Below are 125,900 nucleotides of genomic sequence, written 5' to 3' on the forward strand. Positions count from 1 at the left end.
GCACAACCCAACCAGGGCCAGGGACAAACTACAACCAAGGTACATGCCCTTAGCGGAAACCGAACCCAGGTCTCTCTGGACCGCAGGCTGACCCTCTAACCGCTGAGCCAAACCAGCCACGGCCATTTTTCCATTTTTTTGTTCAGATAGAGCAGGAGGGAGAGAGAGAGAGAAACATCGACGTGAAAGGGACACAACGAGTGGCTGCCACCCACACAACCAACCAGGGCCGGGGACAAACTGCCCTTAGCAGGAACCGAACCCGGGTCTCTCTGGATCGCAGGCTGATGCTCTAACCGCTGAGCCACACTGGCCAGGGCTCTTCTAATAATTTTTTTAAAGTCTTGCCCTGGGCCTGGCCAGTGTGGCTCACTGGTTGAGCATCAACCCTGCAACAAGAGGTCACCAGTTTGATTCCTGGTCAGGACACATGCCCAGGTTGTGAGCCCTATCCCCATTGTGGGGCATGTAGGAGGTGGCCAATTGATGTTCTCTCTCATCCATGTTTCTGTCTCTCTCTCTCTCTCTCCCCCTTCCTCTCTCTCTAAAATCAATAAAGATAAAAAAATCTTGCCCTGGCCAGTTTGGCTCAGTGATTAGAGCATCGATCCTTGGACTAAAGGGTCTTGGGTTCAATTCCTGGTCAAGGGCAAGTACCTGGGTTGCAGGTTCGATACCTGGCCCTGGAGGCAAGGCAACCAATTGCTATGTCTCTCTTATGTCAGCGTTTCCCTTCCTCCCTTACACTCTATCTCTATCTAAAAATTAATGGAAAAAAATCTGTCCTCAGGTGAGGATTAGCAACAACAAAAATAGTCTTTAATATGTTTACAGAGATTTATCATAATTTTATTTTGTATTTCTAAAAGTATTCTTTAATACTTAAAATCTCAATTCAATTAAAGCAACATTCTATACCATAGTTAAATTAGGTATTCTATTAAATTCCAGATTGGAATAAATTTTAAAGTGTAATCTTAATAGAAATTTTTAATAAGCATCTATGGAGTAAAATAAAAATGATTCAGGAAAATAATTTCTACCCTAGAGACCCTAGAGAAAGTCAGCTCAACTGTTCAAAGATTCTAGATGTTCTAATGTTCTAACATTTTTAAAGATTTTTTAAAATTGATTTTTAGAGAGAGAGGAAGGGGGAGAGAGATAGAAACATGGATCAGCTGCCTCCTGCATGCCCCCTACTGGGGACCGAGCCTGAAACCCGGCCATGTGCCCTGACCGGGAATCTAACTGGCAGCCTTTCGGTGCATGGGGTGACGCCCGACCAACTGAGCCACACCAGCCGGTCAAATTTAAGAGTTGCATGTGTAATATAGCTGTTAATAGGTTCCATTTCCAGCCACTTGGCAGCATGGATTTGTGGTTTAATGGAAAACGGGCAGGAACACCTCGTAACTACTCCTGTGTTTATCTTTAACGTTTCCTCCAGGGACTGCAGTGAAGCTACAGAAGACACCTTACCACAGGTACCAGTGCACGAGTTGTGGGTGAAAGCTAGTGTGTTTGAAAACAAAGGTGAGATTAAAAACATCTTGACTGCCTGCCTGGACCAGTTGAAAAGGGCTGATCTGCCTTGGCCGGTTTGGCTCAGCGGTTGGAGCATCGGCCTGCAGACCAGAGTCCCGGGTTCGGTTCCCGCCAAGGGCACGTACCAAAAAAGAAAAAAAAAAAAGAAAAGGGCTGACCTGTCAGGCTACCTTGACAGGACACTCATCGCTTCGCTGCCTTCCTCCTAGGCCTGCGAAGGCCAGAGCCCAGAGCTGATGGGGCACCTGTCACACACGGCGCCAACCCGTTGTCCAGAGAGGACCGATGGTGACCGTAAACAATGAATAAGCTTGCTGTTATTTTCTTCAAATGAATGAAAGTATAAAATTTTAGAGTAAGAAAGTAATCCCACAGAAATAACATAATTTTGCTTTCCCTGTCAGATTTTAAGATTTCCTACAACTGCCCAGACCTGTGGCTCTCAGGCCTCTCCTTGAACAATGCCCGGAACTCAGCCACAGCAAATGTCTGTAGACTGAGTGACGTTAGGGAACGGAAACGACCTTGGGCACCAAATCACATTTCTGGAAAACACCAGCTGCTGTAATGGTCCTCCTTATGCTGAGTCAAACTCCTCTTTTCTATGAACTGTTTATTAGATACAGTTATGCTTTCCTGATACAAAAGAAATCTAGTTGTCTTCCAAATATTTTGACAGCTAACATATCTCTTTTAAGCATGTGTTATTTTTCCCAGTAAGAAGGTAATAAATTTCTGCACCTGCTTTGTGTGACACTGCCTCCTGCCCCTCCGTCGCGAGCACCTCTCTCTGCAGGCGCCACATTTCCACGCGTGCTGCGCCCTGAGCAAAGCGCATCTCCACGCAGCAGTCAGTGTGCACATCATATGTGCTATTTCACAACTAGATTAGCTGTGGGCAAGAAAGCTAGAAAAGTAGCAATTATTTCAGTTTACTCTGAAACCAATTAAAGTATTTCTCGACCTGGCCACTTTGGCTCAGCAGTAGAGCGTCGGCCCGCGGACCAATGAGTGGCTGGTTTGATTCCGGTCGAGGGCATGTACCTCGGTTGCAGTTCCTCCCCAGCCCTGGTCAGGTCCTGCAGGAAGCAACCGGTCAGTGTGTCCCTCTCATGTTGATGTTTCTCTCTCTCCCTCTCTCTACCTCCTACTCTGCCTAAAGATAAATAGAAAAAATATTCTTGAGTGAGGATTAAATATATATATATTTCTCAAACTACAGGGAGGTCCTAGCTGACATCTGGTTAAACGTGTTAATTTTTTTCCCAAAATAAGACTATATTTTTTTCTTTTTTTTTTAAACTTATCTTTATTGTTGAGTGTATTAAAGACGTTCCTCATTTTTCCCCTATTGACCCCCTGCTCCCCACTTCCGCTCCCCTCCTGCCTTTCCCCACACTGTTGTCTGTGTCCATTGGTTATGCATATATGCATATAGTTCTTTGGTTTATTACTTCCCACTCCCAACCCCCCTTTCCTTTGAGGTTTGTCAGTCTAGCAACCAATTTTTACTTCTTAATCCCTTCACCTTTTTCACCCATTCCTCCAATTTCCCTCCCATCTGGCAACTAACAAAATGTTCTCTGTATCTATGAGAATGTTTCCGTACTGCTTGTTCATTTTGTTTGTAGATTCCATTGTCAGTAGATATGTATTCATTGCCATTTTGTTTGTTCATATTTTTTATCTTTTTCTTCAAGAAGACCCTTCATCATTTCATATAATAATGGTTTGGTGGTGATAAACTCCTTTAGCTTTTCCTTGTCTGGGAAACTCTTTATATGTCCATCGATTCTAAATGGCAGCTTTGCAGGATAGAGTAATATTGGTTGTAGGTTCTTGCTTTTCATCACTCTGAATATTTCTTGCCACTCCCTTCTGGCCTGCAAAGTTGTTTTTGAGAAATCAGCTGACGGTCTAATGGGAACTCCCTTGTAGGTAACTAACTGCTTTTCTCTTGCTGCTTTTAAGATTCTCTCTTTGTCTTGAATCTTTGGCATTTTGATGATGATGAGTCTTGGTGTGGGCCTCTTGGGGTTCATCTTGTTTGGGACTCTCTGTGCTTCTTAGATTTGTATGTCTGTTTCCTTCACCAAGTTAGGGAATTTTTTTGCCATTATTGTTTCAAATAGGTTTTCAATTTCTTGTTCTCTCTCTTCTCCTTCGGGCACCCCCAAGATGCAAATGTTGGCATGCTTGAAGTTGTCCCAGAGGCTCCTTACACTATCCTCATTTTTTTTTGGATTCTTTTTTCTTTTTGCTGTTCTGATTGGGCATTTTTTGCTTTCTTATATTCCAAATCGATGGTTTGCTTCTTGGCTTTACCTACTCTACTATTGAATCTGTGTAAATTATTCTTTATTTCAGTTAGTGCTTCCTTCATTTCTGACTGTGCATCCTTCATTTTTGACTGGTCCTTTTTTATGCTCTTGAGGTCCTCACTAAGTTTGCTGAGGTTCTCACTAAGTTCATTGAGCATCCTTATAAGCAGTGTTTTGAACTCAGCATATGTTGGGTTGCTTATCTCCATTTTGCTTAGTTCTTTTCCTGGAGTTTTGTTCTGTTCTTTCATTTGGGACCTATTTCGTTGTCTCCTCATTTTGGCTGCCTCCCTGTGTTTGTTTCTATGTATTACTTAACAAGAGGTAAGGGGCTAGCTGAGACCAGATGCTGCTTTTTTGAAAGAATTTAGGAAAACTTGAAGCAGGATCCAAGACAGGCCAATCCTATGGTTAAGCAAGTGGCAACAGCTTGGGTGGGCCTGAAAGTTGGGTGGGGCGGGGTGGGGTGGGGCTACCAGTGTGAGCCAGGTTGCTGGAGTCCCAGATATGGCGACTCTCTGCCGCCCCAGGGAAGGGCTCACCAAAGGAACAAAGGCCTCTGACAGCATGTCTGTCCTGGAGAAAGCCCCCTCTCCAGCCCTCGCTCCAAAGCCAAACAGCTCAGTTCTTCCCTGGATGTCTCTGGTGCCCCTCGAGCTGCCTCTCCACCAAGCCCAGAGGGAGAGAGTCTGATAGGTCCGTGTGCGGGCCCTTTAAGGAGCTGCCTGGGGCTCCAGCCATCTCAGCCTCCCTGAACCTCAGTTCCCGCTGGTTTTACAGCCAGAAATTATGGGGACTCTCTTCCTGGTACTGTAACCCTGAGCTGGGCGCCTGGTGTGGGATGGGGACCCCTCAGTCCTCAGGGAGGACCTTCCCAGCCGAGGTGTCCTCCTGATTTTTATCTGCCACACGTGGGTGTGGGACCAGTCCGTCCGCCCCTCCTACCAGTCTGGATGTGGCTGCTGCTTTAATGTCGTAGCTGTAGGACTTCCATTCAGCTGGATTTCAGGCGGTTTTGAATGATGGTTGTTCTGTAGTTTAGTTGTAACTTTGATGTGGTTGTGGGAGGACGGGATACCGCGTTTACCTACCTGCCATCCTGACTGGAAAATCAAGATTATATTTTCCATTTTCTTTTCTACGGCAAGTCTTATACTAGCCAAAGAATAAAAATAAGACATTTCTTATAAGAAAAGAGTTTATTCTAAAGTCATTTAAACTTGGCCTTAAAGCCTTACATAAGTTTAGTCAGATAGATGCGCCTTTCACCTGCTCGTGGTCCTGAGGCCCGAAAGTGACACTCTCATACCCATGGCCCAGCGTCCCTGTGGGCAGGAGGCCAGTGGAGGCCCAGGTCAGCAGGGGCCTCTCGGTGACTTCAGTCTGAGAAGCCAGTTGGGGAAGAGGCCTCTGAAATATCTCAGAACGTGATTGCCCAAGTCCCGATTGCATGAGCACCCTGTTGGCCCACGGGAGCCCTCCCTGTGACAGCGACGGGAGAACGGACACTTCCAGCCCAGGAGGGAGGAGGAAGTGCCGGGAGGGCCCGTGAGGACGCTGCTACACACGCGAGTGAATGGAGCACAGGTCAGAGAGGACTCTGCCCTGTGTATCCTAAGAGGTGCACAGCGATCAGCACGAGGGTTCTGCCAACTCCTGCTCAGTGACTTGGACGCTGAGCCTTTGAAGCTCTGGGAGGGGTCACTGTGGAGGGTGAGAAGTTGGCCCTTCTTCATTTTTCTGCACTGCAAGGAGCAGGTCCGCCTGCCCACCTACCTTCCAGGCTGCCCACTCCCTGAGCCTGCTGCAGATGAAGGCAGCCACGGCCAACCCAGACTTGTCACGCTCAGGACTCACAGGGCCAAGGTCCTCTTGACGTTTAGGTGGAGAGGCTGGGGAGCACTTCTGGGGAGAGGGTGGCCGGGAGAGACTGATGGCAGGGCAGCCTGCCACGTCCTCACTGGTTCAGCACCTTGCAGCTCGGATGAGGACTGAGGAGTCTCAATTCCCGTCAAGGGCACGTACCTGGCTGCAAGCTTATTCCTGCTGAGAGGCAACCCATCGATGTCTCTCTCTCACATGGATGTTCTCTCTCTCTCCCTTCCACTCTATCTAAAAAAAAAACAAAACTGTGGAAAAATATCCTTGGGTGAGGATTTAAAAAAAGAAGAATACCAACCGAGGTAAATAAAGACGTAACTGATTTGGCATAATTTCCCACATCGTCCCCTCCTAGTCTCAGAGGTGATTGGACCCAGAGACCCATATCTTTCCAAACTTAGGAGAAGATGCTGGACAGAAGTCCCAAACCAACAAATTGAAAGAAAACCCATGAGATGCACTTCACCTTCCCACCAGCTCGTCTGTGTCTGCCTGATCCTGGGGCCAGGCTGGGTGCCGACGGCGGGCATAGCCACCCGCGCACGTGCAGGTGCCATTCTTCCCGGTTCCCAGGGCTCCACGGTGGCCCCCGAGCCAGATGTTAGGGAGGCCAGGGTCTCATGTGGTCTTCTCACCGTGGTGCAGAAGACCAAGTGCCGTCTGAGAGATCAGGTGCCCCCCCCCCCCCGAGGGTACACACTGGTGAGCGCACAGCAGGGGCAGGAGGCACAGGTCCGCGCTGGACCTGCTCCACCACTTCCACCTGAAGGTGCCACAGGGCACTAGGTGTCCCGGCCACCCCTCCCGGCACACAGGTCTGCTCATGGCACTGGGGAGTGGGCCACGAGGCTTTCCTGAGACCCTGTCATTGCCCCCAGCCTCTGGACGCAGTAAGTTGGATGTCGACCAGCGGGTTTGTTCCTTCACTACTCCCATCAATCTTGAGGGGCTGTGACACCTGGGGCCACCCAGCTGTTCTCAGTCCCAGCTCTACACGGAGCACTTGCCACCCTTCCTGAGGACGGCACAGCGCCACTGAGCGGAGACTCTCCCAAGCTCTGATTTGTGCTATAGCTAAGTTCTAAATTTGTAACATTGTAGCTAACATGCTAAAACTTGTAGTGTTTAAGATGCTGGTTCAACGAGAGGCTTTAGGTAGAAGCCAAGATGGTTGTAGTCCAGTGTAGACCACTGTGTGCTTCTGGAGAGCCTCCAGACTCAACGGAGACCAGACCAAACAGAGACACCGGCACCACCCTGAGGCCACAGGAGCGCACACCTGGAATACGAAATTGCCGAGTTTGTGTTCTCAAGGGAGCAGGAGACTTAGCAGTTCTGTTCCCATTTCCTCCTGGGTGTGGCTGGGTCTCTCTCTGCCTCCCTTATCCCCGTCTGCCAGGGGCAGGAGGGCAGGAGACTGTGCAGCTCCAGTCCCTGACAGCCACTGGGAAGGCCCTACCCATCCCAAGGAGTTTCAGAATGAGACGTGTTCATTTAAATCTTTTTTTTTTTTAATTCAGCCCCTTGCCAGTCACAGAAAAATCCCTCTGTAATAAGCAGCATTTTCAAATATCCTACTTTATGTGAGGAAAGATTACTCTCTATAGATGAAAAAAACTGAATTTCATGGAGACTCAGCCACATAGGTAGTAACTAGTAGAGGCCAACGCGAACCCTGACCTTCTTTTTCAAAACTGTAAATGTTTTTCTACCCTCCAGCCCTTTTAAATTTCATCAGCAAAACGCTGGGTTGTTTAAAACACAGCTTGACATTCGATGAAACTGACTGAGAACCTTTTAGTCCAGATTCTAGGCAGGATGAGCCCAGTTTGAGTGTGCATTTCCTGTGGTCCCCGACTGCGACTGCGTAGCCCCAAATCTGCTCGCCCGACTGCTCTGGGAGGCGCTCCATGTGTTTTAGAAGCTCTTCAACTAGGCTGTGAAATGCAGATGAAATGTGATGCAGAGCTGGGGGGCGGGTTGCTATTCTTGGAGGGAGATCAGGAACCAATAAAGACTTTGATCCTTTTTCTTATCAGGGAAAAGGGGAAAGGGCAGCTACACATTCATTTCACTTTCCAAAGGAAAAAAAAAATCCTTTTGCTTATTTATACCCTAAATACAGGCCAAAGGTTAGAGCTGGGATTCTTTCCAAGAGAAAAAAATACGCACACATACATATATATATATATATATATGTTTTTAATCCTTACCGAGAATATTTTTACATTTCTCTTCTGACAGAGTGGGGTGGGGGAGAAACATCGATGTGAGAGAGACACATTGATTGGCTGCCACCGCTGGACCCCAACAGGGGCCAGGGACAAACCGCAACTGAGATAGTGCCCTCGGCGGAACCAAACCCGGGACTCCCCGGTCCACAGGCCGATACTCTAAGCGCTGAGCCAAACCAGCCAGGGCTTTTGATTGTTTTGAAAATATAATATTTTCCACGTGTTCCTCCCATGTTGCTTTTCCTGTGCTCTGTTCAGAGTAATGTGATCTCTTTAGTCGACCTTTGGGTCTACAACGAGCGATGTGTGAGCAGCAACAGCGGCCTCGGGCTTGTGCGCAGCTTCTCTCTCAGCCTCTCCGAGCCCTTGGCAGCCCTCAACCCGCTTCGGGACCCCGTTTTCAACCCCTGCGTGCGTGTGCGGGAGGACCTTCCCGGCCCCCCCCCCGCGCGCGTGTGCGGGAGGACCTTCCCGGCCCCCCCCCCCCGCGTGCGTGTGCGGGAGGACCTTCCCGGCCCCCCCCCCGCGTGCGTGTGCGGGAGGAGCTTCCCGCCACCCCCCCCCCCGCGTGCGTGTGCGGGAGGAGCTTCCCGCCACCCCCCCCCGCGCGCGTGTGCGGGAGGAGCTTCCCGCCACCCCCCCCCCCGCGCGCGTGTGCGGGAGGAGCTTCCCGCCACCCCCCCCCCCCCCCCGCGCGTGTGCGGGAGGAGCTTCCCGCCACCCCCCCCACCCCCCCGCGCGTGTGCGGGAGGAGCTTCCCGCCACCCCCCCCCCGCGCGCGTGTGCGGGAGGAGCTTCCCGCCATCCCCACCCCCCGCGCGTGTGCAGGAGGAGCTTCCCGCCATCCCCACCCCCCGCGCGTGTGCGGGAGGAGCTTCCCGCCCCCCACTCCTCGCGCGTGTGCGGGAGGAGCTTCTCGCCCCCCCACCCCGCGCGCGTGTGCGGGAGGAGCGCGGCCTTCCCTGGTGACTTCCCAGCGCCCACCGCACCCCTCGGGGGGTGGCCAAGGCTCCGTCGTCTCTGGGGGCGTCACGGAAACTTCTCTCCTCCCCAAGGGGGCACTTGGTAGGTGTTTTTATGATAAAACGTTCATTTCTTCGTCCTTGTCTCGGCTGTGCGCTCTGCCGCGATGTCCGTGGTCATAGGTGACGGCCCGAGGCAGGACTGTGCCGAAAGGGGAGGGAAAGGAGGCGGGAAGACCCTCAGGACGGAGATCAGCCTCCGCCCCAAGGGGCCTGAGTTGGATCAGCTCCTGTGGGCGCTTCTGAGAAGGACGTGCAGGTTGGGCCGCCGCACCCCTGCAGGCCTGCGTGTCCGCGACGGGACTCGGTCCACGGAGGGTGTGCGTCAGTCATCACCCCGCGGCCCTCACTCCGTGTTGGGCTGGGTCTGCGGCAATCAGCTTGGCCGCGGGTTTGGCGGCTCCACAGGACGGACTGTCCCCAGGGCCAGGCCCTCGAGTAGCTGCTTCCATGAGGAGGCCCAGGGCCTGTCACCGAGGACCCGCCACGGTGCTCACAGGAGGGGACTGCTTGCTGAGGACAGGCCAGCTCCTGGGTGAGTCCCCTGCACCCCGGCACTGCGGCCTGACACCAGAGCTCCGGGACCAGGGTCCAGTACACTGAGAACACTGCTGGCGACATAAGGGACCCCTGGGGCTGTGCTCTGGGCTCCCGTGCACTTGGGGTCCCCACAGCTAGAGCTGAGAGGGGTTTGGTCGCAGATTCAAGAGTAAGCAATGAGCTGTGACCTGCAAGTCACCACGCAAGTGATGGCACCACAGGGCAGAAGAGAGGAGGGACAGGCCTGAGGGTGGAGAGGGACAAGCGGTCAGTCATCCAGCAGCAGCGCGGCAGCCGCGGGCCAGTGGTCTCCACTTCTGAAAGGGGTGTGGCCCTGGCCGTTTGGCTTAGCGGTCAGAGCACTGGCCTGTGGTCCAGGGAGACCTGGGTTTGGTGTCCGCTAAGGGCACGTACCTCAATTGTAGTTTGTCCCCGGCCTTGGTTGGGTCATGTGGGTGGCGACCACTTAATGTGTCCCTTTCACGTCGATGTTTCTCTCTCTTCCACTCTATCTGAACAAAATATCGAAAAATGTCCTCGGGTGAGGATAAAAAAAAAAATTGAAAGGGGTGTGGACGCTTAAGGAGACCCAGTCAGCAGAACACTGACTGGACCACACACAGTTATCGACACGCACACACGCGCACACAATCACACGCCGCACTGGGAACAGAGTCTCTGCTGGCGAGATTCTGGATCCTGAGACGGCAGGCACTTTCCTGGATTACCTGAGTGGGCGCCAGGTGCCAGCACCCGTGTCCCTGTGAGAGGCAGGGGAAGATGTCACGCCCACAGCAGGTGGTGTGAAGACAGGAGCAGGGACTGGGATGACACGGCCATGAGGAAGGGAGGCCCCGCAGCCCCCAGCCCCTCCTTACCTGGCAGCGCCCCTGCCACCAGTGGGCCAGGTGGGCCAGTCCCTGACCAAGAGCCATGTGACACAGGAAGAGAGCCCGTGGCCTCAGGCACTCCACACCTTGGGATTGCTAGGAGCAAGACAACCCACTTCTGCAAACTGCCTCTTCCAAGAGAGGGGGCCTCGCCTCCCTCCGTCAGCCCCAGGTCCCGAGCCCACACCTGCACTGGAAGTCGCACCAGAGACTGACGGCCCACAGCTGTGAGCCAGCGCAATGCTGAACCACATGAAAGCCCACTCAGCACCCCATGGCTCACACACCAGTGAGGACATGTGGAAGGCTTCGCAGGGTGGCTCTCACTGAGGTCCAGGATCTGCGTGTCCAGGTCACGGAGGTCAGCCGAGGAGAGCCCGGAACTGGACTGGGGATGGTGCAGAGGCAGCTCAGAGCCACCAGAGCCTGGACGGGAGGCTGCAGCTGTTAGGGCTGCGCTTCCTTGGCCCACCATTCACCTCATTCAGCGTGCTGGACCACGGCCACTTGGACTTTACAAAGCCCACCTGCGAATGTCCCGTAGAAAGACGTCTGATTCACGAACGATCTGACTCAAGCATGCAAGAAAATGGGCAAAAAAAATAAAATTGGCGGACTTTGATTTCCAAAACAACCGGGTACGACACTACCCCTGACTCTCAGCGCCGGACCTGGGTTCCCAGGGGTAGAAACTGCACACACACCTCGCTTGTAAGAGGTTTCATCTTCCAGTTAATGAAATAAAAATTATGATGTCCTTTAATATTTATTCTTTGAAAGACTAAGTTTGAAACACTATATGAATCACATTTTGGTGATTTCTTCTGGCTACCCCTTGATCTGATCCGAGACCGTTGTTAACTGTCTACTGAAATCGAACACACAGGCCGTGGCACAGCTGCAGTCAGTCCGCGAGCTCGTGTTCCGGACTCGTGCCCTCCCTGAGGGAAGGCTGGTCGTGCAGAGACGGCTCGAGTGGCACAGACAGGAAAGACCTACTTCCTTCACTGGAGGACGACAAGGTTTCCATTTCCGGGCACGGAGTCTTGCTTTCAGCCGATTGTTCCTGTGAACGCCGCCCCGTGTGGTGCCCAGGTCACCCAGGCTCCACCAGGTTGTGCCTCTTGTCTGCGGTTCACCTGCACCCCCCCGTGGTCTTTTCTCCAACATGATTCTCTTCATTGTGCAAGTCCTTGAGCCAACAGGTGTTTAGAAATGCCCTCCACAGTCAGGCGTGGCTCTGGGCACTGGAGAGCAGCAGGGCATGAACAGCATGATTCACAGGGGGCTCCAAACAGCAGCAGACACATGTGCTCGTGTAGTGGTTTGTGGTTGTTGTGTAACCATGTCCTCCAACAAACTACAAGAGCACAGAAGCAGTGGCACGAGGTACGCCACACCTCACACAGCCACCTGATGGCGCCCCCGGCAGCCCGGTGTGGCCCCCCATCCTGGTGTGACCGCTGGACATGACGGGAGACAGGAGTGGCTCAGCGCTGGGCAAGCAGGAACAATGACCAGGACCGGGCACAGCAGAGGCGCAGCCTGTGCGGCCCTCCCGCTCGTTTGCCCTTCGTGGAGGGGTCCCTAAGTCTGCCCCTGTCAAACAGGGTAGTCAGCACCCCGAGGAGGAGACAGAAAGGTGATTTCATGCCACCAGTTATTTGAAATCAGCAACACAACAACACAGGGGAACCCTGATCTCACCAACCAGGAGGCCCAGTGGGCCACCCCACCTCTGCTCAGTCCCGGCGGCTCCTCCCTGCCGAGGAGTCTGTCTGAGCAGTTCTGTGCAGGCGGAGTCCCAGCCACGCCACGCCGCTCTCACGGCACCAGACGGTTTTCCTGTCAGACGGGTTTAGGGTGGATACCCCCATCTCACTTTGAGGTGAAGATACCAGTGTCTGTGGAGTTACATTGCTCTTAGTCACCACTTTCAGTTTATCTAACACACAGCAGCGTCCCTGATAAACCTGCCCAGGTGCCCGGAGCCTCTGGGAAGATTCCCAGGAGGAGCCTTATCTCCACCTCCTCCTCCCACCTTTCTGCAGCGACCTCTCCTCCTGCTGTCTGTGGTCACCCCCGCGCGGGGCCCTCCCGACTGGCCAGCCCTCCCTTCCTGAAGTCTAGGCACCCTCTGGGCATCTCCTGGGGCTTCCTACTCCTGCTTGAAGCTCAGCAAGTCCAAGGTGAACTCACCCTGGCTCTGCTCTGATCTCCGAGGATGGTGTCTGCACAGCTTTGGGACCTGTCCCCCTGGCGAGCTCCTCCTGCTCACAGCCAAGCAGCCTTGCCCTTTCCTCCCTGGACGTCTTCACAACTCCTGCCGCCCCTGCTTTCTGAGCACCACTCTGTCCTAACGCAGCTGCTGCCAGTCTCCCTGCTGCCCGCCTCGAGGAGCCCACCACCAAATGGGAGAAACGGCCAGCCCAGCGGGCGTCCAGGCTCCGCCATGACCTGCAGACAGCCCTGAGGCTGACCCTAGACACCCACTACACTGACGCCCTCTCCCTGTCCCCACAGCTTGTTCTCTCCTGTCTGCAGGTGCGCTCTCGGGGTCTTGTCTTCCTGGGTGCGATCTCAACGCCACCTCCCCGGGCTCCACCCATCCCTTCAGGCCTCTGGCAGCACACAAGCCAGCCTTCCAATCCCCCCGTACGAAGGCCGTTTCCCTCCAAATCTCTGCAGCACATTCCTGGTCCTTCTCCCATCCTACTTGCCTTATTCTCTCCTACCTGGTATCAGCTAGTGATTACACGTCATGTCACGCGCGCGCACACCCACAGCCAGGGGGCAGCCCGTCGTTAGGAAGGAGCTGCAGCTTTGATTCTAACCCGAACAGGCCACGGGCCTTACCCACTCTGGATGTAGTTCTCCCAACGTGAGTGGTGCTCAGCTTTCTCCAACCCGCTGACTGTGTGTGCTAACCGCCAGGGGCTCAGGAAGCACTGGCCTTGCTATGACTCTGGTCACACGCTGTCTGCCGTCTGCAGACCCGGGGAGGCCCCCCTGCCTCACAGCGTTGGGGCTGGCTCATCTGAGGACCCTTGTCTTCAGGTGACTCTTCTGCTTAAAGCTGATCCTCAAGTTTAGCAGCAGTTGGACAAGCATAGTGTTGACACACTGAGCACCAAAACCATTTCCCAGTCACACTGATCAGACTCGAGGGTTTCCAGTGGGACCAAAGTGACCCAGTCCTTACCCAGTTGTTACACAGCTGATTGTGGCGTCGAGAACCTGGCCATCACCACGGACGGGCTGTGTAACAAGCGGGGACCCCAGGTGAGAGCCCAGCCTCACTGCTTCTGAGGTGGAGCCAACATCTGGCTGCACCACCAGGGGCTCAGACTGTGGTCCCCCCGGCCTTCCTCCTGGGGTGACTCTGGGAGTGAAACCAGGACCCTCTGGTTCTCCCAGCCACACGCCCGGGGTAGCTGTTTTCTGCGTGGCACACTTCCCCGCTCGGCCCTTCCCAGGCACGTTGGCTGCGGGTCGGACAGACGGGCAGAGAGTGTAATTCCCTCCTGAAACTTATCAAAACAATCTACGAGTCCCCTTCTCACCGGTAATTCTGAGAATCACTCTCCAAAGCACCCACAAATTAATGCCTTCGTGGGGATTAATTAGCAAGTAATGGGAGACGAGACAGATTCAGTAGAAAGGCTTGGAGCCAGCAAGAAAGAGCACAATGGCGGGGCAGGGGCAGTGCCCCAACATCCACATCACTGCCCCAGACGCCAGTCATTCAACTGGAATGTGTACCATAAGTCTAACGAAGGCAGCAGGACGTAGTTGCTTTTTTATTTTTTATTTTATCCTCACCCGAGAACATTTTTGCATTTATCTTCGGACAGAGTGGGAAGGAGAGGGGGAAGAGTATTTTTATTTATTTATTTATTTATTTAATCCTCACCTGAGGACACTTTTTCCATTTTTTGTTCAGATAGAGTGTCAGGGAGAGAGAGGAAGAGAGAGAGAAACATCAACGTGAAAGGGACACATCGAGTGGTTCCCACCTGCACAACCCAACCAAGGCTGGGGACAAACTGCAACCGAGGTACGCGCCCTTAGCAGGAACCAAACCTGGGTCTCTCTGGACCGCAGGCCGACGCTCCAACCACTGAGCCAAACCAGCCAGGGCCATAGTTGCTTTTTTATAGAACTAAAAAACTCTTCCCTGATAAACACAGGTATTTGCATGACCTCCTCTTCCTCCAGTAGGAGTGTGCATGTGTGTGCAGGCACGTACACACATACACACACACACACACACACACACACACACCCCTTTCTCCTGGTCAGTCGAGTGGGCTTACTCTGCACCAACTGCCAAGAACATATTCTCTACAGAAGCAGACTGTAATAACTATTTACGTACTTATTCCTTGTCACGTTCCAAAAAAATTTTAATGGCTTATTTGAATATGTAATATGACAAGAATTTAAGGGGGGTGTGAAGAAAAGAAATACTAACCAGAAACGAAATCACGGGAGTTTGAAAAATAACTAAAAGCATAATATAATGATCTACACACTTGCTCCCAGGGGAACATAAACGTGCCCCTAAGCTTTCCAGTGGCCAAGTTTGAAGAGAAAACTAGTCAGTTATATAATCCTCATCTCTAACAGGGACTGCCAAACTTGTGTGAGCACCTGAACCACCTGAAGAGCTTACACAACTAGACTCACTCAGGCCCACCAGCAGAACGTCAAGCTCTAGATTTGGGGAGACCCCACGTCAGTGGTCACAGTCACCTCTCAGTCCCCACAGAGCTCTCCTCCGTGCCGCCATCATCCCAGCACGTCATTTCAAGGGAAAGGAACCCAGGCCAATCATACTGTCCACACACCCCTGCCTTTCAACCAGCTCCCCAAGAAAGGGGAGCAGATAGTGATTCCACGAGTGGGGTGGTTATTGACAGGGACATTGGAAAGGCGTTCTCAAGTGTGATAACAAAAGGCAAATACTTTTGTTTGTGACTCATGAACCCCTTTATAAAGCTAAATCTGAACGATGACTCAGTCTAGACCAGCAATTTCCATCCAGTGAGCTGCAGGAATTGCTGAGCCAAATACTCGACTGTTCAGTCAGGGCTCTTGACCTCTTCTCCCTTAGACAGTCAAGTAAAAAGATGACCACACATGGGGGTCAAGATTTGGGTGTAGGTCAACGTGGTACCCATCTCCACACCAAAATTACAACTAAAGTACAGAACAACTGTCATTCAGAGCTGCCTGACATGGAGCTGAACGGAAGTCCTACAATGAGTTTAAAGAAGCCACATGGAGAGTGGTAGGAGGGGTGGAGGCATGGACAGGCTGGTCCCATACCCACGTGGGCTGGATTTTATTGCAAGGGGTCCCAGCTCCACACCAGACCCTTCAGCCCAGGGTTCCAGTGCTGGGAAGAGAAGTCCCCATATCTTTGGGGTGTAAAAACCAGTGCAGACTATGGCTCAATGACACGGAGACTGCCGGAGTCCCAGCCAGCTCCTCTTAAAGGGCCCAGCATGGACTTGTTTGGACTCATGCCCTCTGAGTCCCAGCACTGGGGCAGCAGCTTGAAAGGAGCCAGAGGCACATGGGGGAGGAAATGACTTCTCTGGCATCAGGGCAAGAACTGGGGAGTGGTAGGGGCAGATTTCTCCCAGAAAAGTGCGGGCAGAGGCCATTACTCCTTTGCTCAGCCGTCCCCACCGTAGAGCAGACAGGTGGGCACCATGTCTGAGTCTCCGTCAGCCCTCTTTGCCACACCTTCATGATTCCCTGAGATCCCACCCACCCAACTTCAAGGCTCACCCAATCTGTCTCTAGGGCTTTTCCATAGGGATGGCCTGTCTTGGCTCCCGATTCACATTCCTAAAATCTCTGAAACAGCGGCAGTTGGCCTCAGTCTGCCCTGTACCTCTCACTAAGTGGCTCAGACCCAGCACTAGGGGCAGCCAACCTTGGTTCACAGCTAGGCCTCCTCTGGGCACCTCTAAGCCCAGCACAAGAAGCAGCCATCTGCAGATCACTCTGTAGCTTGTGCCGGGTGGCCCCAGGCAGGGCACAGGCAGTGGCTGACTCTGTACCTCCTAGGAGGCCCCAGAACCAGTGCACCTGGTGGTCAGCTCCAGACGATGCCAGATTAAAGCCCTACCACCTCCATGACCAACACACTCCGGGGGTGGACTCGATGAGCACAGAGCTCCACTGAACAAGTCCTGCTCCACAGCAGCACTTCAGCTGCACTCACAGGTGTTCCTCGCAGCCGATTGCCTGGGGTCACTCCTAGTGATGCCAACAATCAAAGCTCATCTACAACAGGACAGTGCATACAGCCCAAACGGGTGTACCTGGAGAGCCCAACTCAGGTGACTGGGGAGGCTGAGCCACTGCATCCACAGGACACCTACTATAATGGGCCACTCTACCAAGTGGGAGACAGGGCATCTCTACCTAATGCTTAAAAACAAACCCAGGGACATGGCCAAAATGTGGAGACAAAGAAACATGTCGCATATGAAAGAACAGGAGAAATCTCTAGAAACCAAATGAAATGGAAACAAGCAAACTATCAGATGCAGAGTTCAAAACACTGGTTATAAGGATGCTCAAGGAACTTAGTGAGAACACCAGCAACATAAAAAAGTACTAGTCCAAAATAAAGGATACACTAACTGAAATGAAGAATAATTCACAGGGAATCAACAGTAAAGGAGACTGGGAACAAAATCAAAGATTTGAAATTTGAGGGAACAAAAAACAACCAACCAGAACAGCAAAAAGAAAAAAGAATCCAAAAATATGAAGATAGTGTAAGGAGACTCTGGGACAACCTCAAACATACCAACATTTACATCATGGTGGTGCCTGAAGGAGAAGAGACAGAGCAAGAAATTTAAAACCTATTTGAAAAAGTGACCGAAAACTTCCCTAACTTGGTGAAGGAAACAGACACACAAGTCCAGGAGGCATAGAGAGTCCCACACAAGATGAACCCAAAGAGGTCGACACTAAGACACATCATCATTGAAATGCCAAAGGTTAAAGACAAAGAGAGAATCTTAAAAGCAGCAAGAGAAAAGCAGTTAGTTTCCTACAAGGGTGTTCCCATAAGACTGTCCCCTGATTTATCAAAAAAAAAATCTTTGCAGGCCAGAAGGGAGTGGCAAGAAATATTCAAGGTGATGAAAAGCAAGGGCCTACAACCAAGATTACTCTATCCTGCAAAGCTATCATTTAGAATCGACAGATATATACAGAGTTTGCCAGCCCAGGTTGTGGACATGATCCCCAGTGGGGGTAATGCAGGAGGCAGTCAATCATTCTCTCTCATCAATGTGTCCATCTCTCTCCCCCACCCCTTCCTCTCTCTTAAATCAATTTAAAAAAAAAATTTAAGAGTTTGCCAGACAAAAGCTAAAGGAGTTCATCACCACTAAACCAGTATTATATGAAATGTTTATGAGTCTTCTTGAAGAAGAAAAAGATTTAAAAAAATATGAACAGCCCTGGCCAGTTTGGCTCAGCAGTTAGAGCATCAGCCCATGGACCAGAGAGTCCCAGGTTTGGTTCCAGCTAAGGGCACGTACCTTGGTTGCAGTTCGTCCCCAGCCAGGGTTGGGGTCGTGTGGGTGGCAGCCAGTCAACTGTCTCTCTCACATTGATGTTTCTCTCTCTCTCTTCCTCCCTCTCTCCCCCCACTGTATCTGAAGATAAATGCAAAAATGTCCTCGGGTGAGTATAAAAAAAATATATGAACAATAAAATGGCAATGAATGCATTATCTATTCAAAATAAACAAGCCGAACAGAAACAGACTCATAAATACAGAGAACATTTTGATGGTCACCAGAAAGGAGGTGGGTTGGATGGGTGATAAAGGTAAAGGAATTAAAGGTACAAATTAGTAGTTATAGTGTATATAAAGTACAGCGTAGGGAATATAGTCAATATTCTAATAATCACATATGGTGATTATCACATATTATGGTGATTATCAGATGGATATGGGATTTTTCAGGACTATCACTTAACTTTTATAATGTCTAATCACTGGGGTGTACACCTGAAGCTAATACAATATTGTATGTCAACTATAACTGAAAAATAAGAAATGACTTTATTTTTAAAGTACTTTATAGCTCTGGCCGGTTTTCTCAGTGGTTAGAGCACTGGCCTGCACAATGAAGGGTCGTGGGTTCAATTCCCAATCAAGGGCACATACCTGGGTTGCAGGTTTGATCCCTGGCCCGTCGGGGCCTGTGAGAGAGCCAACCACTCCATGTGTCTCTCACATCAATGTTTCTCTCTCTCCCTCAACCTTCTCCTTCCCTCCCTTCCACTCTCTCCAAAAATCAGTGGAAAAAAATATCCTTGGGTGAGGATGAACAACAAAAGTACTTTATATAAGTACAAAGAATGAAGCATCTTTATAGATACTAATAATGACCAATTTCCAGGATACGGTTTCAAGTGAAACAGCACGCGAACAACTCCGATGTGCGGCTGTGTGTCCGTTGTGTGTGCAGACACACACGTGTTCCTGTTTACAATGTCACAATGTATGCCCATAGCACCTGTTTTTAAAAACTAAATAATAAATTTCAAAGTAACAGGTGGAAAGATGAGTGTTAAGCACATTTTGACCATGTTTTGTTTTCTTCTTCTGTACCCTGATTAGGGTAGTAAGCATTTGTTGGTGAGCATCAAACACTAAATCCTTCCATTTAAAAATGCCCATGGACAGCCCTAGCTGGATTTGCTCAGTGGTTAGAGCAACGGCCCATGGACCAGAGAGACCTGGGTCCGGTTCCCACTAAGGGCATGTACCTCAGTTGCAGTTTGTTCCCGGCCCCAGTTGGGGTGGTGTGGGTGGCAACCAGTTGCCTCTCTCACATCAATGTTTCTCTCTCTTACCCCCTCTCCCTGTATATCTGAAGATACATGCAAAAAAAAATGTCCTCGGGAGAGGTTTAAAAATAAATACATACATACATACATACATAAATTAAATTAAATAAAAATGCCCACAGACAGCTGCATTGCTTTCTGATACAGAAACTTGTCCGAAAGTGGACAGGAGAGCAGGTGGGATGTTTTGTTGATGTTGACATTTTAAACAAAACTGACTGGGGGTGAGAAGGGGAGACCCTCACCTATGGAGAACCACAGAGCACCCACCCTGCCTGTGCCCTGCCCCCACCCCGCTGCCCTGCACCCTCCTGCCAGGGCACGTCACTTGCTCCATCATCGTCAGCACTGCCTCGCACGTACCTTCAGGTCCCCTGCCCGCGCTGGACGTGCTTCCTTCCCCAGCAAACACCCTGCCCCCGACCGCAGTCAGCTCCTCACCTGCTCCATGCTTGTACGTAGTAGATGCACAATAAATATTGAAACGTGGAAAAAAAAAAGGTAACAGCCAACCAGCCCACAAAGCAATCGCTGCCCAGTGCAAATGAATCAAAGTTACACCAATTCCTTTCATCAGATTGGCAAAAAGTACAGTTTTTGGTGTGCTGCAGAATTTTAGTAGCTGGTTTATGCATGCCGTGAGACGGAAAGGGTTGGAAATCGCAGCTCTAGACCACAGCATACACAGGTTATCTACGGCTCTCTGAAAGGGAGTATGAGTTGACCCATAATCTAGAGTAATTCAGTTTATAAGAAAACTACCCTGGCTTTGATACAATTTTATTAAACTCAAATGCTGGCTAATGAGGTTATTTGAAGAAAAAATAAAATGTTTTCAGAGATGAAAAGGCTAACATAAGATGGTTCCCTACATGAAGTTTGCCATCTAGTGGTCACTTGTGGAAATAAAAACGGCCAGTAGAATAATGTTCGAATCAGGCTCGCTCTACTGACAAAGGGATGACTCAAGACCACATTTCAACGTTAAGACATCAAATGACACCACGACATCCTCGGAGCTCTGTGCAGGTGTGGAAGGGGTGGGTGGTGAGGAGGCCATGCTTCTGGGAAACGGTGACATCCTGGCTACCCAGAGAATCACGCGGGACACCTTATAAAAGGACGACCACAGCCCGAGTAAATCAGATCCCCTCAGGCAGGCCCCACGCAGGGCATGGTCCAAAGTCCCAGGTGGCTCTCCTGTGGATTCCAGCTGTCTCTGTGAGCGTCACTGGGTGTGTTACCTTGAGCAGGGAGAGCAGCTGATTAAATAATGTCTATGTGCCTTATGAGGTCAATAGTCTCTCCTGGGGTTATTGTGGGGATTAAATAGGATCATGGTGCCAAGCGCTTAGCATGATGCCTGGCATTGTGCTCATCAAATACTAAATATTAATGCTATTTCCTGTCAAAGAAAATGTTTTATGAGTTATTAAAAACAAAAAACAGCCCTGGCCGGTTTGGCTCAGCAGTTAGAGCATCGCCCCTCACACTGAAGAGCTGTGGGTTCAATTCTTGGTCAAGGGCTTGTACCTCGGTTGCAGGTTCAATCCCCGGACCTTGATGGGGTCATGCCGGAGACAAGCAATTGATGTGTCTCTCTCTCATGTCAATGTTTGTTTCTCTCTCTCTCTCCCTCCTTCCCTCCCATTCTATCTGAAAAACCAATAAAAAAATATCCTTGGGTGAGGCTTAAAAAGTAATAAATAAATAAACAAACAAAAAGGTAGTTTGAACTATAAACAATGGAAATTTTAATTTAAAATATTATTCATTGGATAAAAAAGCTGTGGTACATATATATAATGGAGTACTATGCAGCTGTAAGATCTCATACCCTTTGAGACAACATGGAGGGACCTGGAGAGCATTATCCTAAGCAAAACAGGCCAAGCAAAGATAAATATCATATGATTTCACTTATTTGTGGAATATAATAAACATAACAGTCTGAGGAACAGGGTAGACCCAGAGACGTAGAAGTAGGGTACAGACTGACAATCCTCAGACAAGGAGGTTGGCAGGGGAGGAGAGAGATAAACCGCAGAACTTATATGCATATGTGCATAACTGATGGACATGAACAACAAAGCTGGGGACAGGGTGAGGGGGGGTGCGGAGAAGAGTGTCAATGGGGGAAAAAGGAAAAACATCTGTAACAAAAATAAATAATAAAATAAATGAACACTAAATTGTAAACAAAAAAATAAAATAAAATGTTATTTATGTCCTGGCTGTTTTGGCTCAGTGGTTAGTGTCGGTTCGCGGACCAATGAGTCGTGGGTTTGATTCCAGTCAAGGGCACGTACCTTGGTTGCGATTCGTCCCCGGCCCTGGTTGTGGTTGTGCAGGAGGCAGCCACTCGATGTGTCCCTTTCACATTGATGTTTCACTCTCTCTCTCTCTCTTCCTCTCTCTCCCTCCCACTCCATCTGAACCTCTCTCTCCCTCCCACTCCATCTGAACAAAAGTGGAAAAAATTTCCTTGGGTGAGAAGAAAAATATGAATAACAATAAATGTTATTCATGATCGTCTTAAATCAGAATACATTTACTGCACAAACAACCTGTCTCAGAACAGTGTGAGCCGCTGCACTGCGAGTGGCCGGCAGCTCAGACGCACAGCAGCGACTCAGGCCTCGGCACCAGGCACGTCTGACACAGAAGCCGCAACAGCAGGAGCCCGCCTTGGAAACTCCCATTCCCTCAGACACGTGGCCCCACCAGCCTGCAACTGCACTTGAATTTGTTCACAGGCCAAGGACAAGGCTAAGCAATAAAGTAATCTTTAAACGTATCTATGCACTGGAGCCATTTCGTTTCTGCGCTTGATGAAACAGACTGAGCAGAGAGCAGAGGCAATGAGGTGAAACAAGGACCGGGAAGAACCGACCGTCCAACAGGCCGGCTCTGCGCCTGCCCTGTCCTGGCCACGTGCTCAGCCAGGTTGGTCTGCAGACACTGGGGACCAGCTGAACCTGTGACACAGTGCTGGGAAACACTGTGGAGATGCCCGTGTGGACCGCCACCTGGAGGTGTGGGACGTGGTGTGCATGGAAGGGTGACGTGGAACCTAAGAGGATGCCTCAACAGCCAAAGTGAAAATACAGAATGGTGCGTGCTTGGCTTCATGTATCTGCTGTCATTAGAAACTGCTCCCTCCAAAGGACTCACTGCTCCCGTGCACACTTCTGACTGCTGGCCAGTGGGCGGGGCTGTGCGGAGCCTGTGCAGGGCCACCGTGCGCTGTGGCACCAGACAAAGTTATATGCAGAGAAGGAAACCTGGGTCTGGGAAGTATGTGTCATACTTCCTACAAACTCAATACAATGTGCCTTTTCAATCTAAAGAAAAAGTTTTTTCCAACAAACTGACTTTCTAAATAAGAATGCTCATGTACATAAATAGCCAGTCAAAATTTCAGACGCTCAGACTCAGAGACGCTCAACTGCTCACTGCGGATCTTGGTGAACATGATACCCACCTCTGCTGCCCAGGTGTTCTTCCCAAAGTACATTCTTACACTCAGAATTTTAAAACAATGAAAAAACATTTCATGAATCCTGCATGCCTAGTCCTAGTAAAATAGGGAACCGTAGCAATTTTTTAATCTCGACACCAAAGGCAGCTCAGGCTGCTCAGATCACAGGCTGAGACGACGCCCTCGTGCTCTGGCGCCTCCAGTGCGCAGCAAGTCCGGCAGCAGCGGCCGAGGCGGAGCAGGGAGGCTGAGGCTCAATCCTCGTCGTCCCGCTGCAGAGGCACCACCTGAATCTCCCTGGCCAGCCTCTGGGCCAGGGCCTCACTGCCTGCAGCAATCACCCTCCGTGACATCAGATCGAACGGCCCACCTGAAACCAATGAAAATGGAACGGTTACACCTCGTACCGAAATTATTCCTGCAGAACTCATGCAGCGACAGACACTGGGTCAATCATAACGTTTCAATACTTTTATATCTTTTCAAAAAGCTACTCTCTTACAAACAACCATGTTTACATTTTGGCAATACACAAATGAGTTTCTAGGCATCTTTTTAATACCAGTTTGGGGAAGGGGGTCTCAATTGTTCCAGTCTGAACACGGCGCCTTCCTCTGCTTCTCCCTGTGTGCACGTTACTCTGATTGCCTCTGTAACGTTGGGGAGTCTGTGCACAGGAAATCTGACCACAGTGTGTCCTCACACCCCGCTCCTCCCATTTCTCGACTTGTTTGCTGCCCTCTTCCCAGACCACCAGTAAAGTGTTACCCAGGTTTGCCCTTACTTTTAAAAACATCACCATCGGTCTGAAGCATTTAACTCTCTCCAGGCCCAAGGCAGAAAGGTACGGAGGCAGCTACCACACGCTCACCATCCAGAGAGCTCCTGGTAAAACCCTCAGGTTCACAGACTTTCTAGACCTTTCTACAGCCTCTCCAGAGCTCCTGCTGCTCATGTTTGAAGAGGCCCAGCCACCTATCCCTAGGAGCCCACACTACCCTTAGCATTTTCCCCTTCCTCCACCCTGCAATGTCTGTGAATTTGCAGAAAAATCACATGGCTTGTTTTGCCTTTAAGAGTTGAAGTGTGGCTCGGCCAGGTGGCTCAGCTGGCTGGGCATTGTCCTGGGCACCGAAGTATTGCTGGTTCCATTCCTGGTCAGGGCACAGGCCAGGTTGCGGGTTTGACCCCCAGTTGGGGAGCCTACAGAAGGCAGCCAATAGCTGTTTCTCACATCAATGTTTCTCTCTCTCTCTCTCTCTAAGCATGTCCTCAGGTGAGGATTAAAAAAAATAAAGAGTTAAAGTATCACCCATGTCAAACAATGAAAGACAAAAGCTACATATGAAGGAAAGTCCAAGAGATGAGAGAGGAAAATGCTTCACCGCCACCTCCTTACCCGTCACGTCCATCAGGACCCCACCAGCTTCGGTGACAATGACGCCCGCTCCGGCCATGTCCCAGCAGTGGATGCCCATTTCATAATAGGCATCCGCAGCTCCACTGGCCACAAGGCACATGTTCACAGCTGCTGTCCCAACTCCACGGATCCTGACAAACAGCATTTAAAATGAGATTAAAAAAAGGATTCTTTCAAATATGATATTCCTCCTTAACTTCAGTTCCTTTCAAGTGCTGACTGAGGTCACCTGAACCATCTAGAGCAGTGGTTCTCAACCTTCCTGATGCCGCGACCCCTTAATCCAGCTCCTCATGTTGTGGTGACCCCCAACCATAACATTAGTTTTGTTGCTACTTCATAATTGCAATTTTGCTACTATTACAAATCGCCATTGAAAATATGTGTTTTCCGATGGTCTAAGGCGACCCCTGTGAAAGGGTCCTTCAACCCCAAAGGGGTCACTACCCACAGGTTGAGAACTGCTGATTTAGAGGATATATGTAAAAAAAAGGTAACATCTAATTTTAAAATAGATATATACAATCTAACTGCCATGGTGCACTATGTAAATGACAAAATTGATCCTCACAAAGTAATAAGGTGAAGAGTGAGAGCATGACGTTCTCGGGGAACAGCTGATGGAAAGACTGACTTCCACTCTCATGGCACGTGGGCAACCACAAGTGTCCAAACCCAGCGAAAAGGGCGGCAACCTCTAGTATCTCAAAGATCTGACTGCTCCCTGCTCAGCTGCTTAAAAACTAATTTGGAAGAAGGTTCTTCTCACGTTGTAGCTTCTTGTCAGCAGGATGGGGCTCCCCTGCCCTGCCCACTACTGTAAGGATACAAATGACCAGGGGCCCCCGGCAGGGCCCAGCACACGGAAGGGCCTCAGTGCAGAGGAGGCCATGTTTCTGGTGAAATTATTCCCTAAACCATGAGACCAGGAAACACATAAGAAAACAGACACAATACGTTTCATCTAAATGAGTCCCCAGACTTACAGGAAATGGACCCAATATTTGCTTTGCCTTATAACTGCCCTTTCCTCCCTAGGAACCCATCTGACTGCTTCTCCTTGTTGACATTCATTCAAACCTTGACTCTCGGGCTTCTTTTTGTATAATTCATGTTTCTGGGTCAAGGTTGAAAAAACGAAAGAATTGGCTGAATAAGATCACGAACAATGCACCAGTGCACCCTTGGCAACGCTTTCATGGTTATATTTTGAAAAATTCCAGAACTGAAGGTCATGGTTGCATTCCACTTCTGGCAATGGAACAATGAAGGGCGGGTCCCAGCTGGGAGCACTGAGTCCTCCCTTCACGGGTGCCCTGGCTCGGGCTCCTGGAACCGTCCTGGCCCTCCCTCCGGACAGCCTTCCGGGAGGTTCCATAGCCCCCAACAGCAACTCTGTCACTTCCTTCATCACTGCACAGGCCATAGGTTCACAGCCTGGAGTCAGAGTCCCACAGCGGCCGCACCACACCGCTGCCCTGACTCCCGGAAGAGAAGTCTGTGGGAACCAGGTCCCGGCCACGTCGCATCCAGCTGTGTGCTCCCAGCCGTCGCTCCACCTCTCACCCAGTCACCTCACCCACAAGTCAGGCTGGTCGTTAGATGTTCCTGATCTGGTCTCAGAGTCTGGTAACTCAGTGGTGACATTTTCAGAAGGAAACAGGTAGAAACAATGGGTAGTGAATTAAAATCACAAAAACCTGTGGTTATTCACAGCTTTATTATTTTTGTTTTCACACAAACAACTACAGTGGAGGTCAGAGAAATGCTACTGCACATAGCATCAACTATATTAAATGTAATGACCTCCAGCCTCTAGCTTCCTTGCAAGCTTAAGGATAGATGTATACAAGTTTTTAATTTCTGGCTTGTAATTACTGGCTTGTAATTTCTTTGCTTACGAAACTTTCATTTCAGAATGACTGAATCTGGAGAATAATAGTAGATTCTGGTGTTAAAACCCTTATTACCTTCCTCCAAATAAAAATAAAATAAAGTCAACGAGGACAGACAGTCTGGGAATCAGAAGACATGATTCTCAAGCTGCCTCAGAGTAGCCAAGAACAAGCAGGAGACCTTAACGGAGCACTGCTGGGAGCCGGGGGGTGAGGGGGTGGGGGAACGGGGAGCCGGGAGCGGGAAGCTAGAAACGGGGAGCTGGGAGCTAGAAGCTGGAAGCCGGGAACGGAGAGCCAGCAGCAGGCACAGCAGACCCACGGGAAACACACAGCATGCCAGGAAAGGGAAAGTGGCCCTGGATGGTGGGGCACCGAAGGGCTGCCAGTTCATGCCTAGGATGTGGGTTCAATCCCCAGTAGGGGGCATGCAGGAGGCAGCCAATGGATGTTCTTTCTCTCCCCTTCTCCCCAAAAAAATAAATTTTAAAAACTCTTCAAAAAAATAATAAAGAAAGAAAGAAGAAAGAAAGAAAGAAAGAAAGAAAGAAAGAAAGAAAGAAAGAAAGAAAGAGAAAATGGGTCATACACAGAGCAGGGCCTCCTATTCACAGAGCCGTAGGGAAGCTGTGCTCCTTGGGGAGGGTCTGTGCCCGGGGAGGCTGATCCACCCACACGTACAGACCGGAACTCCAAAACCACTGAGCTCCCAGAAACAGGATGGGCTGGTGGGCGCCAGAGGCGGGGTGGAGGGTAAGCAGAATGGTGGAGGGGTCACAGGTACAATTCTCCAGTTATAAAGTAAGTATGTCCTGGAGACCGAGGTTCAGCATAGTGATATAGTCACCAGTACTGGGCTGTACATCTGACAGTTGCTAAGAGAGTGGATTCCCATTTGTTCTGTCACTGTGTGCAGTGACAGATGTTAACTACCCTTATTGGGGTGATTATTTTGCAATATATTTAAATACTGAATCCTTACTTTGTATACCTGAAACTAATATAATGTTGCATGTCAATTACACCTCAGTTTAGAAATGAGGCGGGCCCTCTTGAAGACAAGGAGTGAGGAAAAAGTAGGACCTGAGTGAGAACAGGTAAGATCCTGCAGAAACGAGAGAGAAACAAGGCACGCAGGCTGCCCCAGCAGACGTCCAGGACGGAAACGCACAGGAGGCAGCATCTGGAACCAGGAACCCGACCACAGAGTGCGCAGAAACCCACCAGGAGGCCACGCCACACAGAGCCACCACCCAACACCAGACAGTGCTGATAAGCATCTTGGGGTGTTTTTTGCCTGAAAAAGCCCCCCCCCACCGAGAAAAACAATCATAAAACTGTAACTGAAATTAATTCAACTTGAATTAAATATCCTCAAATAAGCCACTGTGGATATGGGGGCAGGGAATGTGACATCGGAAATACAAAACCTAAACACAGAAAAGAAGGTGAAACCTAGGAAGAAATACAACAAGATGACTAACTCAGAGAACTGGGGCAAACAAGGCAGAAGAGACTGGGATGAAGGCGACATTTCGGGGCGCCCCATGAACAGACGCAGCGGGAAGCCGCACACGGGCTGAGGGGAGAGTGGAAACGAGAAGCAGAGGGCGCAGTGAGAAAGGGTGGAAGTGGGGCACGAAGGGGCCGTGCTCGCCCGCCGGTGTCTCTGAGAAGAAAATGAAAACAGACCTGAACTAATACTGAAAAGTGGAATTCAATAAAACTTGAAAAAAAGACACAAATCTATGCGTGGCAGGAGAAACAATCCTAGAATGAGCGATTCCGAGAGATCCCTGAGAAACAACCCGGCATCAGAAATGAAAGGAAACACGATGTCAGAGGCGCCCTGTGGATCGTGAGATAACTCAGAAGCTAAGACAACTAGGCCAGCATCAAATTTCTCACAAACATGTGAAGCAGAGGTGGCTAAAGAGACAGGACAGCTCCACGCAGCATGGGAACCCGGACCTGCCTCGGAGGACGAAGAAAGCTGCAAAGGACATGATCAGACTGGCTGCCGCAGGGAGTCTGGGGGGCAGACCGTATCTAGTCAGTACCGCGCGGTGGCTGCGGGACAGAGTATACCTGCTCTTGGGAAGCAACAAACAGAAGTGTCTGGGGATAAAGAGTTATGGCGTAAGTAATTTACCTTAAGATAGTCAGGGAAAGAAGGTGCGCGTGTAAATACACACACACACACACACAGGGATAATGAAAGGATAAAATAAATGGGGTAAAATACTGATAGATGAGTCTGGGCAAAGGTTATACTGTTGGTGATTTTTGCATCATTTTATTTCTGCAAATTTTGTTGAGTTTTAAATTATTTTCAAACAAAAGTTTTTCAAATTGCATTAGAAAATTAGAATTATGGTACCAATCCCACATCGACTAGTAAAAAGTTTCATTTCTAAAAGAAGATTCGCTCCTTCGGGTGTGAAGGACCTGACCACTCGGGAGTGGGCAGAGCTCACCCGTGCACGGGGAGGCAGAGCAGCTTCTCCATGTTGGACAGCACGGTCCTCACTGTCTCCGGCGTTCTGGACGAGCCCAGCTCCGTTACCAGCAGTGATTTGGTGATGTCTAAGAGAAAATGACTTCAGTAATCACTGATAAGAATTCTGGTACAAAACTTGACACTTGTAATTCAGAATAAAACGGGACATTCTTAGTGCTCTTCCTAATTGTATGAAATGTGTTCCCTCAGTGGTCATTTTATAAGAACCTAGCTTTTTAGACCATCCCCATAAAATGCAAAATATAACCAACTTGTCAGCATGCACAATACCTTTAGTGGAAAATTAGCAAATACCTTAAACATACAAAAAGTGGGATTCAAGAACTGAATTCAATAAGGAACTTACATACAGAGTGGAAGTAAAACGAGTGGGAGGTGGAAGCACTCTCGTCCGCCCTCGTTCACTGACCGGGCAGATCTCCCAAGCTTTCTGTGCCCTTTCAGGGGCTGACCTGGCGCTCTGGGCTCCAAGGCCAGCAGATCCCCCTCCCCGCGACCAGCTGAGAAGTGCTCACCAGCTTGTTCTGAACACGTTTATCACTGCTGAACTTCTAATAATCTCATACGTTAATTAAGCATTATGTAGAGCAGAAGACTAATTATGAAGACTAATTATGCTGGCAGGAATGCGACCACACTCCTCCAATGCAGACGCCCATTTCTCACACACTGACATCCTGACATCAGGATGCGCACGCTGATCTTTGGGGCCTTGGAGTTCAATAAAAAGGAAATATTAAAGTCTGCTCTCGAATTAACAGTTTGAGGAGAAAAAATGACGGCAATGAGGACTCTGAATTCACATAGTTTTGCAGGTGTCTTTAAGTGGGCGCTGCAGTTCAAATAATCTGATGTCAAACTGCAGAATGTTGGGCATGGTTTGAGAGAGACTTGAAGGTCAATCATCAAGCTCATACAAAAATGAATATGTGTCATTTTTAAAGATTCCCAAATGTAAAACACTTTCCCCTGATTTACTGTCTAACACGTGGTCCCAATGGCACAAGATCAGAGCGGTTCTACAAAGCATCTGAACTGCAGTGGCTACAATAACACGCCACGAGCTCCCTGTCCCCAGCCCCGCAGCAATGCCCTGGATGTGGTCTGCTCAATCCACCAGCTCCCCGCTTCCACTACCACACTCAGACTCCAGTGGGAAAAAAGCAGAGAGAAATAAACACAATGTATGAGTCAGTTACCACTTGGAGAACCCCATAGGTTAACATTCAAAACAACGAAATATGAGTAGATAGTATCCATCGCGCCCAAACGAGAGGCTGACCCACCTTCTTGCCGCGACACCTGCAGTCTCTGGCCGTTGCAGAAGGCGCCCTTTCCCTTCCTGCCCGTGTACATCTTGTCCTCCACACAACTGTAGACAACTCCAAATTCCATCTGCAGATAGAAAACCAGTTTCCTTTACTAAACCTGGGTGTTTTTCATCGTGACTTATTCGAAGAAACTAACAAGAAAATCTGATATACTGACAAATAATGTTTCTAATGGCTACACTGGGGTTACTCAAAACACTAATTTCTAGATTAATCAGGAAAATGTCATCAGATCTGACTCCCTGGCTCTCAATCTCACCCCATCCACTTATAGCCTTAGGGGCACCTGCCGTGGCCTCCCTCACACCCAGGTAAGGATGGAGCTTGCCTATTTATCAGGGTGAATCCTTCCTTCCGAGAATGCTTTACCCTCCCCGTTTCTCGGAAAAGCTGGCCCCACTGACCCCTCTGGAAATATGAACTCGGGCTCTCCCTCCCTTAACAGAATCTTCAAAACTCTCTTTCTTCCCCTTCACTCCCAGAGAGCTGTCCACACAGCCTGTCCCATTCTCCTTCAATCACTACAGTCTGGCTTCTGTCCTGATTGTGCATTCTTCCGAAACTCCCCGCAGAGACTGGGCACCAAAGAACTCTCACGGGCCAAACACCTTCCTGGAGAACTGAAGATGGCCGACCATCAGCAGGGCTTCTTCAGTGTTTAGCCCAGCAGCTCCGTGCTCCTGGCAGGACTCTCTGCTGTCCCACCTCCCTTGCTAACCTAGCTTGGTGTCACTTTCAGGACTGTCTTCTCTGCTTACCCTTTCAAAGTCGTGTACCTCAGCATCTCTCATTCAGCTGTCTCCCTTTCAGCTCTCCATATGCCTACAGGTGGGTTCTCTCCAGCCCACAAACCAACGCCCACCTGGGCTGCGGCTCCCATCAACTCCGACATCACAGGTAAGAACCTCACCTTGTAGAAACCTCAACCAACGAGGTCAAACACTCATTACATGGTCACTCCTCACTCCGTCCCCATCCCCTTCCTTCAAATCTTATCCTGAGAACACTTTCTGAATTTGGCATTTCTTCAGCTACTGGCACTGCACCAGCTTAGCTCTGAATCGGCGGCTCCTCCACGACAGTGTCAGCATGGCTGGACAGTCACCCTGCACTCAGAAACCTCACTGGCTTCCACCTCAGCGTGGTGGCAAAGACCCACGCTCTCATGGGACGACCATGGCCAACTTCTCCCATCGACTGTCCCTGCCACGCTAGGGCTGCGCTCCTAGCGGCCATCTCACTGTTCCCCACACGTGCCGTGCTCTCCTTCGAGCTGTTCTCCTGATGGAAACATGTTCCTTTTCTTCCTCATTTGGCAAACCCTTCATTTCCTAAGACCCAAACCACATGACTGGATTATACAGATCTGCTGTGAAGACCCCCCACCACTCCTGGAGAACTGGCCCCACCCTCTTCGTGCTCTTGTGGGATGGTTTTCGTCACCCACCACACATGACCGTCTGCTTGCACGTCTCACTGTGGCGCTAACTGGCAGCTCCACGCAGGGGCCGCACAGTGCAGGGCTGCGGACGTGCGAGCGCCTGCTCAGCTCCTTTGCACATCCTCACTGCTCAGCACAGTGGTTCATTTCGTCTACACTAATTTGTGTTTTCATTTTCAAAGACTTCTCAACTCTCTTGTGTACATGCTGATCAAGTACATCACAAGCTCCTTCAAGGCAGGCACACAGATGACGATAAACATCACTGGTCAATCGAACAGCCAAACGGCAAGGCAATGCTGTGGCTGCAGATCCCGCTCTCCCAGGCTCACACAAAGCACGTTCCGGGCTCCAGAACACACTGCCTTCCACGCGTGCCCTGGCCCTACCACTTCCTGGCCTTTCTCTGACAGCCACTGAAGCATCCCCAGCTCCGACCTCGCCTCTCCACTCACCCCGTCGCCATGTGTGACTCTTCCTGCCCCAACTGCCACACACAATAGTGACAGAATACTGAATTGTTGTCCAGTTATTTGTGTGTATTTCTTCCTTATAATTCTTGTTTCTCATAAAACATTAAATTTTCTTCACTGGAAAAAGTATTATGATAATTTTAATACTCCTATAGCTTATTTCAAAAAAATGCAGCTGTATAAACTGAACACAGAGATGTACCTGAAATTATGGACACATTCACTCTTTCACAGAAAATGACAGCAAGGCACTTTCCGAACCAGAAACTTTAACGGCATACCTTTTTATTGACGACAAAGCCAATTGAAACAGCCACAAAAGGAAATCTTCAAGAAAAAAAAAACACATATAAATTTACCAAGATAGGACTTATTTTCAATAAATGCGTTTTTTCATAATATGACTGCTTACAAAATGTTCCATATGAAGTCTCATCCTTCTGCCTCACATAGGAGCCTATTATGCAACCCTCTGTGTACACGGTGGGGGTGGGGCTCACATATAGAGACACAGACACACAGGGAACTGCTGTGGGCGTGAAACACCTCTGAGGAGTCGCAGGAAGGTGGCAACAGTGCTGACCTCCAGAGAGGGTCCTGAAACCAGGGACAGACATGGGAAGGCTTCACTCTGCAGACCACTCTATATCGCTCGGATGTTGAACACCACAAATACAGTAATGACGCAAAATGTTTTCTTCAAAAAATAAAAACCAATTTTAAAGAGATTTTTAATTAATCATGGTCAAAAAGAAAAGTCTCTTTCCTTTGGTCATTTCTCCCCAAGCCTAGAGCCATGAACACAGGTGTGAACTGCCCAGAATAAACTGGTGCTCGTCTCAGCGTGAACACTCCTGGGGCTCCACACAGGAACGGGCACTGTCAGCCGCAGCAGGCGCCACGGCCGCAGGACGGCGTGGAGGTGCTGGGGTAACTACAGACTCAGAAGAGAATCAAGATAAAGAAAACAGACAAAATGGGTTCAGTATAACTACTGAAAATGAAAACTTTTAGAAATATTTAACAGTTTTTATTTTAACAACGAGACCACCCTGTACACATTGCATCATAATCTGCTCTCGGTTCCAATATCCCCTGAGCACCCTTCCGCACCTGCTTCCGTCACATCTGGAGCCCAGACCTCGCTTCACAGACTGAGCGACTCTGCGTCACTCAGACACAGGCAGCCACAGGGTACCCCCTGTGACATCTCTGCTCGCTCCCAGTGGCAATCCCGCGGGCTCCTGGTGCTAGGCACTGCACTGTGTCCTCCGCAGATGCACTGCTCACTGAGTCCCCACAATTCAGTGGGGCAGGCACCAGTAATACACTCATTGTACAGATGAGCAGCAAACAACTGAGGCGTAGAAAGGTTAAGTAACTTGCCCCAGGTCACAAAGCCTATGAAAAAGCACCTGGTTGCAGCCGTGTGCGTGGACCCTAAACCTGCACTCTTTTTAAGCTTTTCTCCTGGACAGAGCGCCCTCTGTGCAGACAGCAGCCCAGCACCGACCTCTGCGCTGTGCTCTGTGAGGATCTCAAAGCAGCGGTGGTGCCTGTGCTCGCCTGGCATGGGGAGGGTTGTGGCCCAGGCCTCAACACTGACACTGCACCGCCTTTTCCACACCTGGTGAAAGTCTCACAGCACATTTCACTCTGCAAATTACACAATTCTCTAGAGCAGCGAATTTCAACCAGCCTGCTGCAAGAATTTTTAAAGCATGCAATACCTGACTCTCCAGTCAGGGGCCTCGACCTCTTTTCCAAACTTTGATTGTCAAAAAAATGACACTAGCCAACACAATAGTCTTCTGGTGTAAATGAATCAAAATTATATCTTTTTTTGTCAGATTGGCAAAAATATATTTTTTGGTGTGCTGCAGAATTCTAATTAGTTTGTTTCATGAGATGATGGCTGAAAATCGCTGCTCTGAAGTATGCATGTTCACGAATGGGACTCTAAAGACCCCTCAGTTCACACACTCACAGTAATCACAACTTTAGACATTTAAAACATACCTATGCACAAAGTTAGTGGTCCCGTCAATGGGGTCAATGATCCATGTAGGGTTGTCAGTCAAGACACTTTTCTCCCCGGCGGCCACCGACTCCTCACCGATGAAACTAAAAGTGAGAACAGCTCTTCACACCACTTCCAACCAGCTTCACGCTCAGTATTTCCTTAGCTACAGAGTCTCCTGGGAAACACAAAGATCTACAGAGCGCACTTTTCTCTCATTGCTCCTCCTCCCTTCAGAATGGCAGGCATGGGCAAGCGTGACTCCCCGGGCACATGGAGAGCAGGGCTGAAACCCGGCAGAGTGGTGCCAGGACCTGCGAGGGCATGAGGTGCGCACACCCGAGCAGGGCGCTAGTGGAGGTGAGGACTTCCTAGGGAGTATGGTGGTTTTAAAAAGATGCCCCCAGCCTTGGCCAGTTTGGCTCAGTGTTTAGAGTGTCAGCCTGCAGATCACAGGTTCAATTCCTGGTCAAGGGCATGTACCTAGGTTGTAGGTTCAATCCCTCAACCAGGGCCGTGCCTCTCTCACATCGATATTTCTCTCCCTCTCTCTCTTTCCCTCCCTTCCACTCTATCTGAAAATCAATGGAAAAATATCTTCGGCTAAAGATTAACAAACAAATAAATACATAAATGAAAAGATGCCTCCAGATCTCTCACCATCCTCTCTTCCAGAGGCAGGGCTTAATGCTCTGCACCTCAAGTGTGAATCGGAACTGAGCAACTCCTTTCTAAACAACAGAACAAAGCGCAAGTGCCAATGTGCAGCCCTGAGGACTTGCTCACAGCCTGGCACTGGGGTCTGTGTCACCCACCCTGGTCTTCCTGCCCTGCCCTGCGGAAGCCAGCCACCTGCTCTGAACTGCTCTGAGGGGCCACGTGGGGAGGAACTGAGCGGAGCTCCCAGCAGACCTCCCAGGAGGAAGGGAAGTCACCAGCAATCACCAAAGTGAACGAATCCTCCGCCCAGTGCAGGCCTCAGATGGCTACAGCCCCACTGACAGTTGCCTACATTGTCTTGAGACCCTGAGGCTAAGCTATTCCCATATTCCTGACCATACAATACTGAGATAATAAATACTTGTCTAGAGCTGCTAAGGTTCAGGGTAATTTGCTACGCAGCAATAGGTGAGTAACAGAGAACATTACATAAGTCAGCAAGAAGGCAGATCATCCACCAAAATTAGTGTCTACCTGTTGTCCTAAAACACACTGTGCCATAAATTTCAGGTGAATTCTGGAAACAGTGTCTGAATTCATTGCTCTCTCTTTCCTACTTTCATTTTTATATTTTCCCTTTATTCAATAACGAACTGACAATTATTGTTATGATCTTTCATCTCTTAGCTGTATGCCTTTCTATTGAGAGGAAGTATGATGACTTAGCCAGGGCTTTAGGACCAGGAAGAAGTAGGGATGATGGGGCTTCTGCTCTGTCTGTGCCCGAGACAAGGCCCTACCTTTGGTGGTTTCTTGCAAATCCCCTTAAACTACCACATAAAAAAGTTTGCAATATAGAGAATGAAACTGGACTTCTAAATCAGCCTATGGCACACCTTTGTCACATCAGCTTCCCAGCACCCACACCCTCCCCACTACAGGGGAAGCCCAATACTGCCTCCTGGCTTCTCCGAGCTCAGCAGGCAGGTGTCCCTGCCCAGGACCTGCGATCACGAGCGAACCAGGAACTGGAGGTAAAAGCAAGGCGACCAGGAGCCTGGGTGGCATCACTCCTGTGGGCCGTCCAGTCCACCTCCCTTCCTGGTTCCTGCCGGCCTCTGCTCTCAGGGCTTTTGAGCCCCAACATCCTCAAAGACCTTCCCAGGTTAACTAAAGTCAACTTCTGTGCCTAGACTCAACATTTCTGTCTTGTATATTGACTCCAATCAGGTTCCATTTTTATCATTTGCAATTACACTAAGCCCTGGCTGGTGTGCTCAATGGTTAGAGTGTCAGCCTATGGACCAAAGCTTCTCAGGTCCGGTCAAGGGCACATACTTTGGGTGTGGTTCAGTCCCCAGCCCTGGTTGGGGTCATGCCGGAAACAACCAATCAGTGTGTCTCTCTCACATCGATGTTTTTCTCTCTCTGTGTGTCTCTCTCTCCCTCCCTCCTACTACTCTATCTGAAGATTAATGGAAAAATATCTTCTAGTAAGGATTTAAAAAAAAAAAAAATACCTGTGTGATGGGTACTTCTCTTTTATGAAGGAGAGAAGCATTTTTTCCACTTTTTGGTCAGTCGCAGTCACCAAGTCAGCTGGAGAACTTTTGATCATAACATTCATTTCATTTTTCAGAGCTTCACGAACCACCTAAGATCATTTAGTAAGCAAATAGGAAAGCTAAGTCATTTTAGATCAGGCTGTGCAATGAAATAGAAAAATGGTGTAAGATGTTCAATCTGTCCCAAATGATATTCTCAAAAATGTCTTACCACAGTGTTTATAAATAACCCTTGGTGGCTATGACATTCTAGACACAAAATCAACTCTTAGATCCTACTTTAGATTCACAGCTGTCATCCCAAGAAGTTAATGACATAAAACTGAAGCATTCACTCTATTTGTAGTGTTTAGTGAAATGAAACACAGTGGAGGTGTGTTTAATTTAACACAGTGGCCACAGGCTGCCCACTTCTGCCACATCAGTGACTAGAGGCAGTTCGTACCTCTCCAGCTCGCCTGGCGAGGGTGACTGCATAGTCCATGCATTCCTGCCAGGGATCTGCCATCTGCAAAAGAGATTCAACACATATCAGGATGCAGCAGTGACAAGTCTCTGAAAGTCCCAATCACAGAATAGTTAGTTCACAAAAGCATCTCAATTAGCAACATGCTTCCATTCGGCATTCTCAGCCCCTTCTGATTCCAGAGTTTTCAAGATTAAATGGTAGACCCAGTAAAAAATATCTTCACCTAAATCATTCCACTTCTATTGTGGAAACACTTTTCATAACAAAAAATACTCAGTGAAAGTGTCTCCTAACGTGTCCATATCATAGCACATTTAAATCAATAACGTTCGCCCTGGCTGGTCTGACTCAGCGGTCAGAGTCGGTCCTTGGACCGAAGAGTCGTGGGTTTGATTCCGGTCAAGGGCACGTGCTAGAGTTGCAGGATTCCCTGGCCTGAACCAGGGCTGTGCGGGAGGCAAACGATCGATGTGTCTCTCCCAAAATCGATGTTTCTCTCTTTCTTTCTCCCCCATTCCGCCCTTCCACTCTCTTTAAAAAATAATCAATGGAAAAAATAAAACAGCAGCACTGGCTTGAGGGAAGGAGAAGAAAGGACACGGAAGTACTCTCAGAGACAGGTGCCCCAGAGGGGCTGGTACTAGCCTCCTACAGGTGCCATGTACATGTGCAGTTTTGAGCTGAGGGCCATCGATGGAGGCCCAGAGGACCAGGAAGACCTTCACAGCCCCTCACCTGCTGGTTTTGTCTCCGTTTGGGAGGAGGAGGTGCAGTTAAGCAGAGCAAGCGGTTTTTGTCTCTGCTCACTGTGGGAACTTCACCAGCCAACAGCACACAGGATGTATCTCCCCACAAGCCAAATAAAGAAACAGCAGGCTGCTAGCAAACCACACACCGACCTCCTTAGTGATCCCACCCAGAGAGGAAGAGAGGAATGAAATCCCAATTTTAACAGAGGTGAGTCTTTGTATATCAGAAGGAGGAAGCCTTTTGCAGACCAGGAGAAAAAATTCCAGGACTAAAAACAGTAATAATGAAGCAAAAAAGAAACTTCTTTCTCTGACTTCCAGAGAGGAAAAAAACTAGCACATTTGAGTGTGTAAGCTGTCCGGCTTTCCACCTAAGGCTGAAGAGAGGACTGGAACAACGCACCACAGGCAGGGCCCCTGGTCTGTACCCTGGACGGTGGAGCCTTTAAGCCCAGACTCAGAAACGCGGCATCGTTTACAACGCAAAATCACTGACAGAACTTCACCTTGAATCCCCGGCGCTCACAAGGTGACAGCGGCAAAGGGCAGACACACTAGGCCGCCTTGTAGATGTGCTTTCTTCCTGGGATAAGCATGGCAAACATTTGCAGAGGAACTGCTCGGGCGCTTCAAGGGCCGTTTCCAACTGCTTTCCGTCCGTGCTCACTCCCACTCAGTCTTCCAGCTCAACGTGAGGGCTTCCCTTCGAACCCTGATCCTAACCCTCCCCAGCCCACGCACGACAGGCCCAGCGGTCTTGCCCCCGGCTCCAGGTCGGCCCTTTCTTCGGGGCATTGTCCCCCAGAAGCCATCACTCTTGTACCCCCAGAACCACCGGTGGACATCGCACGCTGTGCGCTGCACCCCGGTGCACCTTGACTCTCGGGTAGGGATCTGACACGGACCAAAACCACCCGCGACAGCAAATCACAGATGGCGAAGGCGAAGAGCACAGAAAAGCAGGTAGCAGGAGCTCCCACCGGCCCCTGGGTCTCAATAAGGCCCCCTGGGGAGCTGACACGGGAACAGGCATGAACAGGCATGAACTGACCGCACAGGGCACCTGGAAGTCCGGAGGGGCTGAGGCCGCAGGTACAGCCCCACCCAGGGGACGAGGGACGAGGCCGGGGCGCAGGACCCCCGGTGCAGGGCCTGGCGGCGAGACTGAGGTGCGCAGCAGGGACCCTGCAGGGGCCCGAGGTGGGCGGGGTGGGGGCGGGGCCTGCGCAGTGCGGCGGAGGCGGGGCCTGGACGGGGTGGCCGACAGGAGAGGCCGGGCGGTGCTCAGAGGTCCACGGTGGCAACTGAATGGGCCAAGGTGGCACCGACCGCAACGGCAGCGGCCGAAGGAACCAAGTCCGGGGCCGGGTAGGAGCCGGAGGGCGAGCGTTTACTCAGAGCAGGGCCGGGCCGCGACGCTCAGGGACACGTCCGTCACCAGGGCAGAGACCGGGTCCTGAGCCGGAACGACCCTCCGACTCCGACACTGGACTGCGCCCTCCGCACCGCTGGGTCCTGACGAAGGGCCGCACCTGACTCCGCCACTTTCCCTGACCTGGAGCCCGCCCGCCGCTCCGTCCCGCCCCGCCCCGCCCCCGCGCGGGCCTCACCTCGGGCTGCTCGCCGCCCACCGCCCGGACCGCGCCTCAGGTCCTCTCGAGCGGAAGGCGGAAGTGTCCCGCGCCGGAAGTCCCGCCCTCGGGCCCGCCCCGCCCGATCCGGCCGGCCTGAGACTTCCGCTCTGCTTGGCTTCTGTCGCTCATCTCTGCCTCCCGCCAGCACTGTCTTCTGCGCGTCTGCAAAAGTCTGTCTTTATTCTGCGCGCCCTTTCTTCCATTCCTTCCAGTTTTTCCATTTCCCTTCTTTTTCCCCTCACTCACTTATTCCGACTACTCTTGACAAAACACAAATTGCAGGTATACATTGAGTTTTGGAGCTTTTATTTGCTAAACCTATACTAGGAAGTAAATATATATCTAATAAATTATATATAAACCATATAAATTATATGTACCATATAAATTATATATATATAAACCACACAAATTATATATGTGTGTGTACATATTTATATATGTAGATTAATAAATGGTGACAATCCCCACCTGCCCCAATCCTCAATAATTCATTTGGTTACTATTTACCATGCCCCAGACAATTGCATTTTTCCATGCGTTATTTTACGTCAACGTTGCACCAGTTCCTTGATGAAGGTACGATTAGTTCCATCATATGGATGAGGAAACTAAGGCCCAGAGAAGTTACCTGTCTTCAGGTTACACAGCAAAGGCAGAGAATGGGACACAGTGACTCAGGGTCCACACTCGGGGACTTCATGGCACAGCAAGGGTGCACTGTGAGACACAAGGACTAGTCTGTGGTCCTTGAAGTGTTTCATCTTGAGATAACAGGTCTGGCATCATGGGATATATAGTCTGACCACTTTAATGCAAAACATGGATTACACAGACCCAAGACATACAAGCCACCAAGAAAGTGGGTTATTCGACTCCTTGCCAGTGAAGAGCTTGCTTCCCTCTATCTGATCCAAGGACAGGATGTTGTAACCAACAGGCTGCAGATGGAAGAGCTCTCAGAGATGAATGGCCTGTTCTCAAACCTCACGGAGAGCCAGAACTTCGTTTTTATTCTTCTAAAGATTGACACCTTCACTGTCTGAATTGGATACTTTGATTTGTCTAGCAAAAAAATGCTTTTGTGTTCTTGATTTAAAAAGAAGAAAATAACTTCAGAAATTAGCTTTTTTGGTTCTACATTGTCAGTCACCACAAAATAAACTCTTGCCAACTATATGGTGGCAAGTGTTGATTTGTGAGCAAATAAAATTTTCCAGACATTTACAGAAATGTCATCAGTGTCCTCTTTAAACCTCCTTTAAATGAACATAGTCCCACTCAGATCAAATATCTTACTCTCTCAAATTAAAATCACTTCAAGCTTCCTACCACAAATGAGCAGGAGATCCAACCTTTTTCTAGGGGCCCCAGCTGCTGCCTCACAATTGTTTTCAAGTAACTCTGAGTGTTTTCAGTCCAAAGAGGCCATTCTGCTCCCAAAATCCAGCCTGAAAGCAAAGTGAAGAGTCCTCTAGTGCACAGGATGATTTAGTGCTTGTATCTGGTTTTGGATGTGTTGCAAACTGGTCCCACAAAATCCAAAAGATTTTTGTCTGTGAGTGGTCCCAACGGGCAGGGCCTTCAGTACCTGGGGCATTGCACTTGGATTCTCAAAGGGGCAATTTTTAGCCCAGCCATTATGGCTCAGTGGTGGAGCATCCATGTCCACAGTGATACCCCTCGATTCCCTGTCAGGGTACATCCCCAGTAGGGGATGTGCATGAAGTTGTGGGCTTGACCCCCAATAGGGGGGAATGTTTCTATCTCTCCTCCCTCTTTGGTCTGCAGGCTGACACTCCAACCACTAAGCCAAACCAGCCAGGGCATGGGGGTGAAAACAACTTTTAAACCTACATTCCCAGTCATTGTTCCAGTCTTAAAAACCCACCAGGCCACATGTGGTAAGAATAAAACCTGCTCCCTGGTGTGGGTCCAGGTCACTGGTCCACACTTCACTAATGGTGAGTTTCCTCTGAGGGCCTCTGATACCCCTTTTCATCAGCTGACTTCATTCATGAGAGGTACTAATCATGCTAAACCTCAAATGGAAGAGAGGAGATCTGAAGCCCCTGACTCTCCCCAGACCCCTCACTATATGTAGAGGGGCTACTGGGAAGGATGGCCTTTGTCAGCCAGTGTGCTCTGGTCATGCTTATGTAAGGGTAGTAGTCACCCCATTGCCCTATATTTGCATAATAAAGAGGGGTCACCAAGGTGATTCCTTCTCCAGCCATCTTGGTTGTCCTGCTAACCCTGTCTTCCTCCCCGGATATGACTACTCCTCAATGCCAGCTCCTTTCACTAAAAAACATTAAAAAGTCAGATTCACATCAGGAGACTTTCTTGGTTAACCGTTGTTTACAGGACTTTGATTAAAAATAAAATTTATGTGTGCAATGTGCAGGTCCTGGGGGTGGAGGGGGCATCTCCTGGATAGCTAACAGCACGTCATGTTTTGACAGAAAAAGGCTGGAGCTGCAGATACTGGTTAAGCCCCTGCCAGGCCCTGTAAAGCCAACAGCTTTCCCAGATATGAGAATATGTATCATGGAAATTTATGCCAGGACAATGTACCACAGAATCATCCCTTTTGAGGGTTAGAAAGAAACTTAAAAGCTGGCTAACTCCTTACCTCTGAATCCTTTTCTAACCAATCACAGTTCTGTAAAATACTCAGTATGAACTTGCCAATTAGACAACATGCTTTATGTATTGCACTCTTTAAAAAAAAAAGTAACTTCATCCCAATCCAAATTAGATACATTTTATTATGTAAGAATCTGTTTTTCATGATACATCTATAAGAGAAATAAAACATATTCCAAGGCCCCTCCATGCATTTTTGACTGCTTCTAACATGGAAGACCAGCTACACATAGAGTGACAGTAATGATGAGTTCACTGTGTTAGGCATTCTCTGAGAACCTTGTTTGTATTTACTCATTAATCCTCACAATAGCATGAGGCAGGTGCAATCATTACCCCACATTCCGTGTGAATTCAGGCAGAGAGAACGTAACTGATTTGACCACTGACATCCTGCTGGTAGATGACAGCTGAAATGGCAGACCTAGGCATAGTCTGGCTAAGGAGCCTATGACCTTGACCTTTATAGATATTACTGATTAATTAATCCAATACATGTTTAATAAGAACCTACTATCTACTCTGTTTAAGGTATTGAGCTAAACATTTTAGGGAATTCAAAGAACAATATGGGGTCCCTGCGCTCAAGAAGCCTATATATTGATGGACGCCGTGACTGCAGCAGTCAGGTGCGGTTGCCATCATCAGTCTGAATCTGCTTCACTCTGCCGCATCACCCTGGCCATGCCGCTAGGTCCTGGAGTTCATGCCAGAGCCACACACTGAGGAGTTGAGCAAGATCTTAAACCTCAGCTGAATGTCTTCACATTATGGATGTGGAAAGTGGAGTGCAGAGCAGCGCCTCGTTCGAGGTCACAGGGCTGATCACAAAGTGCAAGTGACTCGTCTCCCAGTCAGTAAAATACATTCACAGAAATGCGTGCAAGTTAAATTTGTGCAAGCTTAATAAAATTTTCCACCCCTACGTGGAGATTTCTGTTGAAAGGACTCAGTAGAGAAGATTCCATGTAGACAATTGTCATTTCACAAAATGAGTAATAACCAGCCACCACCATGCTGAAGTACATCTTTCATCAATCTTAGTATTCATATACTGAATTTGGTGAAATTAGAAAAAAAGAACTTTGGTTGTCTTGTCGGCTGACAAACTCGTTACCTAACACTATGAGAATTCACAGAATGCCTATTTTTGTCGACATGCTTTCCGTAGAAAGTTGGGATGTTCTCGTCATTACCACAGGATGGTTTTTAAATTGCTGTTTCCCACTTAAGAGACCATAACGAAGTATCATATTCAAATCCAATTCTATGAAACGTTTCCAGACCAACCCAGCTTCAGTGTGGTCTCCTCCTCCTGAGCTCCATACACTATGATAATGTATATATTCCCACCCAGAGCCAAATTTTCAATCAGATCCTAAGTGGGTTGAGAGTAGGCATCATTGTGGGTACTCTTCAACTCTCCATAGTGTCTCACTCAGAGTAGGAACGCTGTCATGCTCTCACTCTTAGATCAGGGGAGTTTTTTTTTTTAATCTCCTGTGATAAGGGTACATCTTTTCTTAGCCTTGTAGATCCCAAGGATCAGTAATATTGCACACCCAGAACACATGGCCACTGTGAAGGGAGCCACAGAAGCTAAGTTGGCCTTGGACTGGGAAAGAGCTGGATAATGGCCAGCGCTAAGAAGCTGCTGAGTAACCTACATTCGATAGCAACAATTTTACACACTGGAAGAGGCAGCCTAGAGATTTTGGCAAAGGAGTATTCGAACAGCAAACCCAGAGCAGGAAGTAAGGCACCCAACAAAAGCACCTCTACGTTAATGGTTGTTAGAAACACTAATCCAATTCTGACTGTCAAATAAATCCCTATGGATATTAAAATAAAACTCAGAGGTCTAATGATTCTCTCCAGGATGTTTGCCTTTTCAGGTGTTCTACGCTTGATGATCATTCCAGTTGACACAGGTGGAGTATGAAGAGGAGGGCTGACATACCTTTCAAACCAGGGATAGGGAAGGTGCCAGATAATCCTAAAAGCCTACTATACAGGTAAGAATTGGCAGACATCATCACTCAGGGCTAATACTGTTGACGTGCAGGTCATCAAAATGGCCAAAGTGATGTCTCCTTCTAGAAGCAGAGCAAAGAGGTACCCCCAACTCCCTCCTGGACACGTGCAGGTCATTACAAATCCAAAAGCCTGTGCCTTGGGCAATGCCAAAATCTGCATCAAAAAAAATTCACAAAATGGCATCAGAAAAAGCTGGGTAACTGCCCCAGAATTACTGGCAGGGGTCTCTTCCATACTGTCTGAAACACCTGCAATCCAATCTTGCAACCAAACACGCATTTATTTAACAGTATCATCAGCAGAATAATCATTAGGATATTTCTATCCATGGGCATTGATGCCTGGAAGAGACTGTCTGGTCTTTTTTTGAGCACTGTGACTCTGACATTCTTTTTTTTAAATCCTCACCCGAGAACATTTCTCCACTTTTTGTTCAGATAGAGAGGAAGAGAGAGAGAGAGAAACATCGACGCGAAGGGACGCATCAAGGGGCTGCCACCCGCACAACCAACCAGGGCCGGGGACAAACTGCAACCCAGGTACATGCCCTTAGCGGGAACCGAACCCGGGTCTCTCTGTACCGCAGGCCGACACTCCAACCGCTGAGCCAAACCAGCCAGGGCATTGACATTCTTTATTTCTCCAATGAGTCGTTCTTGCCTACCTTCAGAATCCCACAGTTGAAAGGTCAAATGTGTCTCTCCTTCTCCCTCTGCCACTATCTTTATGATGAAATCTGTAGCATCCGAGGTGGTCTTGGTCATGTTCACCACCTGCAGCATTTTAGGATCTTTGAGCTGCACATTGGGTCATTTATCCCTGTAACTTGATCTGATGACGAAGGTCTCTTCCGCCTTGGAAGAGACCAATGTTTGAAACGAGCAATGTTTCAGCCTTCTCTGCTCTCAGAAGACTGAGAAGTGGTTCCCTTGCTTCTCCCAGAGTCACAGATGATGCAAGAAAGACAGTAAAAAGTTTTCTGATCATTTTGAAAGCTGAAATTAATCCTGTGTGCAAAAGCACTAAAAACAACTGGAGAACATTCCTGGTAGAGGCACCCAGATGCCGTGCCGAGGCTGAGACAAGAGCTGTTTTGCTGGATCAAAGTACAGAAGGAGGGACTGTGTTCTTTCAAACCAACACCAAGCTGCCCAGTGAGCGGCACAAGCTGCCGGACCTGTAGTTATCCAGATGTACAAGCCACAGTGTATCACAACTTCATTGCTCACATCAGAACCTCACCTCTGTCTTCCCAATCTCCTCATTTCTGCTCATGAAAATACAGCCTCCTATTCACCTGAATTTAAAAAGTGCCATCATTTTTTTTGAGTTCTCTTTCTTTCTAGGGAAAATCTACACTAGAAACAGTCAAGATCCAAAAATCTAAAATACATACTAAGGAGGCCTGCAGGTGGGTGTTAGTATTTTATTCATTCATGTCAAAATCAAATAAGCATCTATTGGCCACCTTTGCTGGGCGCTGAGCCTGGAGCAAATTATAGCAGAGTCATCCAACCAGATGCTGTCCCCACCCACCTGCAGCTCCTTAACATAACTCAGAGAACCACAGAGCCCACAACTTGGCCTTGCTATATCCTGAGGCAGCTGACAGATTTCCTACGACTCTGCAGAGTGAGTGCATCCACTAGGCAAAATCTGAAACTGCTTTTGGAATCTTTAAATAAGAAAACAATTTCCTGATGGTTACCAGTTACCTTGGGAACCTGGGGAAAAGGGGTGGCCAGATCCACGGCCAAAGGGACATCTGGCTGAGGGACTACCACCACTGGACACCTGGAGCCTGACACAGTGGGACAGTGGAAGGCCACTGGCACTAACCCTTACTCCTCATGACACGTGACCTCACAGCTGAGGGCAGGGACATCCCACTGACCCAGCTGGGGTCCACGCCTGTGCCCCTTCTGCCAAGAGTAAGGAAAGTGTCAGGCTTTTTGGCCTTCAACCCACATACTCCCATAATAATGTATTTCCCAAACAAAAAGGGGTTCAGCTTTTTTTTTTCATTATTCCTCACCCAAGGATATTTTCTACTTATTATCAGATAGAGTGGGAGGGAGGAAGGGAGGGAGAGAGAAAGACAAAGAGAAACATTGACATGATAAAGCCACATCAACTGGTTGCCTCCTGCACGACCTGACCAGGACTGGGGACAAACTGCAACCGAGGTATGTACCCTTGACCAGAATCAAACCCTTGACTCATTGGTTCATGGGCTGGTGCTCTAACTGCTGAGCCAAACTGGCCAGGGTGGGCTCAGCTATTAAACAGAAAAAAGAAAGAACAAAAATCCACTGCAACTGTCTACTAGTAAGCCCACAGATCCGGCAGTGCCCGAACTCATAGCCCCGCAGGTCCTGCCTGGGCCGAGGCAGGGTCTGTGTTAAATGCAACAAGGACAGTTTGAAGTATTTTATTATTAGTTTTAACTTATCTTTATTGCTGAATGTATTACAGATGTCCCCCCTTTTTTCCCCATTGACCCCCTCCTCCCCAATTTTACCCCCCTCCTGCCTTTCCCACACTATTGTCGGGGTCCATTGGTTATGCATATATGCATAGAAGTTCTTTGGTTTATCTTATCCTGCCCTCCATTCCCTCTTCCCTTTGACGTTCATCAGTCTAACAACCAATTTGTACTTCTTAATCCCTTCACCTTTTCACCCAGCCCATCTGGCAACCAACAAAAGTTCTCTGTATCTGAGTCTGTTTCTGTTCTGCTTGCTCATTTTGTTTGTAGATTCAATTGTTGATAAATATGTATTAATTGACATTTTATTGAGCATATTTTTGATCTTCTTTGGAGGAAGTATTTTTAGATCATAATATTTGCTCCTTAAAAACTGTTAAAGCAATTTTACTGGACATTTTTATAATGTTTTAAAAAATTCTACTTATGTATGTTAGTCTTTCAAATACAGTAGACTCTACACCTGAAATTAATATAATATTGAGTGTCAACTGCAATTAAAAACATTTTTAATGTTTCATTAAAATGTTTTGAAATTTTTAAATTTCGTAAATGCAATAGACCCTATAGTCCATAAACTATCCTCCATGGACTTCGGGACATCGTGCCATTGGAAATAGGGACTGGGGCGAATGTTTCGGTGATATCACGGTTAATTTCCCAGAGACTGTCCCTAGTTTAAAAAGACAAAAACATGCCCTGGCTGGTTTGGCTCAGCGGTTCGAGCGTCGACCTGCGGAGCAGAGTCCTGAGTTCAGTTCCCACTAAGGGCACATACCTTGGTTGCAGTTTGTCCCCAGCCCCAGTTGGGGTCATGTGGGTGGCAGCCACTTGATGTGTCTCTCTCACATTGATATTTCCCTCTCTCTCCCTCCGGCTCTAGCTGAAGATAAATGCAAAAATGTCTTCTGGTGAGGATAAATAAATAAATTAATTAAATTAAATAAAAAGACAAAAACAAAACAAGTACAAAGCAAAAACTTTTTATAAAACCAAAGCCAACTTTACAGTATGTAACCAAATACTTTAACTCACACTTTTTGTTGCCCAGGTCACAGGTGTAAGGATTTCCATTTGTCTTCCTGGCACCCGTCTGCACCCTTCCCCTTCACGAGGTCCTGAGTCCCCCCATCCAACATCTGCAGGGAATAAAACCAGACGGACCCGGATGGTCGAGCCTTCACATGCTTTACTGGCTGACCCCATTCCTGATGCTCATTTGTGCCATACTGTTGTCACAGCTACAGTGTCTGAACTTAATAGTATTTGTGGGTTTTCCACGTATAATTCTGGCTGTCTGCAGCACGTGGGGAGACACTGGGGTGGAGTGGGAACAATCAAACCCTAAAATTTCATCGAGCGTACTCCGTGGGACCACTACAGGCAAGTCCGAAAGCTGTCTGATGTCAGTGATCTGGCAGTCAGAGCTTTCTCTTGCCCATGACCCGTTCTCTTTAGGACACAGCTCATGCTGGAGGCCTGGGCCCTGGAGCCTCTGGGGGCTGGGACCTGCCATCCCGACAAGCTTTCCCTCTACCTGGAAACTGACCTCTCGCTGCAGATGCCCACTGAGACAAGTCCTTCCTCCACACCCTTGCTCTCCTTCCTGTCCAGTCACCGACAGGCCTGCTGCTGCACCCCTCCCCCATGCCACTCAGTCTGCCAGCCCTCCTCACCCTCTTCTCAACCCCACTGGGACTTTCCCTGGTATATTTATGTTTAGCTGATTCGTGAAACATGCTGATCCCCTACCACATGCAGGCAATTAGGACACGTGCTAAGGTGTTCGTTAGTATGGAAACTTTCTGGTGTTTGGAAATAAATGTAAGGAGTATTGTTACTTCTGGTCGTATAGTCTGTGATAAAAGCTGTTGGAACACAGCTGTACTAACTACCCATCTGTTCATTTGATACGTGCCACACTCTTTGCATTGTAGTTACCACAGCAACTAAAATCAAATCCTTACCCTTAGTAGGTACCCAAATAAACACACTAATAAATGAATGTATAAGCAGCTGATGTAAATTGGAGGCTACCTCCATTCCTTGATTGAAAGTAACATGAAGAAAAAATTAAAGATGTTATGAACATTCCAAGTTTATTCCTTTAATTAAACTAAAGCCACTGTGCATGTCCATGACAATTAAAACACAAAAGGGACAAAGACTACACAGAAGTCATCCTGTTCCTTCCACGTAGTAGTGCTTTGCTGAGGGTGGAACACGTGAGTCAGAAGCATTACTTTTCACGCATCAGTAAAGTAGAATTACTTTGGCATGTATTTTCCTTGGTACAAGATATAAAAAGACTGCAATCAAGTTGAGCTACCCACCTTTCTTCTCATTTGTAATACATTCATACAAACTGGAAGAAAACCTTTATCAGAGATACGCCCCAAAGCAGGTGGAGGACAGCAGGAAAATCACGTCCCCTTCCCAGGCCTGAGATTCATCCAAAACCTTTGAAGAGAGAATGAGACAATCTCCGTCCCTCTGATTCATGGACACACATCAGTGCACGCTCCATGTCGCAGGCACACGGGAAGCTATACGCTGGGCCATGTTACTTTACGGCGAGAGCCAAGCATGTATCCTCTGAGAGTCGTTCCTCTGCCGTGAGCTCAGCCATGTCCCAGAAAGGACATCTAAAGTTCATTGTGGACCCCAGAGCAAAGGGACATGGAGCAGAGTCCCGGCCAATCAACAGCTCACGGCCAAACAAGCAACGCCCCTTTGTTGTTGTTATGGCAGCACTCCAAATGAAAGCTAATCGAGTACAACCACCACCAATAACTGAGTGTCAGTTCACAGTTAACTGCAATGAAAAAATTTAAATTCCATGCATACAGAACTGATAATGGACATTATGACAATGAAAATAATTTTAATACAACGTTTAAAAATAAAACTATATATAGTATTTGTAGTAAAAGAAAATGACTTCATGTAGAACTTTCCTCATGGTTCCTGGATTGAATCCTTCAATGACTATTCCAAGTAAGAATCGACATTTTTTAAAAATTGTTCTTCCTCATTAAGATATTCCAAGATAACATTTCCACCATTATATAAAGGACAATCCTCCTTAGCAATCCAGGCTTCCAACGAATGATCCAAGGGTAATGCTTCTCCTGAAGTCATGTGACACAACCTTAATTTCTGTTGAGAGAGAAATATAGTAATAAATAAAGATGCTTGTACAGCATATCCTAAAACTCCCAGGAAAAATTTATTACCAACAGTTATTACCTTGGCTGTGAATCTGTTGTTGTCATTTCTGAGACTGGCTAAAGAAGCTGCAAAGTCAATGACCTTCCCAATGCTCCATTGGGAGCAGAAGAACATTGGTTTGCTCTTCTCCTTGCTCCCCTTGGGTAGGAAAACCTGCAGGTAAATTCTTTCTGTCTGTAAGAAAAAAGAAGTTATAATACAGATCACATACATGAACTAGACATCTGTTTTTGATTGGTGGCATTTCTTCCTCTTTTCTCCTGGTCTGTGAGGGATCACCCTCTGACTGTTAGTGCGAATGCCAAACACGGTTGCCAGCATCCACCTGCATGCCTGAAATAGGACTCAAGACCCTGGCCAGGGTGATCTATGCAAAGACAGGTATGTGTTCTCAGTTAGGCCAACTAAGGTATTTTCCTGAGATCTGACATTCAAAAGCTGGGGATGGTAGCATTATAGGCCTACCTCAAAAAGCATGAAAATTTTCTAATAAACTAACCCTACAACTTAAAGAATTAGAGAAAAAAAAGGAAAACCCAGTGTAAGTAGAAAAAAAGAAATAATAAAATTCAGAGTAGAAATAAATGACATAGAAATTAAATAAACAATATAAAAGATCAATGAAACCAAGAGTTGGTTCTTGGAAAAGATAAACAAGATTGATGAACCTTTAGCCAGACTCACCAAGACACAGAGAGAGGGTGCAAATAAACAAAATCATAAATGAAAGAGATGAAGTAACAACTGACACCACAGAAATACAAGGGTTTATTAAAAAAAAATACTATGAACAATGCAATTATATGTCAAACAAACTGGACAACCTAGGTGAAATGGACGAATTCCTTGAATCATACAATCTTCCAAACTCAACTAGGAAGAGCCAGAAACCTAAAGAGACCAATTACAACAAATGAAATTGAAGCAGTAATAAAAAAAATAAAAACCTCCCAGCAAACAAGTCCAGGGCTGATCAGCTAGCTTCACAGATGAATTTTGCCAAACATTCAAAGAACTAACACTCATTCTCCTCAAACTATTTCAAAAAATTCAAGAAGAAGGAAGACTTCCAAACTCGTTTTATGAGGCCAGCATAATCCTAATTCCAAAACCAGATACAGACACTACAATAAAAGAAAACTACAGACCAATATCCCTGATAAACATAGACATCAAAATCCCCAACAAAATATTAGCAAATTGGATCCAGCAATATATCAAAAAAAGTATTCACCACAACCAAGTGGAATTCATCCCAGGGATGCAAGGCTGGTACAATATTTGTAAATCAATAAATGTAATACACTACCATAAACAAAATGAAAGATAAAAATCATATGATATCAGTAGATGCTAAAAGGCATTTTAAAAAATCCAGTACCAATTTTCGATAAAAAGTCACAGCAAAGTGGGAATAGAGAGATCATACCTGAACATAAGAAAGCCCATATATGATAAACCTATAGCCAACATCATACTCAATGAACAGAAACTAAAAGCATTTCCTTTAAGAACAAGAACAAGACAGGGCTGTCCGCTTAGGTCACTCTCATTCAATATAGTACTGGAAGTCTTAGCCACAGCAATCACACAAGAAGAAACAATAAAAGGGATCCATTTGGAAAGGAGGAAGTAAAACTGTCATTGTTCACAGATGACATGAAAATCCTAAAGGCTCCCCCAAAAAACTACTAGATTTAATAAATGAATTTGGCAAAGTAGCAGGATACAAAATTAACATCCAGAAAATGATGGCAATTTTATACATAGATAATGAACACTTAGAGAAACTAAAAAAATTGACCATTGCAACAAAAATATTAAGATATCTAGGAATAAATTTAACTATGGAGGTGAAAGACCTCTTCTCAGAAAACTACAGGATATTGAAAAAATAGAGAAAGATATTAAAAAGTGGAAGTATATACCTTGTTCATGGATTAGAAGAATCAACATCATTAAAATGTCCATACTACCCAAAGCAATCTACAGATTCAATGCAATCGCTATTAAAGTACCAAAGGCATATTTTACAGATATAGAACAAAAACTCCAAAAGTTAATATGGAATCAAAGATGACCCCACATAGCCATAGCAATCCTGAAAAAGAAGAACAAAGTAAGAGGGATCACAATACCAGATATCAGATTATACTACAAAGCCATTGTAATCAAAACAGCTTGGTACTGGCACAAGAACAGGCATATAGATCAATGGGAAAAAAACAGAGAACCCAGAAATCAACCCAAGACATTATGCTCTATTAACATCTGACAAAGGAGGCAAGAGCATACAGTGGAGTAAAGACCATCTTTTCAATAAATGGTGCTGGGAAAACTTGACAGCAACATGCAAAAAACCCGAACTAGACCACCAACTTAAACCATACACAAGAATAAACTCAAAATGGATAAAAGACTTAAGTGTAAGTCATGAAACCATGAAAATTCTAGAAGAAAATGTAGGCAGCAATATCTCAGATACCACATTTAGCAGATTTTTCACCAATACATCGCCTAGAACAAGAGAAACAAAGGAAAAAATGAACACACGGGACTACATCAAACTAAAAAGCTTCTGCACAGCAAAAGAAACCAGTATCAAAATGAAATAGGAATCCACTGTATGGGAGAACATATTTGCTAACATATATCAGATAAGGGGTTAATACCCCAAATATATAGAGTGCTCATACAACTCAACAAAGGGGAGACAAAGAATCCGATTTAAAAATGGAGAGAGGACCTGAATAGATACCTCTCCAAAAAGAACATACAAATGACCAAGAGACATATGAAGAAATGCTCTACATCACTAATCATCAGAGAGATGCAAATTAAAACAACAATGAGGTATCACCTCACACCTGTCAGAATGGCCACCATCAACAAATCATCAAACAACAAGTGTTGGTGAGGGTGTGAAGAAAAGGGGACTCTAGTACACTGTTGGTGGGAATGCAGACTGGTGCAGCCACTATGGAAAACAATATGGTGTCTCCTCAAAAAATAAAAAATAGAACTGCCATTTGACCCAGTGATCCCACTTCTAAGAATATATCCTAAGAAGTCTGAAACACCAATCAGAAAGAATATATGCACCCCTATGTTCATAGCAGTGCTATTTACAATCACTAAGATCTGGTAACAGCTCAAGTGCCCATCAGTAAATGAGTGGATAAAAAAGCTGTAGTACATTTACACAATGGAATACTATGCAGCTGTAAGAAAGAGAGAGCTTTTATCCTTTGAGATGACATGGAGGGACCTGGAGAGTATTATGCTGAGTGAACTAAGACAGTCAGAGAAAACAGGTATCACATGATCTCACTTATTTGTGGAAAATAATGATCAAAATAAGCTGACAATCAAAATAGATCCAGAAACATGGAAGTTGGGAACAGACTGACACACCTCAGAGGGGGAGCAGGAAGAGATGAGCTACAGAACTTATATGCATACCATACACAGACAGTGAGGTGAAGGCTGGGGGGCAGTAGGAGTGGGACGAAGGGTATCAATGGGGGAAAAAACCAGGAACATCTGTAATACTTTCAACAATAAAGATTAAAAAAAAAAAGCTGGGAGCTCTCTTTTTCCAGATTTCTTTTTCTGTTTTTTTTTTTTCTTTATTGATTTTAGAGAGAGAGGAAGGGAGAGGAGAAAGAGATAGAAACACTGATGAGAAAGAACATCAATTGATCACCTCCTGCACGCTCCCCACTGGGGATCGGGCCCACAACCTGGGCACGTGCCCTGACCGAGAATCGAACGGATGACTTCTTGGTGCATGGGTCAACATTCAACCACCGAGCCACACCGGTTGGGCCAGATTTCTTAAGTCTTAATGAATTAACCCTAGAATTGTCTGCAGCTATTCCCCAGCTGCTCAGCCTCTCCTGGACCAATGTGAAAAAACTCTCATCAAATGGGAAAGAATGCGTCCAACACAGACAGAGAAAAGTCAAGGACACGTGGACTTTTTCAACTGCATCGAAGTCCTAGAACTCAGTCTTCTTTGGAGACCAGATCAATACCACCACCATCACACGAGGAAAAAACATTGTTTTGATTAAGTTAGTTGTATCAAGCTTCTGTTGCCTGCAACTGAAAGATCCCTGAAACATAGAACATGTCTTTTCATGTGAAAGACCTCACAATGTACTTACAAACAACAGAACTTATGAGAATAAGGAAGCTAAAATATATATAAATACACACACACACACATAGACAAGTACCATACCAATAAAAGAGAAGTATTTTCCTGGCAGGTGTGGCTCAGTGGATTGAGCGTAGTCCCATTGTTTTGTTCCTGGTCAGGGCACATGACTGGGTTGTGGGCTCGATCCTCAGTAGGGGGCACGCAGGAGGCAGCCTATCCGTGTTTCTCTTGCATTAATGTTTCTATCTCTCTCTCCCTCTAAAAAAAATCAATAAAAACATTTTTTTTTTTTTAAAAAGAGAAGTATTTGTTGGAGATTTGGATGCTTCCACTAGTATTATATATCCTATATGCTTCCTTATATTGTATTTTCTTGCTAAATTAATAAATGCACAAAAGAAAAAAAGAATAAGAATAAAGGTGTTTGGCCTCAAATCTTCCTTAATTCCTAAAAATAGCTTTAAAAAACTGCTGGCTATACAGACCAATTCCTGTTATAATAAAATTTTTGATATAAAAGGAGCATCTCTAGGTCATAGAGGAAAAATTATAATTATTTTTCAATATGTTTTTATTGATTTTAAAAAAACTTTATTGATATTAGAGAGAGAGAGAGGAAGAGAAAGATAGAAACGTGGATGAGAGAGAACATCGATTGGCTGCCTCCTGCATGGCCCCCACTGGGAATTGGGCCCATGACCTGGGCATGTGCCCTGACCGGAATAGAAATGGTGATCTCTTGGTGCATGGGTCGGCGCTCAACCACAGAGCCACACTGGCCAGGCTGTTTTTATTGATTTTTTAGAGAGATAGATTGATGTGAAAGAGAACATCGATTGGCTGCCTCCCACATGCCCCTTACTGGAAATTAAGCCTGCAAACTGTGCATGTGCCCTGACCGGAAATAGACCTGGGAACTCTCAGTCCATGAGATGACGCTCAATCCATGAAGCCACACCAGCCAGGCAAGATTATAATCATTTTAAGAAATATGAGGTTCAAGACAATTCCCATCCCAATACCAAAGAATTTAGAGTTGTCCAAGACCAGTGGGGAATGTTATTACATATAACAAGTATTAAAAAAGAAAAACAAAAAATCATTTGAAATTCAAGCTTCGGACCAACTCTAGAACAGTAGCTCCTGCTCCAAAAATCAAAGTAATAAGAGTATAAACATAAAAAGAGAATATTAAAAAGATATAGCCTAACCTAAAACAGAAATAAGTATCCCGGAGATCAACTATCACAGAGAAATCAGAAAGGGGCATGGGCACAGCGAGAGGCACAGAAGCTCCTATCCAGGACGTACATGCACAGTCTGCACGGAAATTTCCAAACAAATCTAAGATGAAAGTAACTAAACATGAAAAAGACATTTTAAAAAGTTATTTAGGATGCACAATGAGATAAATTAAGCAACAATATCCATAAAAAGGAATAAGGATCTATGAAACCAAAACAGGTAGTAATAATACAAGAAAAACTATAAATATCTAATAAGAAACATAAATATTAAAAAATACAGTTTCTGATTACACAATGGTGGCGGAGTGAATGGGAGCTACACAGACCATCTCCCAGGACCAAACTGAAATTACAACTAAAATAAAGACAAATCGTCAGGAAAAAGCAACAGAAATGCAGCTTGGAGGACCACATAACCAGGGACACCAAATAGATCCTGGTAGGACTGCGGAGGCGCAAGAGAGGGGCTGGGAGCCCACAGACAGTAGCGCCCTGGGGTTAAACTCCCAAGCCAACTCAACAGTGCAGAGGGCCAGGACACAGTGCTAAAATAGCCACAGCAACTCACCTTGGACTTCAGCAAAGAGAGGGCAGACAGGACTGAAACTGTGTAGGGACACTTCGGATTTGGAGGGCGCTCAGCACTTTTGCTGAGTTGTGACCACACAGGACGCAGGACAGTGGTCATCTTACTCCTTCCCAGGGCTCTAGGGAGAGGCAGCAGCCCCTCCCTTGGAGATTCAACCCCACCCAGGTGGGCCATTGAAATGCAAACTGAGGCTCATTAACAACCAGCATCTGCCCCACCATCGGGAAATCCCCTTAAGCTGAACACCTGAGGGAGTTTTTCATTCAACTGAAAATCCAAGGCTCTTCAAGTAATAACGACTAATAGCATCCAGGCAAAAAGCTAGAGGATAACTGAACCATTTCTGGGCTTGCAACTCTACCCAGGAAAGTAAGACTTGAAAGCAGTGTTTAACGTGGGTCCTCGCACGTTCATCCAAACCCAGGAGAGGGAGCCACAAACAACAGAACACCAACACTCACAGGGAAAATTTGGCAGGTTCCAAAGCCCATGAAGGTAGCCAAAATGATGAAACAAAGAAACAAATCCCAAATAAAAGAACAAGAGACCTCTACCAAAGATGAGATAAATGAGGAGCAGTTAAGCAAGTTAACAGAGCTAGAATTCGAAGCCATGATCTTGAGGAAGATCAACAGCATGAGTAAGGACATCAACACCATGAGTAAAGACATAGAAACATTGAAAATCAACCAAATGGAAACTAAAAACCACCAAGAAGAAATAAAGAATGATGTAGCAGAAATAAAGAACACATTGGAAGGACTAAACAGCAGAGTAGAGGAAGCTGAGGACCGGATCAATGAATTAGTGAATTAGAAGACAGGGTAGAAAAAAATCAACCAATCAGAAAACCAAAAGGAAAAAACAATTAAAAAACAGGAAGACAGCTTAAGAGAACTATGGAACAACTGGAAATGTAACAATATTTGCATCATGGGAGTCCCCAAAGAAGAAGAAAATGAGCAAGGGTTAGAGAATATATGTGAAGAAATAGCGACAGAAAATGTCCCTAATTTGGTGAAGGAAGAAGGCATTCAAGTTCAAGCACAGAGAGCCCCAGCTAAAAAGAATTCAAACAGGCCCACACCAAGACACATACTAATTAAAATGCCAAAAATTAAAGACAAAGAGAGAATCCTAAAAGCAGCAAGAGATAAGCAACAGGTTACCTACAAAGGAAACCCCATAAGGCTCTCAGCTGACTTCTCAACAAAAACAGGCCAGAAAGGAATGGCATGAAGTAATCAAGGTCATGAAAAACTAGGATCTGAATCCAAGACTACTCTATCATTCAAAATAGAAGGTCAAATAAAGAGTTTCCCAGACAAAAAAAGGCTAAGGGAATACATTAGTACCAAACCAGCACTGCAAGAAATGTTAAAAGGAATGCTGTAATTAGTAGAAGAAACAAGAAGAAAAACATAACCACACTAAACAAAAATGGCAATAAATAAGTACATATCAATAGTCACCTTACATGTAAATGGTTTGAATGCTCCGATAAAAAGACACAGAGTAGCTGATTGGATAAGAAAGCATGACTCATCTATATGTTGTTTCAAGTGACCCACCTCACAACAAAAGACTCACATAGGTTGAAAGTGAAGGGATTGAAAAAAATCTTCCAAGCAAACGGAAAGGAAAAAAAGCTGGGGTAGCAATACTCATATCTGATAAAATAGATTTCAAAATGAAGGCTATAAATAGAAACAAAGAAGGCCACTACATAACATTGAAAGGATCTATCCGACAGGAAGCTATAACCTTGATAAACATATATGCACCCAATATAGGAGCACCAAAATATATTAAAAATCTTCTGGAGGACTTCAAAGGAGAAATAAAGAGCAAGACAAGCATAGTAGGGGACTTCAACACCCCACTGACATCACTGGATAGATCCTCTAGACAAAAAATTAGCAAGGAAACAGACTCTAAATGAAGCACTAGACCAAATGGATTTAATAGATATTTACAGAGAATCACATCCCAAAACTACAGAATTCACTTTCTTTTCAAGTGCACATGGGACATTCTCAAAGATAGACCACATGTTAGGACACAAACTAAGTCTCTACAAGTTGAAGAAGACTGAAATCATATCAAGCATCTTCTCAGATCACAATAGCATGCAACAAGAAATCAACTGCAACAAGAACATGCAAAGACATTGGAACACATGGAAGCTAAATAGCATGTTATTAAACAATGAATGGGTTACCAAGGAAATCAAGGAAGAAATTAAAAACTTCCTGGAACCCAATGAAAATGAACACACAACAACACAAAATCTATGAGATGCAGTGAAACCAGTTCTGAGAGAGAAGTTCATAGCACTACAAGCCTACCTCAAGAAACAAGAAAAATTCCTAATAAACTGTCTAACTTCACAACTCAAAGAACTAGAGAGCAAACAAAAAGAAAACCCCAAATCAAGTAGAAGGAAGGAAATAGTAAAAATCAGAGCAGAAATAAATGACATAGAAACCAAGAAAAAAATTCAAAGGAACAATGAAACAAAGAGCTGGTTTTTTAAAAAGATAAACAAGATCAATGGACCCTAGCTAGACTCTCCAAGAAACAAAGAGAGAGAACCCAAATCACAAAATTAGAAATGAAAGAGGAGAAGTAACAACGAACACCACAGAAATACAAAAGATCGTTAACAAATACTATGAACAATTATATGGCAACAAATTCAACAATGTAAGCAAAATGGACAAATTTCTAGAAACACACACTCTCCCAAAACTGGACCGGGAAGAGACAGAAAACTTGAACAGACCAATAACAACTAAGGAAATTGAAGAGGTAATCAAGACTCTCCCAGCAAACAAAAGCCCAACCCCGTATGGCTTCAAGGGGGAGTTTTACCAAACATTCAAAGAAGAACTAACATCTATTCTCCTCAAACTATTTCAAAAAATTCAAGAAGAAGGAAGACTTTCAAACTCGTTTTTATGAGGCCAGCATAATTCTAATTTGGAAACCAAAAAAAGACACTACAAAGAGAAAACTACACACAAATATCCCTGATGAACATAGATGCCAAAACCCTGAACAAAATACTAGCAAATCGAATCTAGCAATACATCAAAAAAAATTATTCACCATGACCAAGTGAGATTCATCCCAGGGATGCAAGGCTGGTACAATATTTGCAAATTAATAAATGTGATACACCACATAAACAAAATGAAGACTAAAAACCACATGATCATATCAATAGATGTTGAAAAAGGATTCAACAAAATCCAGCATCCATTTCTGATAAAAACACTCAGCAGTGTGGGAATAGAGGGATCATATCTAGACACAATAAAGGCCATATATGAAAGACCTACAGCCAACATCATACTCAATGGGCAAAAACTAAAAGCATTTCCCTTAAGAACAGGAACAAGACAGGGATGCCCACTTTCGCCACTCCTATTTAACATAGTACTGGAAGTCTTAGCCACAGCAATCAGACAGGAAATAAAAATAAAATGGTTCCAAATTGGAAAGGAGGAAATGAAATTGTCATTATTTGCAGATGACATGATATTATACATAGAAAAATCTAAGGACTCCACCAAAAATCTACTAGACTTAATAAATGGATTTGACAAAGTAGCAGGACACAAAATTAACGTCAAGAAATCGATGGCATTCTTATACACCAATGATGAACTCACAGAAAGAGAAACTAAAAAGACAACCCATTTACCATTGCTGCAAAAAAATTAAGATACCTAGGAATAAACTTAACCAAAAAAGAAAAGGACATATTTGCAGAAAACTACAGGACATTGAAAAAAGAAATAGAGGAAGACATAAAAAAGTGGAATCACATACCTTGTTCATGGACTGGAAGAATTAACATCATTAAAATGTCCATATTACCCAAAGCAATCTATAGATTCAATGCAATCCCCATCAAAATACCAATGACATATTTCACAAAACTAGAACAAATACTTCAAAAGTAGGGAACCAAAAAAGACCCTGAATAGCCACAGCAACCTTGAAAAAGAAGGACAAAGTAGGTGGGATCACAATACCAGTAATCAGGTTATACTACAAAGCTACTGTAATCAAAACAGCCTGGTACTGGCATAAGAACAGGCATATAGACCAGTGGAACAGAACTGAGAACCCAGAAATGGACCCAAGACATTATGTTATGCTCAATTAATATTTGATAAAGGAGGCAAGAGCATACAATGGAGTAATGACAGCCTCTTTAATAAATGGTGTTGGGAAAATTGGACAGCTACATGGAAAAAAATGAAACTAGACCATCAACTTACACCATACACAAGAATAAACTCAAAATGGATAAAAGACTTAAATGTGACCCATGAATCCATAAAAATCCTAGAAGAAAATGTAGGCAACAAAATTTCAGACATCATACACAGCAGAATTTTCTCTGATACATCACCTAAGGCAACAGATACAAAGGAAAAAATGAACACATGGGACTACATCAAACTCAAAAGAAACAACCATGAAAATGGAAAGGCAACCCACTGTATGGGAGAGCATAATTGCCAATGATACATCAGATAAGGGGTTAATTTCCAAAATATATAGAGTACTCATACAACTCAATAAAAGGAAGACAAAGAACCCAATTAAAAAATGAGCAGAGGACCTAAAGAGACACCTCACCAAACAGGACATACAAATGGCCAAGAGATATATGAAGAAATGCTCATCATCACTAATCATCAGAGAGATGCAAATTAAAACAACAATGAGGTATCACCTCACACCTGTCAGAATGGCCGCCATCAACAAATCATCAAACAACAAGTGTTGGTGAGGGTGTGAAGAAAAGGGGACTCTAGTACACTGCTGGTGGGAATGCAGACTGGTGCAGCCCCTCTGGAAAACAATATGGTGTTACCTCAAAAAATTAAAAATTGAACTTCCATTTGACCCAGTGATCCCAGTTCTAGGAATATACCCTAAGAAGCCTGAAACACCAATGAGAAAGAATATATGTATCCCCATGTTTGTAGCAGCACTATTTACAATCACTAAGATCTGGAAACAGCCCAAATGTCCATCAGTAGACGAATGGATAAAAAAGCTGTGGTGCATATACACACTGGAGTACTATGGAGCTGTAAGAAAGAAAGATCTCTTATCCTTTGAGATGACATGGAGGGACCTGGAAAGTGTCATCCTAAGCGAAACAAACCAAACAGAGAAAGACAAGTATCATATGATCTCACTTATTTGTGGAATATAATGACCATAACAGTCTGAGAAATGGGGTAGTCCCAGAAACATGGAAGTGGGGTATAGATTAACAAGCCCCAAAAGAAGGGGTGGTGAGGGAGAGATAAACCACAGAACTTATATGCATGTATGCATGAACAATGAACATGGACAACAAAGCTGGGGACGAGGCAGGGAGGGAAGTATCAGTGGGGGAAAATGAGAAATATCTGTAACAAAAATAAATTAATTAATTAAATTAAAAGAATAAATAAAAAATAAGAATAATAATTATATACCAGAGTCAAGTGGTTAATCCCAGAATATATGGATGATTTCATGGCAGAAAAATGAATCAACATAATTTATCACATTGATAAGGAAAAAAGAAAAACACCTCAAAACAATCATCTTATTAGATGTGGGAAAATAACATAAGAGAAAAATTAATATCTCTTCATGATAAAAATTCCTAACAAACTAGGAATAGGAAGATATATTGTTAACTTGATAAAGGCTACTATAAAAACTCTGCAGTAAAGATAAAATTTAATATTGAAACTTCAGAATAATTTGGATTAAAATCAGAAACGTTTTGAAGATGCCTGCTATTACCCATATTATTCAATACTGTTCTGGAAAGCTCAACCAACGCATTAAAACAAATAATGACCAAAAGGTAGAGGAGTGAGAGGAAAATTAAGAAAAGAAAAAACAACCCGCCCAGCTGGTGTGGCTCAGTGATGGAGTGTAAACCCATGCACCAAGAGGTTGCCAGTTCGATTCCCAGTTATGTGCCAGGTTATGGGCCAGATCCCCAGTGGAGGGCATGCAGGAGGCAGCCAATCAATGTTCTCTCTCATTGATGTTTCTATCTCTCTCTCCTTCTCTCTTCCTCTCTTTCTAAAAATAAATAGAAAAATTAAAAAAAAAAAAGAAAAACAACCCAAAATTGTCATTTGCAAAAAGTACAATTGTACAGAAAACATCCAAGAAAATGTATAAGAATTATGGACAATTAGAGGTTTCTTTACTGGATATAAGGACAACAAACAACCAATTAAGAAAACATTAATTTTTAAAAAGTTATTATTTATGATGACAGCAAAAATTATGGTGAGCCTACGAATACACCTAAGAAAAGATATGCAGATATGTATGGTAAGCATCACAGATGTTATTTGAAGACAGAAAAGAAGACCTACAGAAAAACTGGATAAGAGTCGAAATCCTAAAGAGGTCACCTGTTCTCATAGAGGACTAAGCACACTTTCTGATCAATAAATCTCATAGAACAGGACAAAGTGATCCCAAAGTTTTTACAAAAGAATAAACAGTTGTCCTGGCTGATTTGCGCAGTGGTTAGAGCACTGGCACTAGGATCAAAAGGTCTCAGATTCAATTCTCAGTCAAGGACAGGTACCTGGGATGCAGCTTCATCCGCTGCCCCAGCAGGTGTGTGTGCAGGGGGCAACCAATTGATGTGTCTCTCTCATATCAGTGCTTCTCCCTTTCACCTTATCTAAGAAAATCAATGAAAAAATAGCATCGGTCAGGGTTAACAAAAAAAAAAAAGAATAAACAGTCAAGAACAGACACAGCTGAAAGCAAATACTAAGGTGGAGAGATCTGTCCTGTTTGTACAGCTATGACAATTAGGACAGTTTGAAACTGACACAAAGACAGATAGGAAAAGAGGAACTGAACTGAGATTCCCAAACTGGTCTCACACGTGTAGGACCTGGCAGGTGACAGAGGTGTAACCACAAGGACGAACTCTCAGTAGCTTCTGTGATGACAGTAGGTAAGGTAGTCCATTCGGGTATGTGTGAGTTTGTGGAAATCTTCACTTCTACTTTCTTACAGTTAAGTTATAAATGGAATACAGAGCTAAACAAAATTAATAAAATAAATCTTTTAAAAGAAAATATCTTAAATAACTTATTTTAAAAAGTACAAATCTTAAGAAAATCGTTAATAAACTCGGACATATTAAAAATTTTAAAGTCTGGACAACTGAAGAAATCAAAAACAAAGAAGACAAACCACAGACTGAGAAAAGCTATGTGCAACACATGTAATCAAACAATTCAGAACATCTAAAGAATCTTAGAAACCTATAAAAAAAAAAGTGCCAAAGAACCCAACAGAAAAAATGGGCAAAGAGCGGCCGTCAGCTATATTTAAACATTCCTGTTTCCAAGGTCTCTGAGGCCCACCTGCGGCAAGGACGGGTCCCCATGGGCTTGCAGCTTCAACTTCATCAGGGCCACCTTGGCCGCCGTGGCACTACTCTGGGCACCTTTCCGTCGCTTTCTCGCTGTCTGTCCCGTCTTGGAACCTAAGAAGTAAGAATAGCGCACAAGCACACAAGAATGTTTACATTCCATTGTCGAGAGCTTTATGAATTACTACTTGTTTACCATGGCCCGGAAACGGGCAAACTCCACAAGTGGACGCATCCAGAGGCACATCCACTGTGCAGGACTACGTTTACATTCTCAATGGAAAAGGGCCCTGCGGTTGATCTAAGCAATCTCCACATCAAAAACTCAGTTATCTGCTTCTTTCCAAATGAAGCCTGTTTAATCCAATCACTGCGGCTTCCAGGGAGAGCTTGAAGGGCGCAGAGGCTCTGATGGGGCGCCTGGAGCCCGAAGGAGCGCGCTGCAGCCCCGCCAGCCCCGCGGCCCAGCCGCAGGAAGGCCAGGGACCCAGGCGGCCCAGCCAGACATCGGGTAGGGGCTCCCACAGTTTCCAGAGTCTCTCTGGTTGGGGAGCCTTGTGAGAAACACGTGTCAAGAATGTCGTCGAAATCTAGGGCAAGGTGGTGTCACGGGGCTGCGAGCACGCCTCCGCGCTGGAAGGCTGGAGGCGGCGGGCTGAGCAGGGGCCTGGGGACCGCGGGAGCGCACAGCGGAGGAAAGCAGGGAACCAGCTCCCGATACTCGCCAATGATGTCCTGAACAAGCTTCCGAGTGGCGGCCATTCGAGGCTGAGCGGTCTCCAGTTTTTCACACCGGTGCTCTGACTGATGACGGTGTCTGTGGGCGACAGAAGAGGGTCGCCAGCTGGAGCCCCTGCACACAGTGAGCGGGCACACGGGGACGCTCGCGCTCACCGCAGGCAGAAGCTCCGCTGGCAGGCAGGGCAGACGACCTGCACCGGCGCTTTCTCGGCGCAGCCCTCCAACGAGCATGCGCACGAGGCTTGTGTCTCTGGCTGCAGCCTCTCTTTGACTACAGTCACCTGAAGAGGTATATAAAAAAGGGGCATATTTCACACGGACAGTAAATCAACACATCTATTTTGGAAGGCAGCATTCATATTATTTTTGCTTAAACTTATAAGAGCAATTTTAGACACTCCCACAAAAGAAATAATAAATATTTGTGTGAGAAATGATTATGTATTGACTATTCTACATTTTCATACTTTCCCCACTGTGGTATATTTATCTTCTAAGTCAAGTTAAAATGACTATTCAGTTACCCTTTATAACTTTAGTCTTCTACTTCCATAACAGTCCAACAGAGATGCCCTGTGATGACAAGCTCAGGGAATCATCTCGTCATTGGCCCTCAAATGGCAAGTCATACCTACTTTCTACACAAATTTTAAGTTGTTAAATATATATAAATGAACACTTAAAAATTATATGCTTATCTATGAGACAGAGGATTAAAGACAACTTTCATATGATATACTGATCTTTACGGTGTGTTTAATGTTGTATTAACAGTAAATATTACATCAGAGGAAGATGACATTTTATAAGATTAAAAACAATCCAGATCAGCCAGGCTGTTTTGGTACAGGTGTCCCCACTATTCGAAAGCAGTTGAGCGTTCCTATGAAACTTTTTGTAAGCCGAAATAGTGCAAAGTGAAGAAGCAATGGCCAGTAATGTACATAAAAAGTTTTCAGTGTTCTCAGACCCCAGATGGGTCTCCCGGAGGCTCAGACACAGTTCGAAGCTGTGGTGCCCTGTTGCTGAGATGCTGAGTGTGGTTCTTGGGGAGGAGCAGGGGAGGGCTACTCTCACAGCTTAGGTGCACACCGTCTGTATAGTGAATGGCTCACTGCAAAACAAATGGTAAACACTATTTTCACTTTTTGTCTTTTTTCGTAAAAGTGAAAACCTGCTTTGATTTCTTTCAGTTAGCACAAGAGATACTACCGTGGGCCTTTCACAAAAGTGAAGGGGCTTAAAGTGAACTTCCAAACCTGGGTGGACCTGCATGAGGTAACTAGTTTCCAGAGTTGAATGACTTAGGGAAATACCTGCTTGAAATCTACAAAGGACAGTCCTCTCTATAAAGGATAGTTCATCTTGTTGAAACTAACTTAACTATGTTCCAAACTGTTCCCACAGTGTCGAGGTAAAGGATTTCTCTCCACTATTTAACTGAGAGACGTTCAGAGAAAAAGGAAAGCCCGGGCCAGTTTACAACTGTACAGGACACACCGATGGCCCTGGCCGGTGTGGCTCACAGTAGAGCATCAGCCCACAGACCAATGAGTCACGGGTTTGATTCCAGTCAAGGGCATGTACCTCGGTTGTGGTTCATCCCTGGCCCTGGTTGGGGTCATGCAGGAGGCAACTAGTCGTGTTTCTCTCACATTGATGTTTCTCTCTGTCTCTCGGTCTCTCTCCCTCCCTCCTTCCTACTCTATCTGATGATAAATGGAAAAATATCCTCAGGTGGGGAATAAAAAAAACTGAGCATTCCCTCCAGTTAATCCTGGGTAATGCCAATACATTGTTAATTTTCAATTTCCTCAGATAAAGCATCTAAACTTCATGGAGCCAGATCTGACGGAAGCCCATCACACCTTAGTTTTCTGTAACTGAGAGAACAGTTGTCACATCCTTGGTAAGGTGCTTGGTAGATGGTGGCAGGAACAGATGTCCACTGGAAAGTGTGAGGCAAATGCTGCCCTCCAAACGGACTGGATTCAGCTTAACTTCTGGCCTCTCTCTGACCCAAGGGAAGCAGGGCCACTTCTCTGTCAGATTTGAGAGAACCACTGGAGGTGTGGTAGGCTTAAGCTTTCTCTTTTTTTCCTCTTGGAACTAAACTTGGAAGTTGAGGAGGAGGCCTAACCTGGCCCAGCACTGCTGCGACTGCAGGCAAGCTGCCTAATCCTGGCTCTCTTCACACACCTACTGGGCCCTGCTCTGTTCACGTTATCCTTTGCCGTTCACGTTATCTTTTATCAATAATGAAGAGGATATGTTGGCTTCTATCTGCCAGCCCTTTGTAAAATCTCTCCATTTGCTCAGAGTTGGAATGGGGCTTTGCTGGCTCATAGATTTGTTCCTGGTAGTCCAAGGCTGACTGATTCAAAACAACTCATTGCCATGAATCCCTGACACCAAGCAGCAGTGAAAATGAGCACAAGAGGGGAGGGAACGAAGGAGCATGTGATGAAGGTGTTAATTCAATTTTAGATCCGTGAATACAGAGCCTAAAGCTGCAAGTGGGCCACGTAAACAGAGCTGAAGTGTAAAGAAATAAGAATTATGAGAATAAAAATATTTAAATACCTCTAGACCAGTTTTTCTTTAAAACAAACTGAGAAAAATCATATAAATGAAGCAGAGCCTCTACCTGTAATTAGCTTATTCACCCCAATTTTAACCTGCTGTACATGGACTGGTTTGAAACCTCTCCAAGATCGGAAGACAAGCCCATAAACACAAATGTGTGTGATCAGAGAGAACTATGAACATACCTCAGGACAGCCGTGCGACTCTCTGCGTCTGTGCTCAAGGCTTAAATAATTTTAAAAAATAGTATTTATTGAAATGCAATCAAATCATGTAAAGATAATATAAAATTTGAGATATTTCAATGGTTAGTATCCTTAAGATTAATTACACTTATGCTACATTAAGAACCCTATGTATAAGGATAAACTGAAACGCCAGATCAACATAGACCATCTATTGCCCCAAAAGGTTTAAAACACAACTGTTCAGCCCTGGCCAGTTTGGCTCAGCGGTTAGAGCATGGGCCTGTGGTCCAGAGAGACCAGGGTTCAGTTCCCGCTAAGGGCATGTACCTCAGTTGCAGTTTATCCCCAGCTCCGGTTGGGGTCGGGCGGGTGGCAACCACTCAATGTGTCCCTTTCACATCGATGTTTCTCTCTCTCTCTCTCCCTCCCACTCTACCTGAAGAAAAATGGAAAAATGTCCTCGGGTGAGGATAAAAAAAACACAAAAAACACACACACACAGCTGTTCAACTTCCTATGAGTAACATCAATTCACCATTCTAAATTACCTTTACTCTGAGTGCTTTCATGTTTGTGAAAACACAAAAAAATCTTTTGGTTCCTGTCATTTCTCCAAAACCACCAATAATAGACCAAAGGCGTGTTCTAGTCCTGATTTTAAAATATGCATTACTTTACTTCTAATGAATCTTTCTGAATAATCTTCTGAAAATAATTTGCTCTTTCAGTGCTCTGGTTAATAAATTACATTCTTTCCCTGGCCAGTGTGGCTCAGTTGGTTGGGCATCTTCCCATGCACTGAAAGGTCACTGGTTCGATTCGGGGCAGGGCACATGCCCAGGTTTCAGGTTCCATCCCCGGTAGGAGGTGTGCAGGAGGCAGCTGATCAATGCTTCATTCTCACATAGATGTCTCTCTCTCTCTATCTCCCTCCCTCTCGCTCTAAAACTCAATAAGATATTTTTTAAAATAATAAATAATTAATTAAATGCCTGATACGTGTAAGCGTAATTACAAAGATAATACATTTTCCAAAGTCCTTGTTTAGTTCCAGGTTTTACTTTGTATGTTAACAGTACATGCAAAGGACATGTGATATCCAATTTAAGAAATATATCAGTTGGGCTACTTTCATTTTATTAATTAAAATAAAGAGTAATAATCATTAACTGGATTTTCCCATATTCTTTAGAATGTGGACATGTTCTCTCCTTGTGATTAAAAGACACAAATACAACTTTTACATAAAAGAGCACACAGATAATGCCATCTATGAAGTTTAAAGATTAGCCAAATATACGCACAAGTAATCACAGCCTATGACTAGTCTGTTTTTTTCTAAGTGATTACCATAATGAGTATCAAATATCAATGGCTAAAGTAAGAGCTATTTTAAATTATTCTGCTATCCAGAAATAAATCTCATATTACAAACAGTAAAATTACTCAAAATCCTGCATAAAAACATAACTTACCAAAATATTCCTGAACAACCATCACATACAAATGGAAGAAAATCTAGAATTGAGGGAAAATGTTATATGTACTGGTCAGTATCTGATTTTGATTTAGTTTTCTTAAGCAAAAAGAATCTGCAAGTACTGAGCCACCTCCACAGGGAATTATCCTTTAGACACAACCAAGTGTAGCAAGTAGTGGTTAAACAAAGACCATCACAACCTCAAGTCCTCTGGGAGAAAGTTACTAGATACTAGATCAATGTTACTTGTAGTAGCATGCTAAATCCGGAAAAAAAAGTTCTGGGTTTTTCTGGTTTGTTTCCCAGATTTAGTAGGTGTTGTTTTTGAGGACTGCATAGTGCAAAAACCCTGCATTTTGAGTGAAAAACCTAGGTTTCAATTCTGATTCCACTGTTTACTAATTTAGCAATACTAGGCAAGTTACTTAATAGTAAAGCTTCAGAGATTTTATATATAAATATATCTTATAGTATAGCGTATTATATATGTAAACACACACACACATATACATATATACACACACACATACACAAAAGCAAAGCTCTATTATTAGGTAATATAGAAATAAATACAAATGTAAGTATATAGTGTCTGTGTATATGTTTGTGTGTATATATCTGTGCTCTACTTCACAGGTAATTATAAAAACAAATGATATAAGTAAAAGGTATGAATAGTAGGAAAGTAACTATAATTCCTAAGATAATTACAACAATTAACTTATCTTGAATATATTCAATCCGAGAAAAATCCCATGGTGACTAGATGGAAATGTTTTTAAAGAAATTCTAGAAATTCAATAGATAGACTGATCGATACTGCAAAATTTAACCCTCAACTGTCTTTTTCCTTGCTATTTAGGAATAGCTAAGTTAGAATTAACCAACTAACTACATAACAACTAAGTTAGGAACAGAACTTTTGGAAAGCACATGGAGGTATCCACTCCCAATGGCAACTGACTATTAACCACCAGAAATAATCAGTTAGTCTCTAGATTGTTTTCAATGTACATCATATTACATTCTAGTTCATAGCCAATCACACCACTTTTACAAAGTGAGAACAAAAGACATCGAACTTTAGAGAAAGCTACAATTTAGGCTCAAATATCTCATCAGACAGGTTATCTCAACCAGTAACAGAAAGAAAGGACCTTATTATAACTGAAAGGGACCCTGGGTAAGTCTGCTTGTGGGACAAGAGGGCCCAAATACAGTTATTCCTTCACCTGCGAACTGGGCTTAATGAACTGTCACTGTTGTTCTGACTACATGATTCTGGGAGCATGTTTCATACCAAGAAAGTGTGTATACATTTGTCAACAAGATGGAAACTGAAGCATATACTCTGCAAAACTCTGATGTCTCTCCCAAACTGGAAAAACTGTACCTGCTTGCTGTTTTGAGACCTGTAGCAACCATGTAAATATGAGATGCAAACCAAGAATACTCAGGGGGAAGAGTGACAATCAAGATAATTTCCTGACACCCCACACCATCCTTCTATCCATCCTCTGTCCATCCACTAGTACAAGGGCTAGACCTTGGCCTCATTTCAGATATAATGTATTACGGTGAATCAGGCACACCAGAGATATATAGCTTACAGTCAAAACCAACTGGCTAAGCTTCCCTACGAAAGATGCTCAAGGAAGCAAAGAGTCTTACCTGCTGAAGGGCTGGCAAGCACAGCCAGGGAAGGGTATATGCACAGAGTGCTCTAAGTAACAAGAGCCTGGCAGGAATGCTGTCCTGCCCACAGGCCACAGCAGTCACACTCATCAACTGTGGCACTCCCACTACTCCAGGCTGGACCTCAGAGTCCTTCTCGACAATGACTCAGGTACCTGCCACCAGTGGCTGAAACCGCAAAGGGAGATGAAAGCTATCTGCCACCCTCTTTCAGTGTGAGCCAAGTGTGACAGCGCACAGGGAGAGTGAAGCCCAGACGTCAGGGGCTGCGCCTGCTGCGTGCTGCGAAGTTTCAGGAACCTGCCTGTAGACGTGAAATCCAAAAGCCTGGGCCCCGCAGCCCCGCGCTGGGTATTCGATGGGCTCCGTGGATCACAGGCCTCCCAGCGCAGGGTCGGAGATCACATCATCATTGATGTGATGCACCTACCGGTCTGAAAGCCGCCCGAGAAACGACCGCGTTGTATAGCCTTACGTAGTCCCAGGCCAGACTAAGTGCTCGGCGGACGCTCGCTGACCGGCGGCAATCGGGAGGCGAGCGTGACCGCGCGGGAGGCAGCGCCCGGCGCCACGGCCTGCGGGCATTCCCTCCGAGATCCGGTGGCCTTCGCCCCAGAAGCTCGTCTCGGGGGGAGCCCGTGAAACCAGTTAAAACGCATCAGCCTGCCGCCTCCGGCTGGCAGTGAGCCGCGGCCCAGACAAGAGTCTGGGGGAGGCGGCGGACCCGAGGGGAGCTCCGGTTTCCCCCGCGCCACTTGCCGGAGAGCGCGCTCGAAAGCCCAGGTGCTCGCACGGGTGCTCCCAGGACCCGCCGGTTCCCTTACAGGGACCACGGGTGTCCCTCCCTCAGAGACGCGCCTGCGCAGCTCGCTGCCGCCCCGCAGGCAAGCCCGCCCAGGCCTCTCCTCCCCCGCCCCACCGTCCGTGCGGGCCGAGCGGGGCCGACTCCGCCATCACCTCGCTGCCGGCAGTGCTCCACCTGGCAGTGCTGCCCGAGGTCCAACTCCGCCATGTCCCAGCGCGGCAAGGACCAGGGCGGACCCGGGGGCGGGGCGGAACAAAGGGGTGGTGCGGGCCCGAGTGGCGGGTGGAAAGGAGAGACGCGGCGGGCCCGAGGGGCGGGGCGGAACAAAGGGGTGGTGCGGGCCCGAGTGGCGGGTGGAAAGGAGAGACGCGGCGGGCCCGAGGGGCGGGGCGGAACAAAAGGGTGGTGCGGGCCCGAGTGGCAGGTGGAAAGGAGAGACGCGGCGGGCCCGAGGGGCGGGGCGGAACAAAGGGGTGGTGCGGGACGGAGGGGCGGGGCGGAACAAAAGGGTGGTGCGGGCCCGAGGGGGCGGGGCGGAATGGAGGGGCGGGGCGGAATAAAAGGGTGGGTGGAATGGAGGGGCGGGGCGACGGCGCGCGCGGCGCCTGCTGGGAACGTGTGGACCCCAGGGGCGGAGCCTGCAGGCGGGGCGGGGGCGGGCCAGGGCTGGAGGGGCGGGGCTGCTGTGAGTGCAGGCAGTGCTGAGTGTTTCCGATTTGGCACCGAGTCAAACCAGACACGGTGTGTGTGCGGTGTTCCCATGAGGACCCGAGTCCTCACGCCCAGGCCTCGAGAAAACACGGCTGCCGCCCCAGAGGGTTGCGCGCTGCGACCGGACCGCGAAAGGCCTCGGGGATGGTCCGCTCCGAGCGGCGGCTTAGCTGGGCCAGCCCGGGGCCTGCGCAGGCTTTCCCGGAGTCCAGTGGAGGGAGGACGTGGCTCGTGCGAGTCCTACGCCAGTGTTACTTCAAGTAAATGCCTTTGTAAGGAAGACATTAGGCTTTTTTTTTTTAAATAAATAAAGGATCCTTTTTCTTTTTTTTGGTCTTTTTAAAAATTCTGGTGGTGAAAAGGGTGTAGCTCCCGGGTGCGCACTGAACCGCATAAGGTCCCTCATTAGAGAGCCCAGCTCATCACACCATCTGGAGCGAGCTGAGGGCCATCCCTGGGATCCAGGCGGTCACGTGCTCCGTGAGCTACATCACAGGTCCCCGGGGAGGAGGGGCTCCTCTGGGGGTACAGGTGGATGCCACGCCCCTGGCGGGACACCAGACGAATCGGAATGCAGAAGTGACAAATCAGAACTGTGCTCTTGAAAGGGACTGCAAAAGCAACCAGTGCCTCCTGTATGACTTTGGGCATGCCAATTCCCTGTGTGACCTTGGGTTGTCCCAAATCGGTATTCGTTGAGGAAGGCGGAAGGGTAGGCTTGGAAAACAGGTATCATTACCTAAGGGTTTGCTCTGGAGTAACTTTAAGAAATCCATCTCAGACTTGCTTGGATCTCTGGAGACACTTTAGATTTTAGAGCTGGAAGCAACCTAAAATATAATCCAGCTATCGCAGCTTCCTTGGCTTTTCTTTTTTAAGATGAGGGAAAGGTTCATGGGCGTTAATGATTTGTCCAAATTAGTGGAAGAATCGGGACTAAAATCCGACTATCAGAGACTTCTGGTATTCTTGAATCTAAGCATTTGTGGCTTACCTGGATTTTGTATGTTTATTTTAACTGATTGGGTCAATCAATCAATAGCAGGGTTTCTAGAATTTTACCGTTTTCTAGAATTTACTCAGTAAATTTGAATTTACTAGAATGTTCTAGATAGGTGGCAAATAAATATTTTATCAGTCCAGTCATAATGGAAACATTTTTATCTTTTCACTTTGCTGAGCCTGGGGGTGTGGGTATTACATAGCTAGAACAGCCAAGACTGCAGCTGCTAGTCTTCCACCTCTATGTATTCGCCTTTGCTGATTTCTCTTTGGGTGCTACTTAAACATGCCTTTTCCCCAATAATTTTTTCCTGGGTCCCTTTATTAATTTACATCCTCATACAAGGAAAATTCCCAGGGTTCTGTGGTAGGCAGTTATGTGGTAGATAGACATTGTCCTATGGCCTGGGGGACTGGCACCAGGCAAAGTGCTCGACCATTGTCTCCTTACTCAGCCTTGTCTCCCACCCTGAACGGCCTGCCTCTAGGCTATAGATTAACTCCCATCTTATCTATTCATATTCCAGAGGCTCCATGCATAACCCCCGCAGGGCCAAACCCTAAGGGACAAATTCCAGCTGCAACAGGCAGATATAAAAGACACAAGCCCCTACATTGAGCTCGGCTTCTAGGACTCGACCCCCGGAGTCTGTGAACCCGCCCGGAGTGCACCCAATAAAGCCTGATCCCTGTTTATTCGGCTGATTGGCGCTCCAGTCTCTTCTCTGTTTTATTCGGCGGCGCCCCCGATTCCTTACATCTGGTGCCGAAACCCGGGAGGAGGGTTTTGTGACCCGACCAGGCCTTTCTGGTCGGGACGAGAGTCCCCCTCCTCTCCTTGCGCCCCCACCCGTCTTCTGGATTCGGAATCTCCCAGCACTGACTTTGGAACCAGGCTCCAAAACCGTAAGTCGTTTCTCCAAAACCGTTTCTTTTTTTTCTGGGGTTTTGATCTGTCGTCCGTCCGGGGCTCGGGTCTCCCTTCCAAACCTTGGCCAAGTCGGGACGCCCCCGCCTCTCCGCCGGAGTTCCTGGAACTCCCGGTCTGAAGCTGCTTCTAGGGACGCCTGAGGCTTCTTCACGACCACCCTGTCCATCCAGGACAGACATCCGTCCGGGGACGGGCATTCAAAAGGGACGCCTTTCGGATGTCCGCTCTCCCGACACTCAAAGCCCCTCTAATCTGTTGCCATGGGCAATTCCGAATCCAGACTCAACCGTAAGACCCCCCTCGGGTGTCTCCTCGAAAATGTTTCCAAATTGGGATATTCTCAGAGTCTATACAAGGCACCGGAAAAGATTCTGAAGTCCCTTATATTCAGGCTTTCTTGGGTACACACCGCTCCCCCCCCAATAATCCCCTCAGTTCCTCTGTCGCTGCCCACACCTGGTCCCGCACACCCATGGGGCCACTGTCCTTGCCTCCCACTTCATCTCCCAGTCCGCCCCTGATATCAGAAAGAAGCTCAAGAAGGTTGAGGAGGGCCCCGAAACTCCCATCCAAGACCTGGTAAAAATGGCCTTTAAGGTTTTTAATGCCCGGGAGGAGACGGCTGAAGCAGCCCGCCAGGAGAGGCTCCAGCAGAAGGTAAGCCTCCAAACCCAGGCTCTGGTAGCTGCCCTACGGCCAGCAGGGGACCCGAAAAGACACCAGGCCCCAAAAGGGGGACCTCGCTCGCCTCCAGGCGCCTGTTTCAAATGCGGCAAGGAAGGCCACTGGGCCAAAGCCTGCCCACAGCCCAGGCCACCTACCAAGCCCTGCCCCCAATGCAAACCAATGGGACACTGGAAGTCGAACTGCCCGACCCTGGCTCAATCCTCAGCACCTCAATGCCGGGGAAATGAGACCCAGGATTTCCCAGCATTGGAGCTACTAGGGCTCATGGACGACTGAGGCGGCCCTGGTTCTGCGACTCCGGTCACCCTCGCCGAGCCCAGGGTCACGGTCCAGGTAGCGGGTAAGTCTATTTCCTTCTTAATAGACACGGGGGCTACCTACTCTGTCCTCCCCTCCCATTCGGGCCTCACTTTTCCTTCCCAGGTCTCGGTTATGGGAATTGATGGGCTCCCTACAACCCCCAAACGAACGGCCCTACTTAACTGCATCTTCTAAGGCTACCCGTTCTCCCATTCCTTTTTAGTAATGCCTGCCTGCCCAGTTCCACTCTTGGGGAGAGATATCTTATCTAAACTCCATACTGCCATCTCTTTCCTCCCCCAGCAGCCGCATCTAACAGCTTTATTCTCTGGCCCCACCCAGGCTACTGTCTCAGCTTCCGCGGTCCAGCTCTTACCGGCAGTCCACCCTGGGGTCTGGGACACAAACACCCCCTCGGTTGCCTCACATCACGCCCCCATCCTTATCAAATTAAAAAACCCATCATCTTACCCCAATCGCCCCCAATTTCCCATCTCTCAGGCTCACCAACTAGGACTCCACCCCATTATATCTAAACTCAGAAGCCAGGGCCTCCTCATTCCTACCAACTCCCCCTGTAATTCCCCCATTCTGCCTGTTAAGAAACCCTCGGGGCAGTACCGCCTTGTCCAAGACCTTCGCATAATTAATTCAGCGGTCATATCCATCTCCCCTGTAGTCCCAAACCCCTACACCCTCCTCTCTCATATTCCCCCCCATACTACTCATTTCTCGGTTCTTGACCTAAAGGATGCTTTCTTTACCATCCCGCTACATCCTGATTCCTATTTTCTTTTTGCTTTCACCTGGGAAGATCCGGTCTCCAATATTTCCCAACAGTTAACATGGACTGTCCTCCCTCAAGGATTCCGAGACAGTCTGCACCTCTTTGGTCAGGCTCTTGCTCAGGACTTAAGGGAATGTGATCTGTCCCATCCACTCTTCTCCAATATGTAGACGATCTTCTCATCTGCTCCCCCTCTGAAGGAGATAATATCTCAGCCACCACCGGTCTCCTCAATTTTCTTTACACCAAGGGTTACCGGGTGTCTGCACAGAAAGCCCAGATCGCGACTCCCTCGGTGACCTACCTAGGGCTCCTTGTCACTCCGACATACCGGGCAATCACCTCCGACAGGTTGCAGGCCCTTAGGGACTTACAACCCCCGACCTCGGCAATGGAAATTCAGTCCTTTCTTGGGCTTATGGGGTTCTTCAGGCACTGGATCCCCAATTTTGCCCTCCTAGCCAGACCACTCTACCAGGCAGCCAGAGACACCCCCAAGGGACCCCTGACCTCCCCTAAGGAGGTCCGCCGGGCTTTCCAGACCCTCCTTGAGGCTTTGTGTTCTGCTTCAGCTCTTGCTCTCCCCAATCCCCAACGACCTTTTCTCCTCTATACAGAAGAAAAACATCACTTAGCCATAGGGGTCCTGGTTCATCCACTTGGCCCCACCCTGGTCCCTGTTGCTTACCTCTCAAAGCAGCTGGACCCCACTGTTCATGGATGGCAGCCTTGCCTCCGGGCCCTCGCAGCAGCGGCAGAACTCACCAGGGAGGCACTGAAGATCAACCTACAACAGCCTCTCCAGGTTTTCTCCCCCCACCGCCTTACCGACCTCTTAATTCTTCCAGACGCCCAAAGACTGCAAATACTGTCGGAGATCCACAAGTCTCTCCACATAGGCCCCGACGCCCTTCACCGATTCTTATCCCCAATCCTCCACCTCGACAAACTCCGGCCGGCTATCCAGGCTGCACATGCCTCATGTTCTGTCTGTTCCAGGTCCAACAGCCAAGGAGCCTGCCATGTGCGCAGGCCCCTACAACAAATGCGGGGTCACCTGCCAGGACAAGACTGGGAGATAGACTTCACTCATATGCCTAAACACAAACAACTAAAATATCTTTTAACCATGGTTGATACTTTTTCAGGTTGGATCGAGGCCCTCCCAACCGCCTCAGAGACTGCAGAAACCGTAGCCACTCACCTACTGAAAGACATCATCCCTCACTTCAGGCTACCAAACTCCATACAATCAGACAACGGGCCAGCTTTCATCTCCAAGGTCACTGAAGCAGTCTCGGTCTCTCTTGGCATCAAATGGAAACTACCTACATGCGGCCTATCACCCCCAGTCCTCGGGTAAGGTTGAGCGGGCCAACGGCCTCATCAAGGAACATCTAACCAAACTCAGCCTGGAACTCCGACAGTCCTGGCCTGACCTGCTACCCCTGGCCCTTACCCGTCTTCGAGCCGCGCCTCGGGGACCCTCTCACCTCAGTCCTTTTGAACTTCTATACGGAAGACCCTTCCTCCTTCCTACTCCGTCTATAGACTCCCCACCCCCTCTGGCCTCATACCTGCCCTACCTCTCCCTCCTTCGCTCCCTCCTCCGAGAACATGCTAACCGTACCCTTCCTAAACCTGGACCTGACCTGGGATCAGAGCTCTCCCAACCCATTTCACCCGGAGACTGGGTACTAATCCGGACCCTCTCTCCCCGACCCCTACACCCTAAATGGGAGGGACCGTACACCGTTATTCTGACTACTCCCTCTGCAGTTAAGGTGTTGGGGATCTCCGCCTAGATCCATCTCTCTAGGATAAAGAAAGCCCCGATTCCAGAAGAGCAACCAGTCCTGGAGCCTCGCCTCACCTGCACTCCATTGGGGCTGACGAAAATCAGAATACACAAGACGCCCTAATTGGATCATCCACGATAAGTCTGACTCTGGGCCTTGCCCCTGGTTGCCCACTCATTCTTGCCGCCTTCTCTCCTTCGCTTCTGGAATCCTCCCATCTGTTCTGTACCCTGAATTTGACCCAACGTCTCCTCTATAAGGCCAACTCCACATTTGCGCCTGACTGTTGGGTCTGCCTATCCCTGTCCTCCTCAGCCTACTCTGCCATATGTGTGGGTCCACCACCTGTATGTGTCTCCCCACTAACTGGACCGGCACCTGCACCTTGGTATATCTCACCCCCAACATCAATATAGTCCCCCAGGACGCCTCCCTGCCTGTTCCCGACGTCACCTGATTAATACAAGAAGACACAAACGGGCTATACAGCTGGTACCCCTCCTCACTGCCCTAAGCATTACAGGAGCTTTGGGACTCGGGGCAGGTGGGCTAGGAACCTCTCTATCATATTTCCACATCCTATCTGAAGACCTACAAAATTCTTTAGAAGAAATAGCCTCCACCCTTCTCAGCATCCAAGGTCAACTAGACTCCTTAGCAGCAGTCACCCTTCAAAATCGAAGGGGCCTAGATCTCCTCACTGCAGAAAAGGGAGGTATATGTGTTTTCCTAGAAGAGCAATGCTGCTTCTATCTTAACCAGTCAGGCCTCGTCCGAAATGCTGCCAATAACTTAAAAGAAAGAGCACAACGCATTCGGGAAAGGCGAGATCAATCTTGGAGCACCTGGTTCGATTCCAACTGGGCACACTGGGTTTTGCCGCTTATGGGTCCCCTAACTCTCCTTTTTCTAGCCCTTGCCTTTGGACCCTGTCTCCTGCGACTACTCTCCTCCCTACTACAAAACCGACTGAAGGCCCTCACCAGCCAGACGGTGCACGAGATCATGATGCTAAGCCATTATCAACCTCTCGCCAGATCCTCAGGCCCGGATCATGCCGACATGGGCCCCCTCCCCTAACGCCGCCCCTGTCCAGCACGAAGTAGCCAGAAAGACACCTGCGCCCCTTTGTCATTATCACAGAGTCGGGAATGTCCGATGGCCTGGGGACTGGCACCAGGCAAAGTGCTCGACCATTGTCTCCTTACTCAGCCTTGCCTCCCACCCTGAACGGCCTGCCTCTAGGCTATAGATTAACTCCCATCTTATCTATTCATATTCCAGAGGCTCCATGCATAACCCCCGCAGGGCCAAACCCTAAGGGACAAATTCCAGCTGCAACAGGCAGATATAAAAGACACAAGCTCCTACATTGAGCGCGGCTTCTAGGACTCGACCCCCGGAGTCTGTGAACCCGCCCGGAGTGTACCCAATAAAGCCTGATCCCTGTTTATTCGGCTGATTGGCTCTCCAGTCTCTTCTCTGTTTTATTCGGCGGCGCCCCCGATTCCTTACAGACATAAGCAGAGCCAGGATGATAGGCCAGGTGCTGAAGGTTAACAAGGCTGGAGAGCTCTGGGTGCCTAGCAATTGGGCAGAACTGGGAAAACAAGGACATCGTCCCCAGCGTCCCCTTTCTTTCCTGTAGCATATCCCTGGTCAGGCAGTTGGGACCCTCCCCTGGCCTTTCCTTCCCTGGTATGTTGCTAGTCATGCAGGTTAGGCCCCCTTAGAGGGCGAATGAACAAGGGGGCCAGAGAAAAGCCCTTAAGCATTAAGCCCCCAGGACAGTGAGGTTCTGACCCACATCAAATATAGGCCCCAGTTGTGTTTGAGCTCCAGGCCCAAAAATTCAGCAAAACCAGACAAGGAATACCATGGCTGACATCAGGACTAGCCGCATTGACTAATGACCCCCTGCCCTGGTGCAAACAGTCTGTGGAGACCAAGACCCTGAAAGGACACACCTGGAAAGCTGATAAATATTCTGTGGAGATCCTCCCCTAGGCCTCCCCTAAAATATCCACCCTTAAAAGCTTTCAGGATGGAGGACCCATTGCTTTCCCTCCTGGAAACATGTCCATGCCTTTCATACCCACTTCGTCTTCCCCTTGGTGTGTTTCCGTGACCTTCCTCTCTCCTAAGCTCCAAGGCCCCTGCTTTTGCCTCTGTAACTTGTTTCCTGAGCCCATTTCTTCTACCACTCACTTCTATCTCTGTGACTTTCTAAATAAACTTTCTCTTATAGTTTGTTTGAGTCTTGGCTCTGAATTCTTTCCTAGCCAGAACTCAAGTACTGAGGTTGCTGAACCTGGGTCCAGTCTGACCCCACTGGTGTAGCACCTGGTGTTGTTCTCACCACCAACAATTCCAGTGACTCCCATACTCAGATTCTCAGCCCCAAGGACTTTCTTTCCAGCTGGAGGTCTCTATTTCCATCTGTCAGTTAGACATAGTCACTTGGTGTCATTTGTCATGTAAAACTCCAGTGTAAAATGTAATGCTTTCTGTCCGTCCAGTGTGGCTCAGTGGTTGAACGTGAACCCATGCACCAAGAGGTCACCAGTTCGATTCCTGGTCAGGGCACATGCCCAGGTTGTAGGCCTGATCCCCAGTGGGGGGCATCAGGAGGCAGCCAATCAATGTTCTCTCTCATCAATGTTTCGATCTCTCTCTCTCTAAAATCAATAAAGACAAAAAAAAAAAATAAGTAAAAATAAAAATAAATAAAAAATAAAATGCAATGCTTTCCTACCATATCATCCCCTCTCTGAGGAAAGCAGTGTCCCACCTCTCCTTTCTTACTTCTCCCAGGGAAGTAGTCATAACACTACCAATTGTGCCACAGAAATGTCTCTGAAACCTGTCAATTCTCCTGTTAGTCCACCCCAAACTCACTTCCTATTCCGTCAGGTCCCATTGTTCACAGCACTCCTGCGCTCGCGAGGACGCGGCATTGGCAATGCTTCCGCAGCCTGCAGCACGGGGCTGCCCACTCTCCAACCGGCTCCTGAACATTCCTTCGGGCTTTCATTGTCCATACTTTTGCACACGCCTTTTCTTTTCTCTTGAGAGTTATTTTTACCAGAGTCTTCCCTAATTTCCTCGAGAATGAAAGTCAGGTGGAGTGTTTGTTAATAACTACAGTGGCCTACACCTGGCTCTGGGTCTGATGCAGAGGGTCTGAGATGTGTCCTGGAAAGCAGTGTTTACAAATTCAACTTTAAATTCATTCTTATCATCTGATCAGTCTAGGAAACATATTCCTCTCTTATCCCACCTTCGGAATGTGATTTTGTTATCTTTAACCTGGGAAGTTCTGATGCCATTCAATCTGGTCCCAGAATGAACATGGGTGGAACAGACCTAAATCCAGCCCACAACATGGAGCCAAGCTCAGTCAGCCCACAGTCTGAAGAAGAGCTACCCAGGCAAGCCTTTTCTAGCTCACCGAAGTTTCAATAGACCTGCACGTCTGTGAACCTGAGCATAAGTGCTTATGGCCGTAAGTCCTGGAGTTTTGGGATGTTTTCCAACACAACCTCCTCATGGCATCAGTTCACTATATACAGGGAATAAATGAAACAAATAAAAGGTAAGATAGTCCATAATTCACATGACAAATAAAACAATTTCCCCTCTCTGAATATCAGTGTATCTTGTATACCCCATTCTAAATCAAAGCTTCACCAGGGTGTCTGGGGCAGGCTTCCAGGTTGAAGAGCAGTCAGTGCAAAGGCCCTGCAGTAAGAAGGCGCCTGGTGAATCTGAGCCAGGGTAGCTGGAGCAGAGTGGGCTGGTGTGGGGGGCTGGGCAGGGAGGCACTGGTGATGTGAGGGTGGGGGTCTGGAGCACTTCATGGAGGGGCTTGAAGGCATTTATGAAGACCTTGGCTTTATGTCTGGAGTGAGTTGAGAAGTCATTGTGGGGTTTGGCCCTGGCTCTGAAGGGAGATAGCAGGAAGGTCAAGGTGATCCTAGGAAGGTCAGTTGGAAGTCCATTGTGATATCTAGCAGAGGGAGCAGGGTGTTAGCAGTGGCGGTTGTGGTGAGGGGTCAGGTTTTGTAGTAGTGAGGCCCACGGCACTTGCTGCTGGGTTGGATGTGGGCGGGATGTATGAAGAAGAAAGGGGTCAAGGGCAATTCCAGGTTTTTAGCAAAACAGAAGCTATAATTATTAACCGAAAGATAATCTGTATGTTCTTTGATTAGGTCCAAAATCTCATGGGATTGTATTCAGGTATAATGGAACTCTGGAGGGAAAGGAAAGTGTAAGAATCATCTTTGGGTAGGTTATGCCATATAGGTAATATTGAGGCAGAGGGATACATCTCACTTTATATGTAGTAAGTGGTTGGCATAGAAAACATTTTATAGCCAAATCTGATACTCCTTAGATTCTACCCCTTTCTTTCTGGTCAGGGATTGACAGAAATATGAAACACCACCTTAGTCACAGGTAGCACACATCTTCATTATGATCTAGGCAATACAAGGTTTCTTTTTGAAAAAATTATTATTTCTTCATAATAGCTATTTCTGTGCTCGTTATCGTTATTGAGTGCTATGTACGATGCTACTTGGTCTGAGAAACAGACTGCTAATGAAGAGAATGTGCACATGCTTGCTGAGCTGCGTGTTAAGTATCTGATGGCGATTCTGCAGTGTGTTTAAAGGGCAATTCTTTTTCAGTTGCTTTAGAGAGTTCATTTGGCATTCTAAAAATGAATGTAATTCTAAAGGGTGGCCAAAATGTATCAATTAGCCTGACATCTAGGTCTTTTTAACAGATCTATAAATTCCCAATTTCCTTTGCCATCTTAACCATGGTAAATCACCCTGAACAAGACCATGCTTTTGAACAACCACCACCTTATTAGCTGAGATCAATTGAGATTAGAAAATGAAAAATACATCAGATGCTGATAATTCTTTATGAAACCACATTTGTAGGATGAGTATTGAATGAAGATTAATGTGTTATTTTTCAGCTTCAACATCAGTGATTTAAAAACTTATTCTCCATATCTTATTGCTGGATTAAGCACTAATATACAGTTGGAGGATTTGCTTGCTTGCAAGTATGATCTTTTCCCTGCTGAGGTTATGTATTAATGAAGAGAATAATTTTTAATTCAAATGTATCTAGCTTTGCATCCCACGTTTTTCTAAAAGTACTACTCATTAAATTGAGTAAAAGTGATTTCTTTTTCCAGTGAATCATAAATTAATGATTAAAACCTTTGTTGAAATTTCTGATCGATTTTCATTACTCTTCAGATAAAACACAAGATCCTTATTAGCCCGTCGTGTGGACCCTGGACTCTGTCCACCTTTTGTCTACCTTTGAGACAATCTTCCAGTACCCTCCTCTCGTCTCCAAGCCCCGGCTCTCCTGGCCTTCCATTGAACCCTAAGACAAAAGACAAGATTTTGGCTTATGGTGTATAAAATTTAAATTCTCTAGCAATTCGAGCTCCATTTTTTCCCACATAGCATATATAGTACATTACTTTCTTAACTCACTGTCTCTCTTCTCCCAGCTAGAAAGTAGGCTCCCCAAAAATGCATGGGCTGCCCTGGCCAGGGGGCTCAGTTGGTGGATTGTTGTGTCTTACACCAAAAGGTTGCAGGTTTGATCAGGGCACAAATGGTAGGTTTATTAATGTTTCTCTTACATTAATGTTTTTGTCTCTCTCTCTCTCCTCCTTGCCCCTCTCTAAAATCAATAAAAACATATCCTTGGGTGAAGATTTTTTAAAAAAGAAAGAAGAATGCACGGGTTTCAGCCTTTCTGTTTTCACTGCTGAATCTGCAGTGTCTAGAACTGCTGGGCATATAAGAGCACTCAGGAGAACGATGCTACTGCCGTCACTGGAAGGTCAGCTCTTTTGAGACAGACTATGCTTGTATTCCAACACCTTGTAGGTAGACACACTCGGTCAAGATTGGTTAAACTGAGCAGCAGTGGGAACCTCAGCAGAATACGTACTACTTCTCAACTCTCAAGGGGCTTACAATCTAACAGAGAAAATACATTCCAAAACAGACATGAAATATTCAGGCAGTCATAAAACTATTACAATACTTATTACAGTTTACAATTCAGAGAAGGTTAGAGCAAAATATGTGTTCCAGATCACAGGTGCTTTGGGTGGCCAGGCAGGAGATGATAAGTAGTGCCTGGCTGTAGTTACTGGGAAATGGTAAGTTCATATGTTTGTATGTGTGAGATATAAACCCATGAGCCTCCTATGAAAATGTCCAATTTCTTTGGCAACATTTGATGCTGGCTTTCCAGTGTTGGATGAAGTGGATCAACCTGCTGCTTCTGTGTTAGTAGGATGGCAGACGAATTGGGTTGCTGATCTTGGGTCTCAAGGTGTATTTGTATAGTAATGGATGGGTGTTTTTTTTTGCCCTTTAACAATCAGTGGTTAACTAACAATCACAAACAGGTTCTGATGAGGCCGGGTAATGTTGCTCAAACAGGGCTGTATTCTGTGGGGTACATACAGCCCTTGAAAACCAGGACACAGACTCCAGTCCATATTCCACTTTTTGGTGGCATGCTCAGTGTCAGCCTTAGTCATTCCATAACAGTGTCCTCTCCACTCACCAAACTCTGTTAGATGGGACTGAGTAGTGAGCATGAACAAATAGCCTTTCTTTTCTCTGGGACTTTTCTCCTTTTGTTACTTAGGTATCTCTGTGAAGGCGCTTGACACAGAGCCAAACTCAACGGCACCCCATTGCAGGTGATTGCTACACTAACCCCCATGCTGAAGCTTCTGCTTCCTAATTACAGGACTGAAGGCAGCAGCCACACTCAGAAGTTCTGACTCTGGGAACAGAGGAGCACCACCCCGGGGCGCTCCAGTCTGCATGAGGGTGATGTGAAAATGAGCCAAGCACAGGGCAGCCAGGCACACAGCCACCTGCCCAGCTTCCTCATCTGCAGAGATAAGCCGCGTCTGACCAGCTGCTCCTAGAGGTGACATACCTGCAGCACAGTGGCAGACCCGTACCTCCCGCCCCCACATACCAGGACACACACCTAGATCGACATACCTGCACGCTCATTCACAAGGACAGAGACGTGTGCACAGGGACACTGCACACACACACACAAGCACGTGCGTGAAATAAAGCATTTTGTTGATCCGGATGTCCCAGCACACGTACACACACACACACACACACTCACACTCACACACTCACACACTTAAACTGACACACACACACACACGCGCTCGCGCGCGCGCTTTCAGGCCCCCACACGACCCCCGGGACACGGGTTTGCTCCCCCGACCCGTGCGCCCCGGCGTGGACAAAGCCACAACTCGGAGGTTCCGCCGGAGTTGCGCCCTCCTCCCGGCTGTCCCCAGACTCCCCGCCGGTGGCGCCCGCCCAGTCCGACTGCAGCGCCCGCCGGTCCGTGGCGCCGAGGGCGGGGCCGGCGCAGGAAATGCCCAGGAGAGTGTGTCACCTGCCCCGACGACTTGTTGATCCCCGGGAGCGCCGCCTGGGAGGTGGGACCGAGACCCGGGACGATCTGGCTCCTGGGGCCCCAGTCCGCCAGCCATGAGCAAGTTGGGCAAGTTCTTTAAGCCCCGCGGCTCCTCTAAGAGCCGAGCGGCCCCCAGCCCCCAGGAGGCCCTGGCCCGACTTCGGGAGACCGAGGAGATGCTGGGCAAGAAGCAGGAGTACCTGGAAAACCGTATCCACCGAGAGCTCAGCCTGGCCAGGAAGCACGGCACGCAGAACAAGCGAGGTAAGGCCTTTCCGAGGGGACAGGTGGTCTGGCCCGCACCTGCCGGCGCAGGTGTGTCCCTCCGCCTTTCTAGGAACTGGCACTGACCGGGGGCGGCCGCAGGGGCGAGCCAGGCAGCTCCTGGGGGCGACGGTGATCAGCCTGGAGTGTTTGTTGGCAATGTTTTAAAAACTCAAAACGAATGCAAAAAAAAATTCATGGTGAACAAAGTATCAATATTTTAAATTCAGACACGCCCTGACCCCCCCCCCCCCTTTTGATCCTGGCTTTTCTGTTGTCCAGGGCACTCCTTTATTAAAAAGAAAAGTGTTTAATGTGTTGTTTTGTTTTGCTTCCATGGGTTTTTAACCCCCATTCCCTTTGAGTTTTAAATACACAGCATGAAAATAGTATTTGTCTCAATTACTGAAATTAAAAAAAAAATTTTTTTTTATCCTCACCCGAGGACATTTTTCCAGTTTTTGTTCAGATAGAGCAGGAGGGAGAGAGAGGAAGAGAGAGAGAGAGAGAGAAACATCGATGTGAAAGGGACACATCGAGTGGCTGCCACCTGCATGACCCAACCAGGGCTGGGGACAAACTGCAACCGAGGTACATGCCCTTAGTGGGAACCAAACCCCGGTCTCTCTGGACCGCAGGCTGACGCTCTAACCACTGAGCAAAACTGGCCAGGGCTCAATTACTGAAATTTTTGGTGGCCCCTTAAATATTGCTCCTGGCTGGCCTCACCCCAGTTCAGCCCTGCTGACCTCGATACTGAATATCAGGTTTTCTACCTGTGTTTGCACATTGAATCACACCTTTCAGCTTGCATGTAAATCTCCAGTGAAGTACATTCTAGCACCATCTGGTTTACCTGGTGCCTCAGCTGTTGTACAGTGGAGACATTATAACAATAGAAATAAGTCAGGGAATTAATTATTAAATTTCCTATCACTGGTTTCTGCCACCCTGAAGGGACTTTGAGTCTTAACGATACTTAGCGTTTCCACTGCACCTTGAACCCTTCACTCTTTGCCAGAGCTAATTGGTTTCTTCACAGCTCTCTCTAGAGAAAATAAATCCCCAGCACCCGTGGAACATATGAAACCAGCGAGAAGTTGAAGGGATTTGCTCTTGTAACTCGAGGTCAGTGGCAGACCCAGAAATGGAAGTGGCCACACAGGACTCTTCTGGTCTCAGGGCCAAGCCTGAACGCCCCTCCTTACGTCATAAAGAGCTTGGGGGTTGCGCTCCCCCTCCAAGGGATGCTGCCATTGTTAAACACAGGAAAGGAATAATGTCTCCTGGGGTTGACCTGGACACCCTGCTGCTCCCATAAAAATACTCCTCGTTCACTTGTGCCCATTTAGTACCAGCAATAAGAAGGCCAAGTTTCATTTTTCTCTGCGACTTCTGACTTCTGACCATATTAGAGTCTGTTTTCCAGTGAAGTGCTGGTTTCTATTTTTACTTTATACTTGAAAATATTTGGGGAGATTATTAAGTGGCAGTTTCTACCAAGAGACTATGCCATTGGGCTTGCCAAAAACTCATCACCATCCTGTCCTTCCTCTTCCTCTCCAGTGTCACGGTGCCTGACATCTGCTTAGTGTTGGTCAAGGTCTTTCCCTTCTTAGTTCCGCCACCCATTTGTATCTGTAGAAAGCTTTCTCTACCGTGGTTGCTCAGTAAATATTGGTTTTAAAAAATCTGAAAACATTGAACATCTGCTGCTAGGAAGTGGTAAAACATGCTTTCAGAAGACAAAACTATAACATAAGTATGGAAACGTTCTCCAGTTGGCAGCACACTGACGTGTACACGAGTGGATGTGATGTGAAGAACCTGCCTTTCTCACATCAGAGGAGTTAACACAGAGGCCAGTATCAAGGCAAATTCTCGGGTGGTGTCAGAAAGCTGTTCACTCTTTGTCATTCATCCTTGAGAACCTGTTGCTGTTAGCTCCCGGGTCTGCAGTAGCCTTGGGCATGGGAAGCGGCTGGTTAGCATGAGGTCATGTGCATTTGGAACTATGGAAAGAATTCAGTCATCCTCTGGAAACATTGTCAATGTCATCATCACCAAATAAGCAAGGTAACTTCATATATACATAGTTACAGACTTCCATTAGCTTCCAGGAATATTTGTACACACATAATAAGGCCCAATATACTTGGTACTAAACGGACCTGTGTCACTCAGCGTCGCTGCTGCAGTGGCTGTAATGTACATGACAGCCAGAGTGACTGTGTGCGTGTGCGGTGAAGCCTTTACTTCTGGAGGTGGAGGGCCGGCTAACTGGTTGTCAAGAATACTAGTTGCGTAGCCAGCTGGGATTGTATCAGGAAGGACCCTGCTCCTGCACTGTGCACATTCTTCAGTGACCTGCTTCTCTGTAACAGAAGTGTCGACAGCATTCGGAATGTCAAAGTGGGTTTTCTCCGTAAAATGAGCCACTCACATTAACCTAAGAAATGTGAGAAATGGGAGGAAAAAGGAAAATATGCCAGATTAATTGAATATGAAGAAAGTGTGACCTGGCCGGTTTGACTCAGTGATTAGAGCGTCGGCCTGCGGTCCAGAGAGTCCCAGGTTTGGTTCCTGCTAAGGGCACATACCTCGGTTGCAGTTTGTCCCCGGCTCTGGTTTGGTCGTGCGGGTGGCAGCCACTCGATGTGTCCCTTTCACATCAATGTTTCTCTCTCTCTCTCTTCCTCTCTCTCCCTCCCACTCTATCTGAACAAAATATGGAAAAATGTCCTCGGGTGAAGATAAAAAAACAACAACAAAAAAAAGGAAGTGCGAGGACTGGGTGTCACTGGTGAAGCTGTGGGCATTCTGATCGTGTGGACTGACGGAATAGTTCAGAGACTCTTCCTTGGTCCCTATGTGGGAACAGGTGATAAGAGTGTGCTGGGTGGCCTGGCTGGTGTGGCTCAGTGGCTGAGCGTCGACCTTGCACCAAGAAGTTGCTGTTTGATTCCTGGTCAGGGCACATGCCCAGGTTGTGGGCCCTATCCCCAGTGGGGAGCACGCAGGAGGCAGCCAATCAATGTTCTCTCTCTCTCTCTCCCTTCCTTTCTCTCTAAAACCAATAAAGGAAAACAGAGAAACAAAAAAGAATGTGCTGGGTGTATAACTAACTTATAATTAGGATGGTACCTGAGGCTCAACCTCATCTCGATGTCGTGTCAGGTCCTGGGTCCAGGTGGGTCTCTGGCCTCCCACAGGGAGTCGCACCCTGCCAGGGGACTGTGCTGTGTGTCCAGTGAGCCTTTTATTCATGGCATGTTGGACCTGACGAGACAGTCGGGACTTCACTGAGCTCCTGGAACAGGCCGACGGACTGCTCTCTGCCTGCTTGGCCGACGTGTCTGTGTAGTGAGCGTGTCTGCAGAGCTCGCTCTGGCTCATGCCTTCAGGGTGCAGTGGCAGCCAGTCCTTCTCACCCTTGGCAGTGACAGAATGCCCCTCGGTGCGCAGCGCCTGCCTGGTTTCCCCGCGGCTGGGGTAGGCACAGCCCTGCTGATCTAAAAGAGGAACAGTGGGAGCAAGACTTACTTTTGCTTAAAAACTTTAGGAGGCCAGACGGCCTTCCGTATAGTTTGTTCAGATGACTGTGGAGCTCCTGCGTTTGATCTGCTGTGGGAAAGCGAACTTCTTACATATCCCTTGAATTGTTTACTCCTACTGAGCACAGTCGTCTAGAGCATTTTCAGTCCTGGCTTGTATTACAGTCCCTTTGAAGTCTGGGTCCACCCCTGGACTCTGATATAATTGGCTGGGTTGTGGCTTGGGCACCAGATGATTCTTCCCTGTGTCCTGGGTTAAGGGTTGGGCCCTAGATCCATAGTCACGTTAATGAGGCAGAAGGAGGTGTCCTCTTAGTCTTACTTTGCTTTGCAGGGGCACTGATGGTATCTGGACGCTTCCCTGGCTGGTGGCCTCTGGAGTTGGGGGCACACTGCCACATGGATTGATGGAACACCTTAGGGGTCACTGTTCTCACCTCTCTTGTGTGTTTAAACATGTATATACAATGATGTCACCAAAAGATGTCTCATAGGAGTTTTGCTTAAATAGAATACCCTGGTCTGGTTTTCGCATTCAATGGACAGTGACTTCATGTTGTTGCCGGAGCCTGGGCGCCAGAGCCCAGCCTTGTGTTCGGGTCGCAGCGCTGCTGGCCGTGGGAAAGGGGTCACCGCAGACCACTCTCGGCCCCCTTCTCAGCATCCTCATCTGCATGGCAGTGACGAGAAGGTGGGTTCCCGGAGCTCTGAGAATCAATGGCTTTATTGTGTGAAGCCCTTAATTCTGTGTTCTATAAATATCGGCCACTGTGATGACAGTAGCTGTTTTTGTAAAGCTGACATTGGCTTCCTATTAAGTTCCACCTATTGGCCCAAATTGTGTCTTCTGGAGTAACAGGGAATAAACCTGCTGCACCTGTGGGTCAGCAGACGCTTCTCTGAGTCTCCCACTCACAGCCCACTTGTGTGGCTTCCTCAGTTACCTGTCTCTGGGCTGAGCTTCCCCATCCAGGCTGGGCCTAGGTGAGCCAGTGAGCCCCCAGCACACACTTGTGCGACCTGAGGGTGAAGGCCCCTTCCGTCCGGCCCCAGGCGCCTCTCTCCCGCACCCCGGGCCTGGGCCTGTTGCGTACCTTGTCCCAGGCTGAGCAACAAATCCGAACATGTCACGGGGTGAAAAGGCTGTGTCCAGTCTGGGGTACCTGGGCTCAGGCTGTTGGGCTGACGGAAAAGAAAGGATGGGACAGGGAGAAAGCAAGTCTGGCCCAAACCCCATTACTTGTGATCCCACTGAATGCCTGATGCTGAGGCCACCTCCGGACCAGGTGTCCATCTGGCAGAGTCTTCCATCTGAGGTAGGGCTGCTTTGCAGCCCGGGGTTTTGTTGGCAAGGGTGAGCTCCTTTCAGAGCCGTGGCTCAGAACCTGTCTTCCTGGGCACCTGGGTGTGCACAGTCCCTCGGCTTAGATCAGGGTTGGAACCTCTTTGGGCTCTTGAATTTGCTTTTCATTCTCGTCGTCACGGACCTGAATTCTGCAACATTGGCACTGGGGACCGGAGGACTTCTGGGTGAAGAGAACCACATCTGTGTCGGCCAGTTCAGTGCCAACATCAGGAGCACAGAAGCATGACCCAGATAGCAGGTCCCAGAGGACTGAGCCCTGGGAGAGCTCACTTACCCGATGACCTACTTTCTCAAGAGAGTTTCTTAAAAGGTGCCTCTCAGACCATCTGCCTCCAGACTCCGGGAGTGCGCTTGGTAAAAGCACCGCAGGAGACCATGGGGGCCCCTTCAAGTTCTGACTCAGCAGGTTGAATGCAGGGTCCAGAAATCTGAATTTTGAACAAGTAACTCTGTGGTTCTGACGTGCGGTAGAGTGTGACGTTTTCTTCCCTTTCATTCCTCTGCCTCCCCTCCTCCATCCTCCTGGCTGTTTATCAACGGAAGGCCATTTCTGGAGCTTCTGACAGGCCCTCCTTAGCAATCAGAGTTCTTTAGGGAGGGTCACGTATACTGTGATCCCCAGCCCCTGTGCAGGTCCTCAGCCTTCTCCAGGGTTCAAAGACAACCGAGCATCATAATAAAGTGTTTTGTGGGCCTCTGGTTATCTGATCCTTTTGTTTCAGACTCTACTCTGGGGCCTGGGAAAGATTGAGTTTGATCCTGGGACAGTAACAACAACCAAAGTCTGGGCGTTCTCTCTTCTGAAAAAGACAAATCAGTGGACATGTGACTCCCTCCCTCAAGCCCCGCCCCCATTTGCTCCCCCACCTATGGGGCTCCCAAGCTCCCACGCCAGGATGGGGGAACCCAACACACCTGATGCAGCCTGGGGAGACCTATCACTTTCTTAAAACTTCTCACTTTTCTCTCCTGCTTCCCTTGGAGCCCTGGCGAGGACCCTGGCAGACTTGCCTGCCACTCACATGTGGGTACCAAGCAACCGGGCCGTGAGCTCCTCTGCTGTGGGACAGACACCTTGTCTGCGTGGGCTCCGTGAGCCCCTCTGCTGTGGGACAGACACCCTTGTCTGCGTGGGCTCCGTGAGCCCCTCTGCTGTGGGACAGACACCCTTGTCTGCGTGGGCCGTGAGCTCCTCTGCTGTGGGACAGACACCCTTGTCTGCGTGGGCCGTGAGCTCCTCTGCTGTGGGACAGACACCCTTGTCTGCGTGGGCTCCGTGAGCTCCTCTGCTGTGGGACAGACACCCTTGTCTGCGTGGGCTCCGTGAGCTCCTCTGCTGTGGGACAGACAACCTTGTCTGCGTGGGCCGTGAGCCCCTCTGCTGTGGGACAGACACCCTTGTCTGCGTGGGCCGTGAGCTCCTCTGCTGTGGGACAGACACCCTTGTCTGCGTGGGCCGTGAGCTCCTCTGCTGTGGGACAGACACCCTTGTCTGCGTGGGCTCCGTGAGCTCCTCTGCGGTGGGACAGACACCCTTGTCTGCGTGGGCTCCGTGAGCTCCTCTGCGGTGGGACAGACACCCTTGTCTGCGTGGGCTCTGTGAGCTGCCAGACCATGTGCTCTCCCCACTGGACTGGGAAGGAGTTAAAAACCCCAGCCAGCCCTGGCTGGTTTGGCTCAGCGGTTAGAGCATTGGCCTGTGGACCAGAAAGTCCTGGGTTTGGTTCCTGCTAAGGGCACGTGCCTCAGTTGCAGTTTGTCCCTGGCCCCGGTTGGGGTCATGTGGGTGGCAACCACTCGATGTGTCTCTCTCACGTTGAAGTTTCTCTTTCCCTCTTCCTCCCTCTCTCCCGCTCTATCTGAAGATAAATGCAAAAATGTCCTCAGGTGAGGATAAAAAACAAACAAAAACACCCCAGCCAGATGGACTTTCTCCCCTCGTGAAGGCAATGTGCCAAGCTGGCATTTGGGATTTCACATACATTTCTATGAAATTCCATCTTATCTTCAGTTGTCTTGAAATTAAGATGTAAACATGTTTAATTTTCAGTGGCTAACATGCTACAGTGACCAGCAGCAAGTGAGGGACTGTCTCATGCGCAGCCTTCTGCCTGGACCCTGATCACACACCTGTGGCTACAGTGTGTGTGATTGTAACTGCCCAGACGGATACTTGATGAAATTAATTTTTTTTTTTGCTGAAATGAATTTTCTGAATTTATTTCCCCCCCAGATTATAAAATTAGTGCATTATAGAGGAACAAGAAAGTGAGGGTTACCCCAAATCCCACCACGCAGATGTCATCATTGTGGATATTTTAGCGAATTAACTGCCAGAGAGAAGGAAGTGTGGAGAGAGGAGAGGTGCAGGGATGAGAAGGAAAAGGGGTTCTCTCTTTCTTTTCACCAAATGGATAAATGATCACGTGCTATTTCAGAAGCCATCATTTTCCATGTCTATATTGTGAAGTTTTCCACTTTAATACATTTAGATAAACATCAAAAAATAAATAAAATAAAAAATTTAATTTTCTTGTCTCTTTTAGTGGAATCAGACACATTTGATCAGCAGCCATTTTTTGCGGCTGTCAGAGTCTTCGTTAGCATTTTTTGGATAAAACAGACCAGGGATGGAGCCTCGCAGCCACCACTGGAGACCTCGCCCCAGGCTGTGGGCCTGAGGTGGCAGCTGAGGCGTGGCCCTCTGACGGACCAGCCCTGAGCTGTTTCCACCCAGCTGTGGACACAGCCCACCCGTGTTCCCAGCCCGGTCATCTCGATTTCCTCTAACAATGCCTCCATATACCTTGTGAATTATTGTCCTGAAACCAACTACATGCACACCAATGCTGGGTGGTGACCTGGGAGTGTGTTGGGGTCCTCAGATCACCTGGAGAACTTTTTAAAGTTGTGTTTGCAGAGACCTGGGATAAGTTCCGAATCGTGGTGCTCGGGCCTTCCGGGTGATTCTGACGTCAACAGTTTAGAAGGACAGTGGTGGGGATGGTTTTTCCTAGGCCACACCCAGGAGCCCAAAGTGAGGACATCTGTGAGACTAGTTTGGTGTTTTTATCTTTGTGAGCTCACATTGGCCTCCAGCTACCATTGTCTTCTTTTCTTTTTCCTCAGAAACTAGTGAGTGGAGGGTTTCTTGTCCAGAAGCATTCTTTCATGTCTCGGTGGCACTGGTTTTGACAGTTTGCTGACAATGTTGTAGCTACTTCTAGAAGGTAATTGCTGTTATGAACCTTACTCCTGTTGCTCTTTTCCTTAATCAATTCGAAGCAGTATTGTAAATATTGGACCATTCATTTATTCTTCTTCATGTAAATCCCATAAAGCTGAATAATACAGCACCACATTTTGGGAAATACTTACATTAAGCAAAAAATGTAGATTTCCTTGATTTATGCTCTTTTGCTTATGGAAATATTTGGGACTTTGTGCAGAGTTTATATGGTCAGAGCCGCTAACCCGGACCAACGGTTGTTTCAGCCCATGGCTACGCCTTTACCAGGTATTTCTAACTTGTGGGCATTTCTGAGGAGGCGAGGAGGGGTCACTAAAAGCCCCACTCCGGGTCTCCATCTCCTCTTCCTCGGTCCAGCAGTCTGGTGACTCCAATACCAGCACGATCACTGCTGCCTCCGAAACAAAACACCTCCCCAAAAGCAAGCAAACAAAAATGGTAATTTTAAAATTACAGGAAAGGAAAAGTTGCTTATTCTCTGTAGAAAGCCAGGAATCCTTGCAGTAGACGTTAAATCTTTTATTTAAAAACTAAAGTTTAATGCCAAAAATCTGACAAATAATGTTTGCCATTTTATATCTGTCTCACATGTAGATTTAGCAGAAAAAAATTATGCAACTGAATATTTGACAGGCACTTAGGACATGTGATTTTCTATTTTAATGTGCATTTCTAGTGAACCTTTAGGTTCTTTCATGTAGGGTTCTGTGCTGCCCGTCACAATGGGTGTGTCTGTTGCTCAGCAGCAACATTGTGGCACTGTTCAACAGGTGCTTGCAGGAAGCAGTGCTATGCTCCTGACCAATTCTTTCCATACATTTAATGCAGACAATGTGAGACTGAATATAACTGTGAGGCCTGAACCAAGATTACTCTAACTCAAAAGTTTCTAAAAAACTGCAGCAAGAAAAAATTATGAATACATTAAATCACTGTATACATGTTTTGAAGATCACATGTACAGGAGCTTATGATTTTGTTGACAGTTTGAAATTTTTCATTTGTGTAAACTTTCTTGATTTATTGGGTATTGTTCTCCCACTAATATTTGATAAATTAATGAATATTATAGTTCATCACCAAATTCAAGGTAAACTCTCCTTAAAGAGGTTCCAACAGTAGCAGGCAGGTGAGGCTGGAGCTATGCATTTCCCGAGATTTGGTCATAACAGGGTCTCGAGGAACGAAGACGCATGCGCAGACAGTCGGCGCCGGGCTCCGGCGCCAGCCCCAGGTTCTCGGGAGTCACTGGCACAGAGGCGGGAAAGCACTGCGTCGTGAACAGGAGACACTTTTCTACAAGTAGAATGTAAAACCATGTTCTAGAACACACACATATACACACACAATATAAATGACATCCACAGGTACACCTGTCCCCCTTTAGAACTAAGCACAGTCATCTATCTCTGAATTCTCCGGTTTATACCGCGCCACCCCAGGCAACAGCCGACACAGGCCCCGTCTGCAGGCTCGAACACTGCGGGGGGCACGAGACAGCTCATCCAGGTCGCCATATCGTCTGCCATTAATTGGGTTTATACAAAGAATATCAAGTAGTCCGGCCGGTGTGGCTCAGGGGTTGAGCGTCGATCCTGCGGCAAGAGGTCGCCGGTTCGATTCCGGGTCAGGGCACATGCCCAGGTTGTGGGCCCGATCCCCAGTGGGGGGCGTGCAAGAGGCGGCCCATCGATGTTTCCTCTCATCAATGTGTCTCTCTCTCTCCTCCCTTCCTCCCTCTCTAAAGTCAATAAAGGGAAAAAAATTAAAAACAAACTAACAAAGAATATCAAGTACATTTAAATGAATACATTGGTCGTTCCAATAACAGGTGAATTCTACTTGCTTGGCAACTGACCTGAGAAGCAATTGGTTATAAGCAATAAGAACGTCAGCAGGTATTTCAAATGTCCTGTATGTAAGCAGTTCTCCTTTCGTGACAACTTGTGGCTGAGAGTAACTTTGCGGCCATGACCTTCACCCTGGGCCTCACCGGCTGTGATCATCTCTGAGCTACGTCCTGGGGTAAGAACCCATGTCCAGTGAGGACAGGAGCGTCCTTTCTGCTGAAAAATGACGTTTGCCCTGCCCATTGGCTGTCTTTCTGGAGATGTGAGAGGGCACTGACACTCTCCTTCCAACCCTTTACACTTTACAGTATTCATAACCACTTTTCTTTCTAACACAGAATTCAGCCCATGTCACTGGCTTGCATACCTCGGTGCTCAGCTCCGAACCCCCTCTTCAGAATGTCCCTCCTTCGCTCGGCGCTCTCTTGTCACTGTTCCCGCAGGCACCTGCGCGGCCGCCGCCATCTCCCTCTGGCTTATGGTTTTCATTTCTGTGACACTGAGGCCCGCGAGGCCCCACGCTGCTGTGGCCAGCTCAGTCTGGGGCTCGCGGTCTCTGATTCCTCATGGCTCTTCATCAGGAACTTGCCGGGGTCCGTGGGGGCTGTGGGGACAGGGTTGGGCTTCGAGGAATCGTCTGTGCAATGTCTTTTGTCCCCATGTCCCCTGAGCAGGGTTCCCCTCCATGTGTGGACAGGCAACGGCTTGGTCATGGCCTCTCTGTGGCACCTCCCATCTGTTCCAGATGAGCATATGTATCCTCTGTGTAGCGACCGAAACTGGTCCTACTGCTCTGGCCCCAGGCCACCTGAGGTGAAGGATGGACTTATGCATGTCAGGGTCCCTGGGCCCACTTCCTGAAACTCAGCGATGCTTAACAATTGTCCCCAAATGATTGCCCATTTCCCACTTGGCTCCTCTGACACTGTCTGTTCCTGCAGGGCCCACGGGGCGCTGGGCAGGTGATGGACACGAATGGATGAGGTGTGGAGGGCCAGGGGGTTTGTAACAGGGTGGTGCTGGCCAAATAACGGTAGAATGTTCTAGCATCACCCTAGCTGTCCCATCTAACCCGAGGCTTTGACACGTGTTGGGTTTTGTTCGTTGATGAAAAGCTGCTGATGCGCAGTCTGACTGCATTTTTCGAGACAAAGATGAGCTGCCATAGACAGAAAGTAGTGTTTGATTAATGAAGCGATTCGGATATAAGAACAGAGCTTACATTCAAATTTCTCATATAAAACAACATGATTGTGAGACTTCCCAGTGGAAAGTAAAAACAACATAAGCAGTTACGTGCGCCGTATGTACCTTCGACCCCGGGATCGCTCCTCCAGCTTCACCTTCCAGCCCTTCCGAGGCCACCCAGCCAGGAGCGGGCAGAGCCGTCCTAACAGCTCCCTAGTTCACAAGCAGGGGTGTCCACAGTCATGCGTCTGACGTGCTTGTGTTTTGCCAACGGAAGCCCCGATGGTGCATGCCCGGAATGCGTGAAGGACAGTAGGTGGCCTGGAAAACCAAGATGCCCTACTTGTTGTGTGAGCAATGAAACCGCCACTCTCTTCTGCTGACCGTTACTTCTCCTTGGTGACCAGACGCTTCCTCTGGCGCACAGTGGGCAGGGCTGCGGGGCTGGATGGATTTGGTCAGGGGGTGATTCTTAAGTTTCAGTCCCAATCCTCGGGGGCTGGAGTGAGGGTGCTTCACAGCTCCCAGAGCCCAGGACACAGGGACTGTGACTCCATGGCTGAAGGACGGTCGCTGTTGTGCAAGGAAACAAACCCACCCCTGGCTATTTCTCCAGCACGAAGGAGCCCAGTCAGTCCCTGTGGTGGGAAGGATTCTGTCCAGGTTTCACCTGGTGCTTTAATGTGGCCACAGGCACTTAGACAATGAAACCACCTTCTCCGCAAATCCAGATTTCTCGCTTCTTTGGCTGGGAGGGAAGTCGTGGCCTGGAGCTGAGCGCGTTGCCCCCTGGGGCCTGTGGGGCTGCCACCAGCGCCTCAGTCACTGGCATTTTTGTCACCTTTGCAGGATCTTCTATTGTTACAGCAGAGACACGCCCCCCCCCCCGTGAGAGGACAAAGAAGGCCTTCCCCTAACCTCTCTCTGCCCCCGCCCCGGCCCCTGTGAGCTGAGCCTCTGTGTGGGCCGCCCTGCAGTTAGTGGTGTGGTGATTATAGTGTAAGCTGAGATCTTCACTCTGGGTGAACGCTCTAGTTTCTCCCAAACATTTTCAAGGACAGAAACCATATATTAACATAGGCATTTAAAATTGTGTCCCCACCGGGTCTGGTTATTATTAGTAACAGACATTGGCAAGGGGGGGTGTTATACCCTGTGCCCCTCCCACAGGGTTCTGGCTACCCTGTGAAGGACACAAGGGTGACTGCGAAGTCCCTGACGTCCAGTATCACTCACTACGTGCCAGGCACTGAGCTGAACACTTTCCTTGCTGTTAGGTTCAGTCCCAGCCACCGAATGAGCTGCATGTCCACTTTCCAGTAAGCGACTCCTGAGGCCGGAGCTCTGGACAGACGAGTGGGAGGGGAGCAGGCAGCTGGTGCGCGTGCGGCGCTGTCCTTGTCTTCTGGACACTGTCGCTGCTGTTGTCCTTGTGGTCAGTCAGGTGGGAGACCCCCGCCCCAGTTGCACGTGCAGTGACTGATTGGTACAGCAGATTGAAATGACCCCAGAACCTCATCCTTCACAGCACACTGCATCTCTTCATTTTCAGAGTCACCGTGAATGTGCTCTTATTAGGAAACATGGCATGCTTTTAAGTGGAGAACTTGAACATTTTTCTCAAAAATAAAAAAGGAAAATGCTTTTGGGTCCATAGGTTGCTAATAAGTGCAGACACTGAAGCAGCCCGACAGGCTGGGAGCCGACGCACCTGGATGGCTCCATGCCAGGGCGTGCAGGTGCAGGTTTTCAGAGGTCGTCTCAGGGCCTGTGCAGTGTGGAGCTGGTTCTAACGCGATGTCCTCGGGTGAGTTGTGGTGAAGACAATGGGCAGCTTGTTGCTCCGTAGCCTCAGAAACCAGAGAGCAGTCTCGTTAACGACGGGGCGTTATGTAAAGCACTATTGTTGGTAATAATATATGTTGTTGAGACCCTGCAGTGTACAGGAACTATATAAGGTGTTTCCATAATTATCGCTAATTCCTAAAAGTCGCCCAGCCTGTGGGGATGCTGTCCCGTTTCCAGAGGGCGCCTGGAAGCTCAGGTGGGGGTGACGCAGGACGAGCACGCACCTGCCAGGTCGCGGGAGAGGGACCTCACTCTGACCTGGAAGAACTCACTTTTTCTGTGATACATGTCATTATACTGGGTGCGCAAAATCACCAGATTTATACATTTGATGCTCACTCATTTCATCTTCTGTGAACTAGACCAAGGTAGCATCAGCTCTTGGAGTCCGGAGAGCCCCTGCCACCAGTCACTTCAGGCACACAAACCGTGCCGGCAGGGCGGCTGCGCTGTGTGTGCTGTCGGGCCGTGCTGGGGTGTGGGCAGTGGAGGAGCAGACGCTTGCTCCAGGGCTTTTCACTAGGATGAGGGAGGTGCAGTGGGATCGGTTTTATAAACACCTACAATACAGGGTGATGGTGCAGCAGTAGCTGCGGAACCATAGGCAGGGTGTCCGTGCGGGGTCAGCGGGCCATGCTCCCTGGGGGTCAGCGGGCCATGCTCCCTGGGGGTCAGCGGGCCGTGCTCCCTGGGGGTCAGCGGGCCGTGCTCCCTGGGGGTCAGCGGGCCGTGCTCCTTGGGGCTCAGCGGGCCGTGCTCCCTGGGGCTCAGCGGGCCGTGCTCCCTGCGGGCTCAGCGGCTTGTGCTCCCTGGGGCTCAGCGGGCCGTGCTCCCTGGGGCTCAGCGGGCCGTGCTCCCTGGGGGCTCAGCGGGCCGTGCTCCCTGGGGGCTCAGCGGGCCGTGCTCCCTGGGGCTCAGCGGGCCGTGCTCCCTGGGGCTCAGCGGCCTGTGCTCCCTGGGGCTCAGCGGGCCGTGCTCCCTGCGGGCTCAGTGGGCCGTGCTCCCTGGGGGTCAGCAGGCCGTGCTCCCTGGGTGGGAAAATGCTAGAATGCTCTCACACAGCTCTGCTCACTGCAGAGTGAGAGCGTAGAAAGGCCTTTATGCCAGATGACTGTAAAAACATTGTTTTTGTTCCTTCCTAGAGAAAAGGTTAAACAAATAGGAACTGTTCTATAAATAAGTGCAAGTGCTGTTCAGCAAGAACTTAAGTTGTGGTGTGGCATCTGAGGGGGAAGCCGAGCAGAGCCTCCCAAGTCTGTAGGGTGGGGTATACCCACTCAGGGGAGTGTCCACCACCCAAATGAAAGCCTTTCTTTGGCAGCTGTGGGAACCCGCAGCCTGTCTGCCTCTGGCGTGCCCCCCCCCTCTCCAGAGCTGTGGGCAGCTTCCCTTCCAAGAGAGGCCATGGGAACACACATAGGTGATTGCCAGGGCAGGTCCACGCACACGAACCCTTCCAGCCTTTCATTTCTACATATGAACCTATAACACATGATCAGAACTTTGAGGAGAGGTCACTGCATAAGAGAAAAGCATCAAGATAAGCAAAGCAAACAGCTGAGTCCAGGAGAAGAGAGATGATGTAACAAAATAAAAATAAAAAAAGAACGTCAGAAACGGAACGTGTTGGGATCCGCAGGCAGGCCCCAGACGCCTTGTGGTATAAGACAAGAATGGCCGCCATATCAATGAATAGCAAGAAGAAAAGTTTCTTAGAGATTAAAACATAATTGAAAATAAATAAATAGGGTAAGAAAAGAATAAATTAGAGCTGGAGGCGAGGTGGGGATCTGGACTATACACTTAAGGAGCTCTCGAGGGTGCAGAGCACACGGGTATGTAACTGAGCGGTGGACCCAAGGAACCCAGTGTCCCCATGAGGGGTTCCAAGAGAGAGGGTGGTCTGGGCGGGTCATGGTGGTGATGATATAAAGATGGACAGGGGTGGAGATGAAAGTAGACAGAAATAATGGAGGGGAAAGAAGTAGTAACAAATTTAAAAATACAGTTTCCATAAGACGAAGGAAGATTCAACTCTTCGGAATAAAATACTCAATGAATGTTTACCTGAGAAAAGAAAAAAAAAAAAAGGCATTTGCCTAAACCTGTCTGTGTTCATGAAATTTCCTAACTCCAAGGTAAAGAAGAAGATCTTAAGCATTTCCAGAGACAAAAGAAGTGAAGAGATTTTCATCAAAGGCATGAGAGAATATTATTACAGTATCAAATATTGATATAGTGGATACCCAACAGCAATAGAATAGTGTCTTAAATTTGTTTTAATATTCTGAACTTAGAATTCTGTAAACATTCAAACTATCATTTAAGTTTGAAACAAAATGAAGATATTTTCAGACCTATAGGAATTTAGAAAATGTATACTATGCACCTTTTCTGAAAAACAAATGCCTCAAGATGTATTTTGGTAAAATAAAAAATAAAAAAATCCAAGGAGGGACAATGCAGTAAGAAAATAAGCCAGCAAACACTCTGAGTGCAAGTAACTGTTGAAATTGTGTCTAAGTTTAGTACAATTGCTAAGAAAAGTTTCCTTAAAAGTTAAAAAGATGATAAAGAACAACTAGTAATCATCTGGAACGAATAAAATTGCAGATTATTTTAATCAAACTTCGGAAGGTTTGGGTAGGGAAGGAATCTTTTTGGAAACAATAAATTATAGACACTGATTAATTTTCTTTTTTTTTTTTTTCAATGTTATACTTTTTTTTTATTGATTAATTTTTGTTACAGCTGTTTCTCCTTTTTCCCCCACTGATTCCCCCCTCCCCCTCCCTCCCTGCCCTTTCCCCAGTTTGTTGTCCATGTCCACTGTTCATGCACACATGCATATAAGTTCTGTGGTCCATCCCTCTCCCACCTCTCCCCTCTTTAGGGGATTGTCAGTCCGTACCCCGCTTCTGCGTCTCTGGGACTACCCCATTCCTCAAACTGTTATGTTCATTATATTCCACAAATAAGTGAGATCATATGAAACTTGTCTTTCTCTGTTTGGCTTGTTTCACTTAGGATGATACTTTCAAGGTCCCTCCGTGTAGTCTCAAAGGATAAGAGATCTTTCCTTCTTACAGCTGCGTAGTACTCCATTGTGTATATGTACCACAGCTTTTTGATCCATTCGTCTACTGATGGACACTTGGGCTGTTTCCAGATCTTAGCGATTGTAAATAGTACTGCTACAAACATGGGGGTACATATATTCTTTCTGATTGGTGTTTCAGGCTTCTTAGGGTATATTCCTAGAAGTGGGATCACTGGGTCAAATGGAAGATCAATTTTTAATTTTTTGAGGTGACACCATATTGTTTTCCATAGTGGCTGCATCAGTCTGCATTCCCACCAGCAGTGCACTAGAGTCCCCTTTTCTCCACACCCTCGCCAACACTTGTTGTTTGATGATTTGTTGATGGCGGCCATTCTGACAGGTGTGAGGTGATACCTCATAGTTGTTTTAATTTGCATCTCTCTGATGATTAGTGATGATGAGCATTTCTTCATATGTTTCTTAGCCATTTGTATGTCCTGTTTGGAGAGGTGTCTATTTAGTTCCTCTGCCCATTTTTTAATTGGATTCTTTGTCTTCCTTTTGTGGAGTTGTATGAGCTCTCTATATGTATTGGAAATTAACCCCTTATTTGATGCATCATTGGCAATTATGCTCTCCCATACAGTGGGTAGCCTTTCCGTTTTGATGATTGTACCTTGGCTGTGCAGAAGCTTTTGAGTTTGATGTAGTCCCATGTGTTCATTTTCTCCTCTGTTTCTATTGCCTTAGGTGATGTGTCAGTAAAAATTCTGCTGCGTATGATGTCTGAAATTTTGTTGCCCACAGTCTCTTCTAGGATTTTTATGGATTCATAAGTTACATTTAAGTCTTTTATCCATTTTGAGTTTATTCTCGTGTAGGGTGTAAGTTGATGGTCTAGTTTCATTTTTCTGCAAGTAGCTGTCCAATTTTCCCAGCACCATTTATTAAAGAGGCTGTCCTTACTCCACTGTATGCTTTTGCCACCTTTGTCAAATATTAATTGAGCATATTGCCTTGGGTCCATTTCTGGGTTCTCTGTTCTGTTCCACTGGTCTATATACCTGTTCTTGTGCCAGTACCAGGCTGTTTTGATTATAGTGGCTTTTAAGTATAACCTGAAATCTGGTATTGTGATCCCTCCAACTTTGTTCTTCCTTTTCAAGATTGCTGTGGCTATTCGAGGTTTTTTTTGGTTCCATATGAACTTTTGAAGTAATTGTTCTAGTTCTGTGAAGTATGCCGTTGGTATTTTGATGGGGATTGCGTTGAATCTATATATTGCTTTGGGTAATATGGACATTTTAATGATGTTAATTCTCCCAATCCATGAACAGGGTATGTGCTTCCACTTTTTATATCTTGCTCTATTTCTTTTTTCAATGACCTGTAGTTTTCTGCGAATAGGTCCTTTATTTCTTTGGTTAAGTTTATTCCTAGGTATCTTAATTTTTTTGCTGCAATGGTAAATGGGATTGTTTTCTTAGTTTCTCTTGCTGTGAGTTCATCATTGGTGTATAAGAATGCCGTCGATTTCTTGACGTTAATTTTGTATCCTGCTACTTTGCCAAATTCATTTATTAAGTCTAGTAAACTTTTGATGGAGTCTTTGGGGTTTTCTATGTACAGTATCATGTCATCTGCAAATAATGACAATTTCACTTCTTCCTTTCCAATTTGGATCCCTTTTTTCTTCCTGTCTGATTGCTGTGGCTAAGACTTCCAGTACTATGTTAAATAGGAGTGGCGAAAGTGGGCATCCCTGTCTTGTTCCTGTTCTTAAGGGAAATGCTTTTACTTTTTACCCATTGAGTATGATGTTGGCTGTAGGTTTTTCATATATGGCCTTTATTATGTCTAGATACGATCCCTCTATTCCCACACTGTTGAGCGTTTTTATCAGAAATGGATGCTGGATTTTGTCGAAGGCTTTTTCAGCATCTATTGATATTATCATGTGGTTTTTATTCTTCATTTTTTTTATGTGGTGTATCACATTTATGGATTTGCGAATATTGTACCAGCCTTGCATCCCTGGGATGAATCCCACTTGATCGTGGTGGATAATTTTTTTGGTGTATTGCTGGATTCGATTTGCTAGTATTTTGTTCAGGATTTTGGCATCTATGTTCATCAGGGATATTGGCCTGTAGTTTTCTTTCTTTGTTGTGTCTTTTTCTGGTTTTGGAATTAAAATTATGCTGGCTTCATAAAACGAGTTTGGAAGTCTTCCTTCTTCTTAAATTTTTTGAAATAGTTTGAGGAGAATGGATATTAGTTCTTCTTTGAATGTTCGGTAAAACTCCCCCATGAAGCCATCCGGGCCTGGGCTTTTGTTTGCTGGAAGAGGACACTGATTCATTTTCAACACGGATAGAATACTTAAGTTTAATTATATGTGTGTATTTTAAATACAAGGCTATCCATTAGGAGAATAAATTTAGTAGATGTTACTGTCTAACAAATTAAAGGGGGAAAATGTACAAAGAAAATTTGATCAATCTATATAAAGGCGAGGAAATAAAAAGAATACATACATAATGAAGATAACACAGAAATATGACAGTAAAAAGACTATATTAGGTAACATATCAGTTATCACAATAAATAAGAATAAGTTACTTACATTAAAAGATAGACTATCTGTCTAGGTTAAAAACAGTCACACAAACACCTAACTATATGCTATCTGTAGTAATCGCAACCAAAAAGAACAAATACAAAACACTTGAAGTAGAGGTCCCCATAAATTTATTAGAGGCAAATTGTAACAACAACAACAAAAAACCTAAATGTTAATTTAAATATAAAACAAAATGGAATTTAAAGTGAAAAGGATTAATGGGACAGAGAGTAATATTTCATATTGATGACCAATAAAACCCTACAAGAAAGTATAAAGACTATGCGTCTCTGTGCACCAAACAGAAAGCATTGGAATAAATAAACCAAACCTATTGGTATTACGAGAAAAAACTGGCCAAAACTGAGCCAGAGTAGAGCCTTCTCTCAGTAATCTGCTGCAATAACTTCCATGTTTCACTCCGAAACCATGAACCTATTGGAGTTTTTCTCCAATTCCATGTAATTGTCTTTGTGGTAACATTCCTCTGTTGGTCTTTCCCACTCGCTCTAAATCCTGTATCACAGCTCACATTTGGGGCCTGAGTTTGGGTGCCTTCCAAGATGCACAGTCAGAAGAACTCTGTTAGCTTGTGATTTCTGAATGGACCTGACAAGGTTATTTGGTTAAGTGCTGATGGCAGGTGTTTAGATGCCCTTCCTCTGAAGGCCACACCAGCAGGCCAGCTGCCCCCGGAGGGGCTCCAGCCCTGTTGGTCGCGGGGCTGCTCCTGGGTCCGTGGAAGCTCACCGCCGCTCTCACACTCATTGCGGACAAGGCAGGCATTCGGTGTGGCTTTGGAACAGCCACTCACTGTTGATCTTTAAGCAAGTCAGGTACCTTCTCCCGGTCTCAAGGCACTTGTCTTTGAAATAAGGATGCGGGGCTGGAATCAGGAGTCCTAGAAGCTCTTTCTTCCTCTGAAGCTCTGTTTTCTACTGCATGATTATGTCTATATTTTTAAACCAGCTCTGTGTTTACAACCCTCTTTCTGTGGCGTCGTTCACGGAATGTGAAGATGGACTTTGATCCTCTGACACTTGCCAGGTCTCTGGGAAGAAAGAAGAACGTTGAACATACCCGAGGGCATGGTCCTTGGGCGGGCATGAGGGAGAGCTCGGCCCTGAGTCTGCACCCCTTCGGTGTCCTCTTGTCCGTCGGTGCCAACGGCTGCGTCCCAGGCTAGTGCTGAGCGGGTCTCCCGAGGGAGGGCTGGGCTCTCCTCACCAGCGTGGCTTCTCCTCTCTGCAGCGGCGTTGCTGGCGCTAAGGAGGAAGAAGCAGCTGGAGAAGCAGCTCACCCAGATCGACGGCACGCTGTCCACCGTGGAGTTCCAGCGGGAGGCGCTGGAGAGCGCTCACACCAGCGCCGAGGTGCTGCGGAGCATGGGCCTGGCGGCCCGGGCGATGCGGGCGGCGCACGAGACCACGTGAGTGTGGCTCCCTCTGGCCTTCGCCCTGTGGGCAGAGCGCATGTGCTGCGGCAGGAGCCACGTGCTCTGGGCTCGGACACGTCCCACTGGGACGGTCTCGCAGAGAAAAAGCAGAGTGAGGTGACAGAAGACAAACAGAAATGCCCTGAAAATACAGAGGACATTCATTTTCCCCTTAAGGGCTTCCAGACTCCTCACTATGTCTGACCCTCCACCTGTAACTTTTCATTATTTTATTTTATTTTATTTTTTTATCCTCACCTGAGGACATTTTTGCATTTATCTTCAGATAGAGCAGGAGAGGAAGAGAGAGAGAGAAACATTGATGCGAGAGAGACACATCAACTGACTGCCACCCTCACGACCCCAACTGAGGCCGGGGACAAACTGTAACCGAGGTACGTGCCCTTAGCGAGAATTGAACCCGGGACTCTCTGGTCTATGGGCCGATGCTCTAACTGCTGAGCCACACCGGTTGGGCTCATTATATTATTTTAAAAAACCTTAAATGTCAGCATCTGCGAGTGTTGTCAGACTTTGGTGGGATTCAAGCTCACCTGGCAGGCGACCAAGGAGAACCAGGTGTCCAGGCTCTTTGAAGAGGGGAGGGACTGGGCCTTTTCGTGCTTAACCAAGTTCCCAGGTGATTCTGATATGAAACAGTGTGTGAGACCCATCCACATAGAATCATGGCTACGGGCATGGATTTAGGGGTCAGATTCTCTGGGTTTCGTCCCAGTTCCACTGCCCACTGTCCTTGGACAAATAAGTTGGTCTCACCTTCATTCAGTTCCCTTGCTGTAAACTGGAGACAATACTACTGCTTGTGGTTACTGTGAGATTCAGTGAGACACAGATACAATGCACTGGTACTGGTACAGAGCAAGCAATCAGTAATCAGTATCTACTATGGCAGTGGGGCTGGTGACAGTTGCTTTACGTCTGCACTGGGGTCAGTGCCCGGGCCCTGCCCCTGCCCCGAGAGCAGATGTGGCAGGTCTGAGCCACAAGCACAGGAGCAGCGAGGGCCCAGGCAGGGCAGAGACGTGTCCAGGGGCGGGGAAGATGGGCCAGGACGGGCTGGGAGAAGGAAGACACCTGAGCACACATGTCCCTGCCCCAATCATGTATTGATGACCTGCCATCATTTTGCGGGCCTCGGAAAGACCGTGGCACATGCACTGTTGGAGCCAGCGGCCTGGCCTGCTGGGCCGGTGCGGGCTGTCACCGGGTCCTGGGCACTCTAGCACCTCTCCCGTTCTCCCTTCAGAGAGCAAATTTCTTACATGTTTGTTGTAAATATAGGAAGTGGGGATAAGAGGGGGAGGAGAATGGTAAAGCGTTTTTTTCATTACTCCATGAAAATATGTCAAAATACTCATTTTTTCCCCCAAGAGAGTCTGGGAAACTTTCGAAAGGTTTATTCCCCTGGGAATCAACATTGCAATGAGGGAACGTGTCAGGTTCCTGGTATCTAATCAGTTTGGTCCGTTTCAGAGCTGGGGGAATGGTTCAGAGACGGGGTCCCAGATGCTGCTGCTCAGACCCTCACAGCTCAGGTTGGTGGGTGGGGGCCGGGGCTCTGGGGCCTTGTCCTCGAAGCAGCTGTCCATCCTGGGCCTGTGGCTACCAGTGCTCTTCGCTGATTCTCCTGAGGGCTGAGGCTCCTCCTGCCCTCCCAGGACACGGCAGGCCGGGGAGCGCCCAGGGGGGCCCCGATCACAGGACAGCTCGGCTTCCCGGAAAACGGTCCTCTGCTCCGGAACAGCTTCAGCAAGGGCTGCACGGGGGTGGCGGCTGCTGAAAGCCACCGGCTTGTCTTAGTCAGGTGGTCCTTGGGGTTCCGCCCACCATTTCCTGCAGAGTTGATGCACAGTGACATATATTCACTTAAATTTTACATATGCCCTACCAGACGAAATTTCAAAATGGGTCTACAAATACTGTAAATTATAAAATAATTTGCTCATTAGTGACTCCCAAATGTAACACCTGTTTATTTAATATTTAAAATAGATGTGCTTATGCAGGGCCAGTTTTTTTGAAATGCAAATTATTTTTAAAGTTGGTACATATTATTATTGGGGATTTTTGTTATCCTATGGAAATAGCTAAGAACTTATATTAAATGACTTGTTTTTTCATATGCGAGTATATTTAAATGCATCATTTTAAAGAAAGATTTTAAAATATTTCCACAAAATATTATTTCCCAGGGATCTGAACAAAATAGATGATTTGATGCAAGAAATCACAGAGCAGCAGGACGTCGCCCAAGAAATCTCGGAAGCGTTTTCTCAGCGGGCTGGACGTGGCGACGACTTTGATGAGGTGGGTGACGCCATGTGGAGATGGATGGCCAGGGCTCCGCTTCCCACCATCCGCAGCAGACAGGGCTCCTCAAATATTTCTTTAAGTGTCCTCGACGAATAAATGATACTTGCTAGAGACACACTTAAGGGGGAAATGAAGTGTTGGTAGCTCCGATTTAAAGGAAGGATTAATGGAGTTTGGCAAACAGCCCCTCATTAAGTTTCTGGTTAAGGAAGAGCAGCCCGGCTGGAGGGCGGCTGGGAGCTCCCAGGTGGACCGCCAGCCGAGACGAGGAGAGCCAGCATCTGACGTCTGGGCCCAGCAGACCGTCGCTCTGCGGGTGTGAAATTGTGATATTGGAGGGTGGGCTGCCTCTGTTCATTGCTCAGACGGTGGAACAAAATAAAAGTGGACAGGCAGTACTAACACACGATCCACTGGGGCCTCTAGTCCAGCAAGACTGATTCTCGTCAGGTTAGTGGCGTCCGGCTGGGGCCTCTCGGTTCTGTTCACAGCACACACACTGGTCCAGATTCGGAAACGATTCCGGGTCTTAGAAGAGCATGGTGAAGACTCTGACTTCCTGCGTCTACCTGGCCTTGAAAACGAAACGTCCAGTAAGGAGAGTGTGGTTCTACGGACCTGATAAAATGAGACTTAGGCATCAACAACTTTTAAAAATGGTGTCGCTCAGCAGTTGAAAACATTTGGCTTTCAGGCAAAATCCTTTCCAGGACCTGTTTCTGAGGATGGTTTTGCATGTTTGAAGGGTTGTAGAAAACACCACCAATAACAAAAGCGACGGATGCAGAGATGCGTGGCCCGCAGAGCCTAAGCGAGTGCTGTGTGGCCATTCACCGGCCTGGTCACACTGGCAGGCACGTAGGCTCTGGGCTCGTAACCTCTGGGCTCTGACGCTGGTCACTGAAGGCTGTGAAGTCCCTTCACTTTCCTGACCCTTTGACTATAAAATGAACATGCCTGGCTCACCAGCTTATCTCGAAAGTTTCTTCAATTCTAACATTCTTTTATTAATGAACAAATAAGTGATTGGTACCTGAAGTCTAACAATGAAGCAGGAGATGATTCTCCATCCTGTTTGCTGGAGGAAATGTCAGTATCTGTGTGGTGTCGATAGCTGCCACGCACCCCAGGCGGTTCTGCTACACGTCCATGTAGCAGTGTGTTCTGACCTCACTGCATTGACTGTATTTGTTCCCATGGCTCGTGGGCAGAGATGGGACACAGAGTGTTCATGCTGAAGGCACTGTGCATGTGGCCGGTGGAGAACCACAGCACACCAGCTCCGGCGGCCACACTGTCCCAAACGCACGCCTGTTCTTGTGCCTCCCACGAGGCAGATGTCAGCACTCAGACACCCTTCGTCTGGCGCGCACTGCCGTGACCCGACGTGGCTGGCTGCAGTGTCTCTGTGCCTGGCATCAGCCCTCATTTCAACGTTGGGCCGTTCTTCGCTCCTGCCTCACCCTCACGCTCAGTGGTGGGCTCCTCCAAGGCGGAGACTGTCAGTCGAACCCTGTGCCCCCAGATAGGAGTTCAGTGCCTGGCTGGGAGTGGGCTGTCAGTCAGTCTGCTCAGGGATGAATGAAGGAATAAAGACGCTCCTTGGTCGAATGCGAGTGTCTTTGGTCCTTTCTAATGGGGACGTACTCTGAGTTCTGAGGTGACCCATTTCCTCTAGACTGTCAGCCTCTCTCAGGGGTGCACTTTACCTGAGAACTCACGGACTCAGGTATGTCTGGACTATCTGTTATAAGGTGACTTACACTTTCTTTATTTTTAATCCTCACCTAAAGGTATTTTTTCCATTATATCTTCAGCTAGAGTGGGAGGGAGAGGGAATAGACAGAGAGAGAGAGAAAAACATTGATGTGAGAGAGACACATTGATTGCCTCCCACATGACCCCAACCCAGGCCAGGAACCAAACCTCAACTGAGGTATGTGCCCTTGACCGGAATTGAACCCGTAACAATTTGGTCCACGAGCAGATGCTGTAACTGCTGAGCCAAACCGGCCAGGGCAGTGACTTACATCCTTAAAGTCTCCAACTAGTCTTGGGAATCTAAAGTTCTTGAGAAGAGCGTAGTTTAGGATCGAACCAGACCCTCTGAGACTTGCTGAAGGGAAGAAAGACAGTGCACCCTCCCTTGGGTGAGGTTCACTGAGCCCAGACACACTGTGGCTTTGGTGACACAAGAGGAAGCTAATACCTTCGATTCTTTTTACTTTCTACACACATGCTTTTGCTCTACATGTTACTTATTTTTAAAAACATCAACCCACATGAAAATATTTATTTCCTCCGGTTAAGGTTTCACAGATTCTTAATTTTTCACAGTGGAAAAGAAAAGATGTTTAGAAAAAGAACAAGCAAGGGGTACACTTCCTGGAAACTGGTTTCATATTCAGCTAGCACAAGGTCCTTGAAAAGCAGTTTACTGAAGTATTATAAGATTAGCAATGACAAATTTGCACAACCCAAACTATTCATTTTTTAAATCATTGCTCAGTGTTGCAAAAAATACTTAGTCCTAAAATAAACATTTCGTTTCACTGGGTTCTCACGCATCAACCAGACGCAGGTGTTGTTGTTGTTGTTGTGTCTGAGGAGACCCACCGCCTGAACACTGACTCCGTGATTCTTTCTCCCGCCCGTGTTCAGGATGAGCTCCTGGCAGAACTTGAAGAACTGGAGCAAGAAGAATTGAATAAGAAGATGACAAATCTTCGACTTCCAGATGTGCCTTCCTCTTCCCTCCCGGGTCAGCCGGGCAGAATGCCGGGCACCGTGCCCGCTGCACAGAGACCCCGAGCAGGTGTGTCTCCACCTCCACTACCTGAAATAATAGCCTGCCCTCTAGCCCTGTTAGCAATTATTTTTTATTCAATAAATATAAACCTTTTATACATAATTCATACCTGTTTTCTATGCTCAGTATGAGTCCCTGATTCCTCTCCACTGTGTGTTCCAGCGCCTTCCAGGAGAGCAGAAGAGGGCGATGCCATCACACACTTGGCAGCCTGGGCTACTTAAATGGACGTGGACTTGCCCTGACACCCCACTCCATGAGCTGTACATAGGACATAAAGGTATTTTTGCCAAGTTCAGAAGTTAATAGAGACCCAGGTTTGTATTTATACAGGATGTGTAATTGTCTTTTAAGCCTCCTACGTAGAAGTTAAAGGAGCTGGCGGCGTCCAGGAAGACCTTGCTCATGACTGGACCCAGTCCTGGGACCCAGCTGCTCCTCTCTCTCCGTCGACAGGAAGCGGAGTCTGTGCACGTGTCAGACACGTCACCTTTCACAGCCGTGGCGAGTCCAGGAGCTGGGACAGCGCCTTTCCGTGAGGGGTGCTGCATGTCCCTGTCACCCACGGTAGATGGAAGTGCACCGAGGAGAAGAGACTTTATGTAGACAAGTCCTGTGTGACTCTGCTGTCGAGTTTCACTTGAGTTTGGCTGTTTAAAATCTTAAAGGATCTTTGTCATTTATTTTGCCATTTAAGCTTGGAATGGGACAGTGGGTGCATTTCCCCCTGACATGTGCAAGCGCTGAGAGCTCCCACTGCTGAGCCAGAGTCTCCGAGGTGTGATTTGGCCACGTAAGGAGCTGTGTGCACCCCCGGCCGCGATGCCGCCGCTTCAGCTGCAGAACGTGTGACATCCTCTCCTCTGTCTTCTGCATTAGTTTACACGTTGCAGCATATTTCTTGTGAATACGTGAAAAAGATAGGCAATTGAAAGTATATCTTGAATAACATTTTGGCCATAATTATTTTTAAATGAAAGTATGTTGCAAAGTTATGTATTTCTCATAATATGTCACGGACCATAACATGACAACGTCATTATAAAAAACGTTCTAGTGTTCCTTCCGGCCCTTAGCAAGTGAAATGGAGAGAAGGCTGTATGTGGAGGTAGTGGTCCTGGGTTCCAGCCCCGCCCCCCACCAACTCAGTCTGGAGGCCTGGACTCCAAGCCTTTGTGTCTTCATTGGGAACTCTAAGAGCTGGACTTGATGATCTCTAGTGGTTCAGTCCTGCCACGGGCCCTTTGCACATGCCGTTCTTCTTAGCAGTCTTCTTGCCCTCCACAAGGCAGGTACCAGACCTGACTTATTTCCTAAATCTTACTTAACATGGCTGTTATCTCGGGAAAATTTCTCGATGGCCCAGACTAAATCAGGTCTCCCTGTGCTATGCGTCCACGGCTCTCTGCTGTCTCTCTGGCCCCGTCGCACGCTTGCTTGAATTACTCGGTGATCACTGTCCTTCTCTGCTGGTCTGTGGCGGCCGCAAGGGCTGAGCTGTGTCTCTCAGTTCAACAGGTGTCCCCAGGGCTCTGCAGGGCTCCTAGTACACAGGAGGCATTCAGCAAACATCTAGTCAGTGAGCAGAGATCAAACTCTCACATCTTTTGGGCCGTCACAAGAACCTGATTGACCTTCTGCCTTCAAAACTGGACAAAGTACATGAAACAACAGTGTCCAGACATTGGACAACAGGCAGCTCCAGACTGATTTCTGCTGGAGAAACCATGGAGCTCGGCCTTGGTGCCGGGTCAGGGCCTTCACAGGGAGGGACCGAGAGAGCCCAGCAGTGAGAGATCTGGAGAGGAGATGGGCAGAGGGGTCCCCGCCAGCCTTCGGCTGAGCACTGGTCTGCGCACCTGTATCAGGAAACTACGGAGGCCCAGGGGCAGACCGACCACAGAGCTCACACAGGGCCGGGATCCATCTCTCCACGAGCCTCTGTGGGACAACCTCCTAATCCAGGGGCATTGGCCTGAGTCCTCAGAAGGCTTTGCCTTGGCAGTGAGGTCACATGATGCCTAGACCTGAGGCTGTTCTGGGCCCACCCCAAAAAGAATGAAATGATTCCAAATCACCTAACTGCACCCCAGGACAAAACCCCCTAATACTTAAAGGAATATAAAAGCTAACAAGAAACACCAACAAAACAACTAACATAAACCCTGGCACCCAAATCTTTGCATTTCCAAGACTTAGTGTAGAAAGAACATAGAATATCTCATTAATACTTTTATATTGATCTCATGTTGAAAGACTATTTTAGATGTACTGGGTTAAATAAAATATATTACTCAGATTTAGTTCACCTGTTTCTTTTTACCTTTTTGGACTGTGGCTACTTGGAAATTAAAAATTGCAGCCACGCCTGGCCATGTCCCAGGGATCCCGGTCAGGGCACGTGCCTGGGTTGCGGGCTCGATCCCCAGTAGGGGGCGTGCAGGAGGCAGCCAGTCGATGTTTCTCTCTCTCTCTACCTTCCTTTCTCTCTAAAAAAATCAATAAAACAAAATAAAAAAAATAAAAATTGCATATATGGCTCACAATATATCTCTATTGTTTATCCTTGGGCAAAAAGTTTGATTTCTCATTATCAATGAGTGCACAGATACTTTGAAGTACTAAAATGACAATTTCTTAAAAAGAGAAATTTTCCAAAAGTTGACATCTTATTTTGAAAAGAAAGTTGTTTTGAAATAAGATCATAACGTTGCATCTCTGTGGACAGTAAAGAGTGAAACAGGAGAAAAAAGGTCTAAAAGTTAATCATCTAAGATCAAAGGGACATTAAAGCCAATAAGAGGCTAGTCAGACAGCCGAGGTGTTCCCAGCAGCCTTGGAACAGGAACGCTTCGTTTGGAAGATGTGAATTCTGGGTGTTTGTAAAGATGGGATCAGTGCCTCACATGGTGCCTCAGGGCTGAACATCCTCTTGGGTATCAATACTGAATAGCTACTGTGTTGTGTTTTATATTTTTAAATAAAATGTTTTCCAATATATCAGCTAGTTGTTTTTTTTAATTCTTTTTGGCTGTAAGATACACATTCAAGATCACTTAAGAGACACACATGGATTTCTTGGGAGTAATTTTGAAATGCTTAAAATGCAAATTGAGGAAGACCTAAGAGGAGAGATACCCTGGCACTCATGGAGCCAGACCTGGGGGCTTCGCCTCCTGAGCAGCCAGCCAGCTGTCGGGAGAAGTGAGCAAGCTGTTATTGTGCTCAAGAGTCAAATTCCAGAGCCAGAACATTTGATTGGCTCAGCTTGGCTCGTGGAACTACCTCTGGGGTCAGCCACCTGGACCACAGGCCTGAGAAGCAGGGAGGCAGGTGCTCCTACCTGAAGAGGGGGATGGTGTTGACCACCTCCAACCTGACAACTGCACCTGAACACTGGTTTACTTAGTAGAAACTGGAGTCGCAAATTCTTCGATACAACACAATGGTAAGTGTCTTGTGAAAACAAATGGGATAATGTGTCAAAGTTAGCAATCCAAACAAGAAGCAAGAGAAAAATAGAAAGGAATAAAACCAGAGAAGCTGAGACTAGTAAGGACATCTTGTACCATTTCATGATGGCCCTGAGAACAAATGGGTGAAGTGGGTGAAGTCAGTGTCATCTCCCCACTTCCTCTCTCCTGTCCCCGTAACTCAAGACGGATGCTAATGATTCTGCTGGAGAAATCATTTCTTCCAACTTCGAATTCACTTTGCAGCATTTGTTTTATTGCACTATGTACAAAACATTTGGGCTGTTTTTCAGGAGAGAATAACTTAGTATACCTTAAGGAAGCAAAGATAGGGCAATCAACAAAGTTGTGATTTAGAAGAGAGATGTCCAAACATGAGTGAGTGAGCTGTACCTCTGATTATGAATGGTTCTGAAGATTTCTGTATTCACAGGCTATTGAAAGCTATACACACTATTATTTAGAATTTTGGGAGGATTACATGTTCCCTTTCAGCAGCCAAAAAACACTCCAATTTAGACTTCTCTGAAAGGGTGACATGTATATGGTTGATTGTTTTTGCATATGTAATATATCTATAAATATATAAAGTGTGTGTGTGTAGATTACATATGATTATGTACAAATTATACATACTCTCTGTATTAATACAATATGTGTCATGTACTCTTCGAAAGTCTGCTACTCACTGCCCTCCGCAACGTTGCTGTATTTCTATAATCCCAGCTCATTTCTTTTTGGATGACTCGGTTTCCTCCTGCCTCACAAATATAACTCTTTCCCACATTTCCCACAATTTAGTTACTTGCTATCTCTTCCATCTATATCCTTCATAGACCTCATTTTATTTTATTATTTTAAAATTAATTTTAAACTTACCTTTGTTATTGAAAATATTAAAGATGCCCCCTGTTTTCTCTATTGGCCCTCCTCCCCACTTCCTGCCCCCTCCCTCCTTCCTTTTGAGGCTCGTCAGTCTAACAACCAATTTGTACTTTTTTTTTTTTTTTTTTTATCCTCACCCGAGGATATTTTTCTTTTTTTTTTTGTACAGATAGAGTGGGAGGGAGAGAGAGGAAGGGAGAGAGAGAGAAACATCGACGTGAAGGGACACATCGAGTGGCTGCCACCCGCACGACCAACCAGGGCCGGGGACAAACTGCAACCGAAGTACGTGCCCTTAGCGGGAACCGAACCCGGGTCTCTCCGGACCGCAGGCCGACGCTCTAACCGCTGAGCCAAACTGGCCAGGGCCCAATTTGTACTTTTAAAAAAATTTTTTATTTATTAATTTGTTTTTATTACAGATATTTCTCATTTTTTCCCCATTGACACCCTCTTCCCCTCCCCCCCACCCCATCCCCAGCTTTGTTGTCTATGTTCATTGGTCATGCAAACATGCATGTAAGTTCTGTGGTGTATCTCCTCCCCCCAAGCCTCCTCCCCTGAGGCTTGTCAGTCTGTACCTCACCTCTGTGTCTCTGGCTTAATTTTGTTTGTCAGTTTGTTTATTTCACTATATTCCACAAATGAGTGAGATCATGTGATATTTATCTTTCTCTGCTTGGCTTGTTTCTCTTAGCATAATACTCTCTAGGTCCTTCCATGTTGTCTCAACAATTTGTACTTTTTAATCCTTTCATCTTTTTTGTCCATCCCCCTCCCATATGGCAATCAACAAAAAGTTCTCTGTATCTATGACTCTGTTTCTCTTCTGCGTGTTCATTTTGTTTGTAGATTCAGTTGTTGACAGATTATTTGTTGCCATTTTATTTTATCTTCTTCTTCAAGAAGACCCTTCAACATTTCATATAATACTGGTTTGGTGGTGATGAGCTCCTTTAGCTTTTTCTTATCTGGGAAACTCTTGATATGGCCATTGATTCTAAATGACAGCTTTGCAGGATAGAGTAATCTTGGTTGTAGGTCCTTGCTTTTCATCACTTTGAATATCTCTTGCCACTCCCTTCTGGCCTGCAAAGTTTCTTTTGAAAAATCAGCTGACAGTCTTATAGGAGCTCCTTTGTAGGTAACAAACTGCTTTTCTCTTGCTGCTTTTAAGATCCTCTCTTTGTCTTTAACCTTTTGCCTATTGTCTTGGTGTGGGCCTCTTTGGATCATCTTATTTGGGACTCTGTGCTTCCTAGACTTGTATGTCTGTTTCCTTCACCAAGTTAGGGAAGTTTTCTGCCATTATTTTTTCAAATAGGTTTTTGATTTCTTGTCTACTCTCTTCTTCTTCTGGCACCCCCAAGGTGCGAATGTTGGCACTTTTGAAGTTGTCCCAGAGGCTCCTTACATTATCCTCATTATTTTGGATTCTTTTTTCTTTTTGCTGTTCTGATTGGGTGTTTTCTGCTTCCTTATATTCCAAATTGATGGCTTGCTTCTTGGCTTACCTGTAAATTATTCCCTGTAAATTATTCTTTATTTCAGTTAGTGCATCTCTGGTCCTTTTTTTAAATTTATTTTTTTATCCTCACCTGAGGACATTTTTCCACATTTATCTTCAGGGAGAGAGGGAGGAAGAGAGAGAGAGAGAGAAACATCCATGTGAGAGAGACACATCGAGTAGTTCCACCCACACGACCCCAACCAGGGCTGGGGGCAAACTGCAATCAAGTAGCTGCCCTTAGCGGGAACCGAACCCAGGTCTCTCTGGTCCGCAGGATGATGCTCTACCCGCTAAACAAAACTGCCCAGGGCAGTGCATCGTTCATTTCAGACTTGTGCTTTTTTATGTTGTTGATATTCTCACTAAGTACACTAAACGTCCTTATAACCAGTGTTTTGAATTCTGCATCTGTTAGATTGCTTATCCCATTTCATTTGTTCTTTTCCTGGAGTTTTGTTCTGTTCTTTCATTTGGGACCTGTTTTTTTGTCTCCTCATTTTGGCTTCTTCCCTGTGTTTGTTTCTGTGTATTAGGTAGAGTTTCTATGTCTCCTAGGCTTCCTAGGGTGGCCTGTTGTAGTAGGTGTGCTGTAGGGTCCAGTGGCGCAGCCTCCCTGATCACCCCAGCTGGACCCTCAAGGTGCACCCCTAGTGTGGAATTTATACCCTTTTGTTATAATTGAGGGTTGATTGCTGTTGGCACGTCAATGGGAGGGATTTACTCAGGCTGATCAGCTGCAAGGACTGGCTGTGCCCACTATCCATTGATCTCTGACTACCTTGGAGGATCAGCTGTGTAGAGCCCACCACACAGAGCAAGACTTACTTCAGCAGGGCTCTGGTACCCACTGAGTCCACTCACTGAGTGTGTCACTGTGGAGGTGGTTGCGTGGTGGTGCTTCGATGTTGTCTGAAGCTGTCCACAGGGTGTGCTGGCTCTGGGGCAAGGTCAGCCTCTGCCTGTGTTCTACCCGGGGCCACCAGGCATAAGCTACAAAGTGATCTACAGATGGCTGCTTCTTGTGCCAGGCCTGGGACCACTTAGTGGGAGGTATGGGGCTCATAGACCTCATTTTATTTATTTATTTATTCATTTTTTAAATTTTATTTTTGTTACAGATGTTTCTCCTTTTTACCCCATTGAAACCCTACTCCCCATCCCCCCCGCCTGTCCCCAGCTTTGTTGTCCATGTCCATTAATTATGCGTACATGCATATAAGTTCTGTGGTTTATCTCTTCCCTCCCCCCCCACCCCCTCTTCTGAGGGTTGTCAGTCTGTACCCTAATTCCATGTTTCTGGGTCTACCCTATTCCTCAGACTGTTATGTTCATTATATGTCACAAATAAATGAGATTATGTGATATTTGTCTTTTTCTGCTTGGCTTGTTTCACTTAGGATAATACTTTCCAGGTCCCTTCATGTCTTCTCAAAGGATAAGCGATCTTTCTTTCTTACTGCTGCATAGTACTCCACTGTGTAAATGTACCACCACTTTTTAATCCATTCGTCTACTGATGGACACTTGGGCTGTTTCCAGATCTTAGCTATTGTAAATAGTGCTGATATAAACATGGGGGTACATATATTCTTTCTGATTGGTGTTTCAGGCTTCTTAGGGTATATTCCTAGAAGTGGGATCACTGAGTCAAATATAAGTTCAATTTTTATTTTTTTGAGGTAACACCATATTGTTTTCCATAATGGCTGCACCAGTCTGCATTCCCACCAGCAGTGTACTAGAGTCCCCTTTTCTCCACACCCTCGCCAACACTTGTTTGATGATTTGTTGATGGCGGCCATTCTGACAGGTGTGAGGTGATACCTCATTGTTGTTTTAATTTGCATCTCTCTGATGATTAGTGATGTTGAGCATTTCTTCATATATCTCTTGGCCATTTGTAAGTCCTGTCTGAAGATGTATCTATGCAGCTCCTCTGCCCATTTTTTAATTGGGTTCTTTGTCTGCCTTTTGTTGAGTTGTATGAGCACTCTATATATTTTGGAAATTAACCCCTTATCTGATGTATCGTTGGCTTTGATGTTCTCCCATACAGTGTGTTGCCTTTCCATTTTGATGGCTGTATCTTTTGCTGTACAGAAGCCTTAGGTGATGTATCAGTGAAAATTCTGCCGCATATGATGTCTGAAATTTTGTTGCCTACATTTTCTTCTAGAATTTTTATGGATTCACGGGTCACATTTAAGTCTTTTATCCATTTTGAGTTTATTGTTGTGTATGGTGTAAGTTGATGGTCTAGTTTCATTATTTTGCATGTAGATGTCCAGTTTTACCAACACCATTTATTAAAGAGGCTGTCTTTTTTTTTTTTTTTTTTATCCTCACCCGAGGACATTTTCCCATTTTTTGTACAGACAGAGTGGGAGGGAGAGAGAGGAAGAGAGAGAGTGAGAAACATCGATGTGAAAGGGACACATCGAGTGGCTGCCACCTGCACGACCAACCAGAGCCCGGGACAAACTGCAACCAAGGTACATGCCCTTAGCAGGAACCGAACCCGGGTCTCTCCGGACCGCAGGCGGGCGCTCTAACTGCTGAGCCAAACCGGCCAGGGCAAAGAGGCTGTCTTTACTCCACTGTATGCTCTTGTCAAATATTAATGAGCATATTGCCTTGGGTCCATTTCTGGGTTCTCTATTCTGTTCCACTGGTCCATATGCCTGTTCTTGTGCCAGTACCAGGCTGTTTTGATTACAGTCACTTTGTAGTATCACCGGATATCTGGTATTGTGATCTCACCTGCTTTGTCCTTCTTTTTCAAGATTGCTGTGGCTATTCGGGGACTTTTTTGGTTCCATATGAACTTTTGAAGTATTTGTTCTAGTTCTGTGAAATATGTCGTTGGTATTTTGATGAGGATTGCATTGAATCTATAGATTGCTTTGGGTAATATGGACATTTTAATGATGTTAATTCTTCCAATCCATGAACAAGGTATGTGCTTCCACTTTTCTTTATCTTCCTCTTTTTCTTTTTCCAATGTTCTGTAGTTTTCTGCAAATAGGTCCTTTACTTCTTTGGTAAGTTTATTCCTAGGTATCGTAATTTTTTTGGAGCGATGGTAAATGGGATTGTTTTTTCAGTTTCTCTTTCTGTGACTTCATCATTGGTACATGAGAATGCCATCGATTTCTTGACGTTAATTTTGTATCCTGCTACTTTTCCAAATTCATTTATTAAGTCTAGTAGATTTTTGGTGGAGACTTTAGAGTTTTCTATGTATAATATCATGTTATCTGCAAATAATGACAGTTTCACTTCCTCCTTTCCAATTTAGATCCCTTTTATTTTTTCTTCATGTCTGATTGCTGTGGCTAAGACTTCCAGTACTATGTTAAATAAAAGTGGCAAAAATGGCCCTGGCCAGTTTGGCTCAGCGGTTAGAGCGTCTGCCTGCGGTCCGGAGAGACCCAGGTTCGGTTCCCGCTAAGGGCACGTACTTCGGTTGCAGTTTGTCCCCGGCCCTGGTTGGTCGTGCGGGTGGCAGCCACTCGATGTGTCCCTTCACATCGATGTTTCTCTCTCTCTCTCCCTTCCTCTCTATCTGTACAAAAAATGGAAAAATATCCTCGGGTGAGGATAAAAAAATAAAAATAAAAAAATAAAAATAAAAGTGGCAAAAATGGGCATCCTTGTCTTGTTCTTGTTCTTAAGGGAAATGCTTTTAGTTTCTGCCCATTGAGCATGATGTTGGCTGTAGGTCTTTCATGTATGGCCTTCATTATGTCAAGATATGATCCCTCTATTCCCACATTGCTGAGCGTTTTCATCAGAAATGGGTGCTGGATTGTGTCGAATGCTCTTTCAACATCTATTGATATGCTCATGTGGTTTTTATTCTTCATTTTGTTTATGTGTTGTAACACATCTATTGATTTGCGAATATTGTACCAGCCTTGCATCCCTGGGATGAATCTCACTTGGTCATGGTGAATTATTTTTTTGATGTATTGCTAGATCCTATTTGCTAGTATTTTGTTCAGGATTTTGGCGTCTATGTTCATCAGGGATATTGGCCTGTAGTTTTCTTTCTTTGTAGTGTCTTTTTCTGGTTTTAGAGTTAGAATTATGCTGGCCTCATAAAACGAGTTTGGAAGTCTTCCTTCTTCTTTAATTTTTTGAAATAGTTTGAGGAGTATGGGTGTTAGTTCTTTCTTGAATGTTCGGTAAAACTACCCCGTGAAGCCATCCGGGCCTGGGCTTTTGTTTGCTGGGAGAGTCTTGATTACCTCTTCAATTTTCTTAGCTGTTATTGATAGACCTCATTTTAAATGATAGTTTCAGCTATCAGTTTTATGGGAATGACTTAGAGTTCATATGTAAATTTATTCGTTCATTCATTCAACCAATATTTATTAAATATTATACACTGAGCTAAAATGGGGATTGAAGTTTAATTAAAAAATGGTATATTTCTATCCATGACTTCTATCCCAAATTCTGGTCAACTGAAAGTTAGAGGTTTCCTCTAGTTTTCCTACCTTTTCAATATCCACGTTTGTTTTAAAGTCTATTTTCTCTGATAGTTGTATAGTTACTCCAACCGTCTTTTGGGTACAATTCGCATGAAGTATCTTTTTCCTTTTTTTTTTTTACTTTCAATTGATATCTGTGCTTGACTCTAAAGTTGGATATTGCTTTTTAATCCATTCACCAATCTCTGCTTTTAAATGGAGAATTTAATCATTTACATTCAATGTGGTTACTGTATCTGTCATTTTGCTTTTTGTTTTCTAAATATCTTATGTCTAGCCTGGCTGGTGTGGCTTAGTGGTTGAGCATCAACCCTGCACCAAGAGGTCGCTGGTTCAATTCTGGGTCAGGGCACATGCCAGGTTGTGGGCCCAATCCCCAGTGGGGGCATGCAGGAGGCGGCCAATCAATGTTCTCTCTCATCCATGTTTCTATCTCTTCCTCTCTCTCTAAAATCAATAAAGAAGAAAAAAATTTTTTTAAATAAAAATAAACCTCTCATGTCTATTTTTCCCCTCAATTCCTTCATTATGTACTTCTTTAGGGAAGTTAATAAATAAATGTTAAGTAAATATATTCTAGTGTAACATTTTAATTCCCTTGTAGTTTCTTTTATGATATAATTTACTTATCTGACTCATTTTTGTTTTAAAGAACATTCCTCCTCTTTTGCAGACTGAGCCAGTAGCAGTCCCTTGTGGGACAGGGCGCTCCCCTCCGCGGCCCTTGCGGAGCTCAGGTCTTAGTCAAGACAGAAGATTAAGATCGTCTTCTAAAGTGAGGGTGTAAAAGAATTGAGCTGTTTGTATCTGGTCCCCCTCAACCCTGTATATCTGTTGGCAGGACTAGAGAACCTGCCCCAGCGCAAGGCCTCAGGGGCAGCAGGACTTGGTCACCCAGCCGCGAGGGGGAAGGGCAGGTGCCTGACCTCGTGGTGTCCACGCCCTAGACTCTAGAGCACCGTGCTCTCGTGAGTTCCTTCTCCATCCTTCTCAACACGTTTTGCTTTTTAATGACTTTAAAGGTATTTAATAAAATAACATCAGCCTTGGGTCAGGCTTGTGTTTTAAGGAGTAAGAATATAATTGCTAACATTTTAAGTTTCTAAAAGTATTGATAAATAAAAAAAATCTCAGACTCAGAAGGTGTCATTGATACTGAAAGTTTAAGGTACCACTTATCGACCTGATCCTAAAATCATGAACGTCAGAATATAATTTGCCTGACCCTTCAGGCAACAGACTAGGTTGTAAGGTTCTTGAGGGTGAAAGTGGTAAACGAGTGACCACAATCACTAAACAAACAAACAGACAAACAAATAGACAAAGAAACAGATAGACGAGAAGGGGAACTGGCAAACGCTTCCTGAGCACCCACGACCTGTGCTCCATGCCAGGGATACAGCAATAAGCGAGGCTTGTTCATCGTAGGAGGTGGCGGCCCAGGGGTTAAGGCCGTGGCCACTGACTTAGACTCTCTGGTCCCAGCGTCTAGCTGTGTGACTGCCACCTGCCGGGTCCCCTGGCAAGCCGACGCGATGGAGAGTTGCCTATGGGGGCTCACTGAGGAGAAGTGCTTTGGGCACCGACCAAGGAAGGAAAGGGAAGAAGGAAACACCGACTAGGAGACATTGAGCTTAGCCAACTCTGTGAGACTGAAGTGACATCTTTGAGGAGAACTCCCCCTGGAGACTGGTCACTGGCTGTGGCTGACCTGGGAAGATGGCGTGGTCTCGGCGAGGAGTCCACAGGCCACGGTTCACGTGGACCAGGGAGTAAGTTCCTACTTGAAGGGTTTGGAAGGTATGTTCCAACTTCCACCACGACGACCTCAGATAATTGTTGAACTTTGTTGACCCTCCTTATCTTCATTTGTGAAAAAGTGTTTAAAAACGTCTTTATAGGGTCCACAGGAGGGTTAAATCTAACAATATTTGGAGTCAGCAGATTACAGCTGCAGAGAGAACAAGGTGGCTGATGTCCACTTAGTGGGAACTGCGGCTGGGGAAGAGGGCCGGGACGATGGGAGAACCCGGACGTCCCCAGCGTCTGCTACATGTTTTGGCCGCAGGGACAAACGTCCCACTTCCGTCTGGCCACGCCGCAGCTTTCCTGAATCATCCGACAGCCGCTTCTCTCAGCACATCTAGGTTCCTCGGGAAGGAGGCTGTGCCGTAAAGGGTTTATTTTTTCAAACTAAGGTTACACAAAATTATTAAATTTGCCACTTTTAGAAAACTGGCTGAAACGAAACAAAAATGAAGTTAAAGGATAGGACACTTTCTGTGCAGGAACCGAGGGCGTGGGACTGTGAAAAGGGCCATTGGCGGGCAACGCCCCCAGAATCACACGCCTGTGAAACACACGCCTGTCCGTGCAGTGCACCTGGCTTCCTCGTGAAAAACGGGTAAAATAATAGGAACTAATACACTGAAAAGTTTATTGCCATTCAGAAATGGTTGATGATGACATTTAGCATCTGAGATGTGTTCCTATCTTCTGAAAGTGAAGGGAAAAATTGACCAAAGTGTGAATGAAAGTCGCCCTTGTACAGGCTGCTGGAGAACTACCCTGATTCCGCTGGGACACGTCTTAGATGAGACAGGAACTCACGACACATCTCCGGACATGTCTCCTTGACGTCTGACAAGCTTGAAAGACAGCTGGTTTTCGAGACCTTGGGGTTCTCAGTTGGGTGTTCCTGGCCGCCCCCTGGTGGTTTTACCAGGCCCAGAATATCCTCAAGTGCTCACACCCGTGGCTGCCACTAGGGGGAGACCGACCCTCACTGTAAGGCAAGTCCGCGTTCCTTCGAATCAGGCCAGAACAGGTTGGCTTCTATTCACTGACATTTAAAAATGGAAACTTGTTCTTTATAAACCAGGAGACAGGCAGTCCATAGGGTTGAACTGGGTTCTTGTGGACGTGGAGAGGCTTCCTGTGACAACATCAGGGCTGCCGTGACACCTGGGTGGTGCAGGTGGCTGTCCTGCGACCGTGATAACTGGGAGAAGCCTTGGTCTGTGGGGAAGCTTACTCCTTACCAAGGAATTCAAAGGAGAACCCAATGATCTGCTGGGTGACTCGTACGTGAACTATATCGGCTGAGCCCTTGGCGTGTGTGGGCGATGCCATGGCTCAAACAGTGATGGGCTATGTGGCAGGTGGACTCATAGCGAATGGGTACAGCCCAGGCAGCAAGCAGTCCACGGGAGCAGCGGTGTCCCCTTTCTCAGCCCGTGGCACACACAAACTAATTACTAAAATTCTGTGGCACACCAAAGAATACATCTTTGGCCGATTTGACACACACACCAAGGGCAGAACTTTGACTCTTTTACACCAGATGGCTATCGTTGTGTCGGCTGTTTCCATTTTTGTATTTGACAGTCTAAGAAAAAAGAGGTCAGTGCCCCTGACTAAACAGTCAGGCGTTGCGAGTTTTAAACATTCTTGCGACTCACCACTGGAAATCACTGGTCTAGAGGGATGTGCATGGCACTGCAGGCCGACTCTCTGGGCCTCCCAGAGGGACGATCACACCCCCAGCTGGACACAGCCTGCCTGGGTGCAGGGCTCACAGTGGGGACTGAGAGGAGCCGGGCTGCCAAGGGCCTGTTCGTTGCAGTGCCTGCCAGGAGGTGGCCGATGTTTGCAGATTGAATGCCTGATGTTTACAAGTGGCAAAGCTTTGGGTCTTTGAAAGCAATGCTCAAGATAACCGAACTCTTTCTGTAGACAGAACCCAAGGCCAGTATAGACTGTGTTTTTGTTGCCATCATTTTCCAGAAACTCCATGGACATGGGCAGGAATCTTGGCATGCATGAGGGCATATTGACTGAATTTGAAGTCTCATCTCCATCTCTCAAAATGCAGCTTCTTAGCATCTGTCTCCTTGTACATCATGAGCAGCATGTGAAAAAAGAAGGGACTGAGCGCTCACATCGTGTTTACTTTCAAACAGTCTCAGTTTCAAGCCCCTCGTGTCACTGAACGAGGAGCACAAGGCGCCGGCACCCTGTGTGGTCACAGTGACAAAATTCCAGAAGTGACTTCCATATCGCCTTGGCACACCTTGACAGCACAACACATCAATATCATTCCTTTGACATATTTGAGAGTGGGATTAAGTTAAAAGAAAATAATGTTTCTGGGAACAAGTTTAGGGGAATTTAATATCTGACCACGAACAGATCAACTGCTCAGTTTCCCGATTTCTTTGTGCCCTTAAATAACACGCCTGTTTGGTTCCCGCCTTTACTCTGGGAGTTCCATTTTAGCTCTCCGTGTTTATGGGACAGTTTGCAAACATCCCCAGTGAAACAAGACGGACTGGGAAGGCTGCAGGAGGAGAAAGTTGAGCTCCCCAATTACGTTTGGCTGTGTTCTTACTGGAAGAAAGTGTGGGCATGTGGTTTGCAGGCTTTGAGGGAGCGTTTTCGGGACCCCCAGCGGCTGAGATGGGCTAGAACGACAGGTGGGTGAGTGACGGAGGAGGCTGGACAGCAGCTCCAATTATGTCGGTGTGGGGGCCTTCCAAACGGATTTCCATGAAAACTCAGAGAGACCCCGCGCTCACGGAGCAAACCCACAAGAGGTGGGAGAGTGGACGGCTCAGCAGGCAGGCGGCTCTCTCCCTCGCCCTCTCCGCACTGGGACTGACTCGTCACCTTCCTAGGACAGAGGGCAGGGGACAGGCTCGCACGCTGACTCGCTCAGCACCCACCCCGTGCTGGCCTCTGGCTGAGGCTGTCTCCAGGCCACAGGCGACACGGAGCCCTCTGCTGAGCACTGTCGGTGGTGGGCACGATCCGGCCCCAAGTGAAGTGAGCACCAGCAGAGAGGTGATGACGTCCCCCCAGGGAAGAGGCAGAGCCCAAACTCGAACCTAGGTTGGTTCAACTTGGAAGCATATTCTGAAACAGAACTGGGCTAAGAGCAGGTGAGCCTGCAGGGACAGGAGGCAGGAGGCCTCGCCGGCTCAGGGAGCAGGGAGGGGACCACGTGGCTGGCACCATGCAGAGAAGCTGGTGGCGTGGAATCATGTTGGGAGGCCCTGTGACGAAGTCTGAATTCTGCGATATGAAACTATGGGAGAACTTTGAAAGGTTTAAGTAGAGAAAACGACATGATTTCACAGTGTTTCAAAATGAACACCGTGGCTACCATGGGAGACGGGGACGTTGTGGGATCAGGAACGTCTGTCAGGAAACTACTGTGGCAGCTCGTGGCAGCCACTTGGTGATCTGGACCAGGGCAGTGACAGAGAACCGCCGAGGTGCATGTGCAAGGAAAGTCCTCTTCCAGCCTCCCGACCTCAGGATACGCACTTCACTGACTGGCCACGGTGTTCTGTCTTCTCTATAAAATGTACCCACTGCCCTGGCCAGTGTGGCTCAGTGGTTGAACGTCGGCTCGAGGACCAGAGTCGTTGGTTTGATTCCCAGTCAGGGCACATGCCCAGGTTGTGGGCTTGATCCCCATGCAGGAGGCGGCCAATTGATGTTCTCTCTCATCGATGTTTCTATCTCCTCCTCCATTCCTCTCTCTGAAATCAATAACAAAAAAATAAAGTAAAAATAAAAGGAAACACAGCCTTGATGACTGGTTTGCTGCAGAAGCCAAGGACAAGCAGGAGAGTGCAGAGCAGGTGACTGGACAGTCAAGGTGGCTCGGATGTGACACTCTGAAAAGTCTACCGAGGATGAGACTTAGATTCTCCTACTTCCTAGCTGGGAATACAAACCTGTTTTCACAGGATCCCAAAACCGCTCTATTCCTTGAACTTAAAGATCCAAGCCTCCCGAGACCGAGGCGGCCGAGCTGTCGCAGACAGGTGAAGCGGACCATGCAGGTGACTTGCCTGAGGAACGAGTTTGCCGAACAGATGTGCCGAGCTGGCCAGGTCGCTGCGGGCAG

At 47.0% G+C, this 125,900-nt stretch overlaps 4 protein-coding genes across 5 annotated transcripts; 1 reads left to right on the top strand and 3 right to left on the bottom strand.

The window, feature by feature from the left end:
- Window positions 1–21,768: 21,768 nt before the first annotated feature.
- IMPA1 (inositol monophosphatase 1) lies at window positions 21,769–39,037 on the bottom strand. Of its 2 annotated transcripts, none has more exons than XM_036264131.1 (9): window positions 38,967–39,037; window positions 36,584–36,646; window positions 36,094–36,227; window positions 33,913–34,017; window positions 32,175–32,220; window positions 29,935–30,043; window positions 28,605–28,713; window positions 24,212–24,363; window positions 21,769–23,182 (listed from the first exon to the last, which is right to left on the bottom strand). In XM_036264131.1, exons 2-9 carry the CDS (start codon window positions 36,644–36,646, stop codon window positions 23,067–23,069), a joined length of 834 nt encoding a protein of 277 aa, XP_036120024.1. In that variant the 5' UTR covers window positions 38,967–39,037; the 3' UTR covers window positions 21,769–23,066. The 2 variants fall into 2 exon arrangements, with proteins under 2 accessions (XP_036120024.1, XP_036120025.1); XM_036264132.1 differs by lacking the exon at window positions 38,967–39,037 and adding an exon at window positions 37,863–38,498.
- A 4,094-nt stretch (window positions 39,038–43,131) lies between these two features.
- SLC10A5 (solute carrier family 10 member 5) lies at window positions 43,132–44,663 on the bottom strand. Its single transcript, XM_036264452.1, is given in 7 exon segments — window positions 43,132–43,262; window positions 43,265–43,573; window positions 43,576–43,678; window positions 43,680–43,885; window positions 43,888–44,065; window positions 44,306–44,536; window positions 44,538–44,663. Coding segments are annotated over 7 exon segments (1,284 nt in total).
- A 3,574-nt stretch (window positions 44,664–48,237) lies between these two features.
- Window positions 48,238–70,568, bottom strand: ZFAND1 (zinc finger AN1-type containing 1). Its single transcript, XM_036264361.1, has 8 exons — window positions 70,482–70,568; window positions 67,825–67,867; window positions 66,347–66,386; window positions 63,729–63,856; window positions 63,560–63,651; window positions 62,827–62,948; window positions 49,414–49,569; window positions 48,238–49,323 (listed from the first exon to the last, which is right to left on the bottom strand). The coding sequence occupies exons 1-8, from the start codon at window positions 70,534–70,536 to the stop codon at window positions 49,153–49,155; spliced, it is 807 nt and encodes a 268-aa protein (XP_036120254.1). The 5' UTR covers window positions 70,537–70,568; the 3' UTR covers window positions 48,238–49,152.
- A 13,553-nt stretch (window positions 70,569–84,121) lies between these two features.
- Window positions 84,122–109,904, top strand: CHMP4C (charged multivesicular body protein 4C). The gene is made up of 5 exons (XM_036264145.1): window positions 84,122–84,319; window positions 104,293–104,470; window positions 106,690–106,804; window positions 109,472–109,625; window positions 109,782–109,904. Exons 1-5 carry the CDS (start codon window positions 84,130–84,132, stop codon window positions 109,841–109,843), a joined length of 699 nt encoding a protein of 232 aa, XP_036120038.1. The 5' UTR covers window positions 84,122–84,129; the 3' UTR covers window positions 109,844–109,904.
- Window positions 109,905–125,900: the final 15,996 nt, after the last annotated feature.

This window comes from Molossus molossus, unplaced genomic scaffold (assembly GCF_014108415.1).
Source record: "Molossus molossus isolate mMolMol1 unplaced genomic scaffold, mMolMol1.p scaffold_m16_p_16, whole genome shotgun sequence".
In the NCBI taxonomy this organism is placed as follows: domain Eukaryota; kingdom Metazoa; phylum Chordata; class Mammalia; order Chiroptera; family Molossidae; genus Molossus; species Molossus molossus.

What these genes read in the sequence shown, in the direction of transcription:
- IMPA1 (XM_036264131.1), bottom strand. Translation starts at nt 36,646, where the DNA reads ATGGCAGATCCCTGGCAGGAATGCATGGACTATGCAGTCACCCTCGCC. An exon ending in TCGCCAGGCGAGCTGGAGAG is followed by an intron (nt 36,228 to 36,583) that starts GTACGAACTGCC and finishes AAATGATCTTAG; the next exon opens with GTGGTTCGTGAAGCTCTGAA. An exon ending in ACCACTAACTTTGTGCATAG is followed by an intron (nt 32,221 to 33,912) that starts GTATGTTTTAAA and finishes TTTTTCTTGAAG; the next exon opens with ATTTCCTTTTGTGGCTGTTT.
- ZFAND1 (XM_036264361.1), bottom strand. Translation starts at nt 70,536, where the DNA reads ATGGCGGAGTTGGACCTCGGGCAGCACTGCCAGGTGGAGCACTGCCGG. An exon ending in GGAGCACTGCCGGCAGCGAG is followed by an intron (nt 67,868 to 70,481) that starts GTGATGGCGGAG and finishes CCTCAATTCTAG; the next exon opens with ATTTTCTTCCATTTGTATGT. An exon ending in GGGACCCGTCCTTGCCGCAG is followed by an intron (nt 49,570 to 62,826) that starts GTGGGCCTCAGA and finishes TTTTTCTTACAG; the next exon opens with ACAGAAAGAATTTACCTGCA.
- CHMP4C (XM_036264145.1), top strand. Translation starts at nt 84,130, where the DNA reads ATGAGCAAGTTGGGCAAGTTCTTTAAGCCCCGCGGCTCCTCTAAGAGC. An exon ending in CGGCACGCAGAACAAGCGAG is followed by an intron (nt 84,320 to 104,292) that starts GTAAGGCCTTTC and finishes TCCTCTCTGCAG; the next exon opens with CGGCGTTGCTGGCGCTAAGG. An exon ending in GTGGCGACGACTTTGATGAG is followed by an intron (nt 106,805 to 109,471) that starts GTGGGTGACGCC and finishes GCCCGTGTTCAG; the next exon opens with GATGAGCTCCTGGCAGAACT.